The sequence below is a fragment of the Perca fluviatilis genome, chromosome 7, assembly GCF_010015445.1.
Source record: "Perca fluviatilis chromosome 7, GENO_Pfluv_1.0, whole genome shotgun sequence".
Taxonomy (NCBI): domain Eukaryota; kingdom Metazoa; phylum Chordata; class Actinopteri; order Perciformes; family Percidae; genus Perca; species Perca fluviatilis.
In genome coordinates, this window is record NC_053118.1 from 9,070,859 (window position 1) to 9,215,037 (window position 144,179).

General features: G+C 41.9%; 4 protein-coding genes across 7 annotated transcripts; all 4 read left to right on the forward strand.

Moving 5' to 3' along the window:
* The first annotated feature begins 17,325 nt into the window (after positions 1-17,325).
* LOC120562991 (syntaxin-12-like) lies at positions 17,326-30,644 on the forward strand. 2 transcript variants are annotated; one of them, XM_039806986.1, is made up of 10 exons: positions 17,326-17,482; positions 18,600-18,758; positions 19,361-19,430; positions 19,557-19,656; positions 21,701-21,838; positions 21,995-22,038; positions 28,166-28,271; positions 28,486-28,558; positions 28,645-28,727; positions 29,717-30,644. In XM_039806986.1, exons 2-10 carry the CDS (start codon positions 18,659-18,661, stop codon positions 29,807-29,809), a joined length of 807 nt encoding a protein of 268 aa, XP_039662920.1. In that variant the 5' UTR covers positions 17,326-17,482; positions 18,600-18,658; the 3' UTR covers positions 29,810-30,644. The 2 variants fall into 2 exon arrangements, with proteins under 2 accessions (XP_039662920.1, XP_039662921.1); XM_039806987.1 differs by having other exon boundaries at positions 17,331-17,482; positions 18,628-18,758.
* Positions 30,645-44,852: 14,208 nt separating this feature from the next.
* On the forward strand, positions 44,853-52,229 carry popdc3 (popeye domain containing 3). Its single transcript, XM_039804863.1, has 3 exons — positions 44,853-45,526; positions 47,971-48,079; positions 51,812-52,229. Exons 1-3 carry the CDS (start codon positions 45,021-45,023, stop codon positions 52,082-52,084), a joined length of 888 nt encoding a protein of 295 aa, XP_039660797.1. The 5' UTR covers positions 44,853-45,020; the 3' UTR covers positions 52,085-52,229.
* A 4,762-nt stretch (positions 52,230-56,991) lies between these two features.
* On the forward strand, positions 56,992-73,896 carry bves (blood vessel epicardial substance). 2 transcript variants are annotated; one of them, XM_039807105.1, is made up of 8 exons: positions 56,992-57,116; positions 60,341-60,593; positions 64,972-65,096; positions 66,687-66,874; positions 67,386-67,494; positions 70,265-70,432; positions 70,559-70,700; positions 73,456-73,896. In XM_039807105.1, exons 2-8 carry the CDS (start codon positions 60,365-60,367, stop codon positions 73,569-73,571), a joined length of 1,077 nt encoding a protein of 358 aa, XP_039663039.1. In that variant the 5' UTR covers positions 56,992-57,116; positions 60,341-60,364; the 3' UTR covers positions 73,572-73,896. The 2 variants fall into 2 exon arrangements, with proteins under 2 accessions (XP_039663039.1, XP_039663040.1); XM_039807106.1 differs by lacking the exon at positions 73,456-73,896 and adding an exon at positions 72,540-73,435.
* A 2,860-nt stretch (positions 73,897-76,756) lies between these two features.
* Positions 76,757-119,231, forward strand: hace1 (HECT domain and ankyrin repeat containing E3 ubiquitin protein ligase 1). Of its 2 annotated transcripts, XM_039805944.1 has the most exons (25): positions 76,757-77,167; positions 78,632-78,686; positions 78,925-79,014; positions 80,658-80,762; positions 83,757-83,832; positions 84,985-85,116; positions 87,604-87,686; positions 88,500-88,596; positions 88,710-88,811; positions 89,070-89,176; positions 90,335-90,485; positions 94,093-94,167; positions 95,217-95,515; positions 98,668-98,736; positions 98,902-98,989; positions 103,215-103,326; positions 103,998-104,095; positions 104,979-105,066; positions 105,265-105,414; positions 106,450-106,646; positions 107,713-107,844; positions 108,959-109,057; positions 110,499-110,569; positions 111,560-111,673; positions 118,993-119,231. In XM_039805944.1, the coding sequence occupies exons 1-25, from the start codon at positions 77,077-77,079 to the stop codon at positions 119,093-119,095; spliced, it is 2,784 nt and encodes a 927-aa protein (XP_039661878.1). In that variant the 5' UTR covers positions 76,757-77,076; the 3' UTR covers positions 119,096-119,231. The 2 variants fall into 2 exon arrangements, with proteins under 2 accessions (XP_039661878.1, XP_039661879.1); XM_039805945.1 differs by lacking the exon at positions 94,093-94,167 and having other exon boundaries at positions 76,759-77,167.
* The last annotated feature ends 24,948 nt before the right edge of the window (positions 119,232-144,179 follow it).

Sequence of the window (144,179 nt, forward strand, 5' to 3'; positions counted from 1 at the left end):
CCACATCTCCCCAACCCTCAGCCTCAGCACTGGCTCGCCACAGGGCTGTGTGCTGATCCCCCTACTCTACACCCTGTACACCCATGACTGCAACCCCGCCCACTTCAGCAACAGCATTATTAAATTCGCAGATGGCACCACCTTAGTGGGGCTCATCTGTGGGAGAGATTAGTCCGCCTATCGGGATGAGGTGGAGCGGCTGTCAGAGTGGTGTACGGACAACAACCTGGTCCTTAACACCACCAAAACCACGAGCTAATAATTGACTACAAGAGGAATAAAACCGTTAAAAAGGCACAGCCGAGACTTTACTTCCTGAGGATTCTCAGGAGGAACCACCTCAGCCAAAAAGCTGTTAGTATCCTTCTACCGCTGCTCCATAGAGAGTATTACTTACTGCATCTGTGTGTGGTTTGCCAGCTGCACTACAGCAGAGAGGAAAGCACTCCAGAGGGTGGTCACCACCGCCCATTAGATCATTGGCTGCCCTCTCCCCTCCCTGGATGATTTATAGCTCTTGGTGCCTCAAAAAAGCCCAGAGCATACTCAAAGATCAGTCTCAACCCGAACACTCTCTGTTTGAACTGCTGCGTCGGGCAGAGGTTTTTTGTAAAACGCAAAGAAGCAGACTGAAAAACCAGTAGCCATAATTAAACTTTATGCCACTTGAGTGACATGCCATCCCATCCAGTTTGCATTTAGTTGGACTGTCATTTATTTTTCAACAGGACAGTGACCCCAAATACACCTCCAGGCTGTGTAAGGGCTATTTGACCAAGAAGGAGAGTGATGTAGTGCTGCAACAGATGACCTGGCCGCCACAGTCACCGGACCTGAACCCAATCGAGATGGTTTGGGGTAAGCTGGACCGCAGAGTGAAGGCAAAAGGGCCAACAAGTGCTAAGCATCTCTGGGAACTCCTTCAAGACTGTTGGAAAACCATTTCAGGTGACTACCTCTTGAAGCTCATCAAGAGAATGCCAAGAGTGTGCAAAGCAGTAATCAGAGCAAAGGCTGGCTACATTGAAGAAACTAGAATCTAGGACATGTTTTCAGTTATTTCACACTTTTTTGTTAAGTACATAATTCCATATGTGTTCATTCATAGTTTTGATGCCTTCAGTGAGAATCTACAATGTAAATAGTCATGAAAATAAAGGAAACGCATTGAATGAGAAGGTGTGTCCAAACATTTGGCCTGTACTGTATATATATATATATATATATATACTGATGTTTTGCACCGATAGGACTGCACTCAATTTCGTTGGGTCACTTTGGCCTGCAGTCTGAACATAGCCTAACTGAACTGAACTTAGTTATACTAGTTTACTATTGCCTTTAGGTTGTGTTTTTTGTTTGTGTTTTGGTTAATACTGGGTTCATTCAATGTGCTGGGTGTATGTTAAGTGTTAATAAGCCTGTATACTTTGTGAGCTTGACTAAAATCTATTCAATAGGAGATAAAATATACTTCTGAAAATCTTAAATGCCAGGTGAGAGACCTTGCTCCTAAAAACCATTACGGTATTCCCAGTAAGGATGAGAGATGTACCAGTGGGTAATGAAATATAATGTACCCATGTGATATTTTCCAAAGGAACAAGTTGAAGAGGATCATCTATTTATCTGTCTATCTATATTTAATTTTGTCCTCCAATTTAAAAAAGTAACCTGATAGTTACGTATGGAGAAAAAAGAATCAAATAACTATATTATTAAAAGAATATTAAGAGAAAGGAGCATTCTTGAGTGACAACAAAACAGACAGATAGCTAAGTTCTTCTTCTTCTTCTTCTTCTTCTTCTTCTTCTTATTATTATTAAGTGGTAATAGTTGTAGTAGTAATAGTAGTATATAGTTATTGGTGAATCAGGTGGCCTTTAAGAAAAAACAGTCAATGGGAAGCTGCACTGTTTTCAAACACATTTGAATGGTTACTCTAAAAAAAAAAAAAAAAACCTGGAGACTATTCTGCTGCCAATGACAGAGCCTGCATACAATTACCATTAATGTGGCTGAAGCCCTCCAACAATGTGTATGTGTGTGTGCATCTTCCAACATTGGTTTGTGTGTGAATTTGTAATGCAATTGTGCCTGTGCGCGTGGGACGGTGAAAATCTGGTAATATGGGGTGATGTTAACTCACACAGTGAGGGGTTGGGGGTTGGGGGGGATGGCAGAATCTAATTAAGAGGAGAAAGAGGCTGGAGCTGAGATGCTGCCAGTCTGCACGTAGGCCACCGGAGAAGGGGGAGGGTGTGCAGAGTGGTGAAAGGGGGGGTAGGGTGGGTGGGTGAGTGGGGGGGTACCAGCCTGGGCTCCGGTTGGCAGAGATCTGATCGGGTGAAGTCTCACGTCGCTTGCTGGCACGCAGCGATCTGAACGGATCACGTCACAGGGCGGACATGAATGGTCATTGTGGGATATGATGAATGTAATCATTCATGTCGTCTTCAATTTGAGCCGAGCTGAATTTGAGCTGATGAGGAAAAGGGAGAGCAATGCTGAAAAGGGACCTTTTCTGGTCAAGGAAGTCGATCTCTCACGGCCAAGCGTGGTTTACGAATTTATCCTGTCGGGGTCCTGGACTCGTAGAAAGGGATGTAAAGTGTCCTGTCGATATCCTGCAAGCCCAAAACTAAATGTAATGCCTCTTGATAAACAGGAATTCAGCTATTCTCTCCAGTCAGAACACTTACACGCTTGTCTGGGTTCCCTCATGGTTTACTAAAAGCTAATCATATGCAACCACAATCCCAGCTCCGGAGCAGTGCTGGACTTCATTATACTTGCAGTGAGACGTACCTGGGACTCAGGTTCAGAGTCAGGAGATTAACCACTCTGTGTCATCAAAAGTAGTTTTGGCCTGGCACCGCCATGCCACATCCAGCGGGGCGGGGCCAGTCCTCTCCTCTCCCACAGATTCCTGTCATCGTTGCAGCTACCGTGACATTCGAACCAACGTGCATTGTTCCCCACCGCTCTCTGTGAAATGTCAGGCCGCCTCTGTTCATGTGACAGAAATTCCTTTTGATTTCTCCTCGGGCCCCCCCAGTCACAGGCCTCGTTTGTGCAGCAACGTGTATCATGTGAATATCAAAGATTGTAAGACGGTGGCCAGACAATCTCCAATCACATCTCTTGGCTTTACGTAGAGTGAAATGTGACTGTTGGTGCAGGAGCAGTTGGCCCGAAACAATGCACGCTTTGTCAGAGGGGAGGCAGAATTTAGGTTTCTCATGTGGATGAAAGGGTTTGATATCTTGCAGAGCATCACTTCACTACGTGTATAAAATACACAATACACCTTTATCTTAACAGACCATTAAAGCAGCACTAATCAAGTTTTCTTATATCAACAGTAGATCAAATAACTATGTTTAATGTGAAAGGTGTCGCTCATCATGACAAACATACACATATTTATCACCAACTGACCAAAGCACTTCCCTTCAGCTATGTGGAGCTTTTTAAGCCTCTTTTAGCCAGAATTGGCTTCGCCATAGCTGGTTCCATTTTGGATAAATTTATTTGGCAAAATACACAGATTTGCTATGATCTTGTTGAGGTTCTGCAGTGTCTCATCTTCATCCCTTGCGTTATCCGACGGCCTTTCCCAGTTCCGTTTGTGCACCCCTGATTCCTCTCCTCACCTCCCATCCCCACGTCTTAGTTCTTTAGTTTAGCGATTTCCAGGTCATAAGCCGGTACAAAATCAGGAATTGGGAAAGGCCCCTAATGTTTTCCCCTTCCCTGTGTTCCTAAAGACTTCGAAAATGTTATTCATGCTTTTATTACGTCTCGGTTAAACTACGGCAACTCTTTATACTTGGGGATCGATCACTCCTTGCTAAATCACCTCCAGTTAGTACAGAATGCAGCCGCTCGCCTTTTAACTGGTACAAGAAAACATATATATACGGGAACATATAACACCTGTCCTGGCCTCCCTTCATTGGCTTCCTGTACGTTACAGGATTAATTTTAAGATCTTATTGCTTGTCTTCAAGGCTTTACATTGTTCGGCCCCTTTGTATCTTACTGAACTCTTACATCGCTATACACCAGTCAGAACACTGAGGTCAACCAACCTCTTGCTTTTGGATGTCCCAAAAGCTAGGCTGAAAAATAGAGAGGATCGAGCTTTTGCGGTTGGTGCTCCCATCCTCTGGAATAGCCTTTCATTGTATATTCGACAGGCGCAGACTATAATGTATAAGTCCTTGCTAACAGACAAACCTTATTACTCTGGCCTTTGGTCCTAGGTAAGTGTGGCTGTCAAATGTCTTTTAATGTGTTTAGTTGTGTCATGTTACTTGTAGCTATGTACTTTTACGTGATCATTTTTGTATTTGATATTTTCAGTCCATAGGGAGTTAGGAACCGGAGGCACTGCCAAGGTGCTCTTTAGCAAGGCACCGTACCCCCCCACCCAACCGCTCAGGGCGCCTGTACAGCAGTCGCAGCCCACTCACTCTGACATCTCTCCATTTTTGTATGTATACGGCCTGAGCATGTTTGTGTATTTCTGGCCTTTGTGTAGTGTGTTCTTACAAAAAGGGGTCTAAAATTGTAATTTCCCCACTGGGGATCAATAAAAAGTATAAATAAATTAAAAAAGAGACCGTATGCTATCAACATCCAAATCGCATGATTCTCTATCAGTGACATTTCTGTGACATGAGCAATACTTTATGAGTTTGTAGTTCCACTCACAGTTCAGTAGGCGGTGCACTATGAGTTCCTACATGGTTTCAGCACAATTTCATTTTTGCCAATCACCGACAAGATGGTCGGGGGATGGGGCGCGGGTTAAGGTGTAGACACATTTAGCCGACAGCCGACTGTTGACAGAAAACCCCGTCGATATGATCAGGTGCGTCCCTGATGTCCAAAAAACTGCCGCGGGACACACTCACCCGACACCAACTTGAGAAACGTAATATGTCTTAATAACAGCAGGCGGCGCTACTCTGTATTGTCGCCCAAGAAATGAAAACCGGAAATTACGCAACATCTTCTTCTTCTTCTTTGGGAATTTACGGCAGCCGGTGACGGAACATCCCTCCAGCCCTACCCTTTCGGTAGTGAAGTACGCGGCGCAACCAATGGGCGCTACACTGTGTTGTTGCCCAAGAAATAAAAACCGGCAGCGGATAGGACGAACGAGTCACGTGAGTCTGTTGTCTCCGGAAATTCAAAACCAGACTGTCATGGCGACCGTTCAGAATACGATCTCATATTGTACTAAAATAGTTCACTGAAACGTGTTTCTGAAAACATTTTAAGCGAGAAATAGGCCATGCAGTTGCTGAATCGGTCTTCATTTCAGATCGACAAAGGTCAGTTTGAAAGATTTCCATCAGATTTTGAGAGAGACTAGTCACCTCATTCCACTCGTCAATTCCGGGTGAGTCCCGACGGCCCTGCCGCCGACCGAACATGTCAGCTTGGCCAAAATGAACGCCAACAGCCCCCCAGACTGATGATGGCACGAGACACACCGAACAAATTTGAGTCACTGACATCGCCAGACTGTCCCACGGCCGATAATCGGCCTGGTGTGTCAGCGCCCTTACAGACAGTTAGTCACTTAGTCATGACAGTTTCAGAAACATGGGGGGAGGGGCAAGCTTGCTCTGTTTTGTTTGAAATTTACTTGGAACGTCAACAGAAGTGACCACGCAGGAACTCATAGTGCACCTTTAATGTGGCCTAGGACACATGCCTGTTCTCACTGTTATAAGAAGCCAATGTTTCCAATCACCCTGTCGACTGTGGCTCAGACCACCTCCGAATGTGGTTTGAGTGATCGGATCTCAATGCAGAGTGTTTTCACTTGTAGAGCTATCCACTTGTGATCCAATCACTCGGATTGGATTTTAGTACCAGGTCAAAACAGGGCCAAAGGAACATCTGCACCAGCATGATCAGGAAGGCTAAATCTAGTTATCAGTCAGCTCTCTCTGCCTTTGAGCGTTCCACCAAATTTTGGAAGACTAAAGCGTGTCTTAAGAATTCCTCATGGTCAAACCTCCCACCTCAAATCAAACAAGTACCTGGTCATATTAACGATAGATCATCCATGGTTAATGCTACTTTATTTATTTAGTACAAGACTGTTACCCTTGATAGAAAAAAAGGACAAGAAGTTAATGAGCAAAAGAGCTGTAGACTGTCACATTAAAGCTGTCATCCACAAGACATATGCGCAGACGCCTGTATTAGGAACACATTCATGAAGTAGTATCCAATTCAGTCTATCTGCAACATTTTGTGGTTAATATCCTCTCCACACAACCCTCTGGCACCTGTTATCAGTGCACCAGAAGCAAAGAAACATCTAACTGCACTATTTCAGGGTTAGGTCAGAAAGATTTTACGTCAGAATCTGAATTAATAATGTAGCAGAGGGGGTTATTGTATATGCAATATTCAATAGCTGCCAGTTAGGTGTGTATTCATATACACTCTGTTCTATTATTCAGAGAAAACAAGTTGCTTGAGTAAACACTATTCTTTAAAAAGGCACGTTGTGAAATAATTTAGGTACTGTTTAGATGGTTTGCCCAATCTGCCCTATATATGCATTGTGTTACGTTTGCGGCTGCCAGTTAATGCGTTTTCGCTAAATCCTCGACCAGTTTCAAAGATTGTTGTTCACATTAGTCACATTAAACACAAATGCATGGAAAAATATGTTCCAGGTTACCGAAATTCTCCTTTAAAGCTTTAGTGCGTAACTTTTTGATATTATTGAACGTCCGTTATATTCAAGCCATTGCCAAATTAGTTGCTACAAAGCTAATTAAGACTATCAGCTCCACACAACTCTCTCTGGATTTCTCAGTAAGACTATGTTCAGAAGATTGTCGTCCAGCAACTTCGCGCGCAGAAACTCAAGTGAAGATAATGACCTCTTCTGAAGAGTCCATCATATTTTTTTAATCCTCCGTGTCCTCCTTGGCTACTAGCAACTGCGTGGAGGAGGGGTGGGGGCGGTGCACGATCACGGAAGGCTTGTATCATGGTGACACACTGACAGAATTCCTCATGGGGGCGACAGAATCTATGCACTATAGCTTTAATACAATACTATTAATACTGATAGAAATGATCACTTGCTTGCTAGCAAGACCTCCATCTGGTGGCCAGAGGGTTAGGGTTATGGCCATGACAGCCCTAATCAAATCTTCAAGCCCCTCTCAAATTAATACCTTTATAATAGTTCTATCCTCCACCAGCAGAAATCAAAGAGCTGACCGCTGGAAATGATTTTCAGAATTTTCTTTAGGGACTATCCCTGGTGAATAATCATCATTTGATCAGCAATACGTTTAATTTCCAATTAAATACTTGTGTTGTATCTAATTACATTTGACGACGGGCGAGTTCAACCCAGATCACTGCTACGATACTCTTTCAGTTTCATTTATTAACATTTGAAAGTCATGCAATCACTCTTTTCTGTCTTTACAGATTGCTTTTATTTAGTCTCCTCTCCTGAGGCTTCACCACCCTTTACAACAACAATGGCTCCATTTAAGAGGATTAATGGGAATCAGGTGCTGGCTTTTCCTCAGGCTGCTGCTCCAACTCTTTTCATTTTGCAAGCAATGCTGCCCCCGCTTTCCATATTAGTATTACTTATGGCAGTTGAATTGTTAGTGGCAGAATTCTGTAACCTGATGTGTACTACAGTATGACCTTAATATTGAGCCTATACCATTACAACTCAACACTATATGTGCCAATGAGAATCTTTGGATAACATGCTCACTGTAGAACACAGTGCTATAACAAAATCAGAAAGTGCATCTTTAAAGCAACTTTTTGTAACAATTTTACCTTAAAATAACAGCTTCAAAATAAGTGTTATGCTTCAAAAGAGAGAAAAGGTCCAAGGCACTTGTCTTGTGAAAAAAGGTTTTCTGGTTTCCGTGATGTCCTGCGGCTGTGCTGCCTTGACTCTCAGTGATGTACAGTGTCTTGTTGGACATACAGCGTTACTTGTTGCTAAAGAAATGCTAACCGCTAACCTCAGTTGGCCGTGCTTCCAGGACTGGGAGCCCTGAGAAGCGAGGTAGTGTGGATGTTTACACGCTAGTATAGGAGCTTTGGGCTGCTGGGAGGAGGAGAAGGTTCACGCTGGGGGCAGTGGGGAATTCTGGCAGGGAGCAGGGCTGATGTAGTGCAAGAACCGGAGCCAGGCGAGCGGGCAACAGAACTGGGTTCATCAGCTGCTACTGACATCATGGCAGAGGCTAAGGAGACTGAAGAGGATGTTGACGGAGGAAGCTAAGAAGACTAAAGGAGAGAGTGGCCAAGTAAGAGGTCGCCCGGACAAAAGTAAATCTTGTCGGGGAGAACTTTGCGAAAGAAAAGTCTGCAAGATAAACGGAAAGCTGGCCATCTTGCTGTTGGACTACTAAGTAATGTTAGCTGGCTCCGTCTTGTGTTATTGCACTTGCTAGATGTTTGGCTATGTGTGCAAAGTTGTAATCATAAGTCAATGTAATCATAACAAATGCACGAGTACATCTGCTGTCCAGGGTTGTTACTGGATGGTAATAGCCATTAGGGCTATGTATTGGCAAGAATCTGGCAATACGATACATAACACAATTCATGGGTCACGATTCAATATATTGCTATATATTTCGATACTGTGAGTAAGGCGATATATAAGTATAATTTTAGAAAAACTAATATTTAAAAAAAGGACTTGATGTGCATAAAGTTTACTTTAGGTTAACAATTCAGTACACAGAAAATCAAACTGCCAGTTTGGGATTGTGGTTCACAGGTTCTTAGTGAGCAGATTTTTATATGCTAAAGTAGGCCAAAGTTCTGCCATAGCTACATTGTTAGCTTCTAGCAAAAAGTCAGGCACTGTTAGGCACTGTTAGACACTGTTAGGCACTGTCAGGCACTGCTAGGCAAGGACACTAGTGGTGCGTCTCAGCATAGCCATCTAGCCTTAGGGGGTTTAAACACAACATAAACGTGAACCACTGTCTAACATGAATATTTTTGCACCTAAACAAAAAATCGATATTGCGTTTTTGAAAATCCATATAGTATTGCAAAATAAAATATCTCAAGTGTATAGATTTTTTTCTTACACCCCTAATAGCCATGGACAGCTATGCGCTGAAAAACCATGTCTCACTCACTATATTTTCTCTTTACTGTAGATGCAGAGGAACGCAATCGCAGATTGCAGTGTTTCTAGCTCTACCTTTTAGTATTGAATAAGTGTGCTAGGTACCTCACCAGATTGTACAAACTGGAGCAGTTCTATTGGTACTACCTGCGGCATGGTGGCCCAGTGGATAGCAAGCACTGTGGCCGGGTTTGAATCCCGGCTGTCCTGGGCCCTTTTGTGTGAAGTTTGCATGTTCTCCCCATGTCTGCGTGGGTTTCCTCCGGGTGCTCCGGTTTTCAGCACCATGAAAAACATGTGGATTAGGTTCTCGTTTTGGTGCCTAAACTTAACTATCATCGGCGCATGACACTCACTTTTTGTCAGCTAAACTCAAGCTACGGCCTCTAAAACGACCTACAGCTCACCATGCTCTGTGGCCTACCATGTGACTGGGCGGCGGTCACCTAACATAGGAGCCATGTCTATATTATGTTTGTTTATAGTTTGTCACCTATTACATAATGTAGGACGTCACGGGGGTTGGTCTGACTATAATCATTGTCTATTTATACACCTGGCGGAGGCTAGAGACAAGGGCGTAGCACCAAATTCTTGGCCCTATAGAAAGGCATCCTCTATGGGCCCCTCCCCGCATCCACAACTATTCATTCTAGCATCTTTTTGAGCCCTCCTCACATGAAGGCCCTAGATATTCAACACGGATTACATACGTTTATTTAAAAACTTAAAAAATAAACTAAACTAGATATTTATACCTTAAGAGTTACTACACTGAAAGCGTTAAAAAGTCCAATAATAACTTCACTTCAAAGGAGGGATGAAACATTTTCTCAACATACATATTCATAATATGAACATTATAATAATGAACAGGGTTTCTGCTGGTCTCAACTTGAACACGTCCATGTTGATTTCCTTTTGTAGTTTTACAGCATGAGCAGAGGCGCGGGAAGTCATTTCCAGCAGGGGGTGCGGGGTGCTGGCGGGGTGCGCAGAACAACTCTACCTCTGCCTCCCCCCCCCCTCCATGAAGTAGGCTACATACTGCTATGTACTGCACAGCGAACTATATAGACACTAAATCACATGCCAATCACTACTGGTCAAAAGATTCCTTTGCAGCGGCCCGGTTTAAATCCGACCTGCGGCCCTTTGCTGCGTGTCATTCCCTCTCTCTCTCCCCCGTTCCTGTCTATCCACTGTCACTATCGAATAAAAAATAATAAAAAGATGAATGACTAGTCCAGCTGAGCAGGCGTCAAGTATGCCTTTCCAGTTCAATAAACCAAGTACTGCCATCTGACTCACACATCACAAGACAGTGTTACAATTAATTATATCATACCAAAGCGTTGTATGGCTCAAGACTATGGCCATATAGTACTCACTAAAAATCACCCAAGCAGAAAGCACAATAGTAATTCTGAAACGTGATTGACTGAAGATACAACAATGCCATCACACAACACAGCTGAGTGCAGGTTGTTAAATAACAGTCACTTAGTCAGCTGCTACTTCACAAACTGCAAAAGCCAACATATAGGCTACTGCACTTGACCACTAAGTCTCACACAGGCCTATAGCAGCATCACAAAATTATGATGCAATACGTCTGATATGCATGGCATTTCAATAAACTAAACAAAATATGTACATTATCTGGTCACACGGTCACAACAGATTATATTAACCTACTCAATTTACAGATAGCATAATAGCTCTTACCTTTAGAAGTTCTAATTTCTTGTCTTTTTCTTTGCAAAGTCGCAGATCAAATCCTCTAAGTCCAGCTCCCTCAGCAGCTCGCTAAACCCTACTACAGATGCGTTGCTGTGTGTTGGTAGAACTTTACAGGCAACGCAACAAATGTCTCCGGTGGACAGTGAATATAGAATCCACTCCCGTGGTACCGTTTCACCGTTGTGAAGGTGTCGGGTCAGTGCCTCGTTAGTGAGAGAGCGGGTCTTTCTGCCGCCAGATCGTCCCCCCTCCGAGATGCTGGACATTTAGCCGCCCGATTCTGAAAGGCTGATATCCCTCTGGGTATAACTTCCTCCCGGACGGTCTCTGTAATCGGTCCCCGTAGTGCAGGGTCTTCAGAGATGATGGTACCTGAGGTGCCATTACCTTGTTCTATAATGCTGATGACCGTCCGGCCTCATCTCTGTCTTTTTCCACAACAACTTCGCTAAAGTTAACGTTAGCCACCGTTAGCTGTGGCTGAGTGTAGCTGGTAGAAGGCAGCGATTCTTCCAAGCTAACGTCAGTAGCTCCTCGACATCCTCCTCTTCGTCATTCCCAGCTCTTTATTCGCGGGACATTTTTTATAGCAGCCGCTTCTTTCTCTCCCTTTTCCACACTTTCACTCGCTGATACAACCCAATCTGACCGGGGATCAGTTACAAATTAATTCCACTCTTTCAATCTCAACCCGTTCTTAGAAAGCTGATCTTGGATCAGTGCGATGTAAACAACCTGCTCTATGCCCACCCACCTTTATCTTTAGCCAATCTACACAGTGCATGCGGCCTTCTCCCAATCATTACATTAAACAACTTTTATTTTATTCTGATTGGATAATTATCACCATAATGATTAATGCCCATTGGGTAATACGGGCTTGATCGCAGTTTGCCAACAAGGGGTGCTGCCGCCAATAAGGGGTGCTGCCGCACCCCCAGCACCCCTACTTCCCGCGCCTATGAGCATGAGCAATACAATTTTTCCTCAATTTTAAAAGTGAGACTGAAATAGGGGTGTCACAATTCTCAAAATCCACAATCCAATCTGAATTTTAACTGGAACATTTTTGGAAAGGTGCTATAGAAATAAAACGTTACTTAATTACTTCCTTACTTAGTTACTTACACCTGCAGCCTTGATCCCATTCCATCAGCTTTCATTAAGACCTGTTTACCATCCATCGCCCCGCTCATCAATTCCTCTCTCAGGTCTGGATCAGTCCCCACAGCACTCAAGCTTGCATCAGTCACCTCATCCTCAGGAAACCTGGTCTGAATCCGGACACCACGTCCAACTTCCGACCCATATCCAACATCCCCTTCCTATCAAAAATCCTGGAACGTGTTGTCGCCCCCCAAATTAAAACCCACCTCTCCTCCAATAACCTGTTTGAACCATTTCAATCTGGATTCCTCTCACAACACAGCACTGAAACAGCCTTCCTCAAAGTCACCAATGACCTCCTCCTCTCCTCTGGCCACCTCACCATTCTCATCATGCTTGACCTCACTGCAGCCTTCAACACCATCCACCACTCCATCCTCCTGTCCCAACTGGAAACCTACTGCAACATCAGTGGCACCACGCTCTCCTGGCTCCGTTCTTATCTCACCAGCAGACAAGAGTTCATACGCATTAACAACTGCACCTCCTCCATTGCTCTTCTGTCACTAGGCGTCCCCCAAGGTTCGGTGCTTGGTCCTCTCCTTTTCATCCTTTACATCCTTTACATCCTGCCACTCGGAAATATCATACGCAAACATTGTCTTCACTTCCACTGCTATGCCGATGATGTCCAGATCTACATCTCTACCAAATCCATCACCACAACTATATTCTCCACCCTGACCAACTGCTCACCGATATTCAAACCAACTTCCTCCAACTCAACTACAATAAATCCGATTTGATACTCATCGGCCCGAAATCCCTCACAAAGAACACCCATAACTTCGGTGTCACTGTCAACAACTCCACCCTGTCTGCATCCCCACACATCCGTAACCTGGGAGTCATCTTCAACAGCAACCTCACTTCTTTTTTTTATCAATTGAGATTATTTTTTGGGGCTTTTCCCTTTATTATAGAGCGACGGTGAATAGACATGAAAGGGGGAGAGAGACGGGGGATGACACACAGCAAAGGGCAGCAGGCCAGATTCGAACCCGCGCCGCTGCAGGATTCAGCCAACATAAGGCGAACACTCTTACTGGGTGAGCTAGAGGCCGCCCCGACAGCAACTTCACTTTTGAAAAACAACTCCAACCAAATAACCAGAACTGCCTTCTTTCACCTCAAAAACATTGCCCGTCTCCACCCGTCACTCACTTTCTCTGCTGCCGAAACTTTGATTCACGCCTTCATCACTTCCAGAATTGACTATTGAAACAGCATCCTCTATGGTTCACCTGCAAAAGCCTTAAATAAACTCCAATACATCCAAAACTCTGCTGCCCGTCTCCTCACTCATACCCGTTCCCCTGATCACATCACTCCTGTCCTTCAGAACCTCCACTGGCTTCCTGTTTCCCAACGCATCCAGTTTAAAGTCCTCCTCCTCAACCACAAAGCCCTCCATAACCAGGCTCCTTCCTACCTCACAGACCTGATCCACTGCCATAACCCAGCCGTAACCTCCGCTCCTCTGACGCAAACCTCCTCTCCCCACCACTCAGGACCACGCACCATACCTGGGGTGTCAGAGCTTTCACCATTGCAGCCCCCTCCCTCTGGAACTCCCTACCCATGCACATCCGTGACTGTACTGACCTGAACACATTCAAAGCACTAATCAAAACACACCTCTTCAGATTAGCCTTCCACATACAATAGTCTTACATTTCTCACCTGATAGCTACTGGTTTTATTGTTTTTAATTGCTTTTAATATGCTTGTTTTATGTGTTGCTTTGATTGCTTATCTGTATTAATGTGATATATGTGCTGGTTTTTACTGTAAAGTGTCTTTGAGTACCATGAAAAGCACTATATAAATAAAATATATTATTATTATTATTATTACTTAGCCTACTGAGAATCCAAACACAAAATAGTGCAAGTTAAAGGAACACGCCACCGTTTTTTGAAATAGGGTTATTCACCGTCTTCCCTAGATTTAGATAGGTGGGCAAAAGCATTTTTGTCTCAGTGCATCCATTGTCTTAGTCCGGCAGTTAGTTTGGCTTAGCGTAGTAAATGGAATCCTTGTCATTTCGTGTTGTGAGTAAAAGTGAGCATAAAAAAAATAAGAAATTTTTTTTTTAAAAACTAATTAATTCTTGTGGCCTGCGTATTCACATCGAGTACAAATAGCAATGCAGATTAAGACTAGACTATTTCCTAGGCAGATATTGACTTGGGACTATATTGGGGCAAAGCACAGCCGAAGCACTGCCACTTGGGCGCAGAGATATCATGCAGCAACTCTGTGTGAGTACAGGTGTAATATGGGTCGATCTATCCCGTAAAATAACCATGCATCATGTTTAAAATAATCACTTACTCTGTGAACAGCTGTTTATGGGGTCCATTCGGCGTTTTTTTCCAGTTGACTTTATCGCACCTAAAAAAAAGTCGAGGACTGCAGGATGGATCAACGCAGAGAAATCCTCAGTAGCGGTGACACAACTGCGGGCGCGCTCATCTTGATCTGACACGTTGAGCCCGGTCATCGATGGCAGAACCTTCTTAATCTGCATTGCTATTTGTACTCGATGTGAATACGCAGGCCACAAGAAGTAATTACTTTTTTTGTTGTTGTTATTGACTCACTTTTACTCACGACATGCTAACCGGCAACAAAGGATTCCATTCACTACGCTAAGCTAAGCTAGCGGCGGCGCTGCCGGACTAAGACACTGCATGCATTGAGACAAAAATGCGTTTGCCCACCTATCTACATCTAGTGGAGACGGTGAATAACCCTATTTCAAAAAACGGTGGTGCGTTCCTTTAAGATAGGGAATAAAATATAACAGTAAAATGTAAAATAAAGTAATTTATATTAGGCAGTAACTTCTTTTTTTTATACAGTAAACACATTTTGCAATGAAAGCAAAAAGTATATCACAACTTGTCTGTATATTAGGCACTTTTAGAACAATACAGTAGTCCAACTGCAAAAAGCCAAAGAACAAAGAAAACAAAATGAAAAGCACATGACAACACTAAACAATATTGTGAAACCGCAGTATCAGACATTAATATTCGATACTCCTGTGCCACCTGTGCACTCTGAACTGGCTTACATTCTCTACAATTGGTCACATCACCTCAGTAGAAACACGTGTGTACAATTTAGAGTCTTTGTCTGTGAACGATGACAACTGTGTTTCAGTTCTGTTTAACTTTTGCGGTCCGTGTTAACCATTTTCCAACACAAGTGCATCATGATGTGAAATGTGTTTTAGCGAGTGAGAATGTGTTTAGAGTTTTGCAGAAAGAGTGATTGATTGATTCGAGAAATGGGTTTAGGCCACTGAGCATTTGGTTCAGAGAGTGGGGTTTAGTGTTTTAGCAATTCGGAAAACTGTAATGCATTATATACATTATTATAAGTAAGTTAAATAAATGAATGTATAGAGGTGAACACTGTAAAACAGTGATTATATAAAAGGTAAACTTGCACTTGTATAAGTTATTGTCTCAGTTACATTTTGCCAAGTGGCACTCAGCTTTGTTGACAGTTTTTGAAGCTTAAAGGTATAATCTGTAATGCCATCCAACAGCGATCTCTAGTGGATAGAACCCTGCTATTGCGCTTTGTTTACCTTTTTGCTATGGTCTTCTGAGGTGTGGGTTGAAGTTTAGTAACTAAATAAATGATACTGTGCATTTCTCCAGACTTCTCATGGTATACCCAGCAGCACTTTTTGTTTTCACGCAATGTCAGTGATGTCAGTCAGCTGTTGATGTATGCAGCACAGGGTGGTACTGCTCTGTAGTCACAGTACCTGCTCTCCCTTCGGAAGACATTCCTATTTGATGCTACTGTTTTTTATCTGCTCACATTAGGTTGAACCCTCATGTCTGGCTAGTCTAGGCCATGAAGGATGACATCATCCACAATCGGTGCTGTTATTTCATTTGAGACGCTCAGTTCTTCTTTAATAGTCTGTCCCTTCTCTCATTTGCGTCTCATATTCTCTCTGCTTGGATTTTTTTCTTCGATCAATCTGGTGGGCCTCTTTATGGTCAACTTAGAATGATTATCTGAATGAGCCTACAGCTTAAAAAAAAAAATCTTTATCTGAAAAAAAGCTTGAGAATACCGTGAGCAGAAGACTCTCAGGTGAAATCCATAGTCGGCCGCCTACATTTGTGTTAAATGTTCTGCAGACTGTACTTTCTATGTAAGCTGTGTAAAAAGTAAAGAGAACATATATATCATATATATATATATATATATATATATATATATTTAAAGTGGATTCATTTGAAGTTGTGATCACTGCATCACTTAATTTGCATCACGGTATTGGATAACACAGAGCTTTGATTTTCTTGGATGGGATTAGAGCCTCTGCTGAACTGCTGCATTACTGTGTGATGGAACGTCACAGTGTCCAATATAACACCCTAATAAAGTCACAGAGCTTCATGGATATTCCCATCATACATGTGCACGCCCTTACATTACATTTGCATAGTTTAGAAATGAAAAAAAGTATTTAGGCTACATATTATTCAATAGAGCAATAGAAGGCTGAACCAAACAGGCATATTTTGTTGTAAAGAGTAATTATTTTATCTTTTATGTTTCAGATTTTTTTTAAACTTTTTTATTCTTTTTTTTTACTGTAAAGCCCTTATAGTTAGTATATCATACAAGGGAGCATTTTAATTATTTAACTAAAGACAAATTTATCTAAAGTATCTCAAATCAATAATATTATGATGTTACTTATTTGTTAACTTATAAGTAAAAAGCATACTAAACACAGGCCAACATTGCCTAACCATCTGAACAACAATAATCAGAGCTCATAATAATTGCAACATTCAAAGATAACCAATCACAAAAATATTAAAACAAATATTAAAAAGAATACATCTTCTGTAGCCCTATAGGTTAAGACTTGGACTCGTGTCCTCAACATTTCTGCATTGAAGCCCTGCTGGTAATTGCAATTATAGTTCTTTTGATTATTTTTTTTCTGCTGTCACATGCACGACTGCACGCTGCTGTATTTACGATTATTATTAGAGTCAGTGTGAAAGTCATGGGACAGGCACGGGGTTGTTCCAAGAGATAGGCCTAACTGGCCCATCACACTGAGTCAACGTAGAATATCTTTGATGGACATTTGAGGTTCTTGTAGATTAAACGTATGCTTTATCTGAATTTTTTTGCCAGCAGTAATTATCACATGAAATTGCACTATAGCTCACGCCAATCTTGTGTTGACCACTATTTGCTATTGACAGTGAATGCAGCGTCAAAAATAACGTCGGATTAGTGCTTTGAACGTGTGACGTCGCAGACGGGCTCTGATGTGTGGACTAGAAATATTTATCTGAGGCATTTGGAGCAACAGACAGACACTATCGGCGTCAGCTTCACTGCAAAGTAAGAGATTAACTGTGGACATTGCTAACATTAGTAACCGACAGGGATGTTTATTTAACCTGCTATAGAAAACAGTAGAACCCGAATCTAGGCTGAAATTGATGCACGAGACACACGGCGCCACGTTAACGCTGAATAACGACTATGGATATAAGGGTTATCCAGTTTTAAAATGTTATCTAGCCTACGTTACAGTAGTTTTTGTGACTAAGTACCCAAAGAAAGGCGGTTTAAACCTTGTATTAGTACGCTCGTAGGTTTATTTTATTTTTATTTTGCCTGTAAGGTGAATCCACGTGATGACTTGGATTTAGCTCGCGCCTGCCTCTGTTTATTTCTGTTGTTATTTTGTGCGAGCCTCTTTTATTGGAAGGTAACTGTACAGGCAAGGGCCTACGTCGTTCTCTTACTGTGAAAAAGACGGGGAGAAGGGCAGTGACACCTGACGTTGTAACGTTTTTTGTTTTTTTGGCTCTGTAGGCTACCATCACATTAGATGAATGAATGAATGGAAAAATTACGACTTTACATTTAGGGTCATTATAGGCTCAGTAAGTCGATAAGCACCGATAAACCTCTCGCGAATGGAAGTTTTTCACCAAATGTTGGAACATTTAAGATTTATAACCAGATGTTATAGGCTCCTGACTGCGTATTTATGCTTTTTTTTTAATTTTATCTCTGTGAAATATGATGCACTGATATTGTTGAGGCGGGACTACATAACACTATAACTAGTTCAAACTATTTCAATACAAGAACCAGGGCCAGCCCTAGACTTTTGGGGGCCCTAAGCAGGATTTGGTTTGGGGACTCTCCAACTTGTGTATTGTAAATATCAGTTTAAGCACTCATAATGTACAAATAAGCATTTAAAGACGAATGTGAGACCCATTAGCAGCAACACTATCTTTAAATAGACCGGCTCTGTTATGAGCTCTATTGTGGGACATTTCAAGCGCTCTTGGGGGCCCTCTGGTAGCCACGGGGCCCTAAGCAACTGCTTAGTTCGCTTATGGGTCGGGCCGGCTCTGACAAGAACTGAAATTCATTGAAATAGAAACATAATTTGATGCGACTAAATGTGCTCTATTCTCTTCATTGCATCTCTGTTTAGTTTGTGTTCCTCAGAGTGTGTTCCTTAGCTGTGTGACAGGCTGGTGGTGTACAGCCAGGATGTCCTATATGAGCGCTGACAGCAGCTGGTCCCAGCCAAGGGACTTTGGCAGCCTTATCCAGACATGCAGCTCCAACATCCAGAAGATCAGTCAAAACTGTGAGTGCCCATTGTGTCTCAAACAGCAGAAAACAATCTGTTTACAGGGTTTCCGCAGGGTCTTAAAAAGTCTAACATTTTAAAATCAAAATTGTAGACATTAAAAAGGCTAAAATTCGCTGAAGTATTGTGTGTAGGTCTTAATTTCCAACAGGTCTTAATTGTCCTATGTCAGTTTAACGCTACCTAATGCTCATTGAAATGTTCCCGCAGCGCTTTATAATGTGTGTTTTTTAATTTTTATTCTGTGGTGTTGTAGTTCTTTCTGTCGCTAGTCCAAATATAATTTGCTTATTACGACTACAAATGAGACCAACATGCAACTTATTTTGCAGCCAATCTAGACACCAGTCCTATAATGCCAAGGAGGAAATTGGGGAATTGTTTCAAACGATGTTTCCAGACTCTCACATCTGACTTTTTTTTTTTTTGTGATGCTATAGGTCTTAAATTTCGTTCATAATGGTGTTAAAATGTCTTTTAAAAAGTCTTTAATTTGATTTGGTGAAACCTGTAGAAGACCAGATCAATAATTAACACCTTTACGCATGAATTACTTCTCCAAAAGACCTGCATGGTAAGTGGTTCTATTTTCCCCGCAGCTGGTCAGATCAAAAATCTCCTCCACCAGCTGGGGACGAGACAGAAAACCTCAGAGCTCCAGGAAAGGCTGTAAGTACAGTACTGGCCTGGGATGATTAGTATCCCAGGTAATCTCACGTATTGTCATTATTTGAGCAAGTGTGTGAGCAGTTGAACATTTACGTGGATCTTAGCAGTGTTTGTGTTCCCCTGCAGCCAACAGCTCCAGCACTACACCAACCAGCTGGCTAAAGAAACCAACAGACACCTGAAGGAGCTGGGGTCACTGCCCCCACCACTGTCTCCATCAGAACAGGTCAGTCTATAGACAACCCGTCCTTATTCCCAACTCGTCAAATACTGACACTTGGTCAGTGGCTCTCGGCGTAGGATACCGACGCAAAAATCACCCTGTAGCGTCTGTATGGAACAAGGCGCTGAAAGATGATGAAGTAGTATTACAGTTTTTCTTGATTGCTTTGACGTGCTTAAAGAAACTGGGAACCACTCGGTTTTCATCATCACTGTCTCAGCACAGCAGAAGACACGTCTTGCAAATGTGTTAACCCTTTCTCGTTGGATTGACACATTTTCCCCACCCTTTTGCAGAACAGTTAACACTGATGTCATTCAAGCAGTTCAAACTCCGTTGTTTTAGCTATGGTAACCAAACAGAAAGCATCGGTTCCTAACTATTAGAAACTACCTACATCAGTATGAAATCACTGAAGCACCTGTTTGACACTCCTTCACACAAATCTTCAATTAGCAATCAGTCTGCAGGGTTAGGCCATGTGGCCCCATAGATCATTCTGCAGGGTTAGGCCATGTGGCCCCATAGATCAGTGAGCAGGGTTAGGCCATGTGGCCCCATAGATCAGTCAGCAGGGTTAGGCCATGTGGCCCCATTGTCAAGACAGAAGAGACGAGTATCAATAGTGGCTATTTCTTATACTACAGTAATAGATGTTTATACTTTACTGTAATATATTTTATTTTTATTTTCTTAATTTCTTACACTCTAATAGATTTTATTTTGTATTTTGTGAAATAGTTACAGTATTTCAGTTTTCAGCCACAATTTGAAAATAAGAATCAATGGAATCAATAAATTTTGCTTCAAAGCATTTCTGATTGTGGATCCAAATCTTTGCAAATGGGCAAATTTGACAACAAATGGCAGTGGCATGAAAGCTACGTACAGTAATAGGCTGCAATGACAAGCAATGGTGCACTGATTTGCATTGAGTGCTGTATTTTGTATTTTTTGTCCACTGTGTAATGGTTAATTGGAGGAGCTCACACACTTGACCATGAGCCACTGTTTCGGCCTGTGTGTTAACTGTTTTGAAAAATGTGGAGTTTGAGTTGACTGCTGTATCAAAGCAATCAAGAAAAACTGTAAGAGTGACAACGGAAGCGAATAGTATGAAATACTGAAAATCTGTGTAAGGAGTTGGGGTGGTCCAATGCATACTCCAATTAAAATAGAAACTAAAATCGTAATAATAGTAATTAACTAAAATGACACACTATATCAAATCAACAGAATGAATATGAAAGGGAATATAATATTAGGAGTTACGTGGGTTGTTTACAAGACATTCCATAGGCTCAAACCTTTTAATATCTTTCTTAAATTGCATAAATTCCATATCACTGAACCTCTGTCATATTATGTTGAGTTGAGATGTTCAACAGATCGGAGGTTTGAGTTTGATTTGTAATTATTTCGAGTGGCATAATTATGAAGTAAAAAAAAAGAAAAGAAGTTCATTATAGAATGAAGGAAGTACAGTGTTTCCCACAGGTTGAGAATTTACTTGCGGTGGTGTGTGGCGCAGGATGTGACGGCGCTGCGCGTAACGGCTGGGTTCAGTAATAATGGGTTCAGTTATAAACTGGTCAAAGGAAGGTGAAAACAATGACTACACAACATTATCATATCATTTAGAAAGAAACAACTATTTACATATTAAACAAATTAGACTAAAAGATGATACAGATGAAAATATTGCTACACTATGCGGCATCTGACACAATTTCAGGGTAGTTATTAAGGCTGCACGATTTGAGGACAAAATGCGATATGCCCTAAAGTTCTTAAAGGGGCGCTATGCGGTTTTGGCCATTTCTTCACTGTTCTTCGCTTTTTGCTCGCAGGTTTCTTTATAGAGCTCCCCCTACAGCTTCGGAATAGATATTTGGCAGCTCCTATGTTATGTTACACGATTTCTATGCACACAGTAAATGAAAATGCGTAATGCCCTTTTCTATTTGGGTGTCTGTGACATGACAACATTCAACATTGAAGAAACATCGAAATGGCCTTTCATTCTCTCCTGCCTTCTTTCCTCCAGAGGCAGCAGAAGCTGCAGAAGGAGCGTCTGATGAGCGATTTCTCCGCAGCCCTCAACAACTTCCAGGTGGTGCAGCGGAGGGCAGCTGAGAAAGAGAAGGAGTCGGTGGCCAGAGCTCGAGCTGGCTCCAGAGTCATGGTGATTACCAGGCTTTTCATTGGACAACCAATAACATTACTCTTAAACACATAGCGATTCATTCAGTTACTTCTAATATTATTGCACACTTGATGGAAAAGTGATGCGAGTAGAGAGCTGATGTTGATTGAACTTTTTTTGTGTTACTGTCTACAGGGAGATGGAGGCAATGTGAACGAACAGCTGGTTACATTCGAAAAGTAAGTTTCCTCAGTGTTTTTTTTTTTTTTAAAGGTCCAGTGTGTAACGTGTTTAGTTGTTCATTATCAAAATCGCTGTTGCCCGTTCACAAACATGTCCTTTTACATGAATATTTACCACCACCATCAATTCCAAGTATTCCTATTGGCTTGAAATTTTACATTTGCATTCGCATGAACTGGGGTAGACGCAGTGTTGCCGCAGTTACTTTGAAAAAGTTACTCAGTTACTTTACAGATTACTTGATTTTAAAAGTAACAAAGTTAGATTACAAGTTACTTTATTAGTTACATTCAGCAACTGCCGACAACACCCCCACAGCCTCAACACAAAAATGACAACCGGTTTACTGTGAGGCAGCTCGGCATTGCCAGTAGTAGGATCTGGTTTATTATGGCACGAAAGAGAGCGAGTCAACTGTGTTTAAGGGCAGCATTTCCTCTACAACATACTGCCCGACCAACTTCTTCAACTCTCCCCCACTTACTGGTTTTGCACCGAAGTCCAGCTTTTGTTGTTTGGGTGGTGATGGGGGGGGACCTCCTGCTTTCTGCTTCGCACCACCTGCTGGGACTTGCTCTGTAAGTTTGACTGCAGTGCTGCGACTCCAAATGTTTCTTCAAATTTGACGTAGTGTTTTTGTAGCTAGATAGCACTTTGTCGCCACCAGCACAGAGTGTACAACGAACCTTAATATTGCCGTCTTTAGCTGACACAAACTCAAAATAGTGACTGTATTTCCAGCTAGAAAACACGCATCTCTCTCCTCCCTCCATTGTTGTTTACGTTTGTGTCGCTGCGTGGTACCTGTCCACATGCTGAAAACGTGACTTGTCGCATACGTGACTTCACTCCCCGAGACGCAAGAAGAAAGCAAATATATATATTTTTACTAAGGAAAATGACAAAAATAGTAACGCACAGTGACTTGGATAAGTAACTTTTAATCTGATTACTGGTTTGGAAATAGTACCACGTTAGATTACTCGTTACTGAAAAAAGTGGTCGGATTAGAGTAAAGCGTTACTGGCATCACTGGGTCCATATTCATGCTCCATCTTGAACTACGTTAGCCGGTAAGGGACATACAGGACATACTGCTCCACCTTTTACGTTTTCACATGAGAAACTCACAGGTGCTGCTAATGCTGCTAATGGGTATCGTAGCTTCCCGGCCCCCGGCAAAAAACGCGGAGGACCACACGTATTCTAAATCCAAATTGATCAAAATCAGAAAAAAGTGTGAAGGATACCGTAGCTGTAATAAGTACTTTGAACTGCGTGGCGCGAGAGAGTTGATTGCGATATATGATCTCAACGCTAGATGGGAGAAATTCCCACACATTGGACCTTTTAAATATGATACCTTCAGGCCATTCTCTACCCACCATTCTGTTCTTTACACCATTTGGTGTGAAACAGCCACAGTAAGGCCAAAGTACACTGAGACATTTCCAGTAGACCAATAAATTGGCTCTGCCAATATTATCAGCTTTTAGACTGTTGTAGAAATACAAGCTATGTACTGGCCAACCTAAGTGATGAGAAATGCCAGTACAGAAAGCCAAAGCTATGTTTGAGGTCATTTAGTAACAGTGTGTCCATTACAAAGTCTGTCCACCAGAGAGCACTGACACTTTTTACTACTATAACTATAAAATGCCAGTACTGTACATGTCTCAGTTACCATTTTTTAGTAAACAAATTTAAGATCTCTTTTTAAACTGAACTTTAAGGTTTTGAAACCATTAAATATTCATTAGTATCAACAAATGTATTTAAAAAATAAAATTAAAAAATAAACAGTATTGCTCAGGCTCTAATTTCCAGCACTAACCATTGCAAAATTGACCTGTCAGTGGGCTTCAGGGCAAAGCTTTGCGGTTGGGCCCCTATTGAACTCCAAACTCTTTGTGTATGGTTTAGTATGGTATGATACAGTACAGTTCGCACCTTGTCTCGCCCAAACTCCCATAAAGCGCCCTACATGTGGCAGCTTTGTCATTTGGCATGTACAAGCTGTACTCTTGCTGTACGCTGGAAAAAAAAAACTACCAGACTTCCAGATTAATTGATTGATTGATTGAATCTTAAAACGTACTTTCACAGGTGAACAGGAAAAGTCAGGTTATGGTGTATTATTGTATTACTAATTACTTGTTAAAAATGAATGTAGTCAGTAACCTTAATCAAGTATCACAATATTAAAGTAACGTAACAATACTTGCTGTTACTTTTGGATTATCTCAATACTAAATATGCAATAAAGACGAGAAAAAAAGAAATAAAATATCAATACACACTTAGGTAGTCTGTCGGACAACAGAACAATAATAATAATAATAATAATAATCATAATAATGTATACTTTTTTAATCCTGCAAGGGGAAATTACAATGTTTTTCACTCTGTTATTACACACATTACACACAGGCCTGAATTACACACATGCTCAGTACCTATACATGCACTAATGGAGAGATGTCAGAGTGAGGGGGCTGCCCATGGAAAGGCAGTATGACAAAACGCACAATTCGCAACATAAACATACCTGGACCTTATCACAGGACCAAAGGACATAAAGTAATTGGCCGTCCTCTGTCTTAAATTTCCAACAATTCGGTGTCTCTTTCAGACCAATTCTAAACAATCTAGAGGGAGTCCAATAGAAGCGATGCATAATCTTGAACTGAATGAGGCGCAGCCTCACATCGCGTGACATAGATTTAATAATCCTACAGTATCAGACAGCACAACAAGCACTTTAAACGTACATTTTTATAAATTCTGTATTGTATTTATGTATTGTGTTTTTACATTATATTGTATTTATTGTATTGTATTAGGCGGGTATGAGCACTGTAATTTCCATTTTTATGGATGAAATAAACTTGACTTTGACTGTCCCACTCCTCATCATCCAGTTAATACTCAGATCCCTCTACCATGTCTTTTTGAGTGCTGTCCAGGCTCCATTCCCCAGGTTCTGCATAAGCATAGAATAATACCCAGAAGCCTCATGGCCTTTTCTATATTTAATCAACACCTTACCTAAAAATTCTGGTGCCTTTGGGGCTGAAGAACTGGATCCAAAAATCCCCACTAACAGATGGCAAAGTTGCAAATATCTGAAAAATTGAGACCTAGGGATTCCAAATTGCTGTTCCACATCCTCATAGGATTTCAATATGCCACCGGATACAGATCCCCCAAAATTCCCTTTTCAAACAATCCCTCCAAAAAAGGGGACATCTACTAATGCATAGTCTATATCGACGACTTGTTGGCATTTTAAAGGGGTGATAGAATGATTATATAGGGTATTTCACACTGTTCCTTATGGTCTCCTAATGGGGTATGGGGTATGTAACATCCCTGTGTTTTGGCCCTATTTGTAACAAGAGCTTTTCTTCCAAATATGGTATGCTCATGAATTTTTAGATGAGCTGCGCGCTGATTGGTTGAGCGAATCGCCATACACACACATTAGAGATGCGACAGAATCTCATATTCCAGACACTGCAATGTTTCATTACCAAATTCACTTCTGAGAATTTTTTATGCGAGAAATCAACTATATAAAGCTCAAATATGGGCCGTTTTACGAAAATGTATGGCTAATTGCAAATTTGCTAAGACGTGACTTTAGGAGCTCCACACAGTCTGACGAGAAAGCGGCAGCCTGCTGGGCTCCATACCCAGGGCAAAGTCACCCTTTGTGGATTACTGCACTACGGGGCTCCATGGCCGACTGCCGGCATAACTATAATATATTTACAGTTTGAATTTCGTCACGGCACTTATATCACAGCTACCCCAAGGTCTTACAAAGCTAACGTTTTGTCCGTTTTAAATGTAAGGCATTTTTATGAACGTCAGGCGTTTTGTTAGGAGGAGCAGCTAGCTAGCTATATATCCCATTCAATACAATGGGAAAAGATCGCTGCTAGCTAGCTACACTTTCGGCATAACTATAGTAGCTATATTTACAGTTTGAATTTTGTCACGGCACTTATATCACAGCTATCCCAAGGTCTCACAAAGCTAACAATGAACAGATTTCAATTTAATGAATTTTTGTGAACTCTAGCTAGGGGTTTCGTTAGCTGCGACTGTCCCTTCAATCCTGTGTGTACAGATTGCGGCTAGTTAGCTTCATTTTCGGCGTAATTAAAGTATATTTACAGTTTGAATTTTGTCACGCCACTTATACAACATCTACCTAAAAGTCTTATAAAGCTAACAACGGTGTCCGATTTCAAGTTAATGAATATTTGTGAACATTAGCTAGGGGTTTCGTTAGCTGTCCCTTCAATCTTATCTATGTGTAGCTACAAATCACAGATAGTTAGCTTCATTTTCGGCGTAATTCGAGTATATTTATAGTTTGAATTTCGTCACGCCACTTATATAACCTCTACCCCAAGGTCTTATAAAGCTAATAATGGTGTCCGATATCAATTTTATAAATTTTTGTGAATTTCAGAGGAATTCTAAGAGGAGGCTAGCTAGCTCTCATTGATAGAGCTAGCTCCATCCCGCCGCAGGCTCATATTAATGAGACTCGCGGACAAGAGTATTTCACCGATCGTTTGTTTAAATAACTCAACACATTATAATTACACACATTATAAGATTAACTTGAACCTGTGGTAAGAGATTGCTGGTGTAACAAGCTCGCTGACCGCGCTCTCACTCACACTCACCGGGCATTTAGCAGGAAGAGGGGAGCTGCAGGCCCTGGAGCTCTGTCCAGGCAGCGGCGTTTGGTAGTTCATTAACCATAAAAACGGTGACGTTGCGCGGGTATGAAGTGCCATGGGCTGCCAGCCGTGATGGAGCTCAATCGAGCTCACAGCAGGCTGGGGTCTGTGAAGGAAGGCAGGCCAGGCAGCGAGGCAGCAACCCAGGCAGCACCGGCCGCTGAACTCCGACACAGTCGGACAAAATTTGCAATTAGACATCAATTTTTGTAAAACGGCCCATATTTGACCTCTACATAGTTGATTTCGCACATAAAAAAAAGTCTCCGAAGTGAATTTTGTAATGGAATACCAAAGATCTGCACGACCTAGATTCAGAAGACTACCTGATCTCAGGTAAGTTGTGTAGCCTATGTAAATGTTGGGGCGTGACTGTTCTCTTACTACACCAATGGGCGTGACAAAGGTACAGGTCTTGGGATGCTTACGTAAGCTTCCAGCTTTGTTGAGATTTGCCTGTTTTCAGCGGCAGTTTCAAAATAGGAGATTTTCATAGTAAAGAGGTGTCAATGGGATTTTGACCTTCTATGTATGTCCTATTTACCCACCGAACTGACGTTATTCAACTATGACAGGGTAAAATCGGTTTTGCATTCTATCACCCCTTTAAACTCCGGTGGATTTCTGAGGACTATGGTTAACTGCTCCTCAGATCTCTGCAGGGTAAATCCAGACAGCTAGCTAGACTATCTGTCCAATCTGAGTTTTCTGTTGCACGTTTAAAACAACTTTTGAACGTACACGTTCCACCAAAACAAGTTCTTTCCAGAGGCTATTTTGCAGAGGCGCCGTTGCTCCGTCCGGTTTCTAGTGACGCCCAAGGCGATTGTGATTTGGTTTAAAGAAATGCCAATAAACCAGAGCACGTTTTTCTCCCGTCCCAGAATACTGTGTGGACTAGCCAGACCCACCACTGTGAAGAAGGTCTGGCAATGCCAGACTAACCAATACATAACTTTAGATTTTGCCAAATACTTGATGAGATGGTTATTTAGATATGTATAGTAAAGGCGTTTTAATGTGAAACGTAAGGGGGGAAGATGTTTTGTCGGCTTGGTTCAGGCTACGGAGCCTCCGTGTTATTATTTTATTACCCTCATAAATATAGTCGCAGCTCATAAAACAGTATATCATTCTCATTCTCGTTTTTAAATGTATTTTAGAACTGTTATCCTGCTAATAATCCCCATTTTTACAAAATGTATCTGCAATCTGATTGCGTCTTTTCTTCTGTTTCTTTAACAGTTACCTTTTTGTGTGTGTTTCTGTTTTACTTTAACCTTGGCCTTTTTAAATGTTATTTTAGGCTGTATATTAAAGTTTTAATTTACGTATAAAAAATTGGGACTGTGTGATTGTGTAGGGAAGATGAGTGGAACCAGAGCCAGACTCAGACTGAGGAGCCCACCATCACAGAGGAGGACCTGGATATCATCAGGGAGAGAGAGACTAACATCAAACAGCTGGAGGTACCAACCCCATCCCACAGGAGGAGGGACACTGTAACACACGCTCAATGGTGTTTTAAGCCTCCAACGTTGCCTTCCAGGCAGCTAACCCTAACCTTAACCCTAAACATAACCATTGCCGTGCTGCCTGGAAGGCGACGTCGGGGGCTTAAAACACCAAACACCGTAACACACTGTCACGCGACGTTCACCCTCTTGCTTCTGTCCTCTCCAGGCCAACATTATGGATGTGAACCAGATTTTCAAGGACCTGGCTGTGATGATCCACGATCAAGGAGAGATGATTGGTAAGTCCCGAGAAACTTAAGGTTAACATTGAGTTGATCCTTTGCACGTCATTTGGATGTGAGCGCATGTGTGTTCTGATTAACAGACACCATTGAGGCCAACGTGGAGAGTGCTGAGGTCCATGTAGACAGAGGGGCCGTCCAGCTGCAGAAGGCAGCCCATTACAAGGTGAGATAGAGGGGCTGTGCAAAATAATGGAAGCACTAACATGAAAATACATTTGCAAAGCCAGCTAAAGATGCAAGTCATAATATAATAAAGAATCCACAATATTTTCAAGCATGTTAAAGAGTAAGTCCAGCGATATTCTACATTCCATGAAACACCAAACCAACAATGAGTTGATACTAACTAAAGTATTGTGTGTCAGTTAAAGCCTCATATATGTTATTTCTCTGTGCCATAGAGCTCGTCATGTTAATATATAATAGATAAATGAAATTATATCTAGCTGAAATGATGAATTATTTTGACTAATAGTAAGGTTTTAGAGGAACGTATGTCGACGTTTAGTTAGGATACTGTTTTAAAACCATTTCAATTGTTGTTTTCAAATGATATCAAATTAAATGAAACACCCAAAATGTAATGAAAGTAGTGAACTGATCCTGCATTTTACTTGCGCAGAGCGTTGTATGGAACCATCCATGCTATTTTTGGGCAATTAAGTTGAAAGAAACCCAAATTTCTGACTTAGAAACTTTGAAGACGGGTCCAATTTGACCCGAGGACAACAAAAAAATTCCGCACACGCCTTTTTGACTGCAACTTTGAGGTTAAAATGGACTAAACTATACATAAATGCCTCGAACCGTGATTGTCAAACCAAACAATTTCATCCCTAACGACTGTTTTTCAAAGATTTACATCATCAGTAGGAAAAATTGGCTTGGAGCTGAGGCATACAGGGTATGGAAGTCAGAAAGCATTAATAGACAGACTAACACATGTTTGGCTTGGATCTTTTCATGTTTTTTTTGTGTTTTTTACAATAAGAATAACATCAGCCTTATCGATTCCTGTGGTACACAAGGATTAATACGTTCAATATGATATCCTGTCCCCAGCCAGTGTTACATCACTGTCATGTAAAATGCTGATAAGATTGACTTCCTTTTTCGTCTGTTAACTCTGACATGATACTTTGTTGTGTGCAGAGGAAGTCCCGTAAGAGGATGTGCATGCTGGCCATGGTGCTGTCGCTGGTGCTCATCATCCTCATCATCATCATCTGGCAAGCCCTCAAATAAGAGAAGCACACTTTCACATGACATCCAATGTGTGTGTGTGTGTGTGTGTGTGTGTGTGTGTGTGTGTGTGTGTGTGTGTGTGTGTGTGTGTGTGTGTGTGTGTGTGTGTGTGTGTGTGTGTGTGTGTGTGTGTGTGTGTGTGTGTGAGAAAATGCTAAATTTGACTTTCCTTACTGTGCTTGACTGAATGTGGATTGTACTGTATTTATTTTGGGGTAAATGGCGGGAACATGAATATGTTTTGGGTTTTAAAAGGCTAACAACATAACAGATCTGCCAATATTTTGTGTTGATAATCAAGATTTTTGTTATTTCTTTAGTCTATTGATAAATTGACAAGTATTTGGCGTTTCCGCTCGTAGTTTGGAACATTAAAACTCCACTGAGCCAATGTATGACTACTGCTACCACTACTGCTACTAATAACACTAACTTATGAATTTTTGGATGATCTGTCTGTGTGTGTGTGTGTGTGTGTGTGTGTGTGTGTGTGTGTGTGTGTGTGTGTGTGTGTGTGTGTGTGTGTGTGTGAGATAAATAAACCCTACATTCCAATGCAGAAAAAGTACAATTTTCTTCAATGTAACCTTTGTCACTTCTTTAGGACTGTCTCATCAAATGCTATCTTGCACAATTTTATATACAGTAAGTAACCCTGTCTTGTTTGAATATGAAAGTGTATTCCTGATATAAAAAGTGTCTTACCTATAAGAATGTTAAAAGACAAATATCACCTGTTAGCAGTGATCAGAATGTCTGTCCTTAGTAAACTGTTTGTTTCACTGGCTCTGCCCACCTGAAAGAGAATTTAATACAGTTCCACCTGATCAAGTGCTGCACGTGTCATGTTTCGTTTTTTTCCACCAGAGGCGAGCTAAGCATGTTGAGAGTCGGCAGGATCTTTTCAACAGAGACACCGGCTCACCTGAGATTAGAAATGACCAGTACTGGAGGAAGTTCTCCAAGCCATCGTCTTCCTTAGTACATGTAGCAGTACTATAACGGAAATATAGCAAGTAAGTAAATAAGTTAGTAAAGGGAATTTCTAGAGCACATTTAAACATAGCTTAAGCTGACCAAAGTGCTGTACAAAGAAGCACCAAGATGTAAAATGTGACAAAAACATTGAAATATACTGCTTAGAGTTGTACTCCAATAAAAGTACAGAATTTGTACCATTAAAATCTACCAAGTATCACAAGTCAAGCTCCCATATTTAGTGGTGCATAAACCTGCACAAATTGTAATTTGTTGTGGATTGTATGAACCATACACTGCTAGGGACTTAAACATAATGCAACATTAGCTTAACTGTTTGATTTGGAGGCTAACAATTATCAACAGCTTTCATCGGGATTGTAGTATGAAGTAGTTCCATGGAAAACATCTGTGATTCACATTAATCCCAGACGGGGGATGTTGTTGGTTATTTTTTAATTCTTAGAACCCCACAAACTAATGTGCCTTATCATAATAACTACAGTAACCCTTTAATAATGCTCAAACACAAATGTCATCAGTAAATAAAAATAAAACAGGAAGGATTACCGCATTATCTACAGTAGTTAAAGCTCTGTACTCACTGAAGGCTACCCAACATTAAATATGTCTGGCTCTTGTCTACCTCTTCCATGGAAAAGGAAAGTTTTAAAGTGGCCATATTATGCTCATTTTCAGGTTCATAATTGTAATTTGAGTTTGTATCAGAATATAGGTTTACATGGTTACATTTTCAAAAAACACCACATTTTTGTTGTACTGACCATTGCTGCAGATCCTCTTTTCAGCCTCTGTTTTAGCTACAGAGTGAGACCTCTCAACTTCTGTAACATCTTTGTTGGCAGTCGCACATGTGCAGTAGCTAGGTACCTAGGTAAGGCTCACAATTGCTAGCTAGCTGTTTCTCCAACTTCAGCCTGTACAAGGCAGGATTAGCCGGGAGACCTCTTCTAAACAAGGGCGCACTTCCAACTTTGCGTGGAAAACCTGCAGATCAGGGACATGTAAGTAGTTCTATACAATTGACTTTGTAGATTAGGGTGAATTTGTGTGTGTTGTAGCAGTGTTTTGCCATTGAGAATGAGCTAGCATGATAACGGTTAGCCTCCTAGCCCCCTCGTCTCGGCTAGTGACGTAGAAAGCCGTGCAGATTTTGAACAACTCACCCGGAGACTGAAGGTAGGACACATTCAGAAACCCGTATCTCACTCAAAACCAAAGTTTGTATGCGTGTGGAAGCACCAGAGACACAAAATAACACTCAAAATCCCATAAAAGTGATTTTTTTCATAATATGGGCACTTTAAAGACTTGTGAGTCACTTTTTGCCTACATCCCCTCTTGTACTTTAGGTCAGCTAATCACTTGGATTATTTAAGTGCCAATTAAATCAGTCCTGAATTGCCTGAATGTGGCCAAGTGGAGCTTGAATTGATGTAATAAAAAATACTCCTACAGTAATTGTAATCTGGGTGTACTCAAATGTAACCAACTGTAAACTGCACTCTGCAGTGGTTTCATAGTGTTGTACTGTAGATATTTAGCAGCTTTTTCCATCAGTGCTGGAGTCATCAGAGTTAAAGTCAAGATGTTCAAACAGATTGTACTAAAATGTCTGAATGAGACACTTGAGCATCATGAGTGTGGACAGAATAGATAATAAGCGAGTGATGAGAGCATGGTGGGATGTAATAAGCCAACATCGGGGTTGTCTTGGTTACACACCGTCTTGTGGCTGTGGAGGAGCACTTGAGTGGGCCTCAACATCTCTGTAAGGTCATCAGGTCCCGGCGGCTCTGCTACACCTCCGCTGCCATGACTCATCACTTAACATGATGCCGTGAACTTTGAGCACGCTCACATGGGCCTTTTATTAAAGATGGGGTGTCAGCCAGTCACAACCATCCAGCTTTGGAAAGGTAAAGGACACATTTTCATTTCCACTGAAGCTGCCCAGTTGTTCGGTCATATTGGCAGGAGGTAATACTGGCAATGCAGAATATTTTTGGTGATAGAATTGACCAGGTTTTTCTCATGAACCATTCGTACCTGAGTTGTTGAAGTGGCATGGCAATTTAACTGTCACGCATGATAAAAATTTTTTTTTTTATCTTATTAGTGTTTTCATGATTTAAAATGCAGAACATGGTTAACCATTTCTTTGTTTTCCAAGGACCTGTTGCTATAAAAACTGCTTTGTCATTAGATTTTTTAAAATTTCTTAGCCACATTTTATAATTGTCCTATGGTGTGACTGTCTCAAGCATCGTTCAATAAATTACAACCATTTTTGTTCTGTCGCCCAATAAACAATAGGCTAATAGGCTATTTTGACGAAGACAGACAAATCCGTTAACGATTCATTTTCTTACATTTCTTCCTTGAGTCATGTTGCGTGTTTGCTAGTTGAATAGGGCCTAACAAAATTAATTATGTTAGGTTCCGGTTTCCGACCAACCATGTCAATTAATGTGCGACCCAAATTTATTTTATGAGCTTGGGGAAGAAATGATACTAATTAAATAAATACACAAATAAAAAGTTTAAGGCAAACTATAATTACATTTTTGTACAGCACTCTTGCGATGCAAGATGCCCGTTTTCCTCCAGCAATGCTGGAAGAGGACCCGATGTCGCCGCAGCGGCACTTAACGTTACCGTGTCCAGTTTTACGGCAGCAGCAGCGTGAGGACGGCACCTTCAACCAGCCCTCACCGGCCACGGCGGCCAGCTACAGCGCCGCCGGGGAGCTTCAACACGTTAAACAGGGCAGATGAAACCACTCATGAACTATATGTTGTGTTTAATGTCGTTCAAGAAGATGGCAACGTAGCAAGCAAACACGATCAAATGAAAGGTAAACACCCTTTAGAGTGCTCTAACGTTACAGCAAGCCCCTGGGGCTCAATGGAGGTGGCTAACAGCAGTGAAGCTAATGACAACTTCACAACACAATTCATTTGGATACAAGTGTTGCATTATGGAAGATAGACGGGATTCTGAACAGCGATGCACACACGGGTGGATGACGTGACATGGCAGTTTTGCTGTCTTCAGTGTCAAACATGTATGAATAAAAAATATATTTGCCAAAAACCTTCTCAATATTGTGCAGAACATTATGCTTTATGTGAACATACTCAACATTAAAACAGATCATCAAATTTTTTCAGAATTTCCAACCAAACATAACAAAACTCATATGGTGTGACTGTCCGGCACTTTTTTCTCAAAGTGAGAACTTGAATAAAACTAAGAAAAATAAATGCAAAAATTCTCAAAGAAAATACAGAAAATTAATACAGATGTCTACTTGTGAGCCTACTCTTTTCAAATTACAAGCATAATGTTTTGAGTCAGTTCTAATCAAAAAGATGTCACAGAAATCAAAATCATATGGTGTGACACTATTTTGGGATAATTGAACGGGCAACTGTTTTGACACCCTTGGGAAGGAGAGGACCTTCTTCAGCAAGGTTGTACAGTACTATCAGTGTATTTCTACTGTACAACCTGAGGTGAGTTATCATTTTTATATTTACAATAAATCAGATCTTGTTGGCACTCTGACAAAAGTCCCACTTCCAGATGTCTTTTGGTGTGACACATTTTTCATAAAAATGCAAAAGACATTTTATTATTTTGTCATAATTACATGTAAATCTATTCTGCTTTGTTATAGCTAGCATGTTTTTAGTATGCTTATGTGTAGCTACAAGACTCAAGGTTGTGCTAAGTGCTGAAAACATCATATGGTGTGACACTTCATCATATGGTGTGACATGTCTGCCTGTCACGCCATATGCTCGCTGAGAGCTCCACAGCTAATGTTACACATTTATGTTGCACCACATTTACTGCAAGAAGTGTTGCAAAAGAAAACGTTTGAGTAAATACTGCATTACAAGTTTGCACCTTTTATTGTATTTATGTAAATATCTATGGTAATATCTACACATTTGTTAATATTTTTCGGTGGCTTCGCATTCAGAACATTAGTTGTAATTACTGTTATTTCTTTATTTTCACATTATAGGAAATGTGATGTAGATATGGATTGGGAGCCAGCTACATCTGCACCAGTGAGCAAGTGGCCACATGGAGTGGAGCAGCAGGACAGTTCCAGACATCACACCACCACAGCCCACCTTCAGACCCAGAAATGTCCCAGGACCCCAGCTCATACGTACTGCTACGTACACAGCCCTACAGTTGTTTCAACTCTTTTTTTACCAACTCTGTTTTGAAGACAATACTTCAAAAACACCAACAACTGTGGCTCAACACATCATTCAACACCCTCTATCCCATGGATTGATCTGACATTGCAGGACATGTTTGCATTCATGTCTTTAATTGTTTACATGGGTGTAGTCAAATGCTTTTCTTTCACTGATTACTGGCGTGGGGGTCATCTTTATAGCTTGCCGTTCCCGAGACTGTTAATGACTGGTAAAAAGTTCCTCAGGATCTCCCAGGATCTCCCAGTCCCTTCACCTCAGCAGCTCTGTGATGCTGCTAATGATGAAAGGAGAGGCACAGGAGCCTACGACCGTCTTGGTAAGATAAAGCCGCTCTACAAGGAGATGAGGGACTCCTGCAGAAGAAACTATCACCCTGGCCAGGAAATCGCCATTGATGAGCGAATGGTTGCCTCAAAAGCCTGCACTGGTCTGAAACAGTATATGAAAAACAAGCCTGTTCGCTGGGGTTATAAACTCTTTGTTCTGGCAGACTCCAGGAACGGTTATACATGGGACTTTTTTGTTTATGAGCGCAGAGAGAGGGAGAGATGGTGTAGTCTCATGTCATATGATCGTTAACAAATTTAACACATCAGCAGAGGTGCTCATTTTCCATACAGGTTTATTTAGTGGCTTGACGGTTAACAGTGAAGTATGGATTTGATTTGCTGGGTTCCTGCAATTTATAGATATATATGTGTATGTAGATATGTAAAAAGTTATATAGTAGTACCCGGAATACTTTTTCAGCATAGCACTTGTTTTACTTTGTTGACCATTTTTTGACCAACGGTTCCTTTATGGGTCTTCAAATGTCCTTTGTGCTTTGTCACTTGCAATTTTTACAATCTCTGGCATGTTGCCAATAACCTGTAAATATATTTGGATTTAGATGTGTAAATAGTTATATAGTAATGCTTTCTTGCACTACTTTTTCACCATAGCACTTATTTGACATTTTTTACCAAAAGGTCATTTTTGTTTCTTCAAACGTTCTTTGTGCTTTGTCTCATGTAGCAGATAACCTGTACATACATAATTGTAACTATGTGTATTTAGATATGTTAATAGCTGTAAATATTTTGTTTATACACTTTTATACACTACTTTTCCACCTTACCACTTGTTTTGACTTTTTTTTACACACAAAGTTACAAAACTGCAATTTATTGTGTTTATGCTTCTGTTACTCTTTGTCAGAAATACTGACAGTGATTCTGGATATGAGATAGGATAGCTCTTAATGTAACTTTTCAATAGAGCCCTGAATGATAACTGTAATGTCAAATGTTCATGGGTAGCAGTCTTTTTAGTCTAGGTATGTGACCATCATTCCCAAGGGTCCTTTTAGGGTCACCAAAATGGCCGTTTTCGTAAACGCCTAGACATATACCCATACAAAAACGGGTGTAAAATATTCATTTTATGAGATATTGATATGAAATTTCAACTGGGACTATGTAAGCCTTCTTGCTATAGCCCCATTGTGTTTTCAGACTAATAGGTCCCAGCAAAAGTCATCTACAGGCATTTTTCTATAAAAAATAATGCAGACGGACATAAAAAAAATATTTTCCAGTATATACAAACTTCTATTACTCAAAGCCAATAGCACTTACAGTAATACTGTTGGGAAAGAAGCCTCAGAGTGTTACCTTTCAAATGAAACCATAAACATGCATGTAGCATGGCTACATTTGGCTAATTTTACAGGAGTGTTAAGGGGTTAAACATCGAAAACACATCTTATGCATTACAAATGTTTTCATTATTTATTGCAAAACACTTTATTCAATGCTTAAACACATAGTATAACCACAGAAACAGCAGGAGGAGACAGCGCCTCCTGCTGTTTCTGTGGTTCTGTGGCCCGTTAAACCTGATTTAAACTAAAAAAACTCTGATATTGCACACTTAAGGGTGTGTTGCAGTACTAATACACCTGCCGTATTATCATTACATTGGCACATGAAATAACAAATACAACAAGTACAGCATGAAATAATTCACTTACCACACTCAAAAACAGATTCCCGGCATTAACTCCAAAACGACCTGACGTCAAGAAGAAATGTGTTCGCGGGTCTGGTAGGCATTGCGTGCTGTACATTTGACGTAAATGACGTGAGTGGTTTTCAAGGAAATCTCTGTTTCATCCGTCCCGCATTTCAATTGTCCCGGCCACTGAAGCCCGCCTGTGAAGCCCATATGCACATGGTAAGTCTCTGTGTCAGAATTGTTCAAATATTGAACTTTCTTTGAAGCACTATATAAGTGTTACGTTTTTTAGTCCTTTGGTTTGACAGCCTTAAATTATATTTTTTTATAAAAAACTGCATGTTAAAGTACATAATTATGGAAACTTTGCTAATGACGGGTTAGCTAGGTAAAGCATGGTAAAATACAGTTTACGTTAAATTAATGGAAATAAAAGGTGCATTTGGAGCACACGGTTTGTACTCTTATTTTCGTTAAGAAGAGTATGTATTTTGTCATGAATCTAAGTTAACGTTAAGTGCAATGGAGGGAGGCTAAACACTACTAACCCACACTGCAATTACACAAACACCGGTTAAAAATTGGCATAGCTTCCCTTTAACGTAAGCTAACATTGTATAATGTTACGCTAAACATACGTTAACGCATACATTGTTTTTTACGCAAACGGGGAGAGGTCTGACAGCTAACGTCGTTAGCTAACACATCAGTTAACATTAACATTATTATCAACAGTTAGTGCACTAACTGAAGTCAAGGGGGTAAGCTTCGCTTCAGAACTCGAACCTCCTATGGCGCCATTTTGATGCTACCTGGCCATCACCTCCCGCTAGCATTCCACTGACTAGCATTCATTTTGATGTCACTTGACAGCGAATAACTTTACATCTGAAGCGTTTAAAGACTATTTGTCCATTGTTTAGTTCTAAAGAAACACGACAATGTATAAAAAGCTCCATTACCTTGTATCTCACGTTATGGCTCTGTAGCAGACGTTTTTATAAAAATAGTCTAACGATTGTGTCACATAGTAGAGGAATTACCGTATAGTACAGGATAATGCATGTGTGATGTGTGTGTGTGGGGAGCTGGTGAGCGAGGGAGGAGTGAGAGAGTGACGGCGATTAGCTCCGCAGCGAGTAGCGACTCTAGAGTCATACGTGAGAGAAACAAAGTGTCTCCCCTGTTCTTTCTGACCACGGTGGGAAATCTGGAGCAGTAAACGTTAACTATCTCTTTGATATCATGTTGTTTACGGAGACGGAGAACCAGGAAATGAGTCGAGGAAAAGCAACGCAACTAAGCCACGCCCACGGCAGTCGCTATGACGACCAGCCACGCTGAGGCGGTACTAAAATCTGCAATGGAAAACGGACGCACAGCGCGTCGAGGCGAGTAGAGTTGAGTAGAGTCGAGGCGAGTCGAGCAGGTACCATGTAATGGAAAAACGCCATAAGAGACTTGCAGTCACTCAGAGTCCTGGCATCCGGTTGCCCTCGAACTTGTCCATGCTTCCTGTTTCCTGCTTTGTTAAACTATAAAATAACAAATATAGCACAAATGTGTCATTCATTTATTATTTTGCCAAAGTGATGTGTTTTAGTCCTAGTCATTGGTTTAAGTCTCAACATGATTACAACTTTAATGTAGTCTCTTCCATGTTGAGCTTGTGACATCTTTGTGGTTTGAATAGCACATTGAGGTCCATGAAACAATGTTAGCCTTTTCTTTATCTATTTCCCTGGCCTTTAGCGCAGAGAAAGTCTGTTCCCTGAAAGAATAGACATCTCTAGGGTAACACAGAATAAAGGTCAGCTAGAAATCGCCTGTCTGCTCTTCTCTCATCACGCAGGGAGGATAAAAGGAGGGTGAATCCGCTTTCCATTTCTCTTTTGTGGGAGGTTGAACCCATTGTCTGTCTCTGTTTTTTAATTTCTGTTATAAAGACTCAAAACACTCATTACTGGCACGATCGCTGCATCGCTGACGAACAGACAGCCAGCAAGTGACAATGATTTCCCCTCTATGTATGAGGAGAGACGACAGAGGCTCTCTTGATTGTGGGAAATGAAGAGTAAATGGGCTTCTATTCTCCTCTATGGTGTACATGTCAAGTCTCTTGATGGATGTTTGTTGGGGTTGGTTAAAAGAGGGAACGGTTTAGGATATTACCCTCACAAACAGCATCTTCCTGTGCACCTATCCTAAGCTGTTTGCCTTTTCCTCACAGTTTCAAAAAACTTTCAAATACAGAATAATAAGTAAATCCAGACAGCTAGCTAGACTATCTGTCCAATCTGAGTTTTCTGTTGCACGACTAAAACAACTTTTGAATGTACACGTTCCACCATTTCTGAGGCTATTTATTTAGCAGCACCAGGGCTCCGTGCAGCGCTTAGCACCGCTAACGACGATTTTGATTGGTTTAAAGAAATGGCAATAAACCAGAGCACGTTTATTTTCCCCATCCCGGAATTCTGTGTGGACTAGCCAGACCCTCCTCCCCGGCTCCACAGGGTTGTGGAGGAAGGTCTGGCAAAGCAAGACTAGGCCAGGGGTGACGAGCTGCGTCTCTGTGTCAGACCGGAGACATTGGGATGGCCGCTTGATTTCGTCCGTTCCCGACAAATAATGAAACATTCTGTTACTGCTGTTAGCGTTGTTAGCACCCAGCGCTGGGGTTTGTGTTGGGTGCTAACTGTGGTTGTGTCCCCAGGGCTGTTGTCTGCTCTCATCTCATCACTTAGTGGGGGGGGAGTGAGGCAGACTGACTGGGATGCGCTAGCTGGCTAGCTTAGCGTTAGATTCTAACGTTACGTAGCAAACTTAATTGGGGGTTAGCCCAGTGCTGTTAACCGTTGTTACAAAAAATTATCTAAATATGTTGGGTTATTTTTTAAGTTAAGACATTTTCTCCCACACTCAGCACTTCTCACCTTATATAAAACTTTGTTTGAGCCTCATTTAAACTACTGTAATGTCATATGGTGTAATTCTTTTCCCAGCCACTTGAAAAAAACTACAGATTTTACAGCATTAACGTGGTACGAGCCCAATACCCCCACTCGTCCTATTTCGTCGTCTGGGTTTATTAAGGCTTACCAAATATAATGTCTTTCAGAATGCCTGCAATATTCCAGGTTATCCACAAGTTAAACTACCGTTTGTGTGAGCATATTCCAATAAATCGTCCCCTGCACACTTATTAAAAATTTAAAAACGACGGTTAAAGTGTACGAGCCTGAGTATAGTTTGTAGGGGACCGCAGATTTGGAACGAGCTTGAGGAAATCTTGAAAGTGTCGTATTCTGTCTCCATCTTCAAGAAAAGCCTCAAGGAAAAATTGCTCATAACATATGATTGTTGATTATTATTTAAATGCTATAGTTTGTGCTGGGACCGTCTGTCTGTTTGTAGTATTTGTCTATGTTAGTCTAAGTGTCTGTATTTTGTATTGTCTATTTTGTGTTTATGGTAAATTGAGTTTTTGGTTTGTATATTATCTGTTGTTGTTTATCGTTATCGGGCCCCCTGCGAAAAGCTTTTAGTAGCTTATTTGGGGTTCCCCATTTCACGGGGCTTATATATATGATCATTGTACCTTATGAAATTGCGTTTAATGATACATTGATGACGTGTGAAATAAACGTTTTGATTGGTTGTCAAAACAATCATACTAAAAATAACTTTATGAACGTGTCGAACGTTGTTGTAACCTTATAATGTTATGGTACAGTTTAGCCACAAAGCATTAGCATGAGCCCCTTGTCAGCCTAGCACATCGTAGTAAGCTGGATCGATTTTGAAATATCTTATCAATAAATTAGGTCTCTACTGTATTACTGTGTTGCAAAGTGGCATGTAATCAATAAAGAACATATGCTGTGTGTCAGAAAATGCTGCGTTACTGCTACGGAGTATAATTCTTGGACGTTGAATGATTTACAATTACTCTTGAATGTATCATCTGGTGTTTCCTGTGTTTTGACGGAAGTTAGAGTAACTAGAGGGGTCAAAGGATAAACGACGCTATTGACAGGCAACCAAACGATATGGTCAGTGTCGTTTATTGAAATTACAGATTTCTCTGGGTTTGAACATCGTTGGGAACATTTGGGGGTGTATTTGTGTGAGCCTGGGACCCAACTTTCATTGAAATGAATAGGGCGCCATCTAGAGCTGGGCAATTTATCGATATTATATCGATATCGTGATATGAGACTAGATATCGTCTAAGATTTTGGATATCGTAATATGGCATAAGTGGTGTCTTTTCCTGGTTTTAAAGGCTGCATTACAGTAAAGTGATGTCATTTTCTGAACTTACCAGACTGTTGCATTTACCCACTTAGTCATTGTATCCACATTACTGATGATTATTTATCAAAACTCTCATTGTGTAAATATTTTGTGAAAGCACCAATAGTCAACACTACAATATCGTTGCGGTATCGATATCGAGGTATTTGGTCAAAACTATCGTGATATTTGATTTTCTCCATATCGCCCAGCCCTAGCGCCATCTTGGAACACAGTTGAGCAGGTAGTATTTTGAAGGTGTTTTTCCCTGATTTTTGTTGTAGCGCCAAATAGCAACGACAAATCTCTTTACATCTAATTGTTAATGTTATGAAACTCAACACATACAGGTGAGATAAAGTGTGAGTGCACTATTTTGTACTGCAAAAAATTTCACACACTGTAAAAACAAATTATTGGTTTAATGCAGATTTTTTACTTAATCCACATGAATTAAATTTTTATGAACTGTTCTTGTGCTGAAAGTAATGGAGTGCTGGAAATGAGTCTGTCTGGTTTTAGTGTGTTGTTCAGGACAGTTGAACACACACTGATAGCTGGGAGTTGTGAGCTGGAACCTGAGACCTTTTGGCACCAGAGTGGATCCCTGCCAAAAGAGTTTAAGTGTTCTATCCAGGGACGGCTAAAAATAAGAGCACTGGCAGATAACACAACGGGTCTCGGGTCATCTTCTGAAAGAGATTCATTATTGCGGTTTGTCTCTCAGGAGTGTGTTTTGGGGAAGATGGGGTGTGATTGGACACATCTGCTTCCCAACAGCAGTGACAGTTTAGCCATATTCCCTACATAGACACCAACATTGGTGCTGATTGGCACTTTGTCATATGTTGCTATATCTGAGCTCTCAGGCTGGCTAGCCACACGTAAAAGTGCAAATGCACATCTGCACACAAACTTACTGTACTGTACACACACAGACTGTCCAGGTTGGAAATGCTCTAAAAAAAAAGGTGATATGTATGAGGATAAATCCCTTTGTATGAGCCTTAGGCCGGCTACACGCTGGCTGCGTGGTGTGAGCGTGGCGTTTCGGTTGTGTGGATTTTTCTACGTCTTTACACACCAGAAACGTGTCTGACGCGGCGCTGCTGCTGCTAGCCTCGTCTGGACACATGATAAAATGCACTGAAGCAGTAGTGTACTTCATGTTAAACCTAAATATATACTGATTTGGTTACAGCAAAGACAACATCGGCAGTATTGACGGCAAAATAGGCTACAGAATATTTCGTTTTGTATTGACAGGTGCAATATTTGAAAATCACTTTTTTTTTTGTTACATTTATATCTGCATTTATGTCAAAACCTAGACTTTCAAACATCAACATGTCATTTATTAATATGTATTGGTGTCAAAATGACATATAGACATCTTTTTGTATTCTATTTTGCCTGGAAACGCTTCCAACACGCTTGCGTGTTGCGTGAAAAATAGGCATCGGTTCTAGTTCTAGCATGCACACGTTTTCGGCGCGGCTTGAGCCACGCCTGAGACATGCGTGTCCCGCAAGCAGTGTGTCCGTTCATGCCACCTGGGAATATCAGGGACCGCCCCCGTGATTACGTTGTTTTTCCGACTGCCAGCGTCCACGTGCATGTACATGTCTATGCGTGTTCTTCTTCTATTATATTGGCGTTTGGCATAACAACTTGTTGCATGACTGCCACCAACTGTTGGGCGTGGCCTAGAGCATTAGGTGTGTGAAAACATAACAACCTAAATCGATAGCACGTTGTGGACGTTGGCAAAATATATTACATGCATGCGTGAATTTTCTACATTTAGGAAAAGTTTCTCACCCTTCAATGCATTAGAACAATCGTCGGCCATGTTTCTGTACGTCAGTTGTCAACAACGCGTCGCCAACTGGGAAACCGTGTCAGCAAGATCTAGCCCCAGTTTCCCAACTCTGATTCCCACAGGAAGTGACGTGAACGCTGACGTTTTCACTGGGAAATTTTTTTTTTTTTCGATGCCCACGAAGGCACGGAATGCTCTAACCTGTTAACATGGGAGCCAAAATAAAAAACGGACACGCCACGCAGCTGACACGCTCGCGCCACGCAGGCAGTGTGTAGCCGGCCTAATGCATGTTGTCAATAATTAAATCACATTCTCTCACCCTCAATAAAAAATTGCTCCAAAACTGGCATCTAATGCCTCTCATATTGCTTTCCTTCATCACACGGCTGTAACTCATAATTCATCTGTCATTTTCTTGAATTAGCGATTCGGTTTGGTCTATACAATTACAGAAAATGGTGAAAAATGCCAACAGTGTTCCCCGAAGCCCAACATGACGTCCTCAAATGTCTTATTTCGTCCACAACTCAAACATTTTCAGTTTACTGTCATAGAGGAGTGAAGAAACGGTGGGGGGAAAATCACATTTAAGAAGCTGGAATCTGTAAATGTTTACATTTTTCAATAAAAAAAAATGACTCAAACTGATTAATCAAAATAATTGGCTATTAATTCAATCGTTGACAACTAATCCATTAATCCATTCATCTTTGCAGCTCAAATATTACCCCTCATCTTAAAAAAACAGGGCAAGACCTGATGCAGAATGTCTCTGCAATAGCTCCTTGTGTCTGACAGGATGTGAAATGCACCCAGGGGATCTCTGTCCTTCTCTGCTGCCCCAAATATATCACCTACACTCATTATTCTCCCATCCCGCAAATCCTCAAATTCACCTTAACCAGGCACACAGAGGGAGGGCTGCTGCTATTCTGGTCCAAGAATATCAAACAAAAGATCATTTTCATAACACCTAAAATAGCATATATAATATAACATAACACAACACACTTCTGAATAACGAAGAGAAATCAGCTCACTTGCTCTCTGACTCAGATGCACTGCTACCCACTCAATATGTAGGCTATTAATACATTAATAGTATGGACTAAAAATGTATTTTATTGGCTTTTAATTGTATTGTTCACCACACATTACATTCCTCATTTCATATTTGGAATCAGCAGGACACCAGGACCAAGAGGACCAACTATGACTATCATATTTAGACTATGTATTTAGATCATGTTGTATTGCTGTGTCAAGCCGCACAGAGACAGACGTATCGGAAGTGAGAGGTTTGGACTGTCAAAATAAAAGTTATTATTTTCAGTATGTTAGAGCCCCTCCAACATTTTTCTGGACTGACCTTCTGAATAGAACCAGCATTACGTCTAGTAAAAATAGACATTCTGTAGGCTATATAGACTACTACTGGCCAACGGACTGTGCTTAGCAAATGTCTGGATTAAATGCAATAAAAAGGCTTTACATTTAGCTAGCTAAGTTTGGAATCTAGAGACATTTAAATTCGCAAAAATAGTACTACAATATCCATCAAAGCATTTAGGGAAACGGGTTACACAAGATGTAGTCTGTCCGATCTCCCCCCCACGACGACAAAACTCCGTATCATTTTATTTTTTTCTATTGAGACTATTTCCGGTCATTACTTGGCTAACTAACAGTACCATAGTCAACCAGGTGTTCGATGACATGTTGCCTTTGAGTTAACGTCACCCTGTATTTGCAGTATTTTTCGGCGCTCTCCATAGTCTCTGAGAGACCCTGGACGACTTTGTGTGAAATGTGCTGCTAGTTTTATTCACTTTTGTAACGTTAGACAATGGAGCCTCCGGATTTCGAAGCCATGAACTTCACGGCGGAACCAGTGGCGGCGGCGCACCCGATATGTGAGGAATGGAGAGGCACCCCGGAGGGCTCCGTGTTCCACCTCGCCAATATCTTCCTTTTCCTCGGCTTCATGGGCGGCAGCGGCTTATATGGACTCCTCTACCTGTTCACCTTTCTGACTATGGGCTTCTTCTGCTCCACCGTTTGGGCATGGTCGGACTCCTGCACAACGGACTCTTTCCTGTGGAGTTTCGCACTCTTCGGGGTGTGTTTGGGACAAGTCCTGCACGTTTCCTACCGTCTGAGAAGCGTCTCCTTCGATAATGAATTCCAGGAGATTTACAACTGCATGTTTAAAAAACTGGGAGTGTCGCTCGGCCTTTTTGGGAAGATAGTGGCGTGCTGTGACGGAGACGTCCAGACCATAGAGAGGGACCACTGCTTCGCCGTAGAGGGAAAAACCGCTATTGACAAGCTGTCGGTGCTCCTGTCTGGCAGGTGAGAACTTTAACTTACATCTCCCCTGATAGTGTCACACCAAACTGCATTTAGCCTACATATTCTGTAAGGTATAACAAAGATATATATATATATATATATATATATATATATATATATATATATATATATATATATATATATATGACATAGAAAAGAGAGACTCTGAAGAAATTGGACTCTAAAATCTAGATAATTAAGTGATAAACTCAAATGCACACTGTAAACATGACCGTAACACAGAGTATTCATCATTTATTCTTCCCCCAGCAAAAGGACAAAACCATTAAGGTGTCCTCTCCCTGTTGTTTCATGAATGTACATTAGCCTTACGCTATATAGTGAACTAAGACTATCATTTAGGAGGATTGTGCAGTTGTTATAGGCTTTTGTAATTGTACAATCCTCTCAAATTATATTCCCAGTTCACTGGACAGAACGCATATTGTGTGCTAATAATGGCAAATAAACTGCACATGGAAGACTAATATACATGATCCTTTATTGTTGAAGAATTAGCCTAAACAAAGAATCTGCCATTGTTTGAACCATTATAGAAACAGGTGCATAGGACTTTATATAGGCCTACTGCCTTTCATCACTGGCTTTATTTAAATCACATTTGCAACTTGATCAGCCTTTTCTAATTAGCTCAACAACTGCACTAGCCTAATATATTCACCAAACTTCTAACAACAATATGAACAGCAGTCTAAATACAGCAATATAACAGCACCAATGACTGTCACATTATGTTTAAAAAATAATGGTTAAAATGTAAAAAATAACAGTTTTTAACTGAACAGCAATATGTAGGCCTACCTATTTTAATGCAGGCTAATAATAAGGTAAAGCCACTGCTGAGTGAACAGAAACAGATATGAACAGATGAATCCCCACTATCTAGGTTTTGTGAATTTTTTTTGAGTCGGCGTCATTTTAATGCTTCCTGCTCCTCATTTGCGTAAAGTTGAATCCTGCCGACTCTATGCAGATGAGGAGCGGCCGGCTGGGCTCGACGCCTCTCAAAAGCTGCCAAAAAATCTTTTAAACTGACCTTTGTCGATCTGAAATGAAGACAGATTGAGCCACTTTATGGTAGTCCTGCCCGATTAATCGTTATAAAATCGCGATCTCGATTCACCCCTGTTCACGATTTAATTTTTAAATGACTTTGATTTTTTTTTTTTCTCTTTCAATTAATTTATTGAAAGCATTTGACATTAACATGTTTTAATAATATAAAGACATGTTGAAGGACTTCAGATAGAGCCTGTATCAGGGCCATATTTAGTTCAGATAGAGCCTGTATCAGGGCCATATTTAGTCCAGATAGAGCCTGTATCAGGGCCACATTTAGTCCAGATAGAGCCTGTATCAGGGCCATATTTAGTTCAGATAGAGCCTGTATCAGGGCCACATTTAGTCCAGATAGAGCCTGTATCAGGGCCACATTTAGTCCAGATAGAGCCTGTATCAGGGCCACATTTAGTTCAGATAGGGCCTGTATCAGGGCCACATTTAGTCCAGATAGAGCCTGTATCAGGGCCACATTTAGTCCTGATAGAGCCTGTATCAGGGCCACATTTAGTTCAGATAGAGCCTGTATCAGGGCCATATTTAGTTCAGATAGAGCCTGTATCAGGGCCATATTTAGTTCAGATAGAGCCTGTATCAGGGCCATATTTAGTTCAGATAGAGCCTGTATCAGGGCCATATTTAGTTCAGATAGAGCCTGTATCAGGGCCATATTTAGTTCAGATAGAGCCTGTATCAGGGCCTTATTTAGTCCAGATAGAGCCTGTATCAGGGCCATATTTAGTTCAATGTTACAATTTTTGGTAGCCTACTATACTTAAATGACCAGTATGTACTTTATTTTCTGTATTCATTGAAGCCTCTATGTTTACAGGCTTTTGGTGATGCACAATGTGCTCTAGGTACCAAAAACAATCTATGTTTGGTACTGCCAATTTGTTTAGTTTTGTCATGGTTCATGTGTGCAATAAACATTACACTTGGTGAGAAACAAATCGTGGCAGAGAATCGTGAAATCAATTCTAAGCTAAAAAATAAAAATCGTGGTTCATATTTTCCCCTGAATCGTGCAGGCCTACTGTATGGCCTATTTCTCGCTTGAAATGTGTTCAAAAACACGTTTCGGTGATGTATTTTTCGTAAAAATAAGAGATCATATTCCAAACGAGCTGCCATTATGCTCTGTTTTGAAATTCGGGAGCAGCCAGCCCCACGTGACGAGTTTGTCCAATCAGCTGCAGCCATCCGTGAAAACAACGCCCATATGGACACACGCGTACCATAAGACACACCCCACAGCAGGACACCTGCTAATGTTTTAGTAGCAGGTTTTGTGTCATGTGGGTTTAGTGTTCCCATTGGGAAGTGGATTAGTTCATATAAAATTTCCATCTATTCTCCTACAGAATCCGTGTGACAGTTAATGGAGAGTTTCTGCACTACATCTACCCTTTCCAGTTTCTGGATTCACCTGAGTGGGACTCTCTCAGACCATCAGAGGAGGGTGTATTCCAGGTCCCCCTTTTTTTTTTAAGTCATGTGCATGTGCAATAAAACATGTCATCCATTAATAACTCAGGAATGTCAATTCACTGAGCCCTGTGTCCACAAGCTCAAGATTTTCTGCCTGTAATGCCCAATTTTAGGTTCGTAAATCATCACGACCATCATCATGTGCAGTTCAAAGATCAGGCTCGGACAGCACATTCTATATTTATCTTGTTGACAACAAATTCCATGAAAAGACCCAAAACAAGTATATTTTCATTTTATTTCTTTGTGCCATACACCTTCATAGATATTTAAAAAAGATTTCATAAATGAACAGCATTTATAATGACGTTGTGTTGCACTTAGGTTAGCCACTTCCAGGGTCCTGGTATTGTGAATGGTGGGTCACTGAAATGGCTCACTGGGGCACTTATAGGGTAACCTGTACCCTATTTTCCGATATTTGTGTCTACGTGACTTATGGTAACGACAATCTTTAAAATTGGTCCAGTATTAAAGTTGCAATATGTAATACTGACAGCTAGTGTTTAAAATAGTTACTGCAGTACAAATTCAAAATACTGGAGAGAGTCGTCTCCCCAGCCCCCTCCTCCCCAGACTCGAAGTTCACGGAGGTTGCCAGGCTGAGACCACAGCGTCCACAACAATGTTACTAGACGCTTGTCTCACATAGCCAGATATTACTCATATCTGCAAACTAGTTGCTTTTTGGCGAAAATTGCCGTTTTGAATGGGAAAATGTCATCCACGTGAATTGTGTAGATCCGAAGAGTTTTTACTTTGGGGGGGTGGGGGTTCTGAGACCCGGTGCTAATAAAGGCACCGGTGCCTTAACGACCGTTATCTACCGGACCGAATAGCAACGCGGATTTCGGTGCCTTATTTAGGTGCCACTTAAATGCCTGCGCTTCTCTCTGATGCTCCGAAAACGGACGTTAGAGGGAACTGAAACATTAGTTTCACACGTTAGCCTACCGTTAGCTAGCAGCTGGAGTAAACACGGTTAAAATGCTGACAGCTAAACGGTGTAAAAGTGTGTCTGTATTTCACTGGAGAGGATTCTAACACCAGACTGTAGCTGCCGTTGTCTGAAAAACAACACAGACTCAGCCTCGCCTCGCCAGCCTTGTGCCACATTCAAAGTAACTGTAAAATACCCATTTCCCATCCAGTGGTTTTTTTTTCTCGTTAATAGGAATTTACTGGTAAAATAAATTAATAATAATATGTTATTATTACATTTTTAATCAAATATTTTATTTTGACCCTGTGGCCTCAGCAATACACAAGCCGTTCTTTAATGTCGCCGTTCTTTTTTAGATCAACTTTTTATTGCTTTATATTTTGAACAGACAAATACAGTTGAACAAGGTGCTCCTTTTTCAGATAAAAATCTTTCCGTCAGGCACCGTTTTAAAAGTATCGTTGAAAGTATTGTTTTAGCACCGGGAAAATGTTGTTCCCTTTATTTTCTTCTCGGGGGGGGGGGAGATGTGTCACCTTTTTCAGCCCTTCTGAGTTTGCAGATATGATTACTCCACAGCTTAGCGGAGTAGCTAACGTTAAATGCTGGCTATATTTACGCTCCTAAAAGCCCATGCTCACGCGGACCTCTGTACCCAACTGACACACTTTCTCGGCGTAGAATTACGGTAGGAACGGCTAAAAACACAACAACCTCGCCGTCCTCTCCACCCGACGGACAGACACACTTTCTCGGCTTAGAATTACGGTAGGAACCGCTAAAAATAACACTAACTTGCCGTCCTCTCCACCCGAATAAACACACTTTATTGGCTTAGAATTACAGCAACCATCGCTAAACGCACTGCAAACTCACAGTCTTCTCTTCCCGATTTACAGCCCCCCTCTCTTGGCTTAAAATAACTCACCGTTGTTGGCTACGGCCGCTGAACAGACTACACGTTGTAACCAGCCGTGGCCTGCTTGCCTGGACCTCCGCTAACGTTAGCAGTGAGCAGGGTTAGGGATCACTTTACTGGCTGTGTCTCAATTTGTATTTTTGCGAGTAACCAACTCGGGTACTCTAGCTATATAATTCAGTGTGAGTACACAAATGTTGAAATGACATAAAATGCCCGTCCCTAGTGGCTGTGATAAATTAGCCTGAAGCTAATGCTTACCTGTTCAGGAGGAAATTAGCCAACTGGGCGTCCTTTTGGGCTCTAAGCTGTCTCCATCTACCATATGATATGCCGATTGATGCATGTAATGTTGAACTAAACCAGCGCGAGTTCCGCCGGAAAACCTGTAGCTGTACACCGCTAGCAACAGGTGCTACAGGAGGTAAGCAAAACAAGCAGATTTGCGTGTTAGTCACACTAAGGCGAGCGCAAATAAATAAAAACATGCGCCAGCGGGTTCCTGGTCAGCTATAGTCTATATCGACGACGCTTCGCTTCTGAGATTGTTCGGGTGCCGCCGGAAATTCTGCCGGATGTTCCACACCTTCCACTCTCTTTGTTTTGGCATTCTAAACTGCGATCGATTTGAGGACTATGGTTGGCTGCTCCTCAGATCTCTGCAGGGTAAATCCAGACAGCTAGCTAGACTATCTGTCCAATCAGAGTTTTCTGTTTGCACGACTAAAACAACTTTTTAAAGGCTTAGCGCCGCCGAAGACAATTGTGATTTGTTTTAAAGAAATGTCAATAAGCCAGAGCACGTTTTTCTCCCATCTGTGTGGACATGGAGACCCTCCTTCGCAGTGCTGTGGAGGAAGGTCTGGCAATGCGAGACTAGGTCAGCTGAGAGAGAGAGAGAGAGAGAGAGAGAGAGAGAGAGAGAGAGAGAGAGAGAGAGAGAGAGAGAGAGAGCGCGCATGTGCATAATACGGGGACGGTGTGTCAGCGTTGTTCCACGGTTGTAGGGTATGTGAAACGTGGCATCATGACTTTGCGTAAACATACACGGCCCTTTCCTAAAGCCAAATAGCGTGTTACCTGTACTCGTTTTTAGCTATCCGCGTGTATGTCTACGCTGTATACAGCGGATGTAAACATACACACGTGGCGTGTTATCGCGAGTGTGCCGTGCTATCGTGAGAACGTCACACGCGGTTTAAAAAAAAAAAAAAAAACGGTTGATAAACGCCACACGCAACCCCGGCTCTCCTGGGTGAAAGTCCTGTGTTTTGGTGTGTGTGTGTGTGTGTGTGGAAACACATCCAACATGCTAACGCGCATTCAACCGCATCACCCGACGTGCCTATCACTGGGACGAGAAAACAAATACGGAGCCCAACTCTTTTTGTTTTAAATGTATTTTAACATTCTACACACACATTGGAGTATAAAATAGAACAAGAAGGGCCCGGCTATGGCAGTTGCCGTCCCCCTGTGGTTGGCTTGTCAGTAAACGGTATAGCAGTATTGCTGTTATCGCAGCAGCCCTACCTGATGTGATATATTACACTATATATTGAATATCAATACATCTGCCAAAGAATTCTAAATCAGCAGCAGGTCGATTATGAAAATGCCAATTTAAAGTTAAAGGCCAACAGTATTTGTCCTACATTTTTACTTTGGGTTCAGTCTCTTCTGTCCCCATTGAAACATCACTCCAGTTTATTACAGCCTTGTCCATTTGTTCCCAGATCCCAGCGATTACTTTGGTACAACTGCACGATTAGACCCACGTCGTAAATGCCAGCTCGTTTTTTTCTCTTTCGGCCTCATCCCTTTCTTATCATTCATTCCTTATTCCCCACAGGTGACACTGCACGCCGATGACCCCTGTCGATACGTGGCGTGGAGGAGGAAGAAACTCTATCTGCTTTTCGCCAAGCATCGCTACATAGCTAAGATCTTTGCCCTGGTGGTGCGCAACGACATCGCAGAGAAGCTGTACTCCCTCAACGACAAGGCTTACGACGAGTCCGGCCACCGCTTTGATCTCCGCTTACCGAGTTACATACCAGGGACCGAATTAGAAAAGGCAGATGTCTTCCTGCAAGTGCCGGTACAGGGGGCAAAGACTGCCTGAACGAACACACACACGCACACAAACACACACACACACACACACACACACACACACACACACACACACCAGCTCCAAGCCATAAACATGAAAGGCCCTAGCTTGCATCTTGCATTTAAGTGTCAATTCAAAAACCGGTACAATGTTTTTTTTTGGGGGCATTTTTAGGCCTTTATTGACAGGACAGCTGAAGAAATGACAGGGGAGAGAGGGGGGAATGACATGCAGCAAAGGGCCGCAGGTCGGAGTCGTACCCCGGCCCGCTGCGTAGGGCTAAATGATTTTGGAAAATAAGTTTTTTGTTTTTGTTTTTGTTTTTTTACACCAATATTGCAATTGCGATTTTAATGTGATTATTTTTTGAGCTCTTTGTCTTCTGTATTATTCAACAAAGACAAGCAATACATCATTGTATAGTATGAACAACACAAGATTAGATAGATTAAACATTCTTTCCCGAGGCCAGGCCTGTATGTGATGATAAAATTAGGTGACGCATGAATTTATATGAATGACATCTTTTATTTAACTACTTCAGTCCCAGTAGTATATTGAGCACTGACCAAGCCTGGTGTAAACATCCATAAGTCAGAAACAAACTAGTGCAGATTGCAGAAATATAAAAACAAATATGTGGCTTTACCACACTTAAGCCTGGTTCACACGGGACGATTTTAAAATTGTCGGCCGATTTTCCAATCCTGAGAGACCCCACACAGGGTGATAAAAAATCACAGGTCTAACAGTTTTGGTTGTACAGTGTGTGGTGCGCAGCAAAATCAACACATCACACACGAACCGATTTGACTCCCGAGCATTCCCAGGTCAGACGGGAAATCTCGCAAAATCCCTCGAGATCAAACGCGACTTCAGAGTAAACAATCATTGCGGACGAAGAGGATGCAGTGGCGATAGTTTGTAGTGTGTTTTTAACCGAAAAGAAACGTTATCAAAAGAAAAGGCGATGGTCAAAGAAGACAACGCGAGCATGGACTATACTTGCTACATCATGATATGGAGGTGATTTGTTTTTTCTCATAGAAATGTCGTTAGGTATTACACAGATTAATAAACGTTCATATATTCGTTTCCATATACTATGGTGGACTGCAGTTGTGGATGTAGTTATGCCCATCGACTTTATTTATTTTACACAGGCTGCGTGCTCGTTTGTCCCCGGGGGACACCACACACGAGGAGAAATCGGGCCAAATAAATCCAACATGTTGGATATCCCCGATTTGAGATGGGAGGGGTCCCGACGGCCTTCCGAGCAGACGAGAGCAGTCTTAACACACCACACACGGCAGGAATATCTGATCAGATTATTTTACGATAATCGGAGCATCCTTAAGATTGTCGGGAGGGGTGAATATATTATATATATAATTATCCTGCCGTCTGTACCAGGCTTTAGTAGTATTTAGATTATTTAATTATTTACTGTATATGTAAACATGTGGATTGCACTTTTTAAACACTGTCTTTGAATTTTACTAGACAGTAAGTTAAAAATATAGTACACACACACACACACACACACACACACACAACTGTATTTTTTTACAGCGCACACAGAGGAGCTGCCTCCAGCCCCTCCCCCTGGTGAATTTGCGTGCCGTGTGCATAACAGCGTCAACGTTGCACTTGCTCAGAGAGGCTATCGTAACGTTAGCAATAGCATGCTGCTGCTGGTCTTGCCGTGGGATTAACTGTACTAATAAAACCATTGAAACAACGCGGCCACGCTGCTGTGAAAGCTCCCTGAATGTCATTTATCAGAGTCTGGTTGTTACCGCTCTCCGCGGCAGTCTCCTCCGCTCCATATCTTTATAACGGAGCTAGCTAACCGGAGCTAACCGATAATCGGAGCTAATCATTGCTAACCGAGCCTTAAGTTCTGCGTGCCTGTATCCATTAACTGCACGTACGGACTCGAGCCTGAATAAAACCCTTCCTTTTATTAAAATGGCTGTAAAAGTTTTAAACTACAACTTATTGAGTTGTTTTGAATGACAGAAATCTGCTCAAGGTACGGCGTAGCGTTAGCGTGCCAAGTTGATGCTTTCTCTGCGGAGTGCAGGCTGATTTGCTCTCGCGAGTCACGTGACATATCGCGATATTATTGCAAATGCGATTAATCGTTCAGCCCTACCGCTGCGTCAAGGAGTAAACCTCTATATATGGGCGCCCGCTCTACCAACTGTGCTATCTGGGCGGCCAAAATGTTGTTTTTTAAGATTATTTTTTGTGGGCTTTTTTTTTTTTATTATTAGATAGTTTAGATAGATAGGAAAGGGGGAGGGGATGACACGCAGCAAAGGGAGGTGGGTTGAATCACCTATAGGCAGATAAAAAAATGATAGAGCGCTTAGTTCATTTGCTGTTTGACTCTGTGTGGTTTCAATCATATACTGGAGCAGAACACAGCAGATCTTTACTCCTTCACTGATCGGCGTCTCGCATTTTGGCTTTTTCACACTCAGCCACGCAACATTTAACTGAGGAGTTTGTGAGTGTTTGTGTGTACTGAAATGGTTTTAGGCTCCGATGATCCTGTTAAACCAAACCTAAAGGTTACGCTTTGTCAACTTTTTAGAGAACCATTAAAAGCAGCTACTTTTGATGTATAAGTACAGTATGAATGTATAGCGTTGTAAAATGAACAGGCGGCTGCAGATGTCCTGTAATGTGTATTATTGACAGATTAGATCGGTGCCTATTGTTAATGTAACATTGTGCAGATGTAAAACGGAGATGTGTAAATAGGCTAATGGTGTCTATATTGGACTGTACAAATAAATTATTCTTTATTTTATTGTGGATTTTTCTTATTTGGCATGTCAATGATTTAACCACATGTTACGTGTGTTGTGCCCCCCCCCCCAGGCTGGCATAGACTGTTTCCTCCACTGAATGTTTTTCCTTTTTCCTTTCCTTTTTTTTCCTTTTTTGTGCATAGTAATATCATGTACTCCTTTGTGAATATTACATTTTAAAAGGCCCTTTTTGAGATGCATAGGCTTGTTAAAAAAAACTGTATGAAAGTGTTCTCTCAATTGAGTCAGGAGTGGGGCTTTTAGACCTTTCAGACCTAATCAGACTAATTGAAGCCACAGGGTGGGTCGGCTGAATGTAAGGCCCCCACCTTCATCAAATGTGTTCACCATTTGCATGAAGAAGACCCAGTAGTGTCGAAACGTTGCCTTTATATTAAATATTGGAGTTTAAAGCAGTGAGTTCCCCCAGCCTGCCTATGGTCCCCCAGTGGATAGAAATGGTGATAGGTGTAAATCGAGCCCTGGGTATCCTACTCTGCCGATCTGGAATCTTCCCCTTATGACATCATAAGGGGGAAGGTTACCTCCCCTTTCTCAGCTTTGCCTGCCCAGATAATTTGGCCCACCCATGAGAGAGAGACCTCACGGCTTTTAAACGAGCGAAGCATGGCAGTTGGTCCTCAATAGCTACAGACACAAAAATGGCACATCCTAAGGAAAGCTCATTGTGGGACTGGCTCTAGTGGCTGTAATTCTGCACCAAGGCTGAATTTCGGGAAAGAGACTTCAGATACAGTATTAGGGGACCACTGAGGCCTATATAAAAGAGACTTCAGATACAGTATTAGGGGACCACTAAGGCCTATATAAAAGAGACTTCAGATACAGTATTAGGGGACCACTAAGGCCTATATAAAAGAGACTTCAGATACAGTATTAGGGGACCACTAAGGTCTATATAAAAGAGACTTCAGATACAGTATTAGGGGACCACTAAGGCCTATATAAAAGAGACTTCAGATACAGTATTAGGGGACCACTAAGGTCTATATAAAAGAGACTTCAGATACAGTATTAGGGGACCACTAAGGTCTATATAAAAGAGACTTCAGATACAGTATTAGGGGACCACTAAGGTCTATATAAAAGAGACTTCAGATACAGTATTAGGGGACCACTAAAGCCTATATAAAAGAGACTTCAGATACAGTATTAGGGGACCACTAAGGCCTATATAAAAGAGACTTCAGATACAGTATTAGGGGACCACTAAGGTCTATATAAAAGAGACTTCAGATACAGTATTAGGGGACCACTAAGGTCTATATAAAAGAGACTTCAGATACAGTATTAGGGGACCACTAAGGTCTATATAAAAGAGACTTCAGATACAGTATTAGGGGACCACTAAGGCCTATATAAAAGAGACTTCAGATACAGTATTAGGGGACCACTAAGGCCTATATAAAAGAGACTTCAGATACAGTATTAGGGGACCACTAAGGCCTATATAAAAGAGACTTCAGATACAGTATTAGGGGACCACTGAGGCCTATATAAAAGCATCAAAAGAGCACCATGTCTTAGGACCTTTTAAAAGAGTTCACTTGATGCGGAAAGCTGAACTCTTTTAATGTCTCTGAGGACATTTTGATGTAGCTTCTTTTTATTCTTTTATTGGAAGTCTTTTAACTTTTTTCATTCATTTGCTGGTTTTATCGGTTGCCTGTGAGAAGCAGGAATAGCCTCATTGCTCTACTTGCTCTAAGATGACTGGACCTGAGCTCCCTCTGGAAGAAACAGCTAGTCCAGAAAGCTAAGAGAATCATGGGTAATACTGGCCACGTTCTTTCTTGTAGATTCTCTTTAGTGCTTTCAGGGCGGCGCTATCTTTATATCCACTTGGGAAAAAAAGAACTTCAAAAGAATCTTTTCCTTATATTGGCGGCTCATTAAATTGACTGATTTGGCAGTGTATTGGGACACTATTTTTCCCATTTACAGAAAGCGCGGTTAATATTTGCTCTGTCTCCCCCTCTCGGAGCTCTCAGTCCCTGCAGGTCCACTGCTTTCCCCTTCCTGCCCATTTTAGTCTCTCCCTGTCAGCTGTGTGGAATGTGCGGCGCACGTTGTAGAGCCCTCCCCCCCCTCCATCCCCCATCTGAGGGTCCAGCCTACAGTCACCAGCAGTGTCTCAAGTCTTTCACAAAACCCATTCCTCCTTCTTTGCTGTACCACCGGCTGCTGCTGAATCGGTAAGTAATGAGACCTTTTTCCTCTTGTTGTAAAGTTGTTGCTGTGAGAAATTCCTGTAAGGAGACTGCATGTTTATCCCCCCACATCTATTTTTATATGAGAGCCCCCCCAGGGCAAGATCACATCAGTCGGACAGAGAAAAAACACACAGCAGCTGATTCTGCTACACTGGGAGAATATGATGTTGTTTAGGCTATAGTACGGAAGTACAAATATTTCATTTTGTAACAAAATATGAATGATTTTATTCTGTGAGCACCTGTAGCCTACTTTAGTTCATCTTAGAGTAGAACAGATAAAGCCATATTTTTTTTTATAAAGGAGCTTTTTTGTGCACGCCTATTGTGAGATTATCATAGGATGTAATGTGACATTGTGACATGAATAGTTCTTTGTTCAATACAGTGTTTTTTTTAAAATGTCACCCAACATACTGTAACTGTTTTTGTATCGGTCATCATTCAAGTAGAAAATAAGTACTGTTGTATAAAAATGAATAAGGCAAATGCAACAAAATATGAAATATATAAAATTAAGAAAACCAGCTAAATGAATAAATACAGAAGAGTAGTCCACAAAGGTAGTGGTTGTCCAGTGGGTAAAACTTGACATGCACTCAACAAAGAGCAATTGTATTTGGGCAGGAAGACTCCTTAAAGCTGCACTAATCAATATTCTTTTATAAAACGGGTACCTCTAATCAAGCGATGTGATTGTTTCATAGCTGTGGTTTAATAACCACATGCCACGACTATGGCCTCTTATTCCTTTGCACAATAAGTATACCTCTGCGTCTCAGATAAGACGTGAGACTAACGAACCGATAGCTGGTGCCACGGAGGGAGGCCTTACAACACTGCCAGGACACAGAGCTGGTTTCAAATTGGACAAGTATCCCTTCAATTTAAGATATTTAAAATATATTCACCGCTTTGCCTTGCCGTCAGACAGCCCTTTTCGACAGGGAACTGAAGCCATTATCTGTCCTCTCTTCAAAGCAACCAGACTCCATTGACAAAAACAGTAATTTTACCTTGCAGAACATGAGAGTTGCTGGTCCACTGTTGCCTCGATCGGCTAGTTGCTGGTCTAATGCTGCCTCAGTCGGTTAGTTTGAGTGTGTTATTGTGTGACTTCGGTGAATCCGGACTAACCCTTTAGCGTTAAGCAAAAGCAGCGCGGCTCATCCTGACCGTCTCTGGGCATGTTTTTATCCACTTGCATGGCCAATCACATCTGTCAATCATGATGTTTCACACCGTTCAAATAACTGAAACCAAACTTATTAGAAAAATAAACACACAACTACCTAACTTGACATTTAAAAATGTTTGGGAAAAAAAACATTTGACATGTACGTTGTTTTTTTTAGTTTGGCCCATGTCCCATCCGCTAACATGGAGGGGGCGGGGCTTATGACATATACTGCAGCTAGCCACCAGGGGGCGAACAAGATGTTTTGGCTTCATTTAGACCGCTGGCCATCAGTCCAAGTTGGGCCACCCGTCGGCCTTTTTTTTGGCCGATTCAACGTCGGCCAAATTCATCTGATTGGCTGATCAGCTTGAAAATGAGTGTGAGCAAAACAAATGAACAACTGTGAGAGGCACACACAAGACTCTTTATTTTTTCATCTCATCTGATCAATCCAATACACATAAGAGCTGTCAAAACTGGTCCAAAATGACGTTCATATGTTTCTTCGAAAAAAACCCGATTGGAATATCTAATTTTGCACATTATGTCAATAAGATGGCAAACATACAACAAGATAAACATTAACTACTTGTGTTGGTATATTTGTTTTAACAATAACATTACTTTTAAGGGATCTCTACATACCTACACATTACAAAATAAACTAATATCTTATACCGTGATATTTAATTTAAAAAACGTAATAGAATTCTCTTTCTGCACCCTCTGCACCGCTAAACAATTAGCCCGCTAGCAAGCAAGCTAGCTTGCCAGCATCTAAATTAGTAAAATGTAACAAATTAATGTTTTATTCACGCGCTCTTATCACATCGTAGGAAAGCACATTGCTAACGCCAGATATGTGACAATTTTGGAATTAGCAAGCTAACGTTAGCTAACGAGCCAGCAGCGGGACGTTCGGTCGGTCCCTCCACTCCTCTCCCACTGTAGGGAGAATTCTTTGCCGAGAGAACTGACCGGGAGAGGGACAGTCTGGTTAGCCCTCTCCCGGTGTCCACTGTCTTCCCAGCGGGTAGTGAAACAGAGGGACCGTAAGGCTCTGTTTGGTTCTGCCGCTGCAGATTTGAGCAAATTTATCCGGTTTCCCTTTTTGAATGAAGAGTAGATTACCGCCACTTGCTGGTATGGAGAGTTATTTCCTCTCCCGCAGGCGCAAAACGTACAAGGTACCAATTGGCCCTCGGCTGTAGTCTGTTTGGTGTGTTCCTTTGCTATTTTTTGACCAGGACAAGGGCGACGCCACAGTCGGCCTTTGTCGCCACTAGTTCCTGGCCGTCAGCTTGGCGTGTCAGGGTCTATAGTCTATGCATCAACCTCTGGTTTACATGGCAACTGTTTGCTACCATGTTCACCTGAACCCGTGTTGTCTTACTGCGACCATGCAACCTGTTCTTGGTCAAAACTGAAAATGATCACTAGTTTGAATGCTTTTTTTCAACATTTTGGAGCTTTCTTTACCACTAGTATATATACACGACTAATACCAACTTATTGCCACTAGTTTTACACAGATTTTTGAATTGATAGTAAATAAACGTTGAATAGGTAATATCAGAGGAACATATGTTGATGGATAATCACAGACCGTGACCGTTGAATCACTGTTTTGAAAAATCTCAAATGCTATAACATTGAATAAAACATCCAAAATTCAACTGATCATTCATTTCACTTACAAAGAACGTTGTATGGAACCATCCATGCTATTTTTGGGCAATTTGGTTGAAAGAAACCCATATTTCTGATATAAAATTTGACCCAAGGACAACAGGAGGGTTAACAACTTTATATCTCTGATGTTGTTTTTTTCGGCTTACTTTGCTGGCCAATATAGCAAATATCATAATTGATAAGCATTTATCATTTTATTTCAAACATCTTGGCTAAGAGGAGAATAAGCCTAATAGAGCAAAAAAGGAGCAGAAATACACTGTGACCCGCATGTTAACGATGCACCCCGGGCAATTCATCATTTCCACTCACATTTTCTCCAACTGTGCCCTAGTTTTCAAGGTGACCGTGCTGCAGGATGTCTTCTACCCCAGAGCTGCCCCCCTTCCTCTTCACCACGCTGCCCTCCTTCCCCTCGGCCACTCCAGGAGTCCCGACGGCGGAGGTCAATGCCACCTCGTGCCAGGAGTGGGAGCAGGCCCACCACCTCCTCTTCCATCTGGGGAGCCTGTCCCTGCTGCTGGGTCTGGTCATCCCTACCACCCTGGGCCTGCACATGATCCTGCTGCGCCTCCTCCTGATGACAGGTCTATCCACAGTGCCCCCTGCTGATGCCATTCCAGTGCTGATAACACTGTAGCTGGGAAACATTGGCTAACACTAAATTTATCACAGCCTCAACAGGTCCCGTATATATCAAGCCTCTGAGAATGACTCACAACAACACTGCTAAGAATTGACTTAAAGTGCTCATATTATCCTCATTTTCAGGTTCATAATTGTATTTAGAGGTTGTACCAGAATAGGTTTACATGGTTTAATTTGAAAAAAAAAACACCATATATTTGTTGTACTGCACATTGCTGCAGCTCCTCTTTTCACCCTGTGTGTTGAGCTCTCTGTTTTAGCTACAGAGTGAGACTGCTAGCTAGTCAGTTGCAGAGTATGAGGGCGTGCCATGCTAGCAGCTAGGCGAGCATTATAACGTGTGTTACAAAGTGACGCAGGTTCATCACGAAAGTAGAGTCTGGACTACAACAGAGCTGTTTGGAGCAGTTTGTGAACAGTGTTTTCTGTTGGAGATGGTAAGTCCCTTTGGGGTGGACTTTGGGCTTTTTCACTTTTTAAACCTATTACATGCACAAAAAAGATATATAACACAATAGAGGAAAGGGAAAAAGCCAAAAAGCATAGTATGAGCACTTTAAGAGTAAAAAAATTCTTGGCTCAAAGCTGTGCTTAAAAGTTAGTTATCAAGCATCTCAGATGCTTGATTTTGGATGACGCCATAGGCATGGACCAATCACTGAATAGATTTCCTTATTTAAGAATGTTCTAAGATAAATTCACATTGAATGGTGAAATTCCTAAGAGTTTACATTCAACACACATTTGACAATACATTTTTTTCAAGAAAATACATTATATTATACACATTGGAAGTGAAAGATATACACGTTTTCCATCAGGTCTTCATTCCAAATTTTAAACTAGTGTGCTGTTAACTGACCCTGCTTATACATAGCCTAGATTTGATGGTATTTTTATGCCCGCTCTGTCCAAACCATACCATTTGATTGACTGCTTCTCGTCAAACATTTCAAAAACGTTCTTCCTCTCCTGAAAGATTGGCGCACGTCTCTGTCTCCTCAGTGCCATCACAAGCTCCGTCTGGCAGCTCCTAACCCCTGGAGAGACCTCTGGAGCTGTCTTAAATAACTGGGAGAGTACGAGTAATTCTTGTCCTCATTTTCAAAATGCTTTGAAATTTGGGTTTTCTTTCAACCAAATTGTCAAAAAGAAATAACTTGGATGGTTCCATACAACGCTCTTCACAAGTAAAATAAATGATCAGTTCACTACTTTCATTGAATTTGTTAGTTTTTTTCAATTTTATAGCATTTGAAGGGGGAAAAAACGATAAAAGAACGTTGAAAAATGTGACAGATATGTTGGAAAAAGATTCAAAAACAAAAAAAACGTCAAAAAGCTCGGAAAAAAATCGACAAAAACGTTGGAAATGGCGACAAAAAAAATTGAAAAAAAGTAACAAAAACGACGAAAAATGTATACTTTATACACATATACTGAAGTTTGATAGTCATTTCATGAATTCTCAGCACTTAAGACTAAACTTTGAGAAGCATTTTGAGACAGTGGTGGAATGTAACTAAGTATATTTACTCAAGTACTGTACTTAAGTCCAAATGTTGAGGTACTTGTACTTTACTTGAGTCTTTTCTTTTCATGCCACTTTCTACTTTTACTCCACTACATTCGTCTGACAGCTTTAGTTACTTTGCAAATTAAGATATTTGCCCATAAAACACATGTAGTTTATAAAATCTGATGTTTTATTATAAATTAAACTGCCCAACAATATAACGGCCTACAAGTCCAGCTGAAAGGATAAGACCATTACACACACAGCTGTTCTAAAATGGGATGGGAATGGATTTTTCTTTTACTTTTAATACTTTTAAGTACATTTTCCTGATGAAACTCGTACTTTTGCTTGAGTTACATTTTCAATGCAGGACTTTTACTTGCAACAGAGTATTTTTTTACAGTGTGGTAGTAGTACTTTTACTTTAGTAAAGGATCTGAATACTTCCACCACTGAATTAGATGTACATCAGAAGTATTGGTAAAGCTTGTTAAGGATTTGGTTTAGTTGACTTTTAAGCTCTCCTGCACGAAGCGGGATCTCTTCAACAGTGCTGGGGCTCTAAAAGGCTCTGACAATGGGAGTTAAAGGAAGGAGAGAATGGGAAGGGGGGTGGGGGGGAGATGGAAAAAGCTCTTCCAACATGTTTATCTTCTGCTTGGAAGGAGAGTGGGGACAGGAAGCAGCCGGATTTATGGGACATTTTGACAGTTCATTTGTTTATATCGCACTTTGGCACAGTCTCAGAGGGTTTTTACAGAGGAACAGAAACAGATAGAGGAAAGAGGAAAAGTAAACTAACAGAGCTACAATAGTTTATCCTGTCAGGTAACTTTAAACACATCTTGGGTGGTCCATTATCGAAGACTAGGTGAGTCATAATTATATTAAAGGTGCAGTAAAAAATATGACTTTCTGTCATATTTGCTGAAACTGACCCTATGTTCCAGTAGAACTACATGAAGCAGGTAATAAAAATAAAATAAGCTGCAGCTGAATGACTCTACAATGTGATAAATAAAAGCCAAAATAATGATAAATAAATTATAGGCTTCAGTAATTTCCCAACAATCCTTTCTTCCAGTTTAGCCGTGTGAAGAAAGCGTTGAATAACATTCAGAATGAATTTTTGAATGAATCCCATTTGCTAATAGTGTCTCAAACTAAATTTGGGTTCATTTTCCTGTCGGTGCACGGCTTGTATTTTATTCTATTGCCATTTTTTTTTGTAAAAAACATAAAACATGTCGATAACTTCTCAACAATAAAAAAATATTGACATGAGAACATTCATATCTAACTTGATGTGTTTTCACCATGGAAAGTTGTATATAAAAGGCACTTTTGCAGGTTGAGCTTAAAGCTATAGTGCGTAGTTTCTGTCGCCCCCCCCATGAGGAATTTCTAAGTAATGACAACCAAACTGTCGGCACGTCCACATGATACAAGCCTTCCGTGACCGCACACAGCCCCCCAGTTCACCTCCTGGGCACTGCCAAGGTGTGCACCGTCGCAGCCCCCTCACTCTGACATCTCTCCATCTGTGCAGATATAGGACCTGAGCATATATGTGTATTTCAGGCCTGTGTGTAGTGTGTTCTAACAAACAGAGTTAAAACATTTAATTGTAAAAAAAAGTCGAGAGTTGTGGATGTCAAATCATCCACAATTCTGTGTACAGAAGAACAGGGCCCTGGACCGCTACGGAAATAAGTGTTGTTACATTGTAGTGTTTTTATGTATACCATTTTTTTTGTCTAGCATGCTATTTCATTTTATTTAGTTTATTTAAAGGGATATGCCACAGTTTGTTGAAATAGGGCTTATCACGGTCTCCCCTAGCTGTAGATAGGCGGGCCAACGCATTTTTTGAGCATGCATCGTTTTAGTCCGGTGCAACACCGGCAGGGCCGCCGCTAGTTAGCTTAGCATAGTGAATGGAATCCTATGTTGCCAGTTAGCATGTTGTGAGTAAAAGTGAGCCAACAAAAGACAAAAAAACAACCTAATTACTTGCACTGGGACGAAAAAAATGCGTTGGCCCACCTATCTACAGCCAGGGTAGACTGTGATAAGCCCTATTTCAACAAACAGTGGCGTATTCTTTTAAGTCTATGTAGTTGTAGTCTTTTTTCATGTCAGTGCTCCATGCCGGATTGAATCTTTTTAAATTGTGGTTATTGGTGGTTTTCAGGTCAATAGGACAAGCAAGCAGTAATAACCCACAGCAGGAGAACTGAACTTCTTGAAATTACAACCACAGTAGCTATAAATGCTGTCTTTATGAATTGATATTAAACCAGACTGAAGTATACAACTTTCAAGTGCTACCCAGGGGGCGATTCTGGGATCAGACCTTTAGGGGGGGGAGGGGGGGGGCTCAGCCCCTAATGAGAGTGTTGACACGGATACAGTGCCTTGCAAAAGGCTGCTTAATCAGTAATTCCATTAGCCGATAATCTCTGAGCTTTTTGACCCTAATAACACCACGATGGAACTAAACCTGACACTTTATAAAGTCACAGTAATAACGACCAATTTGACACAATGTTCTAACATTCAGCAATTTTGGTTGCTCACGTTTGAATTTGGACTCTAATCTGCGCCATGAATTGACCAACTTCTTCTCTGGGGACTACCAACGTTAAACTTCACAACCGCACTCCTGCTCCAACTTGGCTTGAGCGCCCCCCCCCCCAAAAAAAGGGTCTAAAATCGCCAATGGTGCTACCACTCAGTGTCTAGACATATCTTCACCTAAATCCACTTTTTTTTTTCTGTGTCTTGAACCCTTACAGGATGTGGTTTCTTCATTGTGTGGGCGACTCTGTACAGGTGCAACCTGGATGTGATGGTTTGGAACGTGGTGTTTCTGGTGGTCAACTTCATGCACTTGTTCTTCCTGCTGTACAAGCGCAGGCCGGTGAGTTCTAGGTCAGGACGCCCTCATCCACATTCTGACCGTCGCTTAACATTCAGGTCGTTGGAGTGTTTCACTGCCAGGATCAGACTACGCCATTTCTCTTGTCTTTAATAACAATCCCTATCTCAGACTGGACAGACATATCGCCAAATTCTTGCTGTGTCTCGGACAGAAGTATGCCACCGACCAGCAACCAGACCGATTATCGCGTGCTGCCGTGAAGATCACGCGCAAGTTCATAGGTCGACGCCTCTCAAAAAACTCACGAAAATCAACTGACCGTTGTCGATCTGAAATAACTACAGATTGAGCAACTACACAGCCTATTTCTTGCATTAAAATGTTTTCAGGAACACGTTTCGGTGAACAATTTTCATAAAATAAGAGATCATTTTCCAAACGAGCCGCCATTATGGTCTGTTTTGAAATCCGGGAACCCCACGTGTAGCGTTCGTCCAATCAGGTGCAGCCCTCGTGGTTGTAGGCGGGTGTAGCCTGTTTTCTCTGCTTGTCAGTGGTCAAGGTGAAGAGAAACAGATAACTGCTAGTGGCTAGCCCGCTAGCGTGCAGTGCTGGGAAGCGGGGCCATCCCTGCTGTGAAAAAAAATAAAAGCCTATATGGGCACTGTGTGTATCTTTCCTCCACCAGACAGCAGCAGTAGCGTCTCTCCTTTTTCACCATGTTTACATACTGTATGTGCGCCAGAGAGCGCTCTCTCTTCCTATTGGTCAATGCCAAGGAACACGTCGTAGGAACATGTCACACCAGGTGAAAAAAAGAACGAAAATTATGTCACACTGCAAAAGGTAAAGGCACACGTTTGTCGGTCCCGTCCCTCGTTATCGGCCACGACTTTGAACGTTTGTCTGCAACGTGTCCATCGGGTCAAAATTGGGCTAAATTCGTGTAGTCTGATCCTGGCATAAAGTGAAATAGTTGCTCCAGGTGCTGGGGGAACAGTGTGTTCATTAATGAGCCTCAGTGTTTCTCAAGGCCGCCTGGGGCTGGAAGCAGCGTGTCCTGGGTTTGGTCCTGCTTTATGGTAATGAGAAGCAGATCAAATCCACTGGTGCCATCAGGGGATTTAGTGAAAGTAAGGGGCTCCCGGTGAGCTGACAGAATCAGACCAGGACTTTTCATAATGAGACCGGAGACCCGTCCTTCTCAGTCACTGCAATTCATCAACTCAATTCAGCAGCATTACTGTAGGAAAGCCTGTGCTGCAGCATCCCTTATTGGTAATTAGGTTAGAGTCAATCAGTCATTGCCGCACCTAGTGGTTAGTTTCTCCAGTTGACCTGATTGTGTTCTTCTGTCTCATTGTGCGCATTCATGACATACCTGTAAGCAATCATTAAAGGGTAGTTTCCGTATTTTTCAACCTGGACCCCATTTTCACACGCATCTAAGTGACTATTCTATATTATTCTGAGCCTGTCTGATCCTGTTATATAAAAGAGACTTCAGATACAGTATAAGGGGACCACTAAGGTCTATATATAAGCATCCAAAAAGCAGCATGTCATGGGACCTTTTATATTAGATTTTCTTTTGAAAGATGAGTTAATGCTGTGATTTTGCTCTGTCAGATTAAGATCGACAGGGAGCTGCGGTCCATCTACAAGCGGATGTTTGAGCCCCTCCATGTGCGGGAGGCTCTGTTTCAGAGGCTCACGGGACAGTTCTGCACCATCCAGACCCTGAAGAAAGGCCAGGCCTACGCTGCCGAGGACAAGACGTCTGTGGACGAACGCCTCAGCATTCTCCTCAAAGGAAAGTATGTGCTGTCTGATTTAATCTAAAATATCAGTTCTGACATCAACCTACAAATATTCATGTAGGTTTACATTTAATATACCCTAATACCTAATCACAGTGAAAGATGAATCATTTCAGTCATTCTTTTAATGTGATTGAATTTGGGACATTTTGAGTAATTTTTGAGAGTAAATTTGTAACTATTTGAATAATGTTAAGACTGAATTTTGAACATTTTGAATAATCTTGACAGTTATGCTGGGATTTAAGATGGACATTTGAGAGTGAATTTAGTATTTATTTTTTAAATAAGTTTGATAGTGAATTTGGGACTAAAAGTCTGAGAGTCATTCTGAGAGTAAATGAGGGCTTAAGCTGATGATTGTGAGAGGAACTTGGCTTCACCAATCAACACAAGTGGCTGCCACTTTTTTAACAAAAGAAGAAGGCTAAATCACATAAAAGAGACTGCATTCTTTTGTGTTTTTAAGATTAATCAGAATTTTGACTTGGATGTTTCTGTGTGACAGGATGAAGGTATCATACCGAGGCCATTTCCTCCACAACATCTATACCAATTCATTTATTGACTCTCCAGAGTTCAGGTCCACTGAGATGCACAGAGGAGAGAAGTTTCAGGTAACAAGGGAAATCAGACAGATAAAAGAAATAAACAATGTCAAGCTCATTAATGAGCAGCGATGAACGTATGACTATGAATTCTTTAATGTATATCTGTGACTGAATGCATGTATGGATATGAATGGAGGAATGAATGCACATTTTTAACTGAATGTATGGATATTTATGAATGGATAAATTAATTTTTTTTTATGACTGAATGCATGGATGCATATGGAAGTAGGAATGAGGATTGGGTTTTTTCTGGCATAGTATAGAAAATGGTATTTTGTAATTTGCAATTTGCACAGCTCTTTGAGTAGCTAATATATTTACTGTACACTTTTTTACCTTTAATTGTTTCAACCCTGTGCTTGTTTTGTGTCTTTGTTGTAACTCTTGCAGCAATTTTTCCCAGTGTCCAAAAGACATTTCTCCTTAGGGAGACTAATAAAAATACTTTGACTTTGAAACAAACCCCTTTTGTGCCTTCATAGCTAAATTGCCTCAGGGATTAAACACTCTAATAGTGCGTAGTTTCTGTCGCCCCCATGAGGAATTCTAAGTTAATGACAACCACACTGTCCACATGACTCAAGCCTGAACGCACACCACCCCTCCCCCACCAATTGCTAGTAGCTCAAAGTGGACACGGTGGATTTAAAAACATGATGGATTTGTCAGAGGAGGTCATTTATCTTGTTTTTATGTCCTCTTTGTCTCCAAAACGGAATGCTGCTGTTGTCCTTTCCCAGCGGTGGCGTTAACGGCGTCCATAGAAATAAAATGGATAGAAAGGCCATTTCCATTAAAATCAACGTAGCAGAATGGTCACAACAGCAGCCAATTGTATGCGTGCCACCTCCATGGTAACGTATAAACTTTAGATAATAAGCCGACTTCTGTCTGTCGTCGTCTGAGGTTCTGCAGCAACGGACAAATGTTCAGTAGAATAGTAAGGTTACGAGGCAGAGAGGCAGCCGCTTAAAAGTGCTCTAAGGGATGTTGGGTAACGTCACTTCTTGTTGACGTCCGAAGTATTCGGCTCGTTCGAGATGAGCCAAGTCTGCGCAGAATTGATCACCGGCGATCGCCGCCCAATGCGTGCCGGTTAGATTTGTGTCCGACTTGATCCCGACTTGCTCTGACGTCATGCACACGTGGGCAACGATAATCTCACGAGACTAAGGCGGCCGCAGTTTTTAGAGCCAGGCGCCGCAGTTGCTCTCCACCGACTGCAAGACCCAGGCGGACCCAGGGCATGCTGGGAAACGCCGGCCTCTCAGCTGATCCAACAGCTGATTGGTTCAGAATCGACTCAACATGATGACGTTTTATATAAACTTTTTATTGATTTTGAATTGGAGGGATTTTAACTGCTATTTGTCTGATTTAAAAGCTTATTCTGTACAGAACACCTGTTGTCTGGCTGATAGTTATGTTTAGAAGTCAGAGAGACTAAATCTGGTCAGATTATGGATCATCTACAGTGTGTTGTTAATTAAAATCAGCAACTGATCGCATGTAGAGCATTTTGACAGCTACTCTGTCATAATAAAAACAACTAGAGACTGTGTACAAGCTGATATATGGGTCTGATAACATTTTATTAAATTGGAATCGGACCACAGTGTTTCTGTCACTTCCTGTTCAGCCTGAAGGCTGCTGGAATCAGCTGAAAACTGTCCGACTTGAGAGCGGACTTTTGTCACCGCCCCCGGCTGCTGCCGCCTGCTCTCGTCCGCTTTACAGGTGAGGCGCAGTTCATCTCGAACGAGCCTATTGTCAAACAAAACAGAGGCTAGCTCGCCCCTCCCTCCTCCTCACCCCGAAAACTTTTTGTTTGTGAGTTATGTTATGTTTGGTGGTGCAGGTTGGCGCAGTTTGTTGTTGTTGCCGTTTGTGGAGCCTGGGCTGTCTACAGAGACCGCGTTTTTTTTTACAGTGTGTTCAGGGGACAGGCAGCTCGCGGATAGTGAGATGTTTGCTGTATGTGACAAAAAATGTTGTAGCCTAAAAAACGTGTGACATCGCTTAGAGTCAAATTAACTTCATGCTTCATCCATGCAAAGCACGTTGCTATCGCCACAAGTGACAGCTTTATTTAGCTTGTTTTCTGTAAATGATGTGGCGAGGGGGTAATGTTAAAGCGGAGTTAGCAAGCTAACGTTAGGGTTAGGGTTAGTGCTGCATTGGTTACAGAGAATGAGCTGAACAGCGGGCTGGGTCTAACGTTAGCGGTCCGCTGACCCACTGCCGCTGGGTCTAACTGTCCCTCCTCACTCCCTGCAACTCTGGGGACCGTCTCCCGAGCTGCGTCGGGCGGCTCTCCTCCCAGCGAGCTGCGACACAGTTTACGGCCCCACTGACGCAAATTGTCACTATGACAACTAACAAAAATCGCCATTTTGTTGTGTACCAATCAAATTCTATGACCGCATCACTCGACATTCTGTGCGCGAAAGTCAAAGGCAGCACCATTTTGTAAACATCGCCATACTTAGAAATACAGAGAGAATTTTGTAGAGCTAATAGGCTTAATTAGCTTTGTATAAACTCATTTGTATGAATGTAACGGACGCTCATTAATATGAAATAGTTGCGCACTATAGCTTTAAATAAATAGAAACATAAATAAATAAAAATGTACCTGCCTTGTCATCTCCTCAATGACTGCAGTGGTGAAATGGAAAATGGGTGAGAGTTTGGACCAGCTGTTCCTTCTGTTTAATGGATAGATCATACAATCCTTATTTCCTGAAAAACAAATGCTGTGTTTGATTGACAGGTGACCATCGTGGCAGAGGAGAACTGTAAGTTCCTGTGTTGGTCTCGAGAGAGGCTCACCTACTTCCTGGAGTCAGATACTTTCCTCAATGAGGTGTTCCGGTACCTCATTGGCAAAGACATCACCAACAAACTGTACTCTCTGAATGACCCCACACTCAGTGACAAGGTGGGTCCAGTTCTTCTGTCAAACTATAATAACAACAAAAAAACTTTTTAGTGGCACAAACACTGGAAGTATCAACACCTTAATGCATGACAGCTACAACAATGCTTATTGGTGGATGTGTCCCAGGCAGTGAAGAAGATGGAACGCCAGCCCAGCCTGTGCTCTCAACTGTCGATGACGCAGATGAGGAACAGCATGGCGAGCACCAGCGACACTGACGATGTCCTGAACCAGATCCTACGAGGAGGATCGGCTGGATCATCGCTCCGTAAGTCACATTATCACCCAACAAGTAAGGGATAATGCAGAGTGAGCCGGTCATTATTGCGAATTAGAACCCAGACAGGGTGATGCAGGACTTGAATCAGCCTGAAGGGGTCCATTTGCAATAGTCAGAATCAGAATACTTTATTGATCCCCTTAGGGAAATTGTTTAGTTGTAGTTGCTCACATCAGATTCAAGGTAAACGTAAGAGTAAGAAAAGAGCTAGTCAATAAGTGTAAAAGGTAAGGTAAAGTAACATAGCTACAGTGCAAGAAATAAAAATGTTAAGTAGAAGTAAAGTGAGATTAGGTTAAAAAGTAAGATTGGGTTAAAAGATTATGTTGCAAAAACAATTTAAATTCAGTCAATTTATTGATTGTACCAATGCAATTGTAGTGTAAGTGTGAACATAAATAAAGTACAGTGTCAACATAAAAGTGCAGTATGAACATAAAGCACAGTGTGAATATAAGTTGTAGCAGTGAATAAATAACAGATATTGCTGATTAATCAATGACTGTCTCACTCTACATTATCCTGCTTATTACACAGCTTATTACCCGGCTTATTACACGGCTTATTACACAGCTTATTACACAGCTTATTACACGGCTACTCGTTCAGAGGCTACCCAGTGAAGAAGCCTGCATCCCAGGCGGGACGGTTAACTTTGCCGCTGATGAGCACAGCTCTCTGGCGGAGGCCAAGTTGCCTCTGTGAGTAAGCTAACCATGGAGCTAACTAATGCTCTGCTAGCACTGTTGCCATTAGCGCTATTAGTGCTCCCTGTTTCATCTGCCCTCTCTCTCCCTTTGTGATTGGCTGATCAGCGGTGTGAGCTCCATACGAGCACAAATATTGATTTAAAAACAAAAAAAAAATAATTTTTAAGATTATTTTTTGGGCATTTTAGGCCTTTATTATATAGGACAGCTAAAGATGTGAAAGGGGAGAGAGAGGGGAGGGGAATGACATGCAGCAAAGGGCAGGGAGATGGCTCCCCAGTCGAATCACAAACGCTGTGTTTGTTACTGGTTGCTGGTGGCACAGCGTTCGTCGTCCGACTGGTCATGACTGTTATCCAAGATGGCGGCCGCATGTAAACATTAACGCTGCTGTCTTTATAATCTATCTTTTTAATAAATTGTCTGTAAACTTACAAAGTTCTCAATGCTTCGGTTTGCATGTAGGGACCCTCATTATGCGACCGTTTAAGTGTGGTGCTATTTTGAGCCTTGTCAGTGGTTTAGAAATAGTGATTTACCCTCTGCCCCGAAAGCTAGCGTTAGTTAGGTTAGGTTAGGTTAGGTTAGGTTACTTTATTGGTACCCGTAGGCAAACTAGTTTTACAGTCTAAGAGGCCGGACATCCTTAAATACTTTGTAGACCACAACATAACATACAACACACAAAACATTAAAACATATAAAAACAGGTAGTAAAACATAGAAAAAATAGGAATAGAAAACAGTACATGACCAAAGTGCTTGTGCGTTTTGTGCAAATAATTTTAACTTTTGTTTAACAGAGTGATTGCCGCTGGTACAAAACTGTTTGCACTGTTAGCAGCTAAACACCGGTTTTGCTGTAGCTAGTTTCAAGCTACAGACACATCAGATTAGCATGAAAACAGATCCCAGAGAACGTTCGACTCGCTACGCATATGTTATTAACCCCTATAGGTTCATTTTGCGCCGGAATTGTCCTTTAAGATCAGAACTCTGTCCATGGCAACCGTCTGTTATACAGAAATAGCAGATATATAAAATAGCAAATATGCCGTGATTGACAAATCAAGTATTCAACCAAGCCATGTAATAGGATGTTTTAATGTGTTTCCAGGTTACTGTAACCATGAGTGCCTTTCAGAAGACCAGTTTACAGGAGAGTATTCCATTGGTTTATTTCCCTAACCTCAAGATGATTAGAGATGCTGGTGTACCAAGAACGTGTAAAAAGAACAAACAGAAGCTGAGGGAAAGACGTGGGCTCGAAATGTCACTAGCATTTAAATCCTTCTAACGGGAGCTAATTGGTGTGCAGATCAGTTTGTTCTTTCTATGCTATTGTTTTGATCCAGCACCCATCCCATTTGTGCGTTATATTGTACCATGAATGTGGCCTATTACTTCAGAGGTTCAGAGGTTCAATTTATTCATCCATAAAAACATGGAAATTGCAGTTCTACCGTCCTAATCAGCCAATACTGATAACCAAAATGCAGGACATAAATACCAACAAAAAAATTATAATATTATGATATAATAATATAACGTCCTCCATGTTGTCACAGCACTAATTTCATCAGCACAGTGCCATGTCATACTCTGCACTCTGCCGCTCTCACTTTCTCTGCTGTACTGTTTTCATTCACTAATTATTTCCACTCGCTTCTACTTTGGGGTTTCTCGGTTTATCAGTGTTCAGTCACCACAACGTACATTTCAATATCATCAAACTACATTTTTTTCAAAGCAGGATACTTTTAACATACAGAAACATTGAACTGTGTCTAAATAAAATTAGTCCTGGCACAATGAACTTGAAGAAATACTCAAAAATGATCATTTGTATTACTCACCCCATGCTTTCTTGAATTCTTGAAGAAAAATGTGTTTTTCTTGCATGCCTCTAGTCTACGGTGAACAAAGAATAAAAAAATAGGTGGCCACGTGGACGCCTGTGAGATAGAATTCATTCAAATTTTTGAATTGATTCAGTTCAGATTCTTTCATTTTTTTTTTTTTTTTTTTTTTAGAATCCCCTGGCACTAAAACCTCCTCAAAGATGAAGCCCATAGAAGAAGGCATGGAGGATGACGTTTTTGAAGAACCTGCGCCCTCCAAGTCTCGCCGTTCCACTAAGGAAGTGTAGCCAGCATGCATGGGAAGAGAATAGATTAGATAATACTTTATTCATCCCACAATGGGGAAATTCACTTGTTACAGCAGCAGTTTTTCCACAAGATCAAATGCATATTATGCTATTTGTTTAGCAACCTAACGCCCAGAGCCTGATTGATACACCGGCATGGCCGACGTTATCAGCCGTGCCGTTTTCCTAGGTAAATAATGTCTGACTATATGCTGTCATTTAGAAACAGTGTCTCCATTACATAGTTTGTCCACCAGAGAGCACTGACAAGTTTATTTTTACACTCTAAAATGTTACATACTATCTTCGTCACAATTCTTTAAAAGAAAATGAGAAAAAAGGAAACACTGGTTGATATATTATTAACATTTATTTTAAAAGCGGTACTAATCGATTTGTTTGACAACTTGTGAGCTGCAGAACAGGTTGTAACACACATAACTGACATATTACCATCTTACAAAGTTGTTATAACGGACATGCAAAACACTTGCCCATCCAACAGACACATAGGAACATTATCACCGTGACGTGGTGTTTGTCAGTCCCTCCAGAAAAACGCGATAATGCGATCGCATAATTCAATGCATAATCAGCCAAAGTCAGCATATTTATGCGGGGGCCGCATTTTTTCAAATACGCCGCACTTTCGCCGCATAAATTACCGATTTCCACGCAAAATATGCGGGACTTGCATGATTTCATAATCCCCGCATTTTCGTTGCAAAAAAGTCACATATCTCTTAACAGAAAGTTGAAAAATGTTGCGTTTACTTCACACAAGAGCAGCCATTTTCCCCTGTTGCCATGGGAACGTTATGAAGTGACGTAATTACGCGACGTGAACATCATCGAAAAGCAGGGTGTTGGGGGAATCACTTTTTTTTTTCTCTTTTTCATCAAACCGCAGTTTTTGAAAGTTCCCGCAATTTTTACAAGTTCCCGCAATTTCATTGCATAAAATTGCATAAATATCCCGCATATTCCATCGCATTTTTTAAGAAAACGTGCTGCATAATCAAGGATTTTTGCCCGTAACAATCACAAAAAAACTCCGCATTTTTCTGGAAGGACTGGTTTGTGTTCAACATATGAATGTCTGATAGTCTAATATTCACTCTCCTTTAGCTCCGTTTTGGTCTCCACCAACCCCTGAGAACATTATCTGGCTTTTTAGAGGCTAAATGCTCCAGTGACCTTATGTTTACCAGGTATTTGCTAACTGTGTCTTTCTGCTGTTTCAGTCTTAGGAGGTACAGCAGTAGCAGTCTAGTGTGTTTTTAGAGCGTTTTAACTGAAATCAGCTGCCTGTTAAAAACAAGGCTAAGACTGAACCAAACAATACAATTGGGGGCTGGAGAGCTCCGTAGAGCTGAGAGGAACTGCAGGGTTGGGATAATTATCTGTGGGTTTTGTCATAAAGAGTGGCACTGTTCACATTACATTTATTGGTAGTGTAAAAATATTGATTAGTGCAGCTTTAAATATTCAAATATCTATAGCAAAATTGGTCTAGAAATCCTGTATTTGTCGGACTTTACTTCCACTTAACTGTCAAAACAGAATGATATAAATTCTTGAATGTGTTTCGGTAAAACATAACTGTTCAGCATTGATGCAAATCCACATCCATCAAGCATTTTTCCTGTTTTAGCAACAATATGTGTAACAGCTTTTACAACAGAATCTTAGTTAGTGGGGATTTGAACAGAATTAGTGCACTTTGGTTGTTTAAATAAACATTTGGAGTGAAATGTAATGTGAAATGTTTGCTGTATGTTTAAGCTTTGGATTCAGTTATTATTGTGACTTCGCTGTTGTAACCCATTAAATATATGTTACCAGTGACCAGTCATCTCACTCAGTTTTTTGCATGTTAATCTTTGAGAACTGAATTGTTAGTGAGTTAGGGTGTGATGTTTCCTGTATTTGTAGGAGTGGAGTGCCCCCCTGTGGCCATAATGTGCCATCCAAGCTTGGTTAATTACAGTAAAGTTGTTGCTCATTAACATCGACCCAAAGATCCAGTGTGAAGGCATCCATTTAAAAAGTCAGTATCTGGAATCAGAATCAGACACAAGACAGAATATGACTGATCCCTGTTAATGATTAATATGACAATGGCATCTTAGAGAAAAATCATAGAATGCCCCATTTTTTATTTTAATTATTATTAAATTATTAAATACATGCATAAATAGATAAATATGCCTATGAAATAGCACTTGAAATTAATAAAATAAGGCAATGAATATAGACATTTATAAATAATGTAAATATAAATATCTAAATAATTCAAATTAGGTTTTTATTTTACTTTATTTTACTTTTTGATTCAAAATGAAATCTTTTTGAGATGCAAAAAGAGAAACTTGGTTTATGATTGCAGTGAGAGAAATATGTCTCAAACCTTCTTTTTTTCTTTTTGCTTAATTATAAAGAAACAGAAATAAGTCCATACAGCTTCTGTTCTATCCTGCGGTAGTGGAGAGCCTCATGCAATATGGTATCTCTGAGTCTGCATAGTTTGGTAACTTCACAGTACAGTCAAAGGCCCAGATACCTGGCCTGACAAGCCACACCCAAATCAAGATGTTGGCTGCAAAATAAATTTGCTGCCACTAGATTTCTAGGCTGCCAGATGCCCTGACTTATACAGACAGCCTGCCCATGAAGATCATGGGAGTTCTTCAACAGCCAGTCTTCAGGATATTTTTCAACAAACCTTTATGAGAAAAAAAAAAAAATCACCTCAGATCCAACCTTTTATATATGTCAATGGATCCAACATGTTCGCCATCCTGAGTATCAGCTCCTCCCCTCAGACGGATGATACATAGATCCATGGGTCCACCGTTTCAAACAATCCTTATTCCCAGCCCTTAACTCTACCTAGGCTAATAGCTATATCGTAGCTGTCCTTGTCCTTATGGTTGATCACTGTTTATAGCCTATTTATATTATACAATTAATTAAATTATATTTTCTGATGTAGATCGATGGGCATGTGTAATTGATACACATTTGTTGTTCTTTTCGCTGTGATTTTATATTGCAGACCCTGTCATGGCCAAGGCAAATTCCACTCTGGGGCAATAAAGTCTATCTCATCTTACGTTATCTCACACGCATTTATATTCAAAGGACGACTGGTCTACACCGGCTTTTCGCCTATGGTTTTCGCATACTACGGCTGATTTGACCGCAGAGCCGCTTTTGAGCCCAAACTACATCACCCACACTGCGTAGCACCTAAACGTCATCACAACAGGAAGTATCAGAGACTGGGCAATAACGTTGTCGGTGTATCTGTACAGCACGAGCACTGTGGCTGGATAAAAAAAAATATATGTGTGTACTGTAAATCGGTGTGTCTGAAGAGACACGGTTCCCCTTCTGCCAGCGCCCATGGACGACGCCCAGGAACAACATACCCCCGTTAGGAACAAATAAATCCAACGGGCGAGCCTGTTCCCTCGGTTCCATCTCGGTGGACAGTTCACCTATGATGGAACGGGCGATGGAGCAGCTCAACGTACAGCTCAGTCGGCTGACCCGTTCCCTTCGCCGGGCCAGGACCGTGGAACTCCCAGAAGGTAACCCATACAGGATGCTAAAGGCTTTAGCTAAAACAGCGCGAGCTGGCAGTGTAAACAATGGTGTTCACGTGGTAATACAGTCATACCGAGGTGTCATAGCACCCTGCCTCGGCCTCTGTCACTGTCAGCCACACTGGTTGTATTCTATAGCCTGCTAGGTCCGGTCACGTCTGTTAAGTTTTAGTCAATGTAACGTCAACGTTACTCCTTTTTTTTGTATTGAGTTTGCTAGCTTTGACAGTCTAGCATACAGCAGCAGGCAGCCAGAGGGAGTTTCAGTATGTTGTTATTCAGTTTGACTTGACAGCAGAAACTGAGGCTCAATTTACTATATACATTTTATTTTTTTTATTTTTTTATTGTGCTATTGGAATTGTTATTGCTATTGGACTGTTTATGAGAAAGCAGGCAGCACACCGGCGCAATGTCTTTTAGGTTTTTGCAAATATGTTTTATAGTTTTTTAGTCTAAAATATGTTAAGCACATGTCCATCAGTGGGGTGTTCTTATGACTGATTTACAAAAAAAATGTGTTTTTGGAGTTCAGCAAGGCAACCTGTCCGGCCCGGGGTATTTCTTATTTGGCTTCTGGTGTACAGTAGGTCTTTGTAGAGTTCATCTGAAGTCAGTGGTGGGTCTAGTAGGGCTGTAAAGCCCCCGACACACCAACCCGACGGCCGACCGTCGGCAGAAAAGGCGGTCGGACTGATCAGTCGGCTCCCCGGCGGTCCAAAACGTGCCACGGAACACACCGAAGCGACGCCGACTTGAGCGTGTAATACGTCTCCATAGCAGCAGGCGGCGCTAATCTGTATTGTCGCCCCAAAAAGTGAAAACCGGCAGCTGATTGGACGAACGCGTCACGTGGGTCTGGTTTCTCCGGAAAGTCAAAGCCGGACTGTCATGGCGGCTTGTTCAGAATACGATCTCATATTGTACTAAAATAGTTGTAACACCGAAATGTGTTTCTGAGAACATTTTAAGCGAGAAATAGGCCGTGCAGTGGCTGAAATCTGTCTTCATTTCAGCTCAACAAAGGTCAGTTTAAAAGATTTTTGTCAGATTTTGAGAGGCGTTCGTCGCGCTCATCCCGCTCGTCATTTCCGGGTTAGCACTCCACCAATCAGATTGGTCATGGAGTCCGACCGTCTGATCAGGTCAGGTCGGCCAAAATGAAGGCTGACGGACGACGGCACGGGAACGCACCGAACAGACTCGAGTCACTGACCTCACCAGACTGTCCGACGGCTGATTATCAGGTTGGTGTGTCAGCGCCTTTTACAATATCCCCAAATCCACAATTCGTTTTCACATTCAATTTTTAAAGTCACAATTCAGTGCAAACCAGTAAGGGTTCAGGTATACTTTGGTAAGACATATCGTCTGTACGGAAGTGTTCAACTTATCAGGTTTTGTCAAGTTCAAGTTGAATGGTTTTATCTTCTGTTTCTCCCAACGCAGACAATGAGACTGCAGTGTACACACTGATGCCAATGGTCATGGCTGACCAGCACAGGTAAGCATCAAACCAAAGACTCTACAGCATGTGCAATGTATTGGCGTTTGCCACACTGTGATCCCAGCGCTTGAGTAACAATGCATGCAATGTGGCATACTCTTCTGCTTTCGCTAGTTGTAACAAGCCTCATTATGTCTTTACTTTTTTCTGTACATCTGTAACCACTGACGGATAGTGAGTTTGCGTTGTTATCTCCAGAGGAAATTATGTACTTGTTCCATCCTGTCTCTAAAAGGTCAGTGTCAGAGTTGCTGCTCAACTCAAAGTTTGATGTGAACTACGCCTTTGGACGAGTCAAGAGAAGTCTGCTACACATCGCTGCCAAGTAAGATATTACTCTGTTCTCATTTAAAAGTAGGCACACCCTTAAGTTCCTTCCTGTTCGGCATATTTAAAAAACTGCAGCCATCTCGCTTAATACTGGACCAATGTCAAAGATTGTTGTTCCCATTAGTCACTTAGACACAAAAACATAGGGAAATAGGTTGAAAAAAACTGTAGTTACCGTTTAAGCTCATCTCAATAATTGAAGGGTCAGTTCATCCTAATTGTGAAAAAAAAACAAAAAACAATTTTGGGGTCTATTTTTGGGTAGTCCTCTCCAGTGAGATCTATGGATTATCCAAAAGTAACTGGGACACTGTTTCTGGAAAGAGATGTTGCCGTTGAATTCTTTAACAATGTGTGGGAATTTCTCCCATCTGGCGTTGAGATCATCTATCGCAATCAACTCTCTCGCGCCACGCAGTTCAAAGTACTTATTACAGCTACGGTAGCCTTCACGCTTCAAAAAGGCGGTCTTTTGCTTTTTTTCACTATCCTTTTTCTTTTTCTGGGCGAAGAAGAAGACTCCTGTTCCTGAAATTTGGATTTTGAATACGTGCATGAGGCGGAGTGGCAATCGGGAGAGTCGGGAATTTTCCCGGTGGGCCGGTAGTGTTTCGATGCCGCCCTGGCCGTTCTGATCGCCCGCTCCGGCCGCCGCTGCTGCCCGCTGGACGGCCCACTCCGCCACAGAATGTATTAAGATAACATGTGGTCCTCCATGTTTCCTTCTTCAAAGTTGCCGAGGCCGGGAAGCTACGATACCCATTGGCAGTATGGGTTGGAATCACCAGAGGTCTCACGATACGATATCATCCTGATACTTATGTCACGATACGATATTATTGCGATTTTAAACATATTGCAATATTCTGCAATATATTACAATGTATTACCTTTTTTCCAACTTCAGATTTTTCCCAATTTCAAATGATGTCCCGAAAGGACAATTTTGTCAACATCTGTTTTATCTAAAAAGATAAATTTCTCTGTTTGTTCATCTCACTTCAATTTTATTGGTGCAAAATGTGATTGTCAAGCAGACAAACTGACCAACACATATATCATAAAAGATCAATACTTGGCGTATTGGTATTGCCACGAAAAATATTGCGATAATATGCTGTATCGATTTTTTTCCCCCCACACCTAATTAGCAGCATTAGCAGCACCTGTGAGTTTATCATGTGACAGCGAAAACGCGAAAGGCGGAGCAGTACGTCCTGTATGTCCCTTACCGGCTAACGTATTTCAAGATGGAGCATGAATATGGAGCGTCTACCCCAGTTCATGCAAAAGCTAACGTAAAATTTCAAGCCAAAAGGAACACTTGGAATTGATGGTGGGGTGTAAATATTCATGAAAAAGGACATGTTTGTGAAGGGGCAACACAGATTTTGATAATGAACAACTAAACATGTTACACACTGGGCCTTTTAAATAGTTTTCAGTGGGAAGCGAGAGAGTAAATCTGTGGTAAACATATCTACCTTCTGGTGTTCATGAATTGAATATATACTTTGAAAGCCATGCTAAATGAATTGTTTCTCTGTCACATATTGAGCAGAGGTGATTTTTGTGCGCATGCAGGACAGGTTGTCTTCTCTGCCCACACTTAGTTGCTCTGTGTTGTCCTCCCTCCAGCTGTGGGTCAGTGGAGTGTCTGGTTCTGCTGCTGAAGAGAGGAGCCAACCCAAACTACCAGGACATCTCAGGCTGTACCCCTCTGCACCTCGCTGCTAGGAACGGGTACGAGCCTCACACTACTACACTGATTCTCCGTTCACGAGTTTGTGTTCAGTTTATTTTCAAGGTCTCGTGACAATTGGTCCGGTGAAGTCCCTTTCAGACTTACCGGACTTTTCTAGCTATTTGCTGATTCTTCTTCCAAACGTGTGAATCTTTGTTGTCCGGCGAGCACGTTGAACGCATTTCCTTCCTCATAAATCATTCGCGAAGCCAATGTTTGAAGTACTATTTAAATCCAGCATTGTTTACATCTGTGTTTGCTACTTTGCAGTCATCTTCCCTGCCTTCAGTTGGCACATCGCTGCCTTTCTTGGCACGTTACCGCCTCAAATGCTGTATCCTCGTGCACACGCACGAGGACGCACATGCAGAGGTTAAAACGCCTCAGGATACCTTGAACTCTCCTCTAGAAATGCTGACAGTGGGTTTTAGCTGGTGACAAGATCTTTGTCCTGAAATTGGCCCCCCCTCACTGATCATTCCAGTATGGTATTTTTGTGTGTGTGTGTGTGTGTGTGTGTGTGTGTGTGTGTGTGTGTGTGTGTGTGTGTGTGTGTGTGTGTGTGTGTGTGTGTGTGTGTGTGTGTGTGTGTGTGTGTGTGTGTGTGTGTGTGTGTGTGTGTGTGGGTGTGTGTGTGTGTGTGTGTGTGTGTGTGTGGACATTAGCTGACACTGCATGCTCTGTAATCTGAGATCACCCAGCCTTCCATTGGCTAGCCAGTAACAAATATCAGCAAACTGGGCCGGGCTAAGATAACATTTTAACCATTCAGGTTTTTCCCTGTATTTCTGCCGATCGATTCTACTCTGATTTTTATTTAAAAAAATTTAAAAAGCTGGGCAATATATATAGATATTATATCGATATCGTTATATGAGACTAGATATCGTCTTAGATTTTGGATATCGTAATATGGCATAAGTGTCGTCTTTTCCTGGTTTTAAAGGCTGCATTACAGTAAAGTGATGTCATTTTCTGAACTTACCAGACTGTTATAACTGTTCTATTTTTTGCCTTTACCCACTTAGTCATTATATCCACATTACTGATGATTATTTATCAAAAATATCACTGTGTAAATATTTTGTGAAAGCACCAATAGTCAACACTACAGTATCGTTGCTGTATCGATATCGAGGTATTTGGTCAAAAATATTGGGATATTTAATTTTCCCCATATCGCCCAGCCCTAGTTAGAAGTGTTAAGTGACGTGAAACAGAGTGATTAGCCCCTTTCACTCAGAGATTCCGCAATAGCACCACAGTGAAGGTCTGCCGTTATACCGGTTTCACATAGCACGCGGGCATTCCATGAGCAAAAGAGGCACGCAGGAACACTGCCTTGTCACATTTTGACCTGCCTGTGGGTCGACTTGTTTGAGTTTATTGAATTGATGCTCACAGTTAAACAACTGAATAAAAAGCAGAATTTACATCAGTTTAGAAAAACAGAAAGTCTAGCCCTGGAAAATTAAAATAAATATACATAACAGTTATCCCTCGTGTTGTCTTCTGGGTCTGGGTGAAAATTAACGCTTGTTCTGACGTTTTGGTCTCTTTTTTTTCCCGATCCTTTTGGCGCCTTTTTCATTGTTTTTGACGCTTCTTTTCACTACCGTGTATAAACACCACTAACACCAACTTACTACCACTATAGTTTTAACACTTCTTTTTGGAATTCATGGTCAATTTAAAAACCTCATTTATAGGAAACTATACCTAATTCTTGAGTTAAAAAAGCAGAAATTATGAATTATTTAGACTCATATTAAAGAAAGGAGGATCACAGAAGGGTCAACGTTCAGCGAGGATAATTTTCCAAAACATTTCAAACAAGTTTTTTTTTTAATTGCTAAAAAATGTAATAAAACACCCCAAATTCAGTGAAAGTAGAGATCCGATCTTTTGTTGTACTTGCGAAGCGCGTTGTATGGGATCATCCGTCCATGTTATTTTTGGGTAATTAAAATTAGGTAGTTAAAAAGAAACCCATATTTCTGGAGATAGACATTTTGAGAACGGGTCAAATTTGACCCGAAGACACTATTAGTCCCTAGTCGTTGTGGTGTATTCAGATATCTATTTATTTTATTCTTTTTTTTATTTTGGTAAGCAACTCTTATTATTATTTTTTTTTTATTGATTATACTTTATTTGTTAATGTATGCACATGCATGTATACTATATGTATGTGTATACTCATCTATTTTGTGATTTATTTTATAATATTTATTTTATTATAATTTTCTGTCTCTTGTTTTTTCCAACTTAAAAAAGGGGAAAAAATGGTTATTTGCATTGCATAGATCTGTAAAACTTATGTGTTCTGAAAACCAATATTAAAACAGTATTAAAAAAAAAAAAACCCGAAGACAAGACAAGGGTTAAACACATATGCACCCATACATACGGCCGTAAGCAGCGTTGCCGTCTTCCGTCTGTTTGTTCTGCACTGAATTTCTCTACGATGGTTTTCTGTTTGATAGCAGCCTGTTTAGTTAGTATAGTGTTGGTAGCTCTGGTCAGTGGGAGCAGGTCATGGAGAGAGGATGCTGTTCTCATGTCATCTCTTTGACCAGCTGAACTGCTGCCTGACTTGTGCTTTCCTACTGTATAGAGCCCCTCCATGCCGACTGACCCTTTCACACAGACGTCAGTTCGGCTCGGTCACAGCTCTGTGACTAACTCTGCTGCCGGTTTAAAGGCACAACATCTCTGTCTCCCCCCCCTCCCCCCATTCTGTCTGCGTAACTTTCGTAGAGATGGCAGGGTGCCTTAAAGGCGCATCACTCCTGCCTTGAACAGGCTGTGTGTGTGTGTGTGTGTGTGTGTGTGTGTGTGTGTGTGTGTGTGTGTGTGTGTGTGTGTGTGTGTGTGTGTGTGTGTGTGTGTGTGTGTGTGTGTGTGTGTGTGTGTGTGTGTGTGTGTGTGTGTGTGTGTGTGTGTTGTGTTGTGATTTTGATAATTAACACTTTCCTCCACTGTTCCCTCAGACAGAAGAAGTGCATGGGCAAACTCCTGGAATATAATGCTGATGTCAACATCTGCAACAATGAGGGACTGACCGCTGTGAGTAGACTATAATCCTCCGACTGGGGTTCATATAGTACTGAAGGTCTTAAATAGGCCTGCAACAATTATTACATAATTGTCTAGTTGTCAATTATTTATTTTTTTTCACGTAATCGCAGTTTCTTTTGTTTAACCGCAATGAATTGCTAACATTAGCTAAGGTCCTAAGGTATGACTGTTGATGCTAATTGTTGATTTGATGTTTAGGTGTGCCAAATTGCAATTATATAAATAATTATTGGTCCTACACACGTTCATAGCAACAAAAATGACAAGGTTAGAAAAAATGTTTTATGATACTAAAGAGGCATTGTTTACTTAATAGGCTTTGTACTATAACTGTAATCGGGCCTTAAAAGTTAGGCCCGACAGAATTACGAAACAGAAGTACATTTTGATTGACAGCTTTTTAAAAGCCCGAACCCGTTTACAGCCCGACATTATTCAAATGTGCGCTCGCACACAGCTCTTTTGCCTTTTGCCAAGAAAGAGTGTTCCGTGTTCTCCCCACGGAAAGGGCAACCCAGCGTACAAAAAGGAGATTACTCGGTATTCCACATTTGTTTGTTTAATGTCCTTTTGTTCACAAAAGGGAAACCAGGTATCATTTATACATTTTTTAAGATTATTTATTCATGACTAACGTAGGCGATCGGCCACTTGGAAGTTGGAACAAAGAAATAAAATAAGTCTTCCGGAGTCCACTCCAATCCAATCACCTGACCGCTCATTTACCGCGCAACCCGGAGCCCGAAATTGACTCTCTGAAATTGAGACCAAACCCGTCGGGTGTCATCGGGTTCGGTCAAAGATCTTCAGCTCTACTGTGTACCTGTTATTACATTATCTCGGTCACATAACGGTGATATCACCAAAAGATTAAGCCTGGAATTCATTCAAAACTTTAATTTGTTTAAAAAAAGTAATACATAAAATAAATGGTTTTTAAATTTGACTGAAAGAGACAATTATATTGTTAATCGCAATTATTTCTGAGACAATGAATTGTACAGCAAATTGTCGAATTGTTCCACCTCTAGTCCTAAAAATCATTGTAATCATGCCCGTTGCTAATCAAATGATCGTGGCGTTATCTCTGGGTGTGTCTGTAGTCCGGATAGTGATTGTCCATGTGAACCTATGCTGCAGATCCATTGGCTGGCGGTGAATGGGAGGACAGAGCTCCTTCACGATCTGGTCCAGCACGTGTCCAACGTGGATGTGGAGGATGCCATGGGGCAGACAGCTCTACACGTAGCCTGTCAGAACGGACACAAAACCGTGAGCCAATTCTAAATCTATTTCACTGAACAGTGTTTCCTCTGTGTTGATTTTGTAGTGGCGGCCCGCCACGGCAACATTTCTGCCGCCACGGTATCAGAAATGGCTCAGACACACAATGTAGTCGCGGTTGCCTTTTTAAGTGATCCTGCCGACTCACATTGCAATTTAACAACAAGTAGAACTATTCAGAGGTTATTGGGCCCGTCCAGCTTAACTCCACATGCTGTTGTGTTGATGGAGTTTATTGTCAAAACGTTCGCTTTCTTCCGAGTCGACTATTAAACGAACAGCTCCACCAAAAACGTCACCGCGGTGGGTCCGTTCTTCTTTTTAAAAAATCCTAAAGGAAACACTGTTGAAAAAATATGATCTGTATTTTTAGCCCCAGTTAGAGCATAGGACTCAATGCTTGGTAACATATGTTGGTCTTTGGCTTGGTCAGTCCAAGCCACTTTGGTCTAGTTGGGTATTAGGAGCAGCATGGCTTCTAGGGCTGCTTGTTAGGCTTTTAGGCCTGGAGTTTGAGGGCAGTTTTTTCCTCTTTTTCTGTCACTTCAATTTTTATTGAAAATGTTGTAACCTACAATTTACAAAACCACATACAGACAAAATTACAATTGAGCTGAAGAAAAATTTAGTAAAGCCAGCATGTAGTAAAATAATAATAATTTCTTACATACAGTACAGGCCAAAAGTTTGGACACACCTTCTCATTCAATGTGTTTCCTTTTTATTTTCATGACTATTTACATTGTAGATTCTCACTGAAGGCATCAAAACTATGAATGGACACATATGGAATTATGTACTTAACAAAAAAGTGTGAAATAACTGAAAACATGTCTTATATTTTAGATTCTTCAAAGTAGCCACCCTTTGCTTTTTTATTAATAAGGGACAAAATTCCACTAATTAACACTGAAAAAGCACACCTGTGAAGGTAAAACCATTTCAGGTGACTACCTCATGAAGCTCATTGAGAGAACACCAAGGGTTTGCAGAGTTATTAAAAAAAAGCAAAGGGTGGCTACTTTGAAGAATCTAAAATATAAGACATGTTTTCAGTTATTTGTATTAAGTACATAATTCCATATGTGTTCATTCATAGTTTTGATGCCTTCAGTGAGAATCTACAATGTAAATAGTCATGAAAATAAAGAAACACATTGAATGAGAAGGTGTGTCCAAACTTTTGGCCTGTACTGTACATGATATGGCTATGGCTATTTATAATGACAAAATAAAATTAAAGAACAGTAATATAATATGTGTGTGAATCCATGTCAAATATTTCTTCTACTACACCCAGCCATTGTTCCTTCTTCGTGCTGTGGATCTGCTTTGCACCATGCTCTGGTTACAGTGTTCTTGCTGGCTGTCAGCAGTGCGGGAAATGTTATTTCTTAACTCATTTTGTGTTGCCTCACAACACTTTTTTGCATTCTCTTTGATCTATATTTGCAGGGAAGCGCTGACATCAACCATGGCCCAGCTGTGGTTTCGGAGCTGACATGCAAATACAGTATATGGCTGACTATGGCTGAGATTGTGATTGGCTGGCTACTCTTTACAGCGCCTAAGATTATAAAATTGGCCCAGACAGTGTTGTAGAGCCAGGCATTCCTGCCGGGATTTGAACCTGATACTTCTATCAGACATGACAGATGTGTGTGTGTGTGTGTGTGTGTGTGTGTGTGTTCAGGAATAGCATCACCACAATGTTTAGCCAACACATCCCTGCCAACCTGCAGAGGCCCTGCATGTAGGTAGTGTTACAACCGTTGAATACACATGTCTCACGCTGTAAAGCCTGTTTTATGGTTCAGGCTTTCCCCATAGCCTATGTAAGTGGCCTGATGTTTATACTTGGGCGCTGGTGTGTGCGTCGAGCCGGCGTGCGTGTGTGTGTGGGGAGCGTGTGGTAGAGCGAGGGAGCGAGTAACGACTCTAGAGTCGTAGTGAGAGAAACAAAGTGTCTCCCCTGTCCTTTCTGACCACAGTGGGAAATCTGCAGCATGAAAAGTTAACCAGCTAACAAGCCACGGCCGAGCGACGTGCGTCGCCGCCACGTGTAGTTACATTTTTCGAGAGGTGCGCGTCAGGCTACGGCGCAGGGTCCGGGGGTAGACGCAGAGGGCTCTGCGGGGGGTACGCCGTCGATTCGACGCAGAAGCATAAAACGGCCTTCATGCAGCCTTTCGGTTGAGTTCCTACCGACCGTGGCACGAGCCAGCCACAGCAGAGGAGGCTGTGCTCATCGCTAGTGGATGGTGGGACCGTCCAAGCTTGGCACTTCTCCAGAAATATGAATATGAGAGATTTCCTTGTATAACCTTTCATCTTCCATTACATAATAAGAATGTAGACATCAACAGCATTTCTGTAAATCTTGGAAAGTCATTACTTTTTTTTTTTTGTTATCCAGTATGTCAGTTAAAAGTTTTTTCCCAGAATGTGATACCAGTGTGTGTTGTGTCTGCTTAGACGGTGTTGTGTCTCTTGGACAGTGGAGCTGACATCAACCGGCCGAACATCTCTGGAGCCACGCCTCTGTACTTTGCCTGCAGGTGATGTCATCAGTGATGTCATTGTAATATTGATGATTCACAGTGTGGTTTTAACTCACCTCTCTTGCACGTCCTCTTAACTGTTGAGGGGCAGAGATCAGGCCCGCAGGAATCCCGCCAGTTGGTGCCAAAATGTTCCAGTTAGTAAATGCCGTCAACATGTTTTCTTGTAGATCTTTACAGTCATTCCCCACGAAAGAACCAAGCAGGCCCGCCTGATTGCCCGATCTGAATTTTCTTCAAAACTTGGCATTTACAGCGTGTCGCTCGCTAGCTCGAAATTTGTTGTTTCCCGAAGCCGACACAGTTCGAGAACGGCAAGGTGGGGGCATCCGGCGCGTGGATGTCAGGCAATTATCCTAAAAAATGAACTCCCGTTGATCCAGACTAGTTGTTTGGGGACGAAAGCTACCGCCATACACGCTGTCACGTGCTCTGTCACGCAGCGCCTGATCAGCCAATATAAAAAAAAATCCAATTGCAAAAGCTGGGTTCCAACCAGTAGAGAGCAGTCTCTATGCATATTTATGTCACAGTATGTAGAATTCAAACACTTACCATCAACAACACTGCTGAATACCCATATACTGTACACTGGTTTTCAGCTAAAAGAAAAAGTGGCTTTGGATTTTAGTTTCTCTTTAATTTAGACACTGACGTAACAGGAGTTGGCTTTTCACAGTTGTTTATTCACATGTCAGACTGCTAAAATAATCCAAAATATTAGGGATTGTAATATTCTAAAATACCCATGGATAGCTTTAAATATCAGAGTGCCGATATATGACAGTCCATTACTGTGTCATTCTGTAGCCATGGCCAAAGAGACACAGCGCAGATCCTGCTCTCTCGTGGTGCCAAATACCTCGCTGACAAGAATGGAATCACTCCTCTGGATCTTTGTGTGCAGGTGAGTTTTTTTTAAACCTTTTTAACTCATGTACTTTACACTTCTTCCTCGTAGTGTTGTGTTGTTCAATTCATGCGCTTACTGTCTCTCCGTGTGTGTGTGTGTGTGTTCAGGGTGGATATGGGGAGACCTGTGAGATCCTCATCCAGCACCACAGCAGACTTTTCCAGACCCTCATCCAGATGACCCAAAATGATGAAATGAAAGAGAACATGGTATGGACCAGTTTGTCTTTACATTCATTGATAAGCCCTATGTATACACTTCTATTGACCGTGTGTGTGTGTGTGTGTGTGTGTGTGTGTGTGTGTGTGTGTGTGTGTGTGTGTGTGTGTGTGTGTGTGTGTGTGTGTGTCTGTCTGTCTGTCTGCCTGTCTGTGTGTCTGCCTGCCTGCCTGCCTGTCTGTCTGTGTGTGTGTCTGCCTGTCTGCCTGTCTACCTGTCTGTCTGTCTGTCTGCCTGTCTGTGTGTAGCTCAGGCAGGTTCTGGAGCATGTCTCTCAGCAGAGAGACAGTCATTACCAGAGGATCTTGACCAGTCTTGCTGAAGTAGCTACCACCAATGGACACAAGCTTCTCAGGTATAATTGTTGATTTTCCCTCTGATTCCCAACCAGGGGTACCTGTGCCCCACGGGGGGGAGGGGGGCTGCTGTTGCCAGGGGGTACTTGAAAAGATTGTGAAGCAGCTCAACTAATTTGACAAAAAAAATAGCCGCAATTTGCGCGTTCAAACTCTTTCTCGTCCAACAGAAGGTTGTAGCTCTAGTAGTTCCAGTTGTTTCCAGCCGCAACAACTACTCCCAGCGCTTTTCCATATTACAGGCACCATTCACACACATTCATACAGTGTGGCCTAGGCTGCCATATAAGGTGCCACCTGCTTATCACATAAACATACACACATTTACACACTGATGGCACGTTGAGCTGCATTTGTGTGAGAATTTTTCAAGACAATTGGACTTACGGTGTGAGGGGCGTGGCCTTTCCAAAATTGCTTTTTTGATTGTTAATTATAGCGCCACCATGTTTGTATGCATGTATGTCCAATTGGGCTCATATTTGGGCTGATTGCTTACCCCTTTCCTTGTCCTTTTTAGTTGTTTGTTTTAGTTTTCTTTTTTTTTTTAAGATTATTTTTTTGGGGCTTTTCCCTTTATGTCCAATAAAGGGAAAAGCCCCCCAAAAATAATAAGTGGATAGTTATGAAAAGGGGGAGAGAGAGGGGGAATGACACGCAGCAAAGGGCAGCAGGTCGGATTTGAACCCTGCGCCGCTGCAGGACTCAGCCAACATGTGGCGAATGCTCTTACTGGGTGAGCTAGAGGCCACCACGTTTCTTTTAGTTTTAATACTTTTTTTCTCCTTAGCCTTTCTATGCAGCACTTTGAGATTTGCTTAAATATAAAGTGTGTTACAAATAAAGTATTATTATTATTATTATTATTATTATTATTATTATTATATTTCTTGGGAACCGAATGCACATCATTTCCAGTCATTGGGTCAAGTTTGGTGTTTCTGGCTCATTCCAGCTCACTGGAATTTGAAGACAACGAATAATAATAATAAACCGGAGCAAAAACAATAGGGTTGTCCTTACTGTCCAAACTTATTATCCATTACATGCCTCCCTACATTGCACCTGTCTTATCTGTGTCAGGGTGCCTGATTTTGTGTAGCTGCATTACAAATGGATGTTTGACAGTCGCTCATTTTACCTCTGTCCATCCTCAGCCTGTCCAGCAGTTATGAAGCTCAGATGAAGAGCCTGCTGAGAATCGTTCGTATTTTCTGCCATGTGTTCCGCCTGGGGCCTTCTTCACCCAACAACGGCAACGACATGGGCTACAATGGCAACAAGACGCCTCGCAGCCAGGTCTTTAAGGTTAGTAGGAGCTGGATATACAGTACGCTGTGATCTGTAGGTGCTGCAAGAACCACTGAGTAGGCTGCTGGGATGGAAGTAGTGAATGCTCTGTGTTATTTGCAAACATGTGAGATTTTTTTACTTAATTATATCAAAACTGATAATCACCAATTCTACTTTTAAATTATACATTGGTTAATGCTTAATTCTGGGATATGTAATGAAAGTATGCACATCCAAAAAACACAAAACATCATGGCAATTTGTTTTAACCCTTGTGTTGTCCTCGGGTCATATTTGACCCGTTCTCAAAACTTCTATATCAGAAATATGGGTTTCTTTTTAACCAAATTACCCAAAACGTTACAGTACAATTGCAAGTACTTGATCACTACTTTCATCGAATTTTGGATATTAAATTTTATATAATTTCACAAAATTAAAATGGATTTAAAACCTGAGAAAACTATGAGCTACACGTCTGTGATTATCCATCAACATACTGTAGGTTCCTCTAATATTAGTCAAAATAATTCATCATTTCAAAATTAGGTATAATTTCCTATAAATGCAATGTATTGACCATGTATTACAAAAATAAGTGTAAAACGAGTGGTAATAAGTTGGTGTTAGTGGAAAAATAGCATCGAAAACGTCAAAGAAGTGACAGAAACATTGAAAAAAAAGTGCTTTAAAAAATGGACAAAAACGTCAGAAAATGTGTCAGAAATATTTTTAAAAAGTGTTAAATTTGACCCAGAAGGACAACAAGTGGATGATCAACAGGAAGACAACACACGGGTTAAATATAATCTTCATACTTTATTTAGCTTCCACAATATCTTTAATTGATTAATGTAGTGCAATGTTCGATCTCCACCAAGCATAGCACCAACATAGTGTGTATATACAGTGCCTTGCGAAAGTATTCGGCCCCCTTGAACTTTTCGACCTTTTGCCACATTTCAGGCTTCAAACATAAAGATATAAAACTGTAATTTTTTGTGAAGAATCAACAACAAGTGGGACACAATCATGAAGTGGAACGAAATTTATTGGATATTTCAAACTTTTTTAACAAATAAAAAAACTGAAAAATTGGGCGTGCAAAATTATTCAGCCCCCTTAAGTTAATACTTTGTAGCGCCACCTTTTGCTGCGATTACAGCTGTAAGTGGCTTGGGGTATGTCTCTATCAGTTTTGCACATCGAGAGACTGACATTTTTGCCCATTCCTCCTTGCAAAACAGCTCAAGCTCAGTGAGGTTGGATGGAGAGCGTTTGTAAACAGCAGTTTTCAGTTCTTTCCACAGATTCTCGATTGGATTCAGGTCTGGATTTTGACTTGGCCATTCTAACACCTGGATATGTATATTTGTGAACCATTTAATTGTAGATTTTGCTTTATGTTCTGGATCATTGTCTTGTTGGAAGACAAATCTCCATCCCAGTCTCAGGTCTTTTGCAGACTCCATCAGGTTTTCTTCCAGAATGGTCCTGTATTTGGCTCCATCCATCTTCCCATCAATTTTAACCATCTTCCCTGTCCCTGCTGAAGAAAAGCAGGCCCAAACCATGATGCTGCCACCACCATGTTTGACAGGGGATGGTGTGTTCAGGGTGATGAGCTGTGTTGCTTTTACGCCAAACATAACGTTTTGCATTGTTGCCAAAAAGTTCGATTTTGGTTTCATCTGACCAGAGCACCTTCTTCCACATGTTTGGTGTGTCTCCCGGTCCCGGGGCTTGTGGCAAACTTTAAACGACACTTTTATGGATATCTTTAAGAAATGGCTTTCTTCTTGCCACTCTTCCATAAAGGCCAGATTTGTGCAGTATACGACTGATTGTTGTCCTATGGACAGAGTCTCCCACCTCAGCTGTAGATCTCTGCAGTTCATCCAGAGTGATCATGGGCCTCTTGGCTGCATCTCTGATCAGTTTACTCTGTTGTGAGCTGAAAGTTTAGAGGGCGGCCGGGTCTTCTGTGATTTGCAGTGGTCTGATACTCCTTCCATTTCAATATTATCGCTTGCACAGTGCTCCTTGGGATGTTTAAAGCTTGGGAAATATTTTTCTATCAAAATCCGGCTTTAAACTTCTCCACAACAGTATCTCGGATCAGCCTGGTGTGTTCCTTGTTCTTCATGATGCTTTCTGCGCTTTAAACGGACCTCTGAGACTATCACAGAGCAGGTGCATTTATACGGAGACTTGATTACACACAGGTGGATTCTATTTATCATCATTAGTCATGTAGGTCAACATTGGATCATTCAGAGATCCTCACTGAACTTCTGGAGAGAGTTTGCTGCACTGAAAGTAAAGGGGGCTGAATAATTTTGCACGTCCAATTTTCAGTTTTTTATTTGTTAAAAAAGTTTGAAATATCCAATAAATTTCGTTCCACTTCATGATTGTGTCCCACTTGTTGTTGATTCTTCACAAAAAATTACAGTTTTATATCTTTATGTTTGAAGCCTGAAATGTGGCAAAAGGTCGAAAAGTTCAAGGGGGCCGAATACTTTCGCAAGGCACTGTATATATATATACACACACTGTATATACTGTCTCAAAACTATGGCAATAAGCAACAAGTGCATAGTCTTAATGGCTACCTCCCAATCAGCCATGTGTTCATATTCAGGGAAAAATGGAGTAATCATCATTCACAGGTTGAGAAGTAAAACAATATGACAAACAAAAAAAATCCACAGGCTGTTAACTTTAATACAGCTTAACATAATTAATTGTTCTTCAGACAAATATATTGGAGGAGACATTAATAATCTTATTGAGGAGAGAGAGAGAGAGAGAGAGAGAGAGAGAGAGAGAGAGAGAGAGAGAGAGAGAGAGAGAGAGAGAGAGAGAGAGAGAGAGAGAGAGAGAGAGAGAGAGAGAGAGAGAGAGAGAGAGAGAGAGAGAGAGAGGCTGTCTACATCTTTGTTAGCTTATTATGAATATACCAGTATCAGCATGCAGTATATGTTGGCCAACAATTAACAGGAAATGTCCCTGCAGAAATATCAAAGAACTGAGTTAATTTAGAAACTCTCCAATGCGTAATTTGTCCACCAGAGAGCACTAACATGTACATTTTTACACTGTAGTATATCCTGCTCACTACATGTCTTAGTCACTAATCTTTAAGAACCACATTTATGTTACCAATGTATATATACAAAAAATGTAAATATAAAAAAATGTGGTCAATTTTATAATATCAATATTGACCTGAGGAACTTTTAAGGTTGACCAAAACAATGAGCTCAAAGGCTCCAAAGAGCTCCACAGAGCTGCAGAGTTGGTGATAATTCTTTTTTGGGTTTGTCTCTACGAGTGACCACTTTCATAGAACACATACTCACCTGAGCCTTTGTTAATATGAAAAATATTGATTACTGCACCTTTTTAAAGCACTGTTGTAGGGTTTAAAAATGTCCGGCTTTGGCAAGTCCTGGTGGTAGTATCAAAAACAGCACTGGGGCAATAGTGGAACTTTTTCTAGTTAATTGCTTCTTTTATGGGAAGATAGTTGGTAACACTGGCACATGATCATACTGTCTTGACTGTATATCCTTTCAACTAAAACAGCACCAATAAGAATTGACTCCATTGGTTGCAGATGTGTGCGAGACAGATGGCTGTGGAGACGGTACAAAAAGATGAATGTTCCTGGACAGGTTCTGCTGTCTTTGATGTGAGCCATGGACGTTTTTATCATTTGCAGCAGCAATCCTAAACCTCTGCATGTCGAATGCACTGACATGTTGAACTTTGGGAAATATGATCTCTGGAACCCTGCAATCTTATAATCGTACTTACCATCACAATAGGTAGCCGGGTGTTTTCACGATTTAATGTTACATTTGAAAATGATTGGCATTTTGGTGTGTGTGGACAGAGTTAGGGTTGGGCAATATGTATACAATCTACTTTCATGCTACATGCCATTTTAGATTGCACTTTGAGATGTACAGTATGTCATGATATTGTTATCTATAATGATGTATTTATATAAGAATGTATTTAGAGATGCACCGATTACAACTTTCTAGGCCGATTCCGATTTTCTTTGAGTTAGGCCAGCCGATACCGATTTTAGCCAATTCCGAATTTCATTTTTTCTAACCACTTTACAGCACACGCAAATATTTATTTTCTGTCTTTTCTTTAATAGAACATTTTGCACAGAACATATATTCTTTTCACATCCAATATCCAACAAAAAAAATGAAATCGGCATATGTCAGACTGACCTGCCGGTCGCCGGTCATGGCCGAGCACGTGAAAACCGGCCAATTCCGGTCACCGGCTGGTCTATCGGTGCATCTCTAGAATGTATATCTATCAAGGTCCTTCCAATCCTGTAATTCTAATATTGTCATAAAGCATAAATCCTGCTCAATGGTTTGTAACACTGCCTACAATCACTTGACACGACAAAAAAATGGTAAAGCAGCAGTGACCTGGGTATAGAAAGGATTTGCAAAGTCTCGGACACATTTTATAGTATACTGTATATACTGTATACTAATATTGCCCAACACTAAATAGAGTCTTCATCCTTTTTGGGGTTAGGATTGTGTGATTGTTGGATTTTCATTAACACTCTGTCCAATTTCACTTCTAAAATACTTTTAACACACAGGGAGGAGGAATTTGCTACTGTAGTGTTTGGGCTTTCTATCTATGGCCTGAATGAAGCTTTAAAAAAACCTCTCTCCCCTCCTGTCGGTCTCTTTGCAGCCAATGGAGCTGCTGTGGCACTCCCTGGACGAGTGGCTGGTGCTTATCTCCACAGAGCTGGACAGGAACAGGAAGAACCCTTCTTCCCCCTCCTCCAGCAGCAGCGAAATAGCCTCGCTGCTGCTCAAACAGCGGGAGGTCGACCCCTCCGGCTCCATGCCCTCCTTGCTGGACGCTCAGACCGTCATGGAGACAGAGGTGTACGCCGATGGGGAGGACGTCATCTCCATGACGGCCAGTCGGCTCAGTGCTGTGATCCAGGCCTTCTATATGTGCTGCTCTTGTCAGATGCCACAAGGGTCGGTGTTCAGCCTTCCATCTGTCCGCTGTGATATCTAATCAATATACAGAAAAAGGGGTGACTTTCCTCTGTGGCGCCAGCTGACGGAGCTCGGACCTGAAATCTGACACAGCGCGCCATGGGGCGGCTCTCAGCAGACCCCCGTTATGTGTTTAGCATCATCTGGCCGGTTCTTGGCGGACCTCGGCTGCTCTGAGCTCAACGCGCTGCTGCCACAGAGGGAAGCCACACACCGTTCATCTAAACACCGTGCCCACACAAAGATGACACAGAGCTGAATTGAAATCGGCAAAGTATCTTTTTAATAGGGCTGGGACGATATGCTTTTGTCCTGATTCAATTCTTTCACGATACACGGGTGCCAATCCGATTTGTATCGTGATTTTTTTATTTATTCTGATTCTAGAAGATTTTGTTAGTATTGTGATTTTCTTCTCCTTCTTTAACAAAAACAAATGTTGAATTGGGCGACGGTAACTGTCGTACAGAGCAACGGACCCTCTGCAAAATAGCCTCGGGAAGGAACTTGTTTTGGTGGAACATGTGTACGTTCAAAAGTTGTTTTAGTCATGCAACAGAACTCCGATTGGACAGGTAGTCTAGCTAGCTGTCTGGATTCACCCTGCAAAGATCTGAGGAGCAGGTAACCATAGTCCTCAGAAATCTGGAAATCCGGCCTAAATGAGGGACATCAGGTGGCACCGGAACAATCCCGGAAGTGGAACGTCGTGCATATAGACACCTGTTACTACTACTGTACTACTATTGACACTATTACTACAGCCACTACTACTACTGCTGTTCTCCTGCTGATAATGTTACTTCTACCACAGCCACCACTTGTGCATTAAGAGAAGCTACCCACTGCAACATATATCTAATGCGATCTGATTTAGGACTGGATTATATGAGGAAAAAATGCAATATGCGATAACGTTGACATTTTTCGATAGCGATATTACTTGGGATAAATAAACAGATATTAAAGTGTACTCAGTCCTGCCTTTCTGCTGCTGTCAGTAGTCTGCTAAAATCAAATCAAAATCATTTCCAACATTCTTTTATTGAACAAATTGAACAATGAATTGAACAAAAAATGCGCCCCCAAAACATTTTAGGACAGTTACATTTTAAAGGTGCTGTAGGTAGGATTGTGAAGATCCAGGACTTAGCCAAAAAATTTTAACATCAGCAACTTCTCAGTCCCTCCTCCCCTTCCTGCTGAAGCCCAAACGGTCTCCTAAGCCCCTCCCCCCACAAGGGAGCATGAATGCGGGTGCATGAGCAGTGATTGACACACAGTTGACCCCCCCTGGCCCTGATTGGTGCATCTGAACAGGGAGCTGTGGATTTTTTGCAAATCGCACTACAGGCTGTAGGTGGTGCCAGAGGAGCTGGATTTTTTTTTTAAATGACCTGCTTCATGTAGTTCTACTGGAACATAGGGGCAGTTTCAGCAAATATGACAGAAAGTTAGTTTTCTAAGGCTTACCTACTGCATTCTTTAAGTTTTCTGATATTTTCAACACAAAAAATCTCCGAGTGTCTTTTGCGATATGTCGCATCCTTTCGCGCTGTTTATTGCGGCAGTTGATTTTGCGATAACGATAACAAAGCGAGATATTGCAGTGCAGCCCTAATCTGATGTCAGTGCTCTACTCACTCTTTTTTTTCTGCTACTGCCGTTGTTTGTTAAGTGTTTTGTAAGCCTTATTTCCACCCCAGCATCCATCTGTAGGCCAAGAGTCTAACACCTGTGCAGCTTCAGCTTCAGTCCTGTATCAGCGTCACACCAGATGTGTTCAGCCACAGTACTGCCATTGTCTAAGATGCGTTTTGGCAGTGCTCACAGTACAAAAACCAATTCACTGTAGTTAGGCGCAAAGAATGGAAGAAAACCGACTCCAAGCCAAAAAAGACAGATCAGGTCGCTGTCACATGCTGCAGTGCAAGTGAAACTGCCACACAGCAGGTGTAAACAGCTGGATTGACTAAAATACAAGCGTATCTGTTCTGTCAAACGCATGTGAGGCAGACAAAGCAGCTGAAATGTGTCCTCTGTAGACAGCTTAACTTCCCTTGGTGGGTTGTCACTCTTTAAGGAATCTCTGCTGTGCTGAGCTGCAGGGAGTGACAAGGACAGATAAATGCCTGGGATGTGTGCATGTTTCTCTACAGATGGTCTGCATTCGTGTTGCAAACTACTACAGCTACTACTACTACTAGCACCCTGATCGTTACTGCTACTTCTACTCAGGGTTTCCTCGGGATCTTATAAAGTAGAAGTCTAAAATTTAAAACTTTTAGGTCTAAAAAAGTCTTACATCCACTCAAGCATTGTGTTCTAGGTCTTAAATCGTTTTATACAGGTCTTCATTTTCCTACATCCATGCAACTCTACCTCTAATGCTCTGTTTTTTTTTATTCCATGATGTTATAGTTCTTTCTTTCGCTAGTCCAAATATAATAGTGCTGTATTACGACTACTAATCAGACCGACATGCAACTTATATTGCAGCCAATCAGCTTTCGTGTTATCGCCGCGAGAGGGTCTTCAACGTTTTTTAGGCCAAGGACCCCTAAGCTGAAAGAGAGACTGAGTAGGGACCCCATACTGCATATTTTTTATACAATTGAGTTGCATATTAAACTGGGCCTAATGTATATTATTTATACATTGTGTCTTAATGTTAAACATAAATGTGGAAGACACAGTGACTTCTTTTTTCTTTTTCTTTTTTTTTACAAATAAGCCAATTTATCTTTGCTAACAAAATGTTGGATTCATATTAATGTATATTTTCAGACTTATTTAAGTTTCTGAAAAATAAATAATTTTGCTTCCCCCCCTTCACTAACTTTGAGGATGCAATTATACGCAATTAGATCATAAAATACGCTTAATTAACAGCCAATAGAGGCATGCTACAGTCTCTCTTTCTGTTTTTTTTTACCCTGCTTTCCATCAGCAATAACAATAATAATAATAATAATAATAATAATCCAACATAATTTCTTCAGTGTAGGAGATTTTGCCATTTTAGATAGAAATGAAAAACAAATGCTGTTGATGAGATTGCTGTTTGTCTCGTTTCCTTTCTCACGTCATCTCTCTCACTCTTCGCCTCCCTTCTTTTTCTCCTCACCCAGAATGACGTCTCCCCGCTTTATTGAGTTTGTCTGCAAGCATGACGAGGTGCTCAAGTGTTTTGTAACCAGGTGAGTCAATGCGGCTCTCGGCCATGCTTCACCCTCCCCACGCAGCAACTAGAGACTGGGTAATGATCCAGCAACTTCTTTCCTTTGACACTTTTATCTCTTTGTTCTCTCAATTCGTCCCTGTGCCTCCTCTTTTTTTTATTTATTTATTTTTTTTTTCTCCAGGAATCCAAAGATCATCTTTAACCACTTTCATTTCCTCCTGGAGTGTCCAGAGTTGATGTCACGCTTCATGCACATTATTAAAGGCCAGGTAAGACATGATGAATTATTTTATGAAATGTTTCGAGGGACTTAATATGGAAGCACACGTTTTGAAGCTAAATTTAATCAGCTAGAAACCATTGTCTGTTCTTTATTGAGCAACACTGTCAGTAACGGTTGTATTTAGTCAGAAGGTGTACACTTTAAAGGGTAACTACCGTTTTTTTCAACCTGGACCATATTTTCCTATGTTTCTGTGTCTAAGTGACTGATGGGAACAACAATCTTTGACATTGGTCCAGTATTAAGCGAGATGGCTGCAGTCTGCAGCGGCGAAACAAGCTACAATGTAAGTTAATAGGGCAATTGTCCAGATTGTATTTACCTTCACAAAAGTGCTCGTTTTACCGCTGACAGGCTCAGATTTATATTTTAAGTGTCTGACAACATTATGGAAAGGATTTCTAAGGGGTCGACCTTTCTGTTAAAGAGTAAGATCCTTTTTCAAAACATAAAAACATATGCGAAATTGCGTTTGTTAAACCCACCAGACTCCATGTAAATAAACTGTAATTTTAGCATCGTAAAATAGACTTCATTCAAAGTCGACAGAAACAAAATAAAACTATGAGAAGCCGTTTTGGGTCGTCTTTCCACTTTTACAAACATCACAGCTCTAGTTTTGGTTGAAATAAACACAGAGTTTATGGATTTAAACGTTAAAATATGTTTGCTCTATACACGCTAGAAGTATTGCTTTTTTTAAATGGAGTCTGGTGGGTTTAGTGCTAGCGACTTCAGAGCTGTTTCTGGTTAAACAGAAAGGTCTCAACAAGGTTTTAAAGGTCTATCTCTGAAGGGATCCTTTCCATAATGTTGTCAGACACTTAGAATATTAATCGGAGCCTGTCAGTGGCATAACGAGCACTTTTGTGAAGGTAAATACAAGCTGGACAATTGCCCTATTAACTTAGATTGTAGCTTGTTTCGCCGCTGCAGACTGCAGCTATCTCGCTTAATACTGGACCAATGTCAAAGATTGTTGTTCCCTTCAGTCACTTATGGTGCTTACCCACTGCTAGTACCATCTCTGCTCTGCTTGGCTCAGCTCGACTCGGCCGCGGTGCCCCGTCCTCCTTTTTCTATAGCAGTTTTAGTATACGTGAGGCGGGTGTGGCTGGTCGTCATAGCAACGCCCCAGGAAACTGCTGTGGCCTAACGCGACACACACACAGAACATCGAAGGTGTGTTGTTTTTGATTCTCGGCATGCGGTGGTTGCCACAGCCAGAAGAGAAATTTTGTTTCAAAAGAAGCTGGAGGCAGCAAAAAAAAAAAAAACACCCCTGGCTAAACTATTTAAAAATGGCGGGTTTGTTCAGGACCCCCCCGTCTGTCGCTAGTGATTAGTGACCAGTGTTTCCCACACACAGAGTAATTTGTGGCGGTGCGCCACACAATCTACACCGGCCGCCGGTACACCGGTAATCTCTCTACATCTCATTCACGCGTCTCTCTCACACACTCACACACACACACACGCACACACACGCGCACACACACAGAGACACACACACAGCCCCTCCCCTCCATGCACACAGCGTCTGTCTCCAGGAAAACCAGAGAAGACGGCTGGCGAAATTCACAAGTTCACGAAAGGGTGGTATCTCGTGAACACCTTTACACAATCACACATTAAAAAGTGCTATAAACATATTTTATATTCTGAATACAATGTTGTCCGTGTGTTCATGTTGGAGTCCCGACCCGACTCTATCTTAGCAAACAAGCGATTGCGCCCGCTTTAGAAAGTTAACTAGTCGCAAATTTGCGGTATAATGCAGTTGGGTTGTCGAGGTCAAAACACTATACGTAGCAGCTGTGAATCAAATAAACGTATTATAAATAATGTTATGTCATTTTTTTACTCTTACACTGAATTATTGCTGCTTCAATCCAGATGAGTATTGAAAAGTATTTTCCGTGACTGAAAAAGGCCCGTGTTGAGGATGAGGACCAGCCTGAACCGGAGGTATCAGTCTGAAACAGAGCTCAACGGCCTCTCCAGTGGAATTAGTTACGTTATTAATTTGTTTACAATATTTTCAGGCTTCAACCAGTGAAAGACAGGGTCAGGGAGAGAAAGAGAGACATTCGTTAGGCGAAAGAGAGTAGGAGAGGAGGACAGCATCCAACAGCGTGTCCTCCTCAGTTTTTGATACTTCACCTTCACGTCACCTTTTGGTATCACCTCCGCTCGCTTGGAACCTCGACGGAGGTGATACTCAAAAAAGTACCTGTTGGCAGGTACCGGGGACTTTTATTCATAATGGAAAACCAAAAAAGGCGAGTAGGGTCGGGGCGAGTCGTGCTGGTACCATGTAATGGAAAAATGCCATTTTGACACAAAAACAGGAAAATAGGTAAGTATAATAAGTAGTTACCCTTTAAGTATGTAACACCCAACTGCCATAAATCTTTACTTCTATGTATGTTCATTTAAATGTATTCTTCTTATAGTTTGAATGGCCCGTTACTACTGCTACACACTGAAACGTGGCAATATACAGTAGATTTAGTGTACATGTAAAGGCAGTACCTAAATGTTTTCATGGTCTTAAAGGAATAGTTCACCCAATATGGAACCCCTATGTCAGCTGAAACCTTATTTAAGTTTGTAAGACCACTAGATACAGTAAGTTAGCCATACGTTTGCCACTGTACATTTACCAAACCTTCCACAGTAGAACTACATCTAATGGCTGATGTTTTTTTATTACCTATTAATCCGTCAATCATTTTTTGATAACTTGTTAATTTATCAAATGATGGAACATTGGGGAAAATGTGCCTCGTACTTTCTGAAGTGTCTATCAGGCTATGCTTACCTCATACCTAACATGTCGATGACATTTCTTTACTCCGATTTCTTGTAACTCATCCCTGTCAGGACCTTGCAAAATCAACCATCCGCTATTAGCTCCCAAACTTAGTAAAATACATACAAATTTCTCCCATCAACTTACGCTGCTGGATTTGTCTCTCTTGTATGCAAAGTACACTGTGGCTCCAAAAGCATGTACCTTATTCTTCATTCACTACTGTGATGACTCAAAGTCCCACGGTGGGCCCTATTTTAACGATCTAAGCATGAAGTGAAGCGTGAAGCGCCTGGCGCAGGTGCGTTTAAGGCGTGTCCAAATCCATTTTTGCTAGTTTGACGGTGGAAAAAAGGGTCCGGTTGCATGGTTCAAAAGGGTTGTACTTAGTGTCTTCATTAATTCATAGGTGTGTTTTGGGCGTAACATGCAGTAAACCAATCAGTGTCATCTCCCATTCCCTTTAAAAGCCAGGCGCATTTGTACCTTGGCGCATTGCTATTATGATGGCGGATTTGCTGTTAAAATAACCATGAAATGCTGCGCTGCTGACTTTAGACCAGGTTTTTGTTGGTCAATGGCGCGATCACTTCCCGCTGCCTCAAGATAGCAATATGCCCAGAATGCACCTGAACACACCTCCCTGTAAGACCAGCACGCCCATGGGCGCACAGATGGGCCCAGGTGCATTTGCTATTTAAACGACGCAAGCGCTGGACGGGAAATTGACAACTGCGTCGGTCTTAAACTAGCAAAGACACTTGCGTCGGGCTTTGCGCTGCGCCCGGTGAAAGATAGGGCCCGGTGTCTTTGTTTGTGTCTTCAGGGACTTTATGGAAAGTGACTTTGAAAGTCCCCTGTCTTCACTTCAGGATCATTTAACAGCGTTACAACCATGGCGATAACACTTGTCTTAAGTTCCGTTTATATGGCTTCATAAATTTTAAGCGCCGCTCTGTGTTGTGTGCTGTTCCCTCACTCGTCAGTATTCATATTTGAGCAGCAGCGTTCGAGCCTCGTTACCCATGGATTATGGCTCGCCTGGGAGTAGGCCCTTGTTTTAATTACAGACTTTAACCTGGTGAATTTGATTTCATCTCCTGATTCCTCTCTCTGTAAGCCCCGCAGCCCCAGTGGGAAAAGCCTTTTTTTCCCCTCTCTTCCATGCTCATCCTTCACTCTACCTCCAACGCTTAGAGAACAAAGGCATATATTATGCAAATAGACCCCGAGCCTCATCTCTGTATTACAGACGAGTTTTTCAGCACTGAAGGCTTTCCGAGCCGTCGGTTGAGACTGAAAAATCCACAGTCTGAGAGTTGAAAACACAGCGAAGTGGTAATTAGTTCAGGAAAGTGCCGCGCAGTGTGGGATGAAGTCTTGTTTCCTCCCTCAGCCCTTCAAAGATCGCTGCGAGTGGTTCTATGAGCATCTGCTGGCCGGCCAGCCAGACTCAGACATGGTTCATCGTCCGGTCAACGAGAACGACATCCTGCTCATCCACAGAGGTACAAAAGGTCCTCTTCATACACAAACAGAGGGGAGTCTTCTGCATCACAACCATTACCTTATTTCATGTGTGCATCATTTCCTGTGAAAACAATATGTGTGGGTACACCATTTGAATAACACACAGGGAAGGCGGACTCCGCCACGAACAATGAAGAGTAGTGAATAGAAAGGCAATTACAGAATGAAAAGACATTTAAGGGCTATTGCTGAAAGGATGCCAAACCATAAATAGTAGCAAAAATAGCTTTTGATATAATTAATGTGTAGTGGATTGTAACTAAGACACATCACCTTAGGATAGATGAGATCATTCATCATTAATATTCAACATTCATTTATTTCAGATTTATTTTTTAACTTTAAGAACTAGTTTGTCTGCTGTTCCTACTACTTCCTACTTGTGACTGTACACAGTATAGATGCTGCTTGGTGCAAAATTGTGTGTGATAATGTCTACAGGTTGTGAATTAATGCCAATAAGCAATAAATTGCCAGCTTCTAATTGGAGTTTGTCCAGTCTATAAAAGAAAGAACAGAAAGCATGTAGCTCCAACCCTGACCGACATATTTTCAATCTGTTCTCCACATCTTTTTCTCCTGAATGTTTTGTTGTCAGTGTACCGATGTTTTTTTTGTTTTTTTTGTTTTTTTTGTTTCTCACTAACAGATTCCATATTCAGGAGTAGCTGCGAAATGGTTTCCAAATCCACCAATGAGAAACTCAAACAGGGCATCGCTGTTCGCTTCCATGGCGAGGAGGGGATGGTGGGTTTCTCAATTCATGTGGCACTGCATGAGTTCTGAGTAATCCAACTCCTTTTTCTGTTGGCCTGTTTCAGCTGTCAGCTGATCAGCAGTACTGCTGTTTAGAGCTGGGTGATAGGGAGAAAAAACAAAATCCAATATCACGATATTCTTGACCAAATACATCGATGGCGATATTGCGGCGATATTGTAGGGTGGACTATTGGTACTTTTTTACAAAATATTCACACAATGAGATTTTTTTTTTCTAAATTAGTGGTTAAAGGCAAATAATGAAACAGCTAGCAAGCCTGCTAAGTTCATAAAATGGCATCACTTTACTTTAATGCAGCCTTTAAAACCAGGAAAAGACAACACTTATATCCAACATTTAAGACGATATTGACGCGGTCCAGTTTGGTCACTTAGGACAGAAGACACACAACTTCTCTCATTTAATCCACTCGATCCATCCAACGGTAGAGGACAACACCCTGGAAAGAGATTTCCCAATCTCCCTTCCCCCCCTGGGTATTGTTCACTCGTTTACAAGGACGGGGTCAGGTTACTTTAAGAGGTATTCAAACTATTTCAACCAGTCTAACTGCCCCCTCATCCTCAAATGTCAGTGCTTTGTGTGTGTGTGTGTGTGTGTGTGTGTGTGTGTGTGTGTGTGTGTGTATATATATATATATATATATATATATCACTATGTGTGTGTGATTTTGCCCAAGAACAGCCATTCTTTTAAGATGATTGTTCGCTACAGTACTAGTAAATATTCCTAACAATATCTAGCCTCATATATCAATGTCGATATAATATTGATACACTGCCCAGCCCTACTCCAGTCTTATTGAATCCACAGCTGTGAGTTGTGATGCATTTGTCTGTGTTTTTACAGGGCCAGGGGGTGGTTCGGGAGTGGTTTGACATCCTGTCCAATGAGATCATCAACCCAGACTACGCTCTGTTCACTCAGTCAGCTGATGGTACGTGACCCTTCCCTTACTGTGATAACATTCAGTGTGACAAGCAGAACCTTATCATGTAGAATGACGGCGTGTGTTTGTGTGTGTGTGTGTGTGTGTGTGTGTGTGTGTGTGTGTGTGTGTGTGTGTGTGTGTGTGTGTGTGTGTGTGTGTGTGTGTGTGTGTGTGTGTGTGTGTGTGTGTGTGTGTGATCTACAGGTACCACTTTTCAGCCAAACAGTAACTCCTCGGTGAACCCGGACCATCTCAACTACTTCCAGTTCGCAGGTCAGATCCTGGGTCTGGCTCTGTACCACCGACAGCTGGTCAACATCTATTTCACCCGCTCCTTCTACAAACATATTCTGGGTAAAAGAACACAAGCATCTGTGCAGATAAGAGTCAGATTAGTGTGTCGATTAATAATATATAATAATCATATGGGTTAATTAGCTAAAAAGAAGTCAAACTGGAACACCCATGCATCATGCGCACACTGCTGATTGCATGTCTAGGGTTTCAAGCGTTTAGTGTTGGATAACTTGATCATTTTTATTGTTTATACATTATTGTTGACCTGATGGTACCCTGACATGACTCATGTTTTGATCAGATTCCAGAAAAGTACGTTACTAGTCATAACCGTATTAGCATTATTGTAATGTTAAATGTTTTAGATATTGCAGAATTGTATAGTGCCATACTAGCCTGACAAGCTAGTATGTTGGGTCTGGGAACTCACCATTAGCAGGGCTCAATCTGAGGGGCGAGATAAACTTTCAGTCTTTCAAATTCCCTCAGCACTCATAGCCAACCAGAGCAACGCTAGATGATAGATTAAACTTTTGCCGTATCCGGTCGGCAAATCTCCGAACACATCTTCCTTTTTTAAGAATGACTTCAGTGCTTAACTCCAAGTCTTCCAGGGTCGCGGCCAAAGCCGATTCGAAAGACCTCTTCTTTGTTTTCAAGTAGCAGGGAATTCACACGGAACCGTCGCAACTCTGCCATCCTTATGTTAAGCCCGCCCACCGACTCTATACACGATGTGATTGGCCTGACCAGAATTTGTTTTTTCCAGTTCCAAGCCAACGGAGAGTTGCTAGACTGACATTTGCTGCTGATAGGGTGCGTCTAGATTTCTAGGCTAGTACCATACACTTGGAACATTAAGAAAATCTGGGAGTGGAGCCCTAGTGATTATCAAAGTTAACATTTGTGTTAATTACTAAGTTAAAAAAATAAATAAATAAAAAGTTCCTATACTTTCCGTACTATATCTAATGTGTGAGTCTTTGGCATTCTGTGGACAGCAAAGGAAGAATCCCATTGCACAGGGAAACATGTTACCTTACTGTGCATATGACAATACAACTTGTGAATTGAAAAGTGTGCGTTTCCCAGGTATCCCAGTGAACTACCAGGACGTGTCGTCCATCGATCCAGAGTATGCCAAGAACCTGCAGTGGATCCTGGACAACGACATTAGCGATCTGGGTCTGGAGCTCACCTTCTCCGTAGAGACGGACGTGTTCGGGGCGATGGAGGAAATGCCGCTCAAACCCGGAGGGACCAGCATCCTGGTCACCCAGGACAACAAGGTCAGTTGCTGCAACCAGCCAGAGGCATTAATGTCAACATAACGCAAGAACATGTTTGTTTGGTCAAAGGGCAGAGTTCAGTGATAGGTGGTTCTGCTTTATTTTACGTATTTTTCGAATAACTTCTTCATAAAAATGTCCACAGTGTTTCTCCTCCTTGGGCTTGGGTACCCCAGAAGGGGTCGTAAGTTGTTTATTATTCATTTTATTTACATGTTTCAGACTTTACTCTTAATATTTCCTTTAATTTCTTTGCGTGATTGTGATTGTTTATTATCATTTAACGTGAGCTGTAAGAAGGGATGTGGTTGATAAAATGAACTATGGCTGTAATATTTATTACCATGGCCTTTCGATGCATCTATGAGATCACAGATCGTACACAATAAGATGGTACATGGTCACATGTATCCACTGGTTTCCTGGCAATCTCCCATTAAACCTTTTGTTTTAACGAATTTATGTCTTTATGCTAAGCTATACTAACTGGCTTCTAGATCCAACTTCATGTTTACCTGACATGAGAGGTATAAAAAAAATCAGTCACGTTTTATGGATCTGGGTGGTTTTGATTTAAATGTGTGGCGGCCAAGATTTGAAACCGCTTACAAGATGATGTGACCTACTCAGAATATCTTAGAGCTTTTAAAGACGGGTGCTTTCTGCTTTTTCTTTTTGGTTTGAATATTTGGACAGGTGTCTCACACGTACACCCTGTTGTCTATGTCAGAATCAAGTCAGACCAAAAATGAATGACCGGCTGAAGTTCCCCTCTAGTATATTCATCCATTGTTGGTCTCTTATGAGCAATTGATCTCTCTCCTCCAGCTAATTGGGAGGAAGAGTCCCAATTAGAGAGTGCAGTACCGCAGTGTTCCTGCAGATGGCACTGTCTCGCAAAGCAGAGAACAGGAGCCGAAATAATAACTATGCATGAGCTATGTCTCTTTCTCTGGTCCATCAGTATTTCTTGGGGACTTTGATCTGTGTGTGTGTGTGTGTGTGTGTGTCTGTGTCTGTGTGTGTCCGTGTCCGTGTGTCTTTGTGTGTCCGTGTCCTCTCTCAGGCCGAGTACGTCCAGCTGGTGACGGAGCTGAGGATGACGCGAGCCATCCAGCCTCAGATAAATGCCTTCCTGCAAGGATTCCACACCTTCATCCCCCCCTCGCTCATCCAGCTTTTCGACGAATACGAATTGGTTAGTCATTCTCCTCCAACCTCCCTGTCCTCTCAGAACCAGAAAAGATTTAATGCCACAAGAGCTTACACTTACGTGGAATTTGCCTTGGCGGTTGGTGCATACATGAACAAACAGACATATTGAAACAAATATACACAAAATAGCTCTTTTGCATAAGAAAAAGGTGTCTGAATGGGTTGAGTGCAGAAAGTGCAAAACATATATATTATATCTACAGTATATATATATATATTTCCTGCTTTTCCTCTTCCTCTCATCCATCGTCTTTTATTGTTGGCATTCTCCTTGTTTCCCTCCGCCTGCCCGCCCGCTCGGCTCTGATGCAGGGATTGATTAGCCATGTCTGGATGTGGCGGGGTTGTAGCGGGTGGGGGGGGGGTTTGCTACGGTGACCTTGAAGCCCAACCCTCTTCTCCCAACTCCCATTTCTTTCTTGTGTGTGTCGGCAGATTTCATGTCCTCACTTGTGCAACGATCAATAGTGTAGCATGAGGATGAGGATTATCCCACCTTGGATTTGTTGGACATGCCTCGGCCATGCTGTCATCGCAAGGCAACTGGCAACTGAGCGGCCTTTTTTGTGTCTGTTTTACTCTCGCTGCCGATTCCATCAGTGTACGTGTACCTGGAGTTTAAAGGATAAGAAGAGCAATATTCCATATTTTTCTTATTGACCAAAACAAAAAAAAGTGTAGAGTCAAACCAACAATCACTGTATCCTACTAACAAGAACTGCGTGTGTATCCAAAGCCTGACATATCGTATTCCTCCGTGCCATGGAGCTTCATTGTTCTCCGAAGACTATTAAAAAGACATCAGTGAGCCACACTCTTGCACTGGGTGACGTGTTCCATCATTACAATGAACACACACACACACACACACACACTTACTTTAGTGTTTTTTGGCTCGGATTCACACACATGCACACAATGTCCTGCAGCCTCATATACTCACTAGAGCACCAAATGTGGATGAATCCGTAGCTGAACATTTTTATCTCCTCTTGTTTAAGTATTGCTTGCTAAAAACCACACTGTCCAGCTGTTACAGGAAATTAGTGATTCTTTTTTGTGTGCATGTGCGTGTGCATGTTTGTGCGTGCGTGCAGGAGCTCCTGCTGTCAGGGATGCCAGAGATCGATGTGCAGGATTGGTACAGGAACACAGAGTACACCAGTGGCTACGACCCTCAGGAGCCAGTCGTCCAGGTGGGCTTGTTTGGTTTTTCTGCGAGCCTGACGTGGATTAAATCCTCAAAGAACAGACTGTTATGTTTCACTTGAATAATCTAGCTGACGACGATGTTTAACAGTTTGATTGGCCAAACCTTAAGCCAGGATGTTACTTCATTCCATTCATGGATTTGTTTGAAAAGAGTTCGAGGAAAGCAACATTTACCAAGCAATGCGGTAGTATAATTTTTTTTTCTTCATTGATGATATTCTTTTTAAATGTCAGATTATAAAGAACGGTTGACACGTGAGCAGACTTACTCACAATGTGTCATCAGCTTTGAACGGTTAGTCTGGGCGCCTGGGTAGCTCACCTGGTAGAGTGGGCGCCCATATGCAGAGGCTCAGTCCTCGGCGCAGCGGCTCAGGGTTTGAGCCCCCACCCCCCCACACTTTCCTGTCTACAGCTGTCCTGTATATTAAAGGCTAAACAACTCTTAGTCTATATGTTTCTAATTTCCTGTAAAGTGTATGTTCCCAGAGTCTGACAGCAGGTCAAACATGCTCAGTCTTTACCTCAGCATTTAGTTTGAGAGCCAGATGTGCCCACACGTTGAATCATTACCACCGTATGTGATATTAGCATGACATGAGTATACACACAGCTGCATTGCATTTTTAAAAATTTTCATTTTAAAATGCACCAGAAGCTGGATATACTGTAACCCTGGCAAGGTGCCTATTGAAGCTCCAGTTCAGGGAATGAAGTGAATACATTATTTCAGCCCAGCACTTTGAACACTTATGCATCACTTTATATTTTGAATCCAGAACGGCCGAACATGACGGCAGTTTCTGTGTTCAGCTTCTGTGATGTGATCAAATGTTCACCACTTACAGGGAAAATAGCCCAAAGTTGAAAATAACAAAATTTCCTCAGAGGAATGCTGAAGAATGATGAGCATAATGTTTAGGAGAGATAGTTTAACATTCCCCAACAATACTCACAGGATTTCCGCGGGGTCTTAAAAAGTCTAAAATTACAAAATCTAAATGTTAGTCCTTAAAAAGTCGCTAGTCCAATTATAATTGGTTGTATTATGACTACAAATGAGACCAGCATGCAACTTATACTGCAGCCACTCTAGACCCCAGTCCTATAATGCCAATGAAGAAATCGGGGAATTGTTTTCCACATTCTTTTCCACACTCTGACATTTCTTTATTTATTTTTTTATGTCGCTATATAGTTCTTAAATTTCATCCATAATGTACTTAAAAAAGCTCTTAAAAAGTCTTAAATTTGACTTTGTGAAACCTGCAGACCCCTGACTCAATACCAGGACCTGTTCTGTTCTGCCACCGGTCAGGCAGAACTATTCATGTCACATTACAACCAATCTTCTTTCTGGACAAACGGAACCGCCTCACCTCCTTCTGTTTGCCGTCACCTGATCTGTCTGCGTTTGTTTTGCAGTGGTTCTGGGAGGTGGTGAACAGCCTGACCCAGGAGGAACGGGTTCTGCTACTTCAGTTTGTCACTGGAAGGTTTGTCTGCTGGGTTTCAACTCTCGGTCTTGATATATCAAATGTGCGACTGTCTAGTAATTAGTAATGAACATAGAAATAAAATGGATAGAAAGGCCAGTTTCATTCAAATCAACGTAGCAGAATGGTCAGAGCAGACCATGGTAATGAATAAACTTCCGATAATAAGTCGCGGCGCTGAGGTTTTGTAAGGTTACGAGGCAGAGAGCCAGCCGTTAATGAGTCAGATTAACTTCATGCTTCAGCCACACAAAGCACATTGCTATCGCCACGAGTGACCGCTTTATTCAGCTCGTTTTCTGTGAACGATGTGGCGAGGGGGTTAAGGTGGAGTTAGCAAGCTAACGTTAGCCAACTAACACCGGCTGGCTGGCTTGCTGGTTCCACCGTGCTTGCTGCATCGGTTACAGAGAATGAGCTGAACAGCGGGCTGGGGCTAACGTTAGCGGTCCGCTGACCCACTGCCGCTGGGGCTAACGTTAGCGGTCCGCTGACCCACTGCCGCTGGGTCTAACGTTAGCGGTCCGCTGACCCACTGCCGCTGGGGCTAACGTTAGCGGTCCGCTGACCCACTGCCGCTGGGGCTAACGTTAGCGGTCCGCTGACCCACTGCCGCTGGGGCTAACGTTAGCGGTCCGCTGACCCACTGCCGCTGGGGCTAACGTTAGCGGTCCGCTGACCCACTGCCGCTGGGTCTAACGTTAGCGGGCCGCTGGGTCTAACGTTAGCGGTCCGCTGACCCACTGCCGCTGGGTCTAACTGTCCCTCCTCACTCCCTGCAACTCCGGGGACGTCTCCCGAACTGCGTCGGGCGGCTCTCCTCCCAGCGAGCCGCGACCCAGTTTACGGCCCCACTGACACGCATTGTCTCTATGACAACTAATAGCAGTCGCCATTTTGTTGTGTACCAATCAAATGACCACGGGAAACAGTTCAATGGCCTTTCTATCCATTTAAAGTCTGTGGTAATGACGTTTCCTTCTCTATCAGTTCCAGGGTTCCTCATGGTGGCTTTGCCTATCTGATGGGTGGCAGTGGTTTACAGAAGTTCACCGTTGCTGCAGTGCCATACACCTCTAACCTACTGCCTACCTCTAGTACCTGGTAATGACTCGATGTCTTCGTCAGTCTCTTTCTATTAACTTAGTTCTATTTAGAGATAGTCCAATACTGTTTGTTTGCTTCCCGATACCGATTCCGATACATGAACTTGCCTATTGGCCCATAACCTGTATACTACTATCCCTGTATGGATGTGATAGGATTTCTATCTTTGTTCTTGCTCAGGTTAAATATTTTGTGAAACATGAACAAACACAAACAATGAATGCCATAGAACTTTCTTTTATCATCCAGTTTGACATTCAGTCATAGTGGAAAAAAGGACAAAAATGAACTACTTTAAAGTAGTTTTTCTCCGGGGCTAAATTACGTGGTATTGGACCGGTGCATAAACTCGAGAACTTTCCAATACCGATACCAGCATTTTAGGCAGTATCGGAGGCTTTTCCGATACCGGTGTCGTCATCATCTGTAGTTTTATTCAAGCATTTGTAGCATGTGAGTAGGCTCGGACATCGAGAACCAGTTCCAACTTGGAATCGTTTCAAAAATTAAGATTCCAATGGAATTGTTTGGAATCCGATCATCGGTTCCAAATTTAACCCGCGCGAGTTTAGGTCTCCATAGCGGCCGCCGTACTTCCAGGCGCTTGTTGTGTTGCTGCCGTGGAGTTAACGGCGCTCTAACGTGTGGCTTTAGTTTATGTTGAAAAAGCCTGGTAAAACTGTAAGTCACTATTGAATCCAAATCAAATCTCCCTCTTATCTGTGAAATAAGCGTGTGTCCCATTACAACTCCACCCCTCAAAGAATTGATAAGAACTGGCATCGAAAAGAAGAATAGGAATTGGAATCAGAATTGTTCAAATCAAAACGATGCCCAACCCTACTTGTGAGTCTGTTTATTCTATTATCCTTGACTTGTCATGGTCTCGTGGGTGTGTTGACTCAGTATTATTTCAGTCTAGGGCCACCGGTATCACTCGCTACAGTCTTTGTCCTCAAACAAGTCCAGTTGGCCTTTTGCCTTTTCCTGCCCACCATCACTTGGCTCTGGTGGCAGACTGGAGAGGCTGTTCTGCCGTCAGTCAGCCATTGGTTCCCCATAGACACCTTACATGTTGTAATATCTTTATAGAGTGCAGGTACTTGTCTTTGCCGGTAATTTTTCGCAATAATAATTTCCTTGGTATTTTTCTGAAAATAACCATCTAATGTGGTATTATTTATTTCAAATTGGTTAGCTGAGTTTATAAGCAGTTGTTCATTTCCAGAGGAAAATAGATCCATTTAAACCCAAATAGATATTTTTATAAATATATTATATATACAACTTTTTTATGATTGTTTGCCTGACATCAACCTTATAATGTCTGAGTTAAATCAGTTGATTCTCTTCTGCATACACAGTATTTGATCATACTACTGCACTAGTTGTTTACTGTTCCTATCACATATCAAACTTTTCAAAAGTCAAAGGGGGGATTGAATTCTATCACAGTTGACTCTCTCACTATGAACAACAGTATGAGGACTATTACACAAGCACTATCCAGGTTTCCCCCCAGTGTATTACTGCAGTAAGTTACTAAGTTCCCCCCAACAGGCCTAAGCCAGTGGGAATACATTTAAAAAAGAAAATGTATTTTCAAGATGTTTTTTAAAACTACAGTTACAGCTACAGTTACAGTGGGGTGGCTCGGTTGGAAACTCAGACAGTCATATTTTCAAATCTCCATTTAGCTTTAGCTTAGCACTGACTTATGGAATCTGTGTTTACCTTATTTAAATTCTCAATTTTGTGATTCCTTCGATGATACCGTTACCACAGAAACTAAGAATGAGAAAACATGAATGCTGCTGTCAGTCTGTGGTCCTGCTTCACTCGCCCCCGGGCTGCCCACAACCTTTCTGGGGGAAACCCTGCTATTTTATGTAGAGCTGCAAAGATAAATCGATTAGTTGTCAACTATTAAATTAATCACCAACTATTTCGATAGCGTCGGCCACAAAATCAGTGTGAGTTATTATTTTTTTAAACAAAAGTCCATAGTCAAAACTCTGATTCCAGCTTCTTAAATGTGAATATGTTCTAGTTTCTTCACTGCTCTATGACCGTAAACTGCAACTCTAAAATATTTCTTTGAGTTTTGGACCAAACGACACTTTGTAGGACGTCATCTTGAGCATTAGAAAAGCCGATTGACATTTTTCACCATTTTCTGACATTTTATAGACCAAACAACTAATCGATTGACCAAGAAAATAATTGACAGCAAAATTGACAGCCTAATTTTATTCCTTTGTAATAAGTCATGACTGGTTCTCAAAAGTGCTCCCAGTTAGACTTGGTCTAAGAATAAGGGCCCTATTTTAAAGCACCCATATTATACTCATTTTCAGGTTCATAATTGTATTTTAAGGTTGTACCAGAATAGGTTTACATGGTTTAATTTTCAAAAAACACCATATTTTTGTTGTACTGCACAGCTCTCTCTACCTGCTGTAGATCTTCTTTTCACCTGGTTTCTGTTTTAGCTACAGAGTGAGACCTCTTTTCATCTTCTTCTTCTGTACTATCTTTGATTGCACTCGCACATGCTCAGTAGCTCAGATGTAGATCATGTCAGCTAGCTAGCTCCATAGAAGTAAAAGACAGGCTGTTTCTCCAACTTCAGTCAGTTACAAGGCAGGATTAGCTGGGAGACTTCTAAATGAGGGCGCACATGTAAGTAGTTCTTTTGTAGATTATGGTGAACTTGTGTGTGTTGTAGCAGTGCTTTGCTATTGAGAACGAGGTAACATTAGCGTTAGCGTTAGCATGCGTAACGCTAATGCTACGAAGCTAACGGTTGCGGTTAGCCAGCTCATTTCGGATTGTGACGTCACAGTCCGAGCCGATTTTGAACATCTTACTAGGAGACTGAAGGCAGTACACATTCAGAAACCGTATCTCACTCAAAACAGCATGGATGGATTTTTTTCAAAGTTTGTATGTGTGTGGAAGCACCAGAGACACAAAAGAACACCCCAAATCCCAGAAAAAGTGTTTTTTTCATAATATGGGCACTTTAACGATCTGAAACGCAAGTGTGAAACGCAAAACGCAAGTAGCTTTGTGGGCGGATCTCTTAAATGGGTTGGTCTGAAGTAGCTAGGTGTGGTTTGGGCGTAACGTGAAAATAACCAATCAGAGCGTAATCTCACATTCCCTTTAAGAGCAGGCGCACTTGTTCCATCGCGGGATGCTATTATGACGGCGGATTTGCCTGGCGCACGCCAGCGGGAGCTGTCCGGGATGCGGCAAAGTAATAAATGCCCGTCGATGTTGCTGCGGTCTCTCGGGCGCATCTCCTCAAGTCTGGAGAGGATTGCTGCAGCCATGGAGCGTGGGCCTCCAAACGCTCCACCTGCTCCTGTTGTGCCCCTTCCTCCTCCCCCCACTCTATCTCCGTCCACCCGCTCCATCAGGAGCGCATCGCGCATTGCCACTCCCGGACCAGATTCCGCCGGAGTGTCCAATCCCACCGTAGTTCAACATCACGTCTCCTTAAGTCCTCTAATATTTCCTCATTTATGTCATCAACACATCCATGATTCATGGAAATGTTGTGTAAAACACAACAAGCCACAAAGAATGCTGCGACTTTTTAAGGATTGTACTGTAAAATGCCTCCTGACCTATCCAAACACCTGAAGTGCATTTTCAGTAATATTTTTCTTTGTAATTATGTATGGTTTTCAAAAATGGGAACTGCTGTAGATGAGAGAAGTGTATGCGCGTTGTGCACATGCTACATTATGGCCAAGCATGCGCCCCTAAAATAGCATCTGAATAACGCGCTACTGACTTTAGACTAGCGCCACTGACTTTAGACCAGGTTTTTCCTGGTCAGTGGCGGAATTGTTTTCTGAAACTGCAAAATAGCACAACGTAACGTTTGCGCCGGAACACGCCTCCTCTTTTCGCTGAACCGCCCCCGGGAGCACAAATACATTCCCTAATTTACCGACGTGCGTCTGTGGAGGGAAAAGTCCGCAGTGCGCGGGGTGCTAAATAGAAATGATACATGCGTCGGTGTACAAAGGCAATTGCGCTGAGTGCAAGATAGGGCCCTAAATGTCAATGGTCAAACAGCCCCGGTTCAGTGCCATCTCCCATCTTATTGTGTTGGCAAAGATGCTGTGGTTTTTTTCTTTACTGGAAGAAACTAAGCATTGTTATGATCTATTTCTTTCTGCCCTCAACAATCTTAAAGATTAAGGAATGAAGAAACAGACATACAGACCCAGTACAAGTCCCTCTACAAGCCGTAACTGAGGGACATTTGACAAATATGACTAAGCACTAGAGGGCAGTGTGTCTCTTCAGTGTTGCTGGCACTGGGCGACTAGTGGTGTCCTCACACACTGATGAAAACAGGGAGAGGTGTCTGCATGCTTGAGCGTGCAACAGATAGTTCATATTGCTGCAGGTCTTTCTTTTTGATAAGTGTGAGACTTCAGAACTCCTCCACCAGCTAGATAGTTGCTGTAGTTTATTTGTTTCAATTAAATTTTATTTATAGTATCAAATCATAACGAGAGTTATGTCAGGACACTTTACAGATAGAGCAGGGGCCTCATTTATAAAACTGTGCGTAGATTCTATTCTGAAAGATTTCGTGCGCAAAAAAGTCAGAATTTTCGTACGCAAAACAATATTCTGATTTATAACACCTTGCGGCGCACACCGGTACGCACTCTTCTCGTTATAAATACGGACGTGCGTTACCTTATGCGGTCCTGCACGAGCCTCACGCTCCTCCCAAGGTCGTCCCATATTTGTCCTAATAAGGTCCATGTTAATCAATCAATGAATATTCCAGACTTGAAAGGAGCCCTTGATCACCAATCACGAAACGGGAAAATGGGGAAAAAACACGATTCAGTGATTGTGAGATCGATGTGCTCCTAACAGAGGTAGAACAGCGAAACAAAATCCTGTTTGGAAACCGTAACCCTAGTGTTCATATTGTTGTTACGCAGCCTTAATACTTAACAGATTTAGCTCAATTACCAATGATATACATAATTTATTGTTCATATTTGCCATTTACCCCTGTGAGATCACATTTATGATCATATGATCATTTTCGTTTTTGTGAGAAAGGAAATTCAGTTATTAAAAAGGTAAAAATAGAAACAAGATTTTGGATCATTATTGGTGCAAAACAGGTGAAAGTGCTTGAAATGTAACAATTTGGTAACTTGTATGATAACTGTTTGGGAATAGCAGGTGCAGAAAGACAACATTCCCACAAACAGACACCTACAATCAGACACCGACCACATAAAGACGCACAGACACACAGGCACACACACACACACACACACACACACACACACACACACACACACACACACACACACACAAACACACACAGATACACACACACAGATACACATCAAACAAACAACGCATTCCCGGGCGAGGCAGGAGAGCAGCGGAGGAAAAGCCGCATTTCCTCCGCTGCACGGTGGGAGGAGCCCCTTGCCTCCCCCGTTGCTGCAGCCCCTCGCCGGGCCGACCGGCTCTGGGTCGGTTTAGCAAGAACAGGATTGTTGGGTTCAGGAAAACAAAAACTGGGTTAGGTTCGGAAAACGGGCATACCATCGGAGTTCACTAAAACGCAGTCAATAAAACCTTGGGAGCATTACGCACGATCACACGTGTGGTCAAAAGTTTGCGGAAAACTGGGAAAATTTTTACGCATGGAAATTCTTTATAAATCCCGACTATTGCGAGGAATGTTGCGACGAAAAATTTCACCCTGCTTCACGCAACTTTTTCTTGCGTAACAGGTTTTATAAATGAGGCCCCAGGTCTAGACCACACTCTATCATTTACAAAGACCCAACAATTTCCCACGAGCGAGCGTTTGGTGCAACAGTGGCGAGGGAAATCTTCCTTTTAGGGAGAAACCTCGGACAGACCCAGGCTCTTGGGGGGCGGCATTTGTCGCTGCCGGTTTGGACGCAAACACTGATATACAGATATGCAGATAGAGAGAAATATGATTCATAATAATAATAATAATAATAATAGCAGTTGAAATGAAACTGGAATGAAAATAATTTCCCTGAGGGGATCAATAAAGTATTCTGATTGTGATGATGAACAGTGGCGGTTATAGTAACAATAAAGATACTGGAACTATGACTAGAAATAATAGTTCAGTAGCAGTTCAGGGTGTAGTAAGGCGTTGGGGGATGCAGTAGGGCATTGGGGGATGCAGTAGGGCGGGGCATTGCAAGTCGAATGGCGTAGAAGGGCGTTATGGGTGGGGTGTAGGGCAATGTGGGGTGTAGTGCGCTGGGGTGTAAATTAGGGTGTAGAATGGCATTGGCGTAGCAGGGGGGGGTGTAGGGGTGTAGCTTAGGAGGGGGTGTAGCAGGGCATAGGGGGTTGGGGTGTAGTAGGGCTATACAGATATACGTTGCAGGGTGTAGTAGGATGTAGCAGGGGCGCATGGGTGTAGTAGGGGCGCAGGGCGATCGAGAAGGGACGGCGCATATATAGAAGGTTTACGAAGGGCGGGTCGAAGGGTGGAGCGGTGGCGAGAATACGACGTAGAAGGCGATCGTAGAAGGCGACGCGGAAGGGCGTCATGGCGTGAGAAGGGCTTCAGGTGTAGTAGGGTGATGCAGGGTGTAGTAGGGCTTACGCGGGCATAGAAGGGCGTGACAGGGCGTTACGAAGGGCCATGGCGAAGGCGTTGCAGGGCTGGCGAGCGGCGCGATGCGTAGGAAAGGGCGGTGTAGTAGGGTGTAGCAGGGCGACGGGGGGCATAGAAGGGTGTTTGGTACACGGGCGTAGGAGGCGCGTGGCGGGTGTAGTAGGGTGTAGCGGCGTACGCGGGCGAAGCGCGTTTGGTGGGTGTAGTAGGCGGGCGCATGGGCTAGGGAGGGCGTTGCAGGGTGTAGTAGGGTGTAGCAGGGCGATGCGGGGCGTAGAAGGGCGTTCCAGGGTGTAGTAGGGTGTAGCAGGGCGATGCGGGGCATAGAAGGGTGTTGCAGGGTGTAGCAGGGCGTTGCGGGGCGTAGGAGGGCGTTGCAGGGTGTAGTAGGGTAGCAGGGCGTCTGCGTAGAGGCGTTCAGGGGTGTAGTAAGCGTTAAGGTAGGGGCGTTGCAGGGTGTAGTAGGGCGTTGCAGGGCGATGCGGGGCGAAAATCCATGCGAGGGTGTGGTAGAAACTTGTAATGGCTTATATTAAAACCACAACCAAAGGGCATACAGAATATGTAGACGTCCAAAATCCGAAATACATTTCACGATATGAATCTCATGACCCTCCCCCCCCCCTTTTTCTCCTCTCCACAGTATCAACATGCTAAAACTCCCAGAATACCCGAGCCAGGAGGTCCTGAGAGACCGGCTGCTGGTCGCGCTGCATTGTGGGAGCTACGGTTACACCATGGCGTGAACGTCCTATCACTTCCTGCTGCTGTGAGGTTCTGCAGACTCCTGCAACACTCCCTCCTCCTCCTCCTCAGACACTCTTTTTCTTGTAGTCAGGCGCTGCTTTTGCTGGACAAAAAATAAATAAAAAGAGAAGGAAATCCAGAGTCTTATTAACGAGCTGCTGGCGAGGCACAACAGACCACAGTTTCTGGTTCTCTCCCTGTGCCAGAACTTCTATTTTTTTGATTGATGCTGGTATCTGGTAATTTATGCAAATAATTTAATATATTCTAAATTTGACTATTTTCATGCATTTATTTAAGAAGAAAGAAAACAAACAGCATTTATACCATGAATTCTCTACGTAAAACAGTATCATAATAATCACAATACAACCTATTGATGCATGCTTACTGAATGCCAAATATGGATGTTGTTTAAGACCATATTTAAGACCAACTTCACAGCGCAGATTCCTTTACAGAAAACTGGTATAATAGAACAAATGTACATTTTCAGATTCAAAGACTATTATTTATTTATTAAATGTTTTGTCTATCTCCCTGTTTTAAAGCCAGAGTGCGTAGTTTCTGTCTCCCCCCAAGAGGAATTCTAAGTAATGACGATAAAACTGTCGGCGCGTCCACGTGATACAAGCCTTCCGTGATCACGCACTCGCACACGCAGTTTCTAGTAGCCAAGGAGGACACGGAGGATTAAAAAAACATGATGGGCTCTTCAGAAGAGGTCATTATCTTCACTCGAGCTTCTGCGCGGGAAAGTCACCGGACGAACATACTGAGAAATCCAGAGAGAGTTGTGTGGAGCTGATTTAATTACCTTTGTAGCAACTCATTTGGCGATGGCTTGAATGTAACGGACGTTCAATAATATCAAAGAGCTACGCACTAAAGATTTAACAGTCCTCGTATTTTGGTCTAGTAGCTCTTCTCCGCTACCAAAAACTTGGCTGACCTACCGTCAGGGCTGGGTATTATCAGAAGTTGGAGATGCCATGGTGCCAATATGATTGCTGATTTGTTTTGATACCTTGTTGCACTGTGAAGAAACCAAACACGCATTTTGTTTAACAAAATAAGCCAAACTTCAGAAATGAGCGTAAAAATCCATGCACTACGTGGCCAGTAGTGTGTCGACAGCCTTAATGTGCTGCTATAACAGCTTCCCCCTATCTGGTTTCAGGCGGCAGGGATTTGCTCCCATTCAGCCACAAGAGCACCCGTGAGGTCCAACACCGAAGTTGGGCGATAAGGTCTGCAGTCTGCAGCCGTGCAGTCGGTGTAGGGCTGCGCGGTATGAGGAAAATATGCGATGACGATATTACTTGCGATAAACAAACTGATCCTAAAGTGTACTCAGTTCCGCATTTCTGCTGCGTTCAGTGTTCTGCTTAAAGCTATAGTGCGTAGTTTCTGCCTCCCCCATGAGGAATTCTAAGTAATGACAACATCACTGTCGGCGCGTCCACATGATACAATATATCATATTTTCTTCCAACAAGCAAAACAAGAGCCTATGTGTCAAGCCAGGCGGGTAATCGCATACAGGAAGACCACAGTGCAGCCGCATCCTTTACAAAAATAAAACGCATTTCAAAATAAAACAGCTAGGTTTATGGTGGGGTTTTGGCTGTCTTGACTTCTCACAGCGAGACACGCGATCAGGCACACGGAGATAGAGACTGGTCGGACGGACGGACAGAGAGAGACACACACACACACACACACACACACACACACAGGCTAAAATTACTACAGTTTTCTCCAGTCAGCCTGTCTCTTTCGATCAGAGAGAGAGAGAGCCGAGAGGAGAAACATCGCTTTATGACCGGCGCGTAGAAATAAGGGTCCGGTGTGAATGGCCGGGCGCGGGATCAGGCACGTATCTACGCTACGCGACAGGTTTTCATTTTTTGGGCAACAAAACAGATTAACGCCGCCTGCTGTTATGGAGACGTATTACGTCTCGTCTCTTCGGTATGTTCTGAGGCACTTTTCGGACCAACTCGGGGAGACTGATAAGTCCGACTGGCTTTTCTGCCGACTGTTGGCTGTCTGGTTGGTGTGTAAGCGCCTTTAGGTGCCCGGTGTGTTCCAGCTATTAGTCGGCATTCCAGTTCATCCCAAAGGTTTTGGTGGGTGGGATGGAGGTCAGGGTTCTGTCCAGGCCGGTCAAGTTCTTCAACACAAACCCATTTCTTTATGGAGCTGGCTCCGTGCATGTTGAACCAGGAAAAGGGCTGAACACAGACTGTTGACACAAAGTTGGGAAGAATACTGCTGTGTATCATTGTATTAAGATGTAAAGTCATTGGATCAAAGGGGGCCATAACGAGAAGAAACCAATAGTACATCCAATTATGTAGACGGGAGTGTTTGCATACTTTTGTATGTAAATCTGCAAATAATGATTATGCTCATTATTAATATTTCTATTTGGCTACTACCCACCAGAATGTTCGTCCTGTGTGTGGTGAAGGGTTGACAAAAGCATTTAGACCTTCATGTGTTGAGTGAGTTGTAGTAGACATTGTAAGAAAATTAAATAAAGTAAAAAAAACAATACAAAATAATGCCCACTGGCAAATAGCAATGTAGTGGGTTCTATTGTTGCAGGAAAAAAAAGTAAAATTACATTTTTACCACAAAAGATACACATTAAAATGATCGCCAGGGATAAATATTTATTGATTTATTTTCAAAAATGTCTTTTAATGTCATTTGGAGTTTAATGTATCTAAGAGTGGACTGTGATGGGACATTTGTTTGTAAGTTAAAGACATTGACGTAGGTATTGGACGTACCGTATGGCTCAGGTGTTTTCCATTTGTCTCCATACCTGCATGAACACTCCAACCTGTGGCATAAAATGCACGTGTGCTAGGTGAAATTCTTTGTCTCATTTTGGAAGTGAGCGTTTTGCTGTCATCTGTATTTGCGCTCAATAGTGAATAGCAATCTTTCTGTTTGTATTCGTCCCTGTTTAGTGGACTTTCACGGGGGGGAACGATTCAATATATCTACATGATAAATGTTTGGCTCGCAGTGCCAAGAAATAAAAGCTGAAATCATTTTTATAACCTTTCTTTAATTTGTATTTTTGCCTATACACAGACATGCTGAACGTGTGTTTTTTTTATTCTGAGAGAGAAAGGGATCACGCTATGAATCTTTTCTTCTTTCCATTTGTGAGAGGGAGTGTACATGTTGATTTAATATTTCATATTATCAATCAGTATTGTTTTGAAGGCCTCGCCTGAAATGCTTTTGTAAACTGCTGTTAATGTTTATTGAAAATGGAGCCTTTATAGATATTTTCTGTAAAGTCTTCAGTATCAAATGATGTATTTTACCATACATATATGTTGTGGTTTGAGATTTTATCCAATAAAACTTGTCTTTGACAATCCAGGTGATTTGGTAGTGTTTCCAGCGAGCTGCAACATGTCTCATGTTTGTGCGGGGATAGAAGGAAAAAAAAAAGGAGGTATTGACAGGAGAAGGTAGAAGGAGCTTGTGTGTGTGTGTGTGTGCGCACATGAAGCTGTGTGCCTGCCTGGATAAACAGATGTGGCCACAGCGGGAGTGCTGTGTTGGGTCACCAGTTTAGAGCAGCAGGTCTACTGGTGCTAAACAACCCCTAACCAGCATTCAGTGAGTCCAACATCTGCTGCAGCATGCTGCCTCGCTCCTCACCATGTTCTAGTATTGGAGCAGTATAGCTTTTGGAAGCTGTAGGGAATTAGCCTGACAAGCCAGACCCACATCAAGATTTTGGGTGTGGGAACTCACCATTGGCAGGGCTCAATCCGAGGGGCGGGATAAACGGTTGTCAAAACTCTGAACACATCTTCCTTGTTTAAAGAATGACCTCAGTGCCGTTCTTTGTTCTTTTCTCAAAGAAAAGCTTAACTCAAGTCTTCCAGAGTCACGGCCAAAGCCGATTCCAAAGACCGCTGTTCGCCAGCAGCAGCAGCCATCTTCTTTGCTTTCAAGTAGCAGGGAATTCACGCAGAACCGTCGTAACTCTGCCGTCATTATATTAAGCTGTTTGGCTGACCCTGGCTGCAAATTACATTTGCTGCTGATAGGGTGCGTCTAGATTTCTAGGCTAGTAGGGAATTACAGTATGTCTAAAACAAGGCCCTAAGGCCTGTCAAATCTGACTCCAATATATTAATTCCCGCGCCTTCTTACATCACACTTAAGTTTACCAGAACACAAGGATCAATCTGAGACGAAGAGTTCAGTTAAGCAAAGTTTACTGAAGTCCAGCATTTAAGTTTACAAAACACAATTGTGGGTTCACAAGAATGACACTAAGTTTCCCTTACCGCAGACAAAGTACACAGAGTTTAAGTCCGCAGAGTCTACGTCAGTTTATGAACACCGTCTGACCATCTCCCTAATCGATTATTATTCTCTTGCTTGAAGGCGTCCCCCTCCTCTCTCCCTCCTGTCTCCGGGCAGATGTTCCAGCTCTCACACACACACACTGACCCGAGAGCTACCCCCCCTCCCGTTCCACTTCACCGTCTGGCACAGAAAAACACATTCCTGGTCGATTATGGCGTTATATATGTGTCACATTCCTGAGCGAGTAATTGTATGTTTTGAGCGCAGAGAACTATATTTTGCAAGCACATTACATTACATTTTGAACAGAAATTAACACTCGCAAAAAATACACAATAAATACACAATAAATGTATTTGCATGTCTTTCTCTGCTCGCAGGTAAAAGCTGCTGCGCTCCGGTCCTGTCTCCCTCGCTCTCAACCTCTTCTCTCTGCGCGCTCAACTTTAGACACGCTCGCTCAGATTTTCACAGCGTTACAAGTGTGCCACAAAACCAACCAATCGCAGAATCAAAAGGTCAATTCTGATTGGCTGTTCACCTCCAATTAGATCGCAAGTAGCAGGAAAGACATATCTACAGGGAAACACACCTGCAGTGATTCCCCAGCAAGGGGTATTTCTGCTGTAGCTAGTGGGTACTTGGAAAGATTGTGGAGCAGCTTAACTAATCAAAATAATTTAATTATGATTGATTTAAAACAATATATCAGCTGAAACAGCTCAACACATGTTTAAACATATGGCTTTGGCTGACAATAAAGTTGTATCGTACATATAGCGAAGTAATCAATGGTAGAAATAAAAAGCTAAAAGTGGCCTACTGACTTAGCTAACAGTTTAAATGATTAGTTAAAAGTTATGTATGACTTTCGAAACATTAACCACACTTCAAGTAAAAGGCCAAGCTAGTAGAATTTCTGACCAAACCAACCTAAATGTCTATAGTTCAATTGCATGAAAATGTAAGAATATTCACTTTAATAGGATAGTGTGAACACATTGGGAATTGACGGGGTGGGTATGTGAGTTAATATGACAGGGATGTGGGGGAACCTCAGACCAGAAGGGTTGGAAAGCACTGATCCACAGTATTTTATATTATTGACCGACCGGTATATTACAGACATGCCTTAATAGTTGTGTTAATCACAACACCGTTTTTTGAATTACATATCTCCGTGTGTGACTAACATCATCCTTCACAAGAAATCTAACATTAGCTAGCCCAGCATGGATACAGTCTATGCATCAAACATATTCATCTGAACAAACCTAAAATGTCAGAATACAGCCACTTAAAAGAAGTTTGTAATACTGGTTACATCGATGTGGTGTTTTATTAACCTTAATTCTGTAAGGTTGGTTCAATTGACTTGCAAAGTAGCTATCCGTTGCTAACGTGCTAGCTAGCTTATTTATGTCAAAAGCAGTAGCTAAAGACGTTACTGCCAAGATATGATTTCATTTTAAGACAGATGACAACACTTGACCGAGTCTTATAACACCTCTCTGGTCTCGCTGAAATCATATCTTGGCAGTAGTTAGCTAACGTTTCTGCTTTTTGAGATAAATTAGCATTAGCAACGGATAGCTCATTCGCAAGCTAATATAGCAACATAATTCAGGTTAATAAAATACGGTAATGTAACCAAAGTATTAAAAACTACTTACATGTGGCTATAGTGTGACAGGCCTACTGCTGTTCAGTCTCGCATGCGAGACCTAACTTAGCTAGCTAGTTACAGTGCTGCGAGGCCTGTTCAGATGACATGTCGGCTGCTGTGTGTGAGCTAGCTAGATTGCTTGTGAAGGATGAGTCAAACATAAGGAGATATGAGTCAAACAAAACAACGGCATTATAGTACACACAAATATTAAGACATTTCTGTGATATAGCTATGTCAATAATACAAAATACTGACCGAAATGTGTTTTAATCCAGTAACATTAGTCGAACAGCTCCACTGTAGACGGTATTTGCCGTACCAACAAGCGTTGACTGAAAAAGACGGTTCCTCCTAGATTTTTGTTTCCTGATATTGCAATCTAATTGGAGACGAACAGCCAATCAGAATTGACCTTTTGATTCTGCGATTGGTTGGTTTTGTGGCACACTTGTAACGCTGTGAAAATCTGAGCGAGCGTGTCTAGAGTTGAGCGCGCAGAGAGAAGAGGTTGAGAGCGAGGGAGACAGGACCGGAGCGCAGCAGCTTACATTTATTGTGCCCGAAATAGGCATAATAAACTAAATTATTTTTTGCGAGTGTAAATTTCTGTTCAAAATGTAATGTAATGTGCTTGCAAAATATAGTTCTCTGCGCTCAAAACATACAATTACTTGCTCAGGAATGTGACACATATATAACGCCATAGTCGATAAGGTAATCAAAGCTTAAGCTAACTATCTGTGTGTCCTGAGTCTATACATTATACAGGGAATACAACGTTAATACTGAGAATTGAGAGTAACACATCTAGATTATAGAAATATTTCTACAAAGCCCAGCATTTATAACACCACGGTAAACAACATCAACCACAAGCCTAATCAACGCCTTGTAACAGACGTGACCGCGTGATTTATGGTTCTGCGTGTAATCGGCGCCGTGGCTACGTGCGTAGGTACGTGGAGACACGGACCTACGCCGTAGCCTGACGTGGACCTCTCAAAAAAAAACAAGTCACGGTGACGCACGCCGCCGTCGCTGCTTGGTAGCGTTGCATTCCCGACTAATTCTCGGGTTCTCCTCCATAAACAACATGAAATCAAGGAGAGGGTTAACTTGTCCTGCTCCAGATTTCCCACCGTGGTCAGAAAGAACAGGGGAGACACTTTGTTTCTCTCACTATGACTCTAGAGTCGCTACTCGCTCCCAAGCTAATCACCTTCACTCTCTCATTCACTCTACCACACACGCACACACACACACACACACACCACACACACACACACACACACGGTTAGCTTAGCATAAAGACTGGAAACAAGGGGAAACTAGCCTGGCTTTTTCTAATGGCGCATTTACACCGCCGCATTTTCAGCGTACATAACAACGCACCAGCGCACAAGTATAAACTTCAGGCCATTTACGTAGGCTACGAGGAAAGCTCTGCGTGGAGCCTCCACAGAAGCATACACAGACAGGGGAATGCATAACATAAATACTCACAATAAAGCGCCTATGTAAGCAAAAAATAAACCTAATATAAAATATCTCATTAGCAACCGAATACCTTAATCTGAAAAAACACTACTGAATACTTAATATTGAAATGTTAGTACCATTGAAATATATATATTTCACTGGTACTAACATATACTGTATATATTTTAAAACTGTATTTATTTTTTTAACTAGCTGAATTCATATGGGTAGATTTCCTCTCTTTGAAATGTGTTATTGTTTACGAATTGAAATATAACAACATAGTCAGGTTGGTTAAAGCCAGTTTGTCAATTCCTGATTTGAAAATGTAAGTCTGGTGATAAAAAATTTAACTTGAACTTTCAGGCTACCAATGGTACGTCTTGTTCTTGAATTTCGGTAGAATAAACAATTGAATCACATGAATGACCGACTGTAACCTCATAAGACAACCTGATGTTTCAACTTGACTGGATTTTTATTAAGTCTAGATGATTTAGACGATTTAACTAGTTTTTGTTATTATCATATAGTACTACTTATTGAGGGGTTTTCTTAATAGCTGCAGAGACTTAAATGATAGCAAAACCTTAAAGGCTAATTTCGGAATTTTTTTCAACCTGGATTTTCCCATGCATTGGTGTCTTAAGCCCGAGACACACCAAGCCGCTAATCGGCCGTCGGACAGTCTGGCGAGGTCAGTGACTTGAGTCTGTTCGGTGTTCCGTGCCGTCGTCGGCCTTCATTTTGGCCGATTTGTTTCCGACATGTTGAATCGGAAGGCGGGCACTGCCGGCAGTCGGACTCAGCATGATTAACTCTGTTATTAAGCCTGGTGATGTTGTTAGTATAGTTGTTGTGGTGTAAGTATCATTGTATTATGTATTTATGCTCAAAAATCTAAGATTGTGGGGCGCCTGGGTACCTCACCTTGTTAAGTGTGTGCCCCATGTACTAAGTCTCAGTCCTTACTGCAGCGGCCGTGGGTTCAATTCTGACCTTCTCCCCTGTCCTGTCAAATAAATGCCCAAAAATAATCTTAAAAATGAAAATCTAAAATAAACAAGGCTCAATATGGTGGAAAACAATCCCCCCGTGTTGAGCCTTGTTTGGACAGAACCCAGACACTGCTTTGAAAGCTAAAGGTGTGCGATCAGGCCTAAAGGAGACAGGTTTTCACTGGTGGCAGGATAGAATCAAAGGTTTAGACCAACATAGTGACCAGGACACACGAGAATCACCATGGGCCTCACCAAACGGATGCTATTTGATTTCTAATTAAAGGCTGCTCTACTGGCATACCCATATGTCTAACCTTATTCTTCACCACAGTACCTGGTCCCCATGGCAACCCCTCCCCCGCACCAATAATGGACTGCACTCTCCTTTAAACACAGGACGCTTGCCATAGCAACAAGTTCCTTCACAACATTAGTCTGGTATTGTCATGGTCATAGCTTTTCTAGTGCTACCTGTTTCCTGCTGGTAGGCCTGAAACACACAAAAGCCAGGCTTTCACTGAGGTCTGACATTTACTACTGGCTTTGTGGTCCTGTCACAGTGTCACAGCCAGCATAGTGCACCCTCATTATGATAGATCTGCACCATACCCACTGTATATCTACCTATCTGTCTGTCTATCTGCTGGATGGTGTTCTGTAGTGTTCAACAGCACAGTGCTATTTTATGCAGTAGTATAACATTGATTTCTAAATTACTTCCCTTCTTACTTTGTTTCCACTTTGCAGCCCTTCAACTCATCCAAAACATCTCTGTCTGACTATAGCGATGGGTATACAGCACAGTCTTCCACAACAAAATGGCGCAGGGAATATGATTGGTCGTTAAGCTTAAAAGAAGTCTCAGCGTCTTTGGCCACATACAGTATAGACTGAATCACTGTGATGTCGCGCTAACACAAAAATTACTTCTGGGTAGACAACTGGCCCTTGATTTGTATTGCTGGGATATGTGAAATGGGCAAACTTGTTTTTTTCTGTTGTTATTTTTAGCCGTAACTGTAACGCTTAAAGATATATAGTTAAATAATAGTTATGACCTATCTGGCGTTTCTGCAGTGCTTATTTTCTGTACTGTGTTGTTTTGCTAGCTTCTTTGATAAACCAAATCTAGCGTTACGAACAGCGACATCTCACCGCCGGTCGGACTGACTGCTAGTTTGGGTGGTGTCAGTTTCTACGAGTCTTTGGCCCAACCGGGAAAATTAGGTCTCCCCAGCTAACATTAGGTAACACGTTGACATATAAAAGCATCAAACATGCATTTTAGATAAATAAGATAAGAGTATATCCAGTTGTTCCTTGTCCCTGTTTGCTCAGCACTGTTAAATTGTATGTACGGGTTATGGAAGAGTTTTTTACCCAGAAGTTATTGTAAACAAACATTGTGATTTGGGCTACAGTGTACACGCGTGCACTTTCTGAATAGTGACTGACAAAAGAACCACACCATGTCCACACTATACAAAGATAATAGGAAATCTGCCATCAAACAAAGTAATACGTACAAGTGTACAGTTTAGAAGGACAAGTATCCCAGCCAACATGCCCATGTGTTAGTACTGATTGGTTGACGTACAGTAGACTATATCATTTTATTTATTGTGTAGTCATCTCCAGTTCTCTTATAAGCTTACCTTGGCCAAATCAGAGCATACACTATAAAGGAGCTTTCACACCTCACCTTTTTAATGTGAGTCAAATGAACCCTGGTGTGTTTGCCACTTTGGTTCACTTAGGGTGATGAAAAAGCTGTCAATTGAATAGAAGAACCAAATAACCTGTGTCTCGGCCTGCTTCTAACTGCACTGGTGCGGTTCCTATGTAGACTATGTAGTAATATTGGCAGTTAAAAGTTGTTGACAGTTAAAGTTACATTGTGCTCATGGCAAAAGAGCTGTGTGCAGGCATTGAGGAAAAAGAAGTTAGTTCAGGCCTTATATGGCATAAAAGTGCATTGTGTACCAGACAGACAAGCAGAAAAACAGGAAAGTCAGTTAAAGTTACGAGAACAGAAGAGGAAGTTGCGCCACACAGAGGCCTGTGTGTGAAGATAACAGTTTCTGCCTAGAAACAAGACGACACCCCCTCCCCGAGGGGAGGATAAAAGCTTAACGGAGAGAATAGATCGGGCCTCGCTTCGGAAGACAACTTGGTGGACCGAGCTCTGACTTTATGTCTGTAGCTAGGGGAACTTAGTCTCTGTTTGTGAACCCACAGCTGTGTTGTAACTCTTATGCTGGACTCAGTAAATGTGTCTGACTGAACTCATCATCTCTGATTGATCCTTCTGTATTGTGAATGTAAGTCCAATAAAAGAAGGCGCGGGAATTCACTTACTGGAGTCAGATTAGAGTGGCGTTAGGGCCTTTTTGGATGTTTTCCCACTACAACTACTGTCCTAATTCAAAGAGTGGTGTTTAAAGGAGACCCTTTAGTCAAATTTCACCTCAACCACATAAAAATTCACAAGGGGTCGGTACAGTCAGCCCATGTTGTGTTGACAAGAGGGATGGACTCTTGTAATGACTCTTGGTACTTGTTACCCATACATGTTGAAACCAAATGGAACACTTATCACAGAGAAGAAAGAGAAATAAAACATATATTTATTTTGTATCTATATTTTAGACAGATTTCTCTTACCACATTTTTAAAAAGAATAATGTCTTTTTAAGTCTAATAATGTGACTGTCCTCGCCGTCTCCATCTCATCCCACATCCCACACAGGTGATCTATTCCCTGTGCCTGGACTCTAAACTCTTGCTTCTTTATCTGCTGGCTGTGGTTTTTCCTGATTGCTCCATGTCTTCATGACAAAGATAGATTCACTTCTCCAGCTTTCCCCCTGTGGAGTTATTACCTTTGCATCCACACATGCTGATTGTATCTGTTCAAACCCAACGCTCTCACACACAGGAACACACTCAGGCTGCTGCTCTCCTGTACAACAACACCCTGTTTCATTCCGCAAAACGCCTTGTCCTGCCTCTTTCAACACATTCCGTATCTTCTGACTTTCTATTTCAGCCGCCCCTCCTCATTTTACAGCTCACGCACACATGCATACACATGCTCAATATTCAGCACACATGCTCCAAGTCTCGCATACACCAGATATTCATTTTACACATACAGTATGTCCCCTCTGCCTGGAACAGTACAAAGCAATGAGGCTGAAAATGTGGTTGTATACGATGTAACTCCCTCATCCGAGTGCCAAGACTTATTTCACAAAGGCAATGACCTAACAGCAGGAGAGTCAGGCAAGCACACATACAGAGCACTTTAACTCGGGCCGTGGCTTTAAGACTGTAACAAATAACTATGTTTAAAGCTGCAGAGGTAATATTTTTGTATTATTATATTCACTCATGTATTATATATATTATATATAACATAATATATTATGTGTTGTTTTCTTAAAGTATTCAGCCCCAAATGTTATGTATGTAGCTGCCAGTTGGGTATATATTACAGTTTTTTTCTCCATTGCTAAGACATATTTCTTGAAATAACTAAACACTACAGAGCATTCATTAGGTGCCCTGGATACTGTGTTCTTGAATGTTTGAGGTAATGTCTAATGAATGCTCTGTGGTGTTTAGTTATTGACTGGCTGTGTGTTTGATCTGAAAGCATTGTCTGATTTTTGCCAACCGAGTCAGGTGTTTTGTGAATATAGTTTGAGAATTTGGTGTTGTGTTTACAGTTTTGAGAAAATGGGTGAGGGTTTCAAGAAATGTGTCTTAGCAATGGAGAAAAAAACATGTTAATGTATGTTTACAGTATTAGGCACTTGTAGAACAATACAGTAGTCCAACTGCAAAAGGCCAAAGAACAAAGAAAACGAAATGAAAAGCACACGACAATACACTAAAAAATATTGTGAAACCGCAAAATCGCTGTGTCGGGTCGTTGTGTGTGAACGATGGCAACTGTGTTGCAGTTCTGTTTAACTTTTGCGGCCCGTGTTAACCATTTTGCAACACAAGTGCATCACGATGTGAAATGTGTTTTAGCGAGTGAGAATGTGTTTAGAGTTTTGCAAGAAGAGTGATTGATTCGACAAATGGGTTTAGGCCACTGAGCATTTGGTTCAGAGAATGGGTTTAGTGTTTTAGCAATTCGGAAAAACTGTATTATGTATTCATAACATAATAGGTGGGCATTACTGGATGATATGTAATGGGTTTCATGGTCAAGTTGAGTCAAGTCAAATATATTTATGTAGGCCGTAATCACAAATCACAACTTTTTCTCAAAATGCTTTACAGTCTATACAGCATTGGACATGACATCCTCTATTATAGACCCTGGATTTGGTTAAGGACCAACTCTGGGAATTGGGGAAAAATGTAAGAAACCTCATAAAGAGCAACAGAGCTCCCTCTTCCTACATGCAATAGATCATGTGTACAGAGTCAACGTATTATGTCAACCGGTTTGTATGTCTTACAGAATAGGACGTTCTATTTAAAGCCGTTAAACCACAAACAGCTAGTACGTGACTAGTTAAGTTTAGGCACCCAAAAGTGACGGTGAAACGGCGACGGTGAAATTCGGTCACTGTTACGTGACTGTTGTGACGGTTAAGTTTAGGTTTGTGTGAGTACCACTTACTGCCAAAAGTAGGGTTAGGGTTATGGTTACGATTAGTCCCGACACTCTTTGATAAAAACACCGTCTTGAAAAATTGTTGCTGACCATAGCAAATGTATCAATGAAGAGCCATGGGATCTGGGTCCGGTTTTAGGCAGGGGCACGGAGGCAAATGTACGTCCTGCCCCACTGATGGAGCTCAGCGCAAATTCTCTCAGGAAGACTTCTAAATAACTTCAATCACCAATATCTCTTCCTTAAACTGTTCAGCTGTTAAGAGGTGTTCACTTTTCAGTAAACCAACCAAAATCGGCCATGGAATTCATGATCCAATCACAGCATGACATCCTGCTTTAAATGTCTTCTCTCCTTGCTATCAGCTGGCTTTTATCCAATCACAGCATGACATCCTGCTTTAAATGTCTTCTCTCCTTGCTATCAGCTGGCTTTTCAGGCAAAACGAGCGACCCTCCTCCTCCCCTTCCACCTCTGGTCATCGTCAACCACGGCAACCTGAGTCACTTTCCGGTAGACGGCTCCTGCGTTCGGTCTCCGTGTTCCTTCTCCTCCACCACCAGTGTCTCGGCTCCATCCGGAGATATGTCTGGCTTCTCTACCACTTTAAAATATTTTTAACGATGGAGTCTAATCCCCAAAGACTGTGCATTTCATATTATGCATATGTACAATAAATCTTTTGATATCTGCAATGAAGTCTCTCCTGATTGAAATGCCAGTATCCTCCCTTCACCCCAAATTTAAAAAAAATACCTTCGATTGGATTATGTGTGAAAGACGCAGGGGTGCGTGCATTCATGGGAGCTTAGTAAGCATTTAGGAGGTTAAGATGTGCTGAGAAAGTCAGCAGGAAACTGCTAGCTGATTTAAATTTGCATGCATTGATCATAGTCGTAACTGTAGTGGCCAGGTGTATGATGGGAAACGCTGAAAGAACTATGAAGAGCTAAATACAGTGCTTTCCAATTATTGTTTACACTGAGAGAGCTATTTTCCAACATATACCAAAAAATGAAAGGCAGAATATGCAAAGAAGAAAAAAGACGAAAAAAAGCAGGTGTCTGATGCGAATGACCTCCTTGATCTTTCTCCGGCTGTCCACTGACTTCTGGTCCATGACCTTTGACATGTAGCCAGTCATGCTGTGACAGCAGATGTTGTTTGTTTCTGGTGTTCATTCATCCTCTTGTCCAGGGTCCTTGCTGTGTCACTTATGAAGTGTTCCTCACAGCTTTCACATCTGATGTCATAATGATGTTGTTGTTGATTTATTAGACAGTAACAGAAATAAATGCATAACAAGATGCCAACACAGTGACATTGTACATTTATCAGAACTGTCGAGGATAACACAAGAAAGTTACAAACTTATTTCCATTGTGGTCCTCGTAATTAATTATCCACTTATTATTATTATTATCCACAATCCATTATCCAGCCTGTGCCCTTTTATAGTGTGTACATACTATTTCTCATCAAACTGTGATAACTTTGATTGAATTCAGTATATATACGTCTGCCATATGTTGCCACCCCTCAAAAAATTCCTGCCCCCTCTCGCCACCCCATAAATATTTTTCTAGATCCGCCCCTGACTCCTTGTGAGTTGACAGCTCAATTGCTCGTAAGGGAGTCTCACTGGGATGCTTCTGTGGGTCACCACTGAGTGCCAGACCTTCCTCCACAGCGCTGCGGAGGGTCTGGCGAGTCCACACGGTATTCCGGGATGGGAGAAAAACGTGCTCTGGTTTATTGACATTTCTTTAAACCAATCACAATCGTCTAGGCGCCGCACGGAGCAACGGCGCCGCTGCAAAATAGCTTCGGGAAGAAATTAGTTTTGGTGGAACGTGTACGTTCAAAGGTTGTTTTAGTTGTGCAACAGAAAACTCAGATTGGACAGATAGACTAGTAGCTCTCTCTTTACCCCACATGGACCTTAGAACAGCATTAGTTTAGTTTAGTTTTTTTGCACAGATATAAGATATGAAGATATGAAATACAATACATTTATTATAGAAAGAAATAGAAACAAGCAATTACAGTGCAGGAGAGGAAAGAAGCCTGAAAGGCTTATAAAGCGTCCTCCCCTTATACAAAAGGTGCCATGTTATTTCTCCGACGCTCCATTGTTCCGACCTCTTAATAACCCGAAAAATTCCCTTTGGTCCTACAGCCCACTAGTCCGACGTCCCTTTGTTTCGAAAAAAAATAAACCCTCTGCTCCGACATCCCATTGTTCCGACCATATAGGCTTTTGTGGATCACCTCCCATAATCTAAAATCTGAATCAAAAATAACAAGCAAAATTACTTTTCTCTAGCTTATTAACACATTTAAATGTTCAGCCTATCTTTGAAGAACTGAAATAAAAATGTAGGCTAACTCCAAAGTCCAACAGGGTAAAGTTAGTTTTGGGTTGGATATGTATTTATATTTCCATAAGCCTGCAATGATAATTAATAGGAATGGGGCATATCCCTGCAATAACCAATGTGAAACTAACTTGATCAGTGAGAAGACGCCTCATCTTGGCTGTTTCAAACAGCAAACTTCAGGATTCCCGACATGTTAAACAAGGCAAAAATCCTAAAGAAATATTATTAATAATTGTCCCTAACCCTAACCTTAACCTTCGCCCTCACCCTAATCCTATATGTATATACATATGATCTATAGACAGCAATAAATACTTCCTGAACAGAGGAGCACATAGAACTTTTCTTTTAGAAAAAGCAGTTTGGTAAGCATTTACTTCACAGAAGAGCAACCATTTTCCCCTGTTGCCATGGGAACGTTATGAAGTTACGTAATTACGAGACGTGAACAGCATCGAAAAGCATGGTGTTGGGGGAATCACTTTTTTTTCTCTTTTTCATCAAACCGCAGTTTTTGCAAGTTCCCGCAATTTTTGCAAGTTCCCGCAATTTCATCGCATAAAATTGAATAAATATCCCGCATATTCCATTGCATTTTTTAAGAAAACGTGCCGCATAATCAAGGATTTTTACCCGCAACAATCAAAAAAAATCTCCGCATTTTTCTGGAAGGACTGGTAAGAAAGGAAGGATATGTAGCAGCCCAAACAATACTACAGTAGTTGATATCGGGAAAAATCTGACCATAATACATTTTTAAATAAGAAGAAGGTTGTTTCAAAGAATAAACCTTTCTCAGTATACCAAGCATCGTCATAGACATCTTGCATACATGGTGGTATAAGGTTTTTTCAATTTAACCTTTCATCTAAAGTAATTGCTAAGAATTTAGTATGCGGTACCTGGAGAATTTCCGTTCAATTTATAAATATTTTTGCATCATCCTTACAATAGGATTTGTTTTTGTTACATTATGTTATATGTTACATCTTTTGACATTGAGACTAAGCTTATTCATCCAAAACCATTTCAATCAGGAGAGACTTTGTTGCAGATATGCAAAGATTTACTGTACTTATGCATGATCTGAAATGTACAGTCTTTGGAGATTAGACTCCATCGTTATGAAATCATATTTTTAGAGGGGTAGAAAGCCCCCGATGGAGTCTAGACACTGATGGTGGTGTGAGGAGCCCGAAGACCGAACCGAGGAGCTGACGGCAGTGGCCTGCCAGAGGAGTACCCAGGAGCCGTGCGTGATGAAGACTGGAGGAGCAAGGGGAGGAGGAGGAGGGTTGTGCTCTTAGCCTGAAATGACACTGAGCAGCAGAGAGAGACAGGTTTAAAACAGGGATGTCATGCTGTGATTGGCTCGTGAAATTCAAGGCCGCTTCTGATTGGTTAACATAAAAGAGAACGCCTCTAACAGCTGCTCAGATTAGAAGAGAGAGAAAAGTGATTAAGTTTAGAAGTCTTCCTGCTAGAATTTGCACTGAGCTCCATTTCAATCAGGAGAGACTTCGTTGCAGATATGCAAAGATTTATTGTACTTATGCATGATATGAAATGTACAGTCTTTGGAGATTAGACTCCATCAGTAGAAAGCCAGAAGATGATCCCCCAAAATGTGATGAGAACTGGTGAAAGGAACATACCTAACTAAATGGGCTGCAATGAATCTGTGAATTGATTCAGGCTTTGTAGTGTAATTCAGACCCCAAAATAAAAGGAAAATAAATCTTGGCAATTCGGCCGGTATAAAAACTTTTGAACCATGTGCCCGGCGCACGGACACTTTTTTCTGCCGTTAAACTAGCAAAAGTGGATTTGTACACGCCCTAAACACACCCGGGCCAGTCGTTTCACGCTGTGCGCTTAGATCATTAATATATATATATATATATATATATATATATATATATATATATATATATATATATATATATTGTATATATATCTGCTCAAACTTCTGCAGTTCCAGACAGCAAGGACAATCCCCCAGAAGCATACAATGCTGTTACAATTCCTTCTGCCCCTAAGTTATTTTGGTAGAGGGTCAGGAGTGCAAATCTCCCTAAAAACATTCTCAAATCTCCCTGAAATCAAGTTTGTTAACTCGAGATGTCTGGCTCCGAGATAAATGAATTATACAAAGCAGCCAGTAAACAAACAGAGAACAGCACTTCAGCTGCACTCAGAGAACCAGGTACACATATCACACATAAAGTTGTATAAAGCAGTGTTTAAAACAGCTGAAGTTAACTAGTTAACATAGGTTTGGGAGCAAGGCAATGCCTCGACCACACCTGTATTCATCAGTCAAGCCTACTTATACCTGGTCATCCCATCCAGTTCTATCTGTCTCAGCTTTCTCTACGAGTCTAACACTAACTTTGGTTACACGAAGCAATTAACTCACCGTGGATCACGAACTGCAACCAACACAACAACCCAGTGACCCATGGGGCCCGCCACTGGTTGATCAAGTTGGCTCCTCTCAGTCTCCTCCATTTTCTTCTAGTCCACCCTTTTTCCCCCTCCATTCCCGAACCCCACCCCCATCCCTCCCTGTAACCCAAATGTTGTTCCAGCTTTTAATAATCATTACACACTAGCCAGAGCTGAGCAAGCTTAATCAATCTATCGCCCTACTCCCGTCTTTCACGCATTACGCCAGCAGATTACCTCCGGTAATTATGCAGATCTAGCCCAGCTCCTTCAGCCATCCCTCATTGGCACCAGCCCAGCCAAGCGAATTGCAGACTGACCTGGGTTTAGTGCAGCTGTGTCATCCATTACCTTCATGGTAAAATCCACAGAATTTGCTTCAGCATTCCCCCTTTACCGCAATGCTATCTGCTCAGCCTTCCCAGAATGAAGATCCGAATCTTTCAATCATACTTGATTGTACATGGCTTTACGTTTCAGAGGGACAGGCTTTTACAGATACTGTGTTCTCTTTACTATCCAGGAAGCAGGGCGACTACACCTGGTTCACCAGGGAACATACTTGGGGGCCCTTGATTTGGAACTTTACTGCTGCATTTTCGAAGCCCATACATTCCTCATTTTGCAAGCTATACAACGCCCCCTCTCACCTAGCCACAGCATGCCCGGTCATCGCTCCCACACCCTGCTCATGTACCTCTTTCTCACGCAACCCCCCCAGTATTCAACTCTTTATCGCTCGCTGCACACGCTGCTCCCGTCTTCCCTAAACCCATCGACATATTTATAATATATTTAGTTAACTTTCCATTCCACCTCCTGGCCCCACTGGCGGGGACAGCAACTCCACAAAGTGCCTCTAGCTAGCTAAAAACACGAAATTGAAGCATTTCAAATGATTATTTTAGCACCCTTTGTCTACCAGAGAGGACATGTTAGCTGTTAGTAAGCTAATGTTAGGTATGTTTTCTTAGCAAACTAAGGCACTTGCAAACACAGTGCTATAACTTACTGATTTATCCACATTCCACTATACAAAAGTTGCATTCTGTGTACAAAATGCAGCTTTAGCTTAACTTACAGACTCATCACTTGTTTACTACACAAGGGAATTGTTGGGTCTTTGTAAATTATTGTGTGGTCTAGACCTAGAACAAAATATTTTTTTATGAAGAAAATGTTTTGTGGTTTTCCCTCTGATATCATCCGGCTGCCTTGCCCCAACTCTCGGTGATTCACAGAGTTTCAGAAAGCTTTACTTGTTGCTAAAGTACAGCTAACCACTAACTGCTGCTAACTGTAGCCATCAGCTAGTTTGCTCAGTTAGCCGCGCCGCCAGGTGTGGGAGCTCGGAACAAGGAGTGCTAGCACAGGAACTTTGGAACAGTAGCAGGCAAGGAAACCGCTTTCAGCAGCCTCGACCGACATTATGGAAGAGGCGAAAGAGACCAACGTTGACGGAGGAAGTTAAGACAAAGACTCATTTAGGACTGGCTTTTAGTCGTTGGCGAGAGCTTCGCGAAATAAAAGGCAAGATGGCCATTGCTGTTGGACTAGTAAGTAATAAAGTATATTGATGTGTGGCTGTGTTAGCAAAGCTAGTCGCTAGTTTGTGATCATGACTAGGGTGACCAGACGTCCTGGTTTGACCGGGACAGTCCCGATTCTGAGTTGCGTGTCCCGAGCCCCGACAAAAGCCTGTCGGGACGCTAAAATGTCCCGGTTTATACCAACCACTATGAAATTGTCCCGGTTGTCAGCAATTACATAGCCGACGTGGTCTTATTATAACCCGACCATTAACTAAACCCATATAGAAAGACTAATAAAGCGTCCAGCGCATGATTTTAACAATATGTGTGTGTGTCAGTCAATCGTAGCGGTCTGCGTCTGCATAATCTGTGCAGCCAGCGTTGCAATGTATATTTGTAAACATTGTCGCAATGCCTCTTCTTATCTGTCTCGTTTTTCCGCTGGAAGGCTAGCGGACGAGCGCTGGGTGGAAATGTTCGCGCATTTCAAAAGCAGGGAGATTCCGTTCACAAATGTAGGTCTCCTTTGCCAGTTCGCCGTGTGTCTACCGCGCACAAATGCCCCCGTCAAGCGGATCTTTTCGCTCATGAACAACACATGGACTGACGAGAGGAACCGTTTGACCATTCCCACCTTAAAGACGCTGCTAGTCACACGGGCCAATTTTGCTGACACCTGTGCAATAAATTGATTCTTGAGCAAATTCACTCCTCTAAATACTGTAATCAGAATGAATGTTTCCAATAGGGAAGCTATCTGCTCTATCAAATGAGATTACATTTGTGTGTGTGTGTGTGTGTTGTTAGAATAACACTGGTAACACTTTACGGTAAGGCCTACATGAATTAAATTCTGATTTGAACACAACTTGTGCATAATGATGTAGCCACCTTACCTAATGCTGTAGTTGATGCATGAGGTCATGTCAATTCCTGATGACTCATAAGATATAAAGGAATGAAGTAATGCACAAATCATGAATTAATTCATGCATGAATTCATAATTCATGTACCCTTACCGTAAAGTGTTGCCATAACTTTAGTTCAAGCCTGTGGCAGCAGTTCCAAATAAGTTGTTTAGTGCCATGCAATGAAAAATACCTTTTGACAAAGTTTTTCTTTCTTTCTTTCACTTTTCTTTCAAAGTTCAGTGCGTGCATTTTCCAAAAGAAAGCTTTAATTCTGAACTCACTCAATGTCTTTTATAATATTATTTCTTAGATATGTAGGCTACATACCAAGAAAATTCATGAATATTAACTGAGATACCCCATTATGTTGTGAGCAGTAGGCCTGCGTGTGCTGTTGGCAAATTAGTGTCTAATCTGTCTGTGTCTGTCTGAGCTGGGCTGGCACATGTTCACGTTAAAAAGCGTGTGCGTGCACGAGCACAACGGTCACGCGCAAAGTGTCCCGGTTTTAGTTCCGGGGAATCTGGTCACCCTAATCATGGCTAATGTAATCATAACAAATGCAACAAAACAAACCATACTACGCAATGTTTCTTCAATTATACATTTTTGATGTACTCGGGTCTCCCTTGAAAATGATATCTCAAACTCAGTGGGTATTAAATTTGTATACTACCTAGTCATATTTATTTCAGAGGTCCTTAGGCCGGTTACACACTGCACGCGTCTCGCGTGCGTGGCGTTTCTGTTGCGTCTCAGCTGCGTCTCAGCTGCGTGGATTTTTCTGTGTCCTACATACCAGAAGTGTGTCCTACATACCAGAAGTGTGTCTGACGCGGCGCTGCTCCTGCTGCTAGGTACAGGGAGGGCTGATCTCGGGACATAGTGCCGACAACTCTGATAAATGGGTAAGTGGGCTGTCTGAACAACTTTGTGTAGCTGTAAAGAGCCTATATAGCCTGTCACTCAGAACACACACTATGTTGTTATCGTAGCCTATCCCACCATTTATATATAGCCTACTGATTTGATTAAAGCAAGACAACGTCGGCAGTACTGACTGCAAAATATGTTACAGAATATTTCCTTCTGTATGACAGGTGCAATATTTGAAAATCTTTTCTCTGAAATTTTGTATTACATTTATATCTACATTGATGTCAAAACCTAGACTTTCAAACATCAATATGTCATTTATTAATATGTATTTGTGTCTAAATGACATATAAACATATTTTCCTATTCTATTTTGCCTGGAAACGCTTCCAACACGCTCGCGTCTCGCGTGAAAAATAGGCGTCGGTTCTATTTCTCAGGCGCGTCTCGAGCTGCGCCTGAGACGCGCGTCTCACGCCGGCAGTGTGTAAGCTCTAACCTGTTAACATGGGAGCCGAAATATAAACGGACACGCCACGCGGCTGACACGCTCGCGCGGCGCTTCCAGTGTGTAACCGGCCTCACTCTGCAGTAAATTAAGTGTTTAACTTTGCTCCAGGCATAAAGATCAATTCTTTGGTGCTCCACTGAACCCTTTGTTAAGATTGTACTTTGCACACAGGTGGTGTTTGCAGCAGATGCAGGTATCAGCTTTATCTCCTTCAAACTCCCCCCCCTCAACCCCCGCTCCCATCTTCCTTTCCAGCTCCCCCTCTCAGAGTGCTCCTCATTGAAGCAGACTGCAGCCTTCACCGCCGCTTACCAGGATCGGGCCACAGCCGTAACGTGCTCTGGCATCCTCGCTACAAGATCTGCTTTCACTCATTAATTCACTCAGAGCTGTGCCAGCCGGGCCTCAGAGATAGGGCTGATGGGGGGTGGGGGGGTTGAGTCACAGCCCTCCAAGGTAACGAGAGGAACAGGCTTTGCCACAACACAGCGTTGTCAGTCCTGCTGAATATACAGAATCTGTCAGCTTGTCTGAATAGCACTTGTCGCTCTCACTCAAAAGGGAGTCTCCAGTTGGTACACAGGAGCCCAAACCAACGTTTTAATACTCACACTCTCGCTTCATTTGCTCCCCACTCTTCCTGTTGAGTCGATGTCATTCCCATGCAGAAAAGAACCGAGTGGCTTTGCTTCACGCTTCACCAAAACGGTAAACGTCTGAGTGAAAAAGTATAGTTGCAATTTGAAAGCCAGGACGCTCTTGTGCTGTGTGTGCAGAGGTTGTAAACAAACTTACTGGTACGTAGATGCACAAAATAGGCCAAGTTGGCAAACTTAATTTTACTAGTTTATATGGAGGATTAGTCCACTCAACAACATATTAACTGTAATTGTCATACATCTCACCTTTGGCTTGTCCAAGTCCTCATCCTGCAAGCAGAGGGTGGAAAACACTTACTGGTAATTGACATTTTGGTAAGAACCGCCATTGGTTGCAATGGATATTTTCTTTTCCCACATGGCCACAAGGCACAATAATGAGTTCATTCGACACGCAATAACACATTGACAAGTGACACGGTTTATGTTTTTATTAGAAGGGTTTCAAACTGCAATTGTTCAGTTTTACAAGAGAAAGAAAGGTTGGTTTAGCAAATGTGCGTCTGGTTAACCTCCCCTCCTAAGATAAAGGGCAGCACACAATCGCTTCCATGAGCATTTCTATGGAACAATACGATACTCCCACGCAGTATTAAGCCAGTCAGCCCTGTCTCCAGGTGGCAGCCTGAAAGCATCTTGTGTCGACCCTGAAAGGCAGAGAGGGAGAGCGAACGCCTCGGGTTGTTCTTTTATGCGTGGATCCTCCTCTTTCCTCTGCCTCTGGTCTCAAAGGAGAGGTCAGGGTTATGATCAGGGTCATCCTCCTTGGGTTTTTTTTTTCCTGCCTCACAGCACTATGAAAGGGTCAACCCATCAAAGCGCAGATTACCTACTCTATAATGTGTGTGTGTGTGTGTGTATGTGTAATTTCTCCCACACCCTGGCCTTGTTTCTTTTTGCTTGGCGGTCATGAATACACATTAGTGCCAGAGAGCGTTCGAAGGGGTCAGCGGTTCAAAACAGTAATCATGTTTGTGTATTTGCACTCTCTCCACCTCTGTTTGACATTGGCTCTCATGTTGCCACTCCTGGAGCGAGCTGGGTTGCAGTTCCGTGCCACCACATTCGCCCGCCAACCCTTATTTGCTCGTCTTCCTTCGGGCCTGCAGGCCACTGACATGCCATATTGATTTTACAGCTCCCTTCATGTCAAGCGATCACATACCGCGCAGACCTTTCGAGGCCAAATGTCCTTCCTCTCATGTGATTGGCAGAGGCCCAGCTTAAATATGATTACTGTTTGCTAGTCATTTTACTTTCATCGTTCTGCTTTTAGCATGTGCATTCCATTCTTTTCTTAGTGATTTTTTTGTTTTTTATGAAACTTCCACAACTTAAATGTCCCTTGAGGTAGGCTTTACTCTTAGAATTGTAAAGAAGAAAAAGTAAGTAGACACATGGAGACAGGAAGCAAGGGCATAGATTCCCATTAGCATATGTAAGAACTGAGCCTCGGTGCTCCGAGAAAGATGAAAGATGGAAGCCTTTGACACTTATTTCCAAACAGAGACAAAATATGTATGGATCTCTTTCCTGTGTTCTTTATTTTCTTTTAGAGAGAAACATGCTCTCTCCTGGACAACAAGGGGAGACGCATTGTCCCGTGCACAGTGGCGATATCTGGCAGAGTGCTTTTGATCCATCGAGATTGTTACAGAACTCTGATAAATCTCCGTGCTGGCCGGCGTCCTCGGCTGTGGTGAGAACTCCGGATTAAAACATAGCTACTCCTCCTCGCCGAGGTGATGAGTGGACGGAGGAGGTAATTGGGCTTTAGACACGAGCGATACCCGCTCTTGCAGCCACACTTTTCCTCCCCCTCATCAGCACTTTGGCTAAGATAAAAAACTAAATGGATGGCTGCAATAGTAATGAAACAACCGACTAAACAAAGGCTGGAGATGGGCTCAAGATGGACGCGAGACAAAACAAGTTAATTTTGTTAAGTTTCATCACCTCTGGTTTGTCTTATTTTCAGTTTCTCTGTTGTTGTTTTTTTTATTAGTGTATTTTTGGTCATTACCTTATCATCCCTTTCACTGAGAGGAAAAGTAAAATATGCTGATGACTTCTATGTGGTCTGGGAAGTTTTTGTCAGTCTCAGGAGTTTTGCGCCAACCGTTTACCATGTGAAGTGATTATACAGCAACTGGCCCTTTGTTATCTCAGTGAGGCAGTCTGTTGTAAATAGCTCCTAAGTTATCTGTGCGGCACAGTCACTCGGAAAGGAGTAATTGGATAATTAATTTAGTCCTGGACAGGTCAAACGGATTTTCGTCTCGTTTGCCTTTCTGTGGCTCGCAAGGTCCCACAGACACATGATTGATGTGTGCCACGGGATCATTAAAAAGCCTCATCTACCCCTCATCCTCCACACAAAGCATATAGCGGGCAATGCGTGGACGTGAGAGGTGACTGGGGTTAGTCCAATATACATGCTGAACATGTAGAAGGAGGATGCCGGCCTTTGTCCACCTCTGATAGGTCTATTATGATGCAGTTTCATTGATTACGTGTTTAGTGCAGAATTGATCAGCATTCCAGTAGTTGTCTTTAGTAAGCACTTCACTTGATGAAGTGATTCCATACAAGCAGTATTATTATTATTATTGTTAGTAGTATTTAT

Bases quoted from the DNA above. Each gene is read 5' to 3' on its own strand.
- hace1 (XM_039805944.1), top strand. From the start codon at position 77,077: ATGATGGAACGGGCGATGGAGCAGCTCAACGTACAGCTCAGTCGGCTG. The intron at 79,015-80,657 runs GTAAGATATTAC...TCCTCCCTCCAG, and splicing joins CTGCTACACATCGCTGCCAA to CTGTGGGTCAGTGGAGTGTC. The intron at 110,570-111,559 runs GTTTGTCTGCTG...CTTCTCTATCAG, and splicing joins CTTCAGTTTGTCACTGGAAG to TTCCAGGGTTCCTCATGGTG.
- LOC120562991 (XM_039806986.1), top strand. From the start codon at position 18,659: ATGTCCTATATGAGCGCTGACAGCAGCTGGTCCCAGCCAAGGGACTTT. The intron at 28,559-28,644 runs GTAAGTCCCGAG...TCTGATTAACAG, and splicing joins CGATCAAGGAGAGATGATTG to ACACCATTGAGGCCAACGTG. The intron at 28,728-29,716 runs GTGAGATAGAGG...TGTTGTGTGCAG, and splicing joins AGAAGGCAGCCCATTACAAG to AGGAAGTCCCGTAAGAGGAT.
- popdc3 (XM_039804863.1), top strand. From the start codon at position 45,021: ATGGAGCCTCCGGATTTCGAAGCCATGAACTTCACGGCGGAACCAGTG. The intron at 45,527-47,970 runs GTGAGAACTTTA...ATTCTCCTACAG, and splicing joins TCGGTGCTCCTGTCTGGCAG to AATCCGTGTGACAGTTAATG. The intron at 48,080-51,811 runs GTCCCCCTTTTT...TATTCCCCACAG, and splicing joins CAGAGGAGGGTGTATTCCAG to GTGACACTGCACGCCGATGA.
- bves (XM_039807105.1), top strand. From the start codon at position 60,365: ATGTCTTCTACCCCAGAGCTGCCCCCCTTCCTCTTCACCACGCTGCCC. The intron at 66,875-67,385 runs GTATGTGCTGTC...TCTGTGTGACAG, and splicing joins AGCATTCTCCTCAAAGGAAA to GATGAAGGTATCATACCGAG. The intron at 67,495-70,264 runs GTAACAAGGGAA...TTTGATTGACAG, and splicing joins ACAGAGGAGAGAAGTTTCAG to GTGACCATCGTGGCAGAGGA.